The sequence below is a fragment of the Astatotilapia calliptera genome, chromosome 20, assembly GCF_900246225.1.
Source record: "Astatotilapia calliptera chromosome 20, fAstCal1.2, whole genome shotgun sequence".
NCBI lineage: Eukaryota > Metazoa > Chordata > Actinopteri > Cichliformes > Cichlidae > Astatotilapia > Astatotilapia calliptera.
In genome coordinates, this window is record NC_039321.1 from 1,453,649 (window position 1) to 1,596,335 (window position 142,687).

The following is a 142,687-nucleotide window of genomic DNA, read 5'->3' on the forward strand; positions in this document are numbered from 1 at the left end:
AGAACAAAGAAGGACGTGAACCCGGCGGGAAACATACCGACGACGTAGAGGTAGGTGTTGAGGAGGATGGAACCGTGGTCGTTTTTGGCTTCACACTGGTACACGGCCGTGTCGCCAATGTTCACGTCTTTCATTATGAGCGTTCCTGCGGTCACCGTGCGCCGAGGTTCTTCATCCACTTCTACAGGGAGGGGGGGGGGAAGAGGCGAGGAGGCAATGTAGAGTTTGTCAAACAGAAACAGGCTGAATCTAAAGAACTGTTTAACAGAGAAGCTGAGGCCCACTGAGAGGAGCAGCAGCTGTCACCGCCTGTCACCTCCCTCCCTCTGCTGCTTTCTCAGTTTCCCTCCCAGTGTGCTCATATTCCTTCCTTTTCTTCCTTTTATGTGGCTTTTAGTTTCTTTCCTCATTTTAATTTTCCTAAAAGCCCATCTTCATAAGTAACATGTAAACTCTGAATGTGCGAAACATCAAGAAGAAGGTTTGATACAGAAATGTGGACTCTTTCTTTGTCTCATTTCCATCGTCCGTTCTTTCTGCCCCGGTCTTTTGATTCAGTCATTTCTCCCTCTTCTTTGTTCTGATGATTTATTTCCTTACTCTCTGTTTATTTTTCTATCTTCTCACTTCTCTCTCTCTCTTTTGGTGAGTCCATCTAATTCACGTTAAGCTTAAGAGGCTCTCTGTCCACAGAAAGTCGACAGCCTGGAGCCAGGAAATGCTCGCTCTGCCCAGCCTTCAAATCTATGTCTGTGGCCATCAAGCTTTAATAGAATCAACATCGAGTTACCCGAAGGAACGGTTCACTCTGCAAAGTGCTGATCATCAGAGTAATACAAGTCTGTTTGCCCCAGCTGTTTAAAGGTAGTTTATCATGTGCACTATATAAGAAATCGATAACTCCTGAGTATCAATCACACACATCAGGTGCTACAGTTTCTCCCCAAAGAATCACAAACAGGTCCGTCAGAATCTTGCTGTACCTGTTAACAGCTGACCGTTGATCCTCCAGGTGATGCTGGGCCTCGGGATGCCGTCCGCCTGACAGTCCAGTCGGACTGTTTCCCCGGGAGTGTACATCAGGTTCTGAGGCTCCTTCATCCAGTAAGGAGCCGCTGGAAAACGAAGAAAAGCAGCATTTAAACCCTAAAATATAAATCTCAGAGTCAGAACTTGTCTGTTGAACATTTGGCTGTAACTCTGAACAGGCTTCAGGACCTGTTGATGTTAATTAGTGAAGTGCTCCTTTGAAGTTGTGAACATGTACACATGTTCTTCAGTAAAGACTCACAATCATCTCAGACAGAGGAGCACAAACACGTTAGAGTTCAAACTAACACAGAGATCACGTCCTCACGGTCAGCAGAGCACCGTGATCGTCTGTGCGCTCGGCTCAGCGGCCTACCTTCCACAGTGACCGTGAAGGAGCGCGTGATGGAGCCGTGGGTGTTGGAGGCTTTGCATTCGTACTCGCCGTCGTCATCCAGGGTGATGTTGTCGAAGTGGAGCCAGCGGTCAAAGTTAATAACTTGGCCGGTTGTGTCTGCCAGGACACCATCCTTTTTCTTCCATTCCACCTGAGGTGTGGGTCTGCAGAGACGGACATGGAAGAACAGAAGGATGTGACTGTGAGAGAGAACCGATCATGGAAGTGAGGTAGGCGACGAACAGAAGATCGATCACAGGAGGAAATTAGAGCTGAGTGCATGCAGATGATCTTGGTAATGATGTAACATCCTTTTTCATCATTAACTCAAAATTATAGTGAGAGTCCATTTGTTGCCATAGACAGGAAGCAGGATCATTAGAATGAAACTGAACAGATCAAATGATTTCATATGAAGAAAAAGGAGCAAGGCTGCATGAGGTCAGCAGGCCAATTTCTTACGAGCAGAGAAAATATGAAACAGTAACTGGGTCCTGAGTGTGGTTGTTGTTGTTGTTGTTGTTGTGTGTGGCTGTAGCAGAAAAGCCACAGCTGAGTGTTATGAGAGCAGCAACTGGGAATAAAGTGCGTTGAAAGAGCGAACCAGGTGGGTCAGTCATTCTTATGCCACAAGGATCATAAACATGACATGAGTTTCACGTGTAAACAAACTGAAGGTGGAAGTACACACACACACACACACACACACACACACACACACACACACACACACACACACACACACACACACACACACACACACTGAGATGCTTACAGGCCTCTGGGTAAACATTCCAGGGTGACGCTGTTCCCCTTGAGGGCTGATATTTGGGAGTGGTTCCTGTGGTGGAAGAACTCGGGTTTTCCTCCATGAGCCACGCTGTTACCTGGACGATGTGAAGACAGAAATCAGGACACGGAAACTGTGAAGCTCGATCATCACGGTCATGCTGATTATTGCAACAATAAATGATGAAATGAAGACAAATAGCCTACAGGGCAGGGCTGATTAGTCGACTGTGATCTAGTTACTGAGCATATACGCGTCATCATAGTGGAACAAACACTGGTGTCTCAGTTGTGTTACAGTGTAGTCTGCATGACATAATTAACTGTTCTGGCTGATGTTACCTCACACAGAGAGCGTGATCACGGTCCGCACACACACAGGACAGCGTGATGCTCTGACTCACTTTTCTGATTTTTCTTATCTCTATATTTAACACTTTGTGTGCATTGTGCGTTGTGTGTGCGCTCACTCTGCTTGACAGAGAGGGAGACAGCAGTGGCAGGTAGAATAGTCCTGGCCTCTCTGTACTGGGCGTGGCAGATGTAGTCCTCTTTGCTGTCACTCTTCACGAGGTTCGCGAAGTACAGCTTCCCGTCCAGGCCGATCGTCACTCTCTCACTCCGAGTAATGTGCATCAAATCTGAGCCGGGACGGGGACAGTTTAATGTAGGTGGGAAATAAAGCATGGAAACTGCAGTGGAAGGTGAAAATGTTTTTCACGTCAGTGTAAAATGAAATTGGTTAGTTTGCTCTTCAAATGCACAATAAGCACCTCGCTTTATTGCACCGCAGCCTCAATAAGCTGATAACTGAAAAGGCAGAGAAGGTCAGTCATAGAAAAATGGAGGAGAGTGGACATAAAGAGTCTGTGTGTCACAGAGGCAGGCAGCTGATGAACGGGACAGGAAACAGATCGGCACACTCACTTATGTTCATCCAGTGGATGCTGGGAGGAGGTGAGCTTTTTGGAGGGTTGCAGGACAGGACCATACTCTGTCCCACGAGTCCTCGCTCACGCTCCACTTGTTGTTTCATGAGAATTGGCTGAGCTGAAACACAAAGCAGCAGAATACAAGTTAATACTTGTGCAGGTAACAATGAAGAAACAATGAAAATAGTGACGCAAAATAAAACAATACAAAGAAGGAAGAAGATAATTGTAAAGATACACTCCACAGCTGTTGTAACACAGTGGACTGGAGGAAATCTCCAGGATAATAGACTTTAAATGCCTAAATTATATAAAAACAATGCCAGGGTTCATTTGTAATTAAGAGGAGCTGAAACAATAGCTGCATATTTACAATCATGTGGACACAGAGTGACATCATCTGTCTTTTTGGGTCACATGATTAACTTGAATCTCATATTTCCTGCACAGCTTCTCAGGTTTCATCAGCCAGTTATTTATTTTGCTCTGAAACATTGTTTAAAAGTTTTATTTGCTAAAAGCAGCTTTCTGATGGTGCTTTGGGTAAATCAAGATACCTCGACCACATGCTGCCTGTCGAAACTGACATTTAGTCATCAAAACCTTTACAAACGCTGGCTGAGCTGATTGTAAACATTGAAGTTTCCCAAATTAATTGAGAACAATGGTTCTCTGGAAGTCACAGAGCAATATTCAATCACAGAAAAAAAAAAACTGTGAGGAAGAAAAACAACAAATTATGGAAGTAATTTGCAGAGGAAATAAATAAATAAAATCTGAAAGAACTGAACTGCAATCAAAACCACGGTGGAGGTGAGATCCGGGGCAGCAAGAGCCCGTACAGTATAATATTTCATCTGGAGAGATTTTAGTGAGTCTGTGTGCACGCTGACCGCAGCCATCGGCTTCATCCTCCACACCCACGGTACATCCTCCCTACTGAGTGACGTCACAGTGCTGTCTCCGGGAAATGGTTGCCGTGGCAACTTGAGATGAGCGAGCAGAACAGGTGGCCCCGATCAACCTCACTGACTCACTGATGTGTGTGTGTGATTTTATATGATCGTGTGACATCTGTGCATCAGCAGGTGTGAACCTCAGAGCACACCGACTGCCTTTGTGTGCTTACAGTAAGTTTGTGACTCACGCTCTACGTTGACTTTGACGGTTTGTGTCATGGCGGTGCCCAGACTGTTGGAGGCGTAGCAGCGGTATTCACCCTCTAACATATCCAGGGAAGAATTGTCGCCTCTCAGCGTTCCGGATCCTTCAGTCTCAGATCCGAACAACTCGCCATCTTTCAGCCAACGGAATCTATGAGCACAGAGGGGAGAACGGCTGTCAGCACATCAGCAGTTTACAAAGTCACAGAAACAAACCTTAAATCACACAATGAAGAAAACAGCTTCTATTTATTTGTGAGCTATTTTGAAGGATCTACATTTTCATTATAAAGCAGCGAGTCTTTATCTTTGGATCAAAGCCGGAAACAGGTTCATGTAAAATTTTCAGCCTTTTGATTGACGGCCTGAAATACAGAAATACATAAATATGAGGAAGTGTAACATTTACAGCTGTTATTATTACTTTTAACAGTCTGTCTCCCCGAGAGAAGCAGGGAGTGGAGAGAGGGACGAGCTCGGGGAGGGAAACAGCTGAGAGACAATTTTGTTCTTGTTTTATTATGAGGACATTTATTGCCATGTCAGCACACACACACACACACACACACACACACACACACACACACACACACACACACACACACACACACACAGGTGTACGTACATGGGTGCCGGGTTCCCGGTGGCCTCACAGGCCAGATTGAAGTCTTCTAGAGAAAACACTGTGTGTGATTTTGGCATCTCTGTCAGCACTGGAGGCTGAAATACTGAACACACACACACACACACACACACACACACACACACACACACACACACACACACACACACACACACACACACACACACACACACACACACACACACAGTAATGAAATTGGCAGAGTACAGGCAGGTAAAGTAGGGCGTACAGATCGAGACACATCTAGAGGGATTGACTGAAGCTCATTCATCATTCTTAGTTCTGGCAGGTCCTCTAAAACCATCGTGGTTAACAGGAGCCACTGTTTCAAAAATAAAAAAAGATAAACATCCTATAATAACAGCAAAAATTAAAAACTACAGTTTTTAATGGAATACTCTGATATTTTGTGACATTGTATATTTAAATAAAATATTTTGTAGATAAATGAGTCTCAGGTCAGCTGATAAGTAGCTTCTGATCGTCCCTAGAAGCAGGCTACAACACAGAGGAGACCTTTGTGATATTGCTGCGCCCAAACTTTGGGCAACTTTCTTCAAATTAGGATCCCTCCAACACTCAACATCTTCAAACCCGTCTGAAAACACACTGTTACTCACCAGCTTTAAGTTATGACTGAGTTTTTGTTTTGTTCTTTGTGTGTGTTTGCTCTGCTTTTTTTTTTTTTTACCATGTACAACACTTTGGTCGACCTGTGCTGTTTTCAAATGTGTGGAGAGCTGTTCCTGAACATACTGAAAGGACAGAGTTCAGTTTGTGCTGAAAAATAAAGCTGCGCATGACAAACATTTACTCAGGTTCGTTGGAGCTGTACAAACTCTGTCATGTTCATTTCTATGTATGTTTGCACATTTCATTAAATTGCTGCACCGAATCCAAGAAATACAGAGAAATGAAAAGTGGTCCAAGACTTTTGCACAAGAACTATACAGAAATACAATGAAATGACTAATGTGGCAGTTTCAGCCCTCCAAATATCCGTACATCTGTTTCAGAAAAATACTCAAAATAACATTAAATCAGTTTTAAATGAGCTAATATAGAGGACATGATCTCTTCCTTAGTGTCTGTGTGGAGTGATGCAGGGGAGAGATGTTCTGCTTTGACAAATCTAACAGGAAAAGTGCAGGTGAGCAGGTGCGAGACACAGTCAGCAGACGTCCGGAGCAGGTTTCTACCAATGAAGCACCGCTCACGTCAGAGCTGCAGACACGACACACATTTCTTCATTACAGCAACAAAGAAAATCACTTACTGTTGTCTTTTGTATCTGTGTCCATGGGAAGCAGTGAAAGGAGAGCAGAAAGGAAAGGTTTACAGACTGAACAAACACATGCTGGCACATTCTTCATGCTGTTCCCCGAGCGGGACAAGATCTGCTCATTAACAGGATTTTTATTAACAGTGACAACATCTCAGGGATTTTATCTTCCTTCTTGGTTTTCTGACTCAGACACACTGGCGTCTCAGGTCACTTTACATCCATCTCCTTATTTTTTCTTCCCCGTGTCTCCTTTTCCTTCCCCTCCCTCCCCTCTCTCCACCTCCCCCATCGTTCTCCTCCTCCTCCTCCTCCTCCTCCTATCCTTCTCTTCTTCCTCTCCTGCCACACCCAGAAAGAAGGTCGTTTACCGAAGGTCAGACTGAACCTGATTCCTCCTCTGACTCCCGCTTCCCCTCCTCTCCTCTAGGAGTGTGATAAGCCTGCTGACCTTTGACCTTTATCTCCAGGACCAGAGGTTATTCTAACCTGATTGTTTGGATTTATATTTGTGCTTAGATGTGTTCGAAAGTTCCATATCTGACAGGAATAAACACAGCACCAGAGCTTTACTGAACTTTACTGTGCAGGAACCAAAGGATCCACCTTTAAATGGCCCCCTATCAGCACACGTCACGTTTCTGGTCAGTTCCATCAAAGGTTTTTCCTCAGATGCCTGAAAGGCGAACAGCTTTTTGTTGGAGTCTGAGGTCTGTGGTGACGTCGCAGTGGTCAGAGTGAGCTTTGGTCCAGAGGTGCTCGAGGAGACAACCCTGAAGGAGAGTTTGTGGCTACTGCAGAGCTCTATGATCTCACAGACGATGTCTCCCGGTGCTTTCTTTTTCTCTCTTCTTCTGTCACCCCTCACTCCACAACTGATGGTTCTACAGGAAGTTTTTTCCTGTTAAAAAGGAGTTTTTCCTTCCCACTGTCACAATGTGCTGATCGTATGGGGAGGGGTTGATTTTCACAGCATACTATGGGGTCTTTGGAGTCTAAACTGTCTTGAAGCAACTGTTCTTGTGAGTTGGAGCGACATAAATAACCTGAACTGACCTGATGTCTCTGCGAACATTTCAACCAAATGCATCAAATGTTGAACGTTACGTCTTGACAAAGGCTAAAGAAAAAAGAAATCCATAGTTCTGGTTCTTCTCCACAGCGCTGCATCAGAGGCTCGTGGGTAGTTTAGACTCCTCCCCTGATGCCTATGAAATAATTCAAGTTGGTGGCTACAGCAGAAATCTACTGACCTGATACTTAATTTCAAAGAGTAATGATATGATTAGAGAAGCCAAATGTGGAAATTCTCCCTCATACTTCCCAGCCCTGTTAATTCTGAGGAAATGGTTTGGAAATATTTACTGGAAATGAAAAAACAAACACTTTCCAGTGTTTCCAGTGTTTCCAGTGTGTGATGTGTGCAGTGGAGGAGGGAGTACTCACAGCTTTCGGGGATGTGGATGGCTCCCTGAGCAAACGGAGGCGTGGAGGAGAGGAAGGACAGAGGGAGCAGGAGGAGGAGGAGCAGCGGGAGGGCGGGGGAGCACATCCCCCTACAGCCCATCCACCGACTCTGTGACACACACATCTTTCAATGTCCCATCAAAAGTGATGCAAGACACCCACACACTCATCAACACATAAAGAAACACACACACACACCCACGCACACCAAGGCAGACACACACTCCAGGGACCGCCCGGAGCTGAGGGAGAGCTGAGAGGAGTAAACAGCAGTAAGTTGGTGGGTGTGTCTGTTTCCTTTACAGCCCAACTGTGAGTGAGGCTCGCTCCTCGCTCCGTCAGCTCCACAAACGCTTCTTCAGGAGCTGGCTGTGGGGGGAGGGGGGGGGGTGACCCCGAGAACAAAGAGGGATAAGAGGGGAGGAGAAGAGGAGGGGAGGAGGGGAGGGGAAAGAAGCAAAGACATGGTTAATTTGACCAAACATAAATCAACAGAAGACAAATATTAATGTATTCCAGAGGGGGGAAAGTTTGACCCAAAATCACATCACGATGAATCCACGGCACATCTGTGACGTTGAGAATAAATTCTAAGATTTAAATTCACTTTGGGTTTGAATTTAGTACAGAATCCACAAAAATCTGAGATAAAGAACAGACAGTCGGCCGGGTCACCTCGATAAAGTCAAGATCAGATCAAAGCAGCAGGAAGCAGCTTCTCCACTAATGACATTACAAAGAGAGATTGAGTGTGTGTGTGTGTTTCTGCCACACTCGCCGCATTTCCATTCATCTCAACATCTCCTCCTTTGTCCCTGCCTGGTGACTGAACACTGACCCGTGACAGCAGGAGTGTCGGGGGGTGAAAGCAGACACAGATGGATCAGGCTTTCTCCCTTTTGTTTCATCATCTTACTGCTGCCTCGACATGAAGGCCAAAAGAAGAACCCTCAGCGCTCCGAGTTTGGCCACATTCTTGTTTGTACTTGAAGTTGGGGATTACGCGCTCCTCCTCTGCGAGCTGATCAGCTGAAACTAACAGCCAGTCTAAAAATAGCCGATTGTGCTACTTCAAAGCCATGAAATCAGGCTGCGGCTCCATGTATGGGAATACTTTGATCAAGCAAAAAATGAAAGAAACTGAGGGAGATCCCTCGAATGAGCCAAACATCTGTGACAGGTTTTCATGCTAAAGCCTGAAACAGTGTTTCCTCCACTCCAAACCATTCATGCCTCCAGGAAAATTACTGTAAATGCTCCTGATTTATTTGGTATCATGTTGCCAAAAAAGCTCATTGTGCAGTTTTTGCATTTGCATGAATCAGTTTGTTTGTCTGCTAACAAGGACAAATCCTAAACAAGCATTTTGTAACGCGTCGTGAGACTTTCACCACCGGGGGCAGCATTTTATCTTTGGGTATGTTTTTATATCTGTTCAGGAGGCTCTGCCTTTAACCAGGATTATTAAAGCAAATAGGTTCTTATAACTTTCCTGATTCAATTCAACACTGAAGTACAGCCTGCACCTAACTTGACTTAATATCCCTTTGACACAGTACAGAGATGCGTTGAATATAAAGTCAGTTGCCTCTTTAGATTCTTTTCACAACTTTATGTAATTTTTTAAAAGACAGGAAGTTAGAAAAAATGACTGTAAATAACAACCTGGAGTCATAAGAAGACAGTAAGATAGATTGTCCAAGAGTTCATGTCACTCATGTCATTTTCACCAGAGAGCTGAGAGGACGCATCGCTCATGGAAGATGAATACAAAGAATCGAATAGAGCCAGTGTTGCTGTCAGTGTCTAATTGCACTGATGGATGACATATTGCAGATGAACAGGGTCTGGGTCTGGATGACTGTCCTCCCTCATTCACTCCCTCAGTGGACAATTATGGAAATACAAGTTTTTATACACTGACTTTATGCCTGGTGTGATGCTGCAGCAGCTTAAAGATGCTCCGACTGTACCGACTCCACGCTGACACACCGGAGTGAGAATACTAACAGACAGGGAGGGCAGAGGAGGTTACAGGAGGTGTCATAACTTATCAATCTGTGAGTGTAACCACCAGCAGTCCTCCGCCAAGGCCCGTCTCCGAGGCTTCTCTTAAAGCACACACATGGGGTGAGGGGCGAGGAGTGACAGCTGGCTAATGTAGACCCCCTCCAACATCTCATAATTACACAACCTGTCCCCAGCACACACACAAACACACACACACACACACACTGTCTCTTTGTGAGGATCCAGGTCTTTCTGAGCATCTCCACAAACACAGAGAGGACACAGAGGACCCCCGTTCAGTTCCTATGACTGTCAGAGTCTTATTCTTCTAGTTTTTCATTGTTATCACTCATGATTACACACACACACTCACATCTGCCCTGCGTCACGGTCACTTAAACACACACACACACACACACACACACACCTGCTCCCGCCTGTCGGGCTGCTGCTGTTACCTGCCGGGCGTATTTTCAAAATACATGAGCCAAATGGCACAGCGGGACAGAAGGTGTGTGAGAGTCTGTGTGTGTGCGTGTGTGTGTGTGTGCGTGTGTGTGTGTGTGTGTGTGTGTGTGCGTGTGTGTGTGTGTGTGTGTGTTTGTCATTTCGTCACTGATGGGGGTGGGTCTAATGATGTAACGAGCTCAGACAGAAAAATGAAACAGACGTAATAAATGACGGGTGAAGAAAACATCCCAGCATGCTCCACTTCCTTTAATAACAGCAGCCTCGTCCTCAGCATGGAGGTTTTAAAAAAACAGAAATACATGATCATCCACAGAGACTTTCTTCATTTAAATATTCATGGTGCTCCTGCTGGCACTGACTTAAGGAGGGGGCGGAGCTCGTTAATGAATCAAGTCTTAATCTAAAGGCGCCTGATGGAGGGTCGCCTCCTTCACACACTCTGAGTCTTTATTGAGGCTACAGCTTAGAGCTGCTTGACCTCTGCTGACAGGAAGCTCGTTGAGTTGCTTTTGCTGGTGCACAATGACATTAAACGCACCGTGTTGTTCGCCTCTCACCGATTCTTTGTTATCCTGGAAATTTGACACATTATGACCACTTGAATTAAATCAGCCGTGAGAGCACAGGAAGTCCATTTAGGATTTAGAGAGGAAGGACGAGGAGGAAGAGTTTCAGATCTGATTAATGCTGCAAGTTTCGGCGCCCTGCGTGTTCACGGCGCAGTCTTAGATTTAAGAAAACACAACATACCACACATTTGATCACAACTGTATATCAGCTGCAGACATGAATGTAGCAGGCAGGAGGGGACTTTGCAGGTTTTATGGTGATAAAGCAAAAGTTAAGCTCCAAAAATTTTATTATTTGCTGTTTTTTCCACAGAAAACTAAAAGTGTTAAAGTTTTCTTCTGACGTGGAGCTCTCACAAACTGGGATGGACATTTTCTTTGATTTAAGAGAAGTTTATTAGTTGCAGTGTTGGCAAATTCACACTGTTACAGCAGCAACGCGGACACCGCAGGAATAATTAAATAGAAAGCTTTTGGTCTCTGTATATTCTTCCTATAGTCATATCTTACATATGTTACAGAGATTACCAGACCCCAGTCTGAGTGTTGGGTTGCCAGCTGAGTGCTCACTCTCAAGAATGAAAATGTTTAATGACTGAAAGCCCAAACAGGACATTTTAATAGCTGCTGTTAATCTCGCAGACCGCAGTAAAGAGGCAGTTCATGCCCTGTGGGCAGCCATGTTTCCGTTCTGTGCCGGTTAATATTAAACATACTGTACCAATTTCCTCTCTGCGGCCCCCCTCGGCTTCTTCAGGGTCCTGAGCCATCCCAGAGAACCTGAAGGGCTTCAAAAGGCAGAGGCAGGTGGACCCGCCCGTCCACAGGGAAGCCTGAGGGGAGGAGGGGAGACGGGGCGGGTGCAGGTGGAGCAGTCTGTGGGGAGGTGGGAGGGGATCGGAGAGTCAAAGGGAGGCGATGCAGGTGGACGGATGGAGAGCGACAGAGCGAGAAATTAATTCATTGATAGATTCCGATCTGGAGGAAAGAACAGGGACGTGTGGATGGAGAGATTAAGCAAATGCTGGGAGGAGAGGGTACTTCCCTTTTAGTCTGCACAAAACACACACACACACACACACACACACACACACACACACACACACACACACACACACACACACACACACACACACACACACACAGGTGTACGGAGATGAGGAAAGAAAGAGCTATTCCCATGTTGTCCCTCCTATTCGCCCGCATGACCTAAATTCACCCTAAATTCATTATTCATTACACATCTCACATTTACTACTCCATCCACACACACACACACACACACACACACACACACACACACACACACACACACACACACACACACACACACACACAGACCACAGAGCAGACAGTCTATAGGTGAACTCTGCTAAGTGTGTGCGACAGTCTGCAGATCGAGCTGCTGATGTCCTTCACATCAGTCCTCATGAATATGTGATGAAGTGTCATTTTAATGAAGCACCACTGAGTTAAACGTGCTGCTGTCTCTGTGTGAATAGCAGGGGGGATGATATGTATGAGACATCCTTTCTCTGAGAAATGACATTTATATACTGTTCATGTGCAAAAGCAAATATGTTTTTAATGAAGCATAATGCACCCGGATTACAAAGAAAGCTGTTAATGAACAAATCTGCCTCGCAGAAAATGTTATCTTCTAAAGGTGAGGTAAGGATCACTATCTTGAATGAAGAATGAAAAAAATAATCAGCATACGAACTTTCCATAATTTAATCTAAACCTAGTGTAACAGCATCAACACAAACGTCAATGTCAGGAACCGAAAACTGGATTTTTTTGAAATGTCCACAGCAGACTCTAAGACTCCACACACATCACAAAACGCTACAAAGCATTTTGAATCTTTAGATTCTTCTGTCATAATTATTTGTCAAAGTGTGGGTAAACTTCCTGTTAGCATCTGAGAGGAAACCTGAAGACTGAAAAAATGAACCAAATTCAAGCTGCAGTTCCTTTAACAGCCACTGGAGGCAGACTCCAGCTGTGAGTCCGTCCCATAGACTTGCATGTTATAACTGTACAGCTGAAGTTTGATATATGGTCATCTCAGGCACAGTGGACCCGTCTGCTCTTCAGGCCTCTTACTTGTAATGGGTTGTACCCAATCAGAAGAAATTTGACTCGAAGGGGGAGGAGCTAAAAGGGTTAGGGTTAGGGGGTTAGGATGAACTGAGGCTCTGTATAAGATAAAGAAAGATTATTTTGAATTTTCAATCAAAGCTACTTTAGTAGAGTCAAAGCCAAAACATTTGGAGCTGGCTTTACTTTAAGAAGATCACTTTTTACAACTCGCTCTACTTTCCTCTTGTCTGCGTGACAGCTCCTTTCTGCAGGTGTTAGAGAGGAGGCGTGGCTTGTTAACACTCAGCATCACTGGTAACACCTGAGCCCAGCATCCAGTGCTCTAGAAAAGTCCTTAGAGCTCCTCTTTGAGCTCCTCTTTTGGACTTTGTTTGCTCCTTGGTTTATTGTCTTGCACTAAATCCCATTGCATTCAGCATTGACAGTACTGACTGCACACACCATAAATTAAGAAACATTTTAAATTGCTTGTTTAATTTAAAATAAACTCTTTCCTAATTGACATTTCTGCACTGCTCTCTTCCTGTAATGGCCGTCTGTGACATCAGTGTACAACAACAAGTCATTTTTTAATTGAATAAGTGCAAAAAGGTCATCTGATGACTTTAGTTTAATCTGATCTTTAGATGTTGGTGCAGAGCAGATGTGACAGTCAGTATGTGGGTTTATTCCTCTGAACCGCAGTGACTCAACATTTCTCATGAAGAGGCTTTGGCTCTTCTCCAAGCAGCTTAACAGATTACAGATTTGTAAAGTTTCTTCACATGCAACCAGGCACAAAGTACTCAAGTGCAAATGTCCTTCGGTAGACGATGAGCACCGAGTGTGGCAGGCACTTCCACAAAACCCTTTGTGACTGAGTGAGCAGAGAGGTCATTTCTCTCTTTCCCAACATGCAGAGCACAAACAGATTTGCTGAAAATTACAACAAATTAAAACAAAAGAAAAAATATGTTACTGGGAAAAAAAGAGAGATCTGAAAGTGATGTTCCCTCAGTTCCACGAGCTGTTCGTTCTCGTTTGCGTTCCCCACCCTTACTCCCCTTTTCAATTCTTTAACTTCTTCACTTCTGTTTAGTAGATGGGGATCTGCCAGGCCCGGGAGCCGTTGTTTTCACCTCCACCATCTTTTTTAAGACAAGCAACAAACTGATGGGACGAGGACGGCCAGGTCTGACCAAGCAAACTTTAATAAGAGCCAGAAAGAGCGACTCAGACCTCAAACTCATCAGGTCAGTGTTCCCTGAGCTCACAGCCACAGGTAACACCACCTGAGGCCTGCAGACCAAATTTAAGGCCCACCTCCACTGGCTTCATTTTCTTGATGTGCTAATGTTTCACACTGTGTGCGGTGACAGCCACCGAAACAGATTCAAATCAGCATCAGTGACGAAACTATGACTGTTTTCAGCTGCATATTTTTACTCTATAGCTCTGAGTCACAGTTCACACTAATCACATTGATCAGTCTTATAGCAGGCCTCGCTCAGTTCATCCTCAGAGGGAAAGGTGGAGGATCTGTTGTAGCTCCTCCCCCTTTCAGATCACTTCGTTCTGATTGGCTCTGTGCCAGAACATAATAGGGTTGTCCCCTGTTTATGACATCATACAGATCCAAGAGTAAAAAAAACTGAACCCAAGTGTTTAAATGATTTCTGAAACATGAAGTGTTTTTCTTCCTGTCAGTCATGACTCAGCTGCTGTGCATTTGTCAGCTTTATGATGCACAGATGATGTCACCATCAGCTCTGTCATTTACAGGGATGACCTCAACTCGAAGGATGTAGCAACACACACACACGTCAGTGTTAAGCTGTCTTTGTGTTCACATCTTAGCAGACTGGGATTTCCCCGTGGAAGTGGAGAGATGAATAACTCAATAATCACGAGGAGGTTTCTGACCGACTACAAAGCTCCTCCGCTGACAGGCCTCCCACCACCCGCCGTCTTCTTCTGCCTTTGCTTTGTTTTTCCTCTCTGTTTGCAGCTTTTCCTCCTTCATTACTTTTGTTCTGCCATTCTGTTTGTGTGGATCCTCTTTCTGCCTCCACACCAGCGACATGCCTGTAAAACAGCTCCAGGCGATGCTTCACCATGAAAACTCTCCTGCCTTATCAGCCTCCACCATGAAAGAACCACGCTGCAGCAAAGGCAGAAGCATCCACCCCCCCGTTAATGGAGACACCGTAGGCTTTGAAAAAACAAGGTTGTGATTTCTGGGTGAAATGTTTTAGCCAGGCTCAGTCTGTCAGTCCAGGCTCTGATGGAGTGCCTTCATCTTGATCCCCAAGGAGAAATCCCACCAACTTTGCTGACTGTGCAGAGCTCAAAGGTCAAAGTTCATATGAACCAATTATTTTTTAGTATAATTTGTAACCTAAGGGGCTGAGGGCTCATGGGCTGAGGTGAAGCATTTAAAATGAAGGCTGATGTTTACAAAACAGAAAGGTGATTTCTGCCTCCTCCTGATTTTAATCAAATAAATAAATTAAACAATAATAACAAAGAATAAAACCTGAAAAAAACAAAACAATCAGAGAGAGAAATGTTCAGCTCATGACCCTGCCCCTCAAAAATCTACAAACGTAATGTTTTCTTTAGTGTCGACACGGACAGTATCAGTGTGCTGCCCAGCCCCCGTCTGTGGCACGACGTGAACGTCCGCCTTGGCTGAGCTTCCTTCAGGTAGTACCGGTAGATGTATATCAGGGTTGTTGAACTCCAGGCCAAGAGGGCCGGAGTCCTGCAGGGTTTAGATGTGTCCTCGATACTTCACAGCTGATTTAAACGGCTAAATGACCTCCTCAACATGTCTGAAGTTCTCCAGAGGCCTGGTAATGAACTGGTCATGTGATTCAGGTGTGTTGACCCAGGGTGAGATCTAAAACCTGCAGGACACTCGAGGTCTGGAGTTTGAGACCCCTGATGATAGAGAACAGTCCTCTTTGACAGCAACGTTAGAGGATTTTCATGAATAACTGCTTCATGTTTCTGGAACGAGACGTTTCAGACTTAAAGGGAAACAAACATCTCCTCAGAATTGGGCAGCCCACCCGAAAAACAGGGTCACAGGTAAGAGTATAAACTTATTTTTGATTCTAGGCTTTAAGTATTTCACTAAACAAATGTTAGACACACCAGGCTGTCAGTCCTGAAGCACGGCTTGTTGTCCTGCAGAGGCAGAAAAAGCAGCGAACGTTTGTGTTTGTTGAATGAAAAGCTGGTTATCAAAAGTTCCTGATTATTTCTGACTAATCACTTAATTGACGAAGCATCTGAAGACATGTGCGTCTGTCACACAGCTCCGTTGTGTTATTTCTGTGTATTTGCCTTTCAGATGGGATGTGGGGAGTCGGTCCCGGAGCTCAGCCCGACGCTTTTCACATTCAAATGAGCTCTTATTGGTGTGACATTGTTTAGTCACCTCTGGATTACCTCCGCCCTCCTCCAACAGCCCACCCTCCCACGCACACACTCCGGCAGACACAAAGCCGGCACGTTTGTTTATGATTTGCGTTTCTCTCCACGAAGGCAAACGAAGCGACACAGGCACGAATAAATTGCTCATTAGTGACGGTATGCTCCTGGATAAACAACGGCTCCCGCGCTGGGTGGCTTCCCGGCCCCGCTGGAGTCCATTAGATTTAGCTGAGGGGTGAGTGGCGCCAGCTGTGAGAGGCCACAGTGTGACAGAGCGCTCGGGGCGGTGTATACAACACCCACGGTCACACATCTATCACTGCCTCCACCCAAATCAAAGTAAGTGGTGGTGGTAATGCACCATTTTACTGTTTGCCAACAGCCAACAAACACTATAAAGAAGGAGAAGAAGAAATGAAAGTGAGGAGGCAGCAGTACTGTTCATGTGTTTGAGAGAAGAAGTCTGAAACATGTTGTCCGAGCGAGGGATGTTACATCCTCTGATTCAACAACCTCTCTGGTTAATCTGATCTAATCATTTTCACACATCCTGGATTAAAACATGGAATCGGCGGCGTGCGGCCTCGGCCCTCGGCTCAGCTGCGACGTCAATCAATACCTCACATGATCATGTGTCACGCGTGTGACGGGCACACTTAACTGAGAGCTGTGAGATCAGCAAAGACCGCTCTCCCACTTCTTCTCTGGTTTCATTCTAGAAAGAGGCGATAAAAACATGTCCGACAGAGGAAACGCCTCAGTGACATCATCGGCTCAGACACCACCGAGCTACAGCTGTGACTGCCAGCAGCACAGATCCTGACCTGCTCCAGGACTTTAGGTAACGTCAGCGTCTGATTGCACGTTTGCCTCACGTCGACCTTTGAACCTTCACGTTTTCCTCGCTTTGCTTTGTTTTCATTGGAGGATTCATTACTTGGGTTTCAGATCGAATCGAACTTTATAAACGTCCGTGTTAGGGTTAGGAAGAGGCGGGAATTGGGTTAAAATGTTCTCCTTCCCAACAGTGTGTGATGCCAGCGGGTGCTTCACAGGTTTATGAGACCTGACAGACCTGACTCACGCTAACTCATGCTCTCCATCACAGCAGCTGTGACGCACAGTAGCTGGTTCAGGAGGAGTGAGCATATCTAACCACCAGCTCGAGTCTTTAGCTGCTAATGCTCCCACAGGCTAGTCCCGCGCGGCGTCCGTCTGCTGTACAGGTAGCGTACCTGGGTTTATCGTTGGACACGGCTGCCTGTGGCCAAAACAGCGAGAACACTGAGCTGAACAAACGAGCTGAAAGTAGCGCTCGTGGAGCTCAGGGAAGCAGTGAGTTCATGGTGTATGTATGAAAACATGAATCCCAGCAACGACTGAGATCACAGAGGTTTGTGTGTAAAGATCGAAAGCATGGCTGTAAAACTTTGTGAGGCCCAAGGCGAAACAGAAAATGAATCCACATTATGGAGATAAGCTCCACTTAAATGTTCTCACCAACACACACACATTATCCTCAGTGGTCCCACACACATCCTCTCTTGTTTCCACCACATCCTCCCACGCACTCCCACCCACTTACACCACAGCGAGCCAGCGGCTCTTCTGACTCTGGATCTTTCTTCTTCACGGCTGATGATCCACTGAGAGCTCAGACTCACAGCAGCTGCAGACACATCACACCTAATCCCTCCTGGCAGGTAAAAGGCGCTACGCCGGGCTTCGATTTTGTCTCAACATAATAACCTCGTCCTGTTGATGTGCGAGGTGTGAGGTCACAGCCAGCAGGTGCTCGGGAGCATCGACGAGACAAAGGTGAATTCGTTTGAAGCGCGGAGATGAAGTCACACAGAACACGAACGGACGAGTTTCTTTAACAAAGATGAAGGATTTCTGCAAGCTTAGTCTGGGTTTGCATTTCTTTCACAGATATTTCACACAAACAGCTACAACCTTCACTTGATTATTAGCCACTTGGTTCAAATAAAAACTTCATTATGAAACTAAAATTAAACTAAATTACATTAGCTGTTCATTTAGCAAGCGAGTGAGTTAGCAGGTTCATCAGAGTCATTATAGATGCAAGGACGGAAAAGGTGGTGCTAAGAGTATAACGCTGGTTAAATTATACACGTGCTGCTTTTACACATCAGGCAAAATAGATAAGGAGACTGCAGTGATCGTTGCACTGGATCACGTGTCTCCCCAACACGTCTGTGTCAGGGATGCAGATCATGTGTGAAAACAGCAGCGAGTCACAGACGTTACAGCCTGTTTGCACACAGACAGTAAAAGTGAGTTTAACACACTGTTTGGTTCACAATTATTTCATTTTTGCTTCTTTTTGAGTCCGGTTGAACTTTACTGATGTGCCAGTAAGTTAATAACTTTAACTTATCAGCGTCTACCGTCACATCTCTCCGGCTCCCAGCTACACCCCTCCCAGGTGGGAGATCGCATTTCCTCTCAGAGCCTCGGTCTTTATCTTCTCCTCTTCTTCCTCCCTCTGCAGCATCGTTTGTCTCTGCTCGCCCCACCCTGAGCACGCAGGAAGGAAGCTTTAAATTAAAAGGAGATTTGACGTAAATCTCTTTATTTAATCAGACAGAAAAATGTCAATTTGGTTTGTGCACGCGCTTGTGTGTGTGTGTGTGTATTGGCAGTCTTTCCCATCCCTTTCCGTCATTTTCCCATCACCATGGTAACCCCCTGACTCCAGCAGCACACAGCAATATTTCCTCTTTTCCCATCCCCCAACACTGCCCCTCCTTCTTTTCTCCCATCCCCCACTCCATCCCTCCACACCTCTCCCTCGCTTTCTCTCCGGTGCCACTCCCTACATCGCCTCAACTCACCCCTCTCTCTCTCAGTCACACACAGACACACACACAGTTTCTCTTCCCATTGTCTCAGTTCCCACTCGCGTCTCCTCTGCTCAACACGAGTGGTCTGCAGTGTTAAAGCAGCCGTCCAGCTTTTGGGAAGCTTATTCCCTCCTTTTGTGCAGGTTCTTAAAGTGCACACACACACACACACACACACACACACACACACACACGCACAAATATAGCACAAATAAGGTGACAGATGGTGAGCCCAGGAAAAAGTTCTGCCGTCGCTGCAGGTATGAGGAGATAAAAGAAAAGCAGCAGGAGCTGAAATAATGCAGAACATACTAAAGTATCGAGAAACATATTTCCTCTTCCTGAGCGCTCATCTCTTAAACTGAAAAGCTTTATTTCGAGTACTCGGCGACTGGAGGTGCAACAGGATTAAACTCAAAAATGCAAAGAAATGTTAAATTATGCAAAGATAATCGTGGATTAAACGAGATAATTCTGCAGCTGTGGGATGACACGGACGCTGACATTTAATCAGACATGAGGATTATTTTCATCACTTATTAACTTTGGAATTATTTTCTTGATTATTCAATTGTGAGTCGAATATCAGAAAAATCAGACAAATGCTAAAGATAACATTTGCGTGCCACAAAGATGAACTTTTACTTAAGGGCAGTGATGAACCAATCAGACATTTCTCCATCATGAAGCATGTTGGTGACTGAAACCATCTAACAGTGAATTCTGGGGAAATGAAGACGATATGACGGCTCAGTTTATCCCCACTGAACATATTTATCTTTAGAACGATCCAAACGTTTCACTTGGAACAAGTAAGAACGACATTAAGCAGAAAAAAAGCGGAGCAGAGCCTGGATGCTGTGGTTTCCTAACGCACAGGCGAGCTTCTCTTTGGGCAACAAAGTGGCCGATGACCTCACTCCTCTTTATTTCCTGTAGGTCACTGTGGTCTATAAAATCTCTCCACACCAGCATTAGTAAACCACGGATATGAATATTAGGTTTTCCTCTTTTTTGCGGTGGAGTGTGAAAGAGGTCACAGCAGGTGTGACTGATCAGTGTTTACTGGCTTTGAATGAGTCACTCTTTGTTTTAGTGAAACAGACTCATCTGTGAGCAAAATGAACACAGGACAGAGTCTGAGCTCCACTCAGTGTCATAAAGATTAAGGGAAGGGACAAATGAACGCGTTTTAGACCACTCGAGTTTTTCTTCTGTTTCTGATTAGACTATTTGGGGATTTTATTATTTCTTTTAGAAAACTTTTTTAGAAAACTGAAAAAGTGCCTGAGATGATGTTTTTAAACCTTTTTCCCCGAAATCTCCCAAACATTCAGTTTATTATCAAATAAAAAAATGAAAAAACGCTGAAAACCAAAAAACGAGGCGTCCTGTTCTCGACTATATCAGCTTTGTATGAGTCACACTTTACGCTTCCTGAAACTCAAGTTTCACTTTTTAAAGAGAAGTTTTGAACACAAATGGATGTTTGTTCTTTATGACCATTTAAAGCTCTGACATTAGAAAAAACTAATGTTTAGTGATGCGAGTGAGTGCAGTCTGAGGCTCATGCACCATCACCACAGAAGATACATGACAGGAAATATATGGTAAAAATTATCCTTTGATCAAACCAGTTTTGCTGGTTGGTGAGAAGCATCAGATTTATGTCTCGTATTGCTCATCTTCTGGTCAGGAGACTGTATGTCATGTGACCTTTGGTCCACCGAGTCACTGATCATATTGTTTGTCTGATATTTGTCTGATAGAGTCTCTGTGCTGGTGGTCACGCCATGAATGGACTCTTGTCATGGATCAGCTACACTGCCCACAAAAACAGACACATTTACTCCACTGTATGTGTGTGTGAGTGTGTGTGTGTGTGTGTGTGTGTGTGTGTGAGTGAGTGTGAGTGTGAGTGTGTGTGTGTGTGTGTGTGTGTGTGTGTGTGTGTGAGTGAGTGTGAGTGTGTGTGTGTTAAAGCCAGTGAAGTCAGATTAGCTGCTTCTGAAGAGATTAAAGCCCCAAACACAGAGGGGCTGTTAAAACCTGCCTACAGGCTCTAATCCGGGCTAATGGACGCACCCCCCAATCTCCACACACACTTGAAAAAGGAAGGAGGAAAAGATGGGAGGGGGGTGTTAAGGGCATTCCTTAATTTCTAAACACAAAGACCTCATTTGTTGAGGGTAAAATGGAAAAAAGGCGATGTGGAAGAACAAAAGGTCAAAAGAGAGGAAAGATGTTTCGAGGGGGAGGGAGCGGGGGCGTGAGAGCGAGATGGATGAAGATGGATGAGAAATGCCACAAAGAGAATCACAGACGACACTCAGAGCAAAGACGGACAGAGGAACTGAGAAAGAGCTAAATTCAGACTAATCTTATTTTCTGAACCCAGACCTCCATCTGACCTGCGGACCTGCGGCTGAAACCTTTTAGTCCAAACTGCTCATTCTTTGATCCACTTGATAGACCTGCTGGGACAAGACAAATTCAGGTTGTCCTCCCAGTCTGCATGCTAACGTAGGGATGTAGACACCGAGGCTTGCCCGAGGGCCCAGAATTACTCTCAGTAACAACTTCAGTCAGAGCGCTTTTAAACAGGTTTAAACAGTCTCCGCTAAACAACCGCATCGTTCCTCTGACATGTTCTGCATGCAGAGCTGCTAAATGCTGCTCGGGACGTCAGAAAACGATTAATGGAGAATATTTATGTGACAATATTTATTTGTAAAAAGTCACAAAAAGTTGTGGAGAAACTGCCACAGAGTTTACGTTGATATTATTTTCAGAAATGTTGCGTAAAGTTAAATTTTTTGATGTGTGAAGAGTCTTTACCCATATCTGTAAAACTGATGATATCATTTTTACCTCAAACACTCCAAAGATCACACGTCTGGATCAACGCTTCGGTAAATGTTTGCTCCCAGCCTGGAAACTGTGACAGATGTTTACAGATGGGCCACATTTATGCCACTTGTTATATCTTTGCCCTTTTCATAACCTCTTATTAGTATATTGATCTTGTAAATGTAGATGAATAAACACGTCATCATTTTTGTGTCATAATTCAGAATCCAGGTTGATCAGATAGAGGCTGTCTGAATAATTTCAAATGCTTTTAACTGTATCAGGTGTGTCAGGTGGGCGAGTTTGCTCCGTCTGGATGAATAAGACTCACACAGGAGGCTCAGTGTGTGCCACATTGTTGGACAGCACCGAGCGCCCAGCACTCGCACACTCTGTAACTGCTGTCAGCTTCATATCATTTCTTATCAGCTGGCTCTCTGCAACGTACGGGTTGGTGTCATTATAGAAAACTATATTAAAGAATTTAAAGTGTCATAATGTTTGGATGATACAAAAGCAAAAACACAGAAATATATCGATGAAGAAGTGATTTAATCACCACGTCACCAGCGGCGCACACAGGGTTAGCTGGTTTAATTTGGGCGTTTTTCTGTCAAAAATCAAATCAAATCAATGTTCTGCAGATATCGTTCACTTAGTTTCATAAATGTTGTCGACATTAAGACAAGAGGACAGTGAGTGTCAGTGTAATTAAAAAGAGCTGCTCCTAATTTCAAGAATATATATGTACTTAATTTTTATTTTATACATTATTTAATTTAATTTAATGTATTTCATTGAGGGTAAAAACAAAAATCTCAGAAAGGCTTTCAGAAGAAAAGACGGGGAGGTTATGGTCTGATTGTGAAATAGAGAAACTTCATCATCTGCACAACTTAATATCATTAAAAATTCAGCGATCCGTCTGCAGTGAGGCGCTGCACACAGACACGAGTCTGTTTAAGGGAATTCCTGTCAGAAACACTTTAATAAGTTCAAACTCATTCACGAGAACGAAAAGCAGACGCAGAGCTGGAACTGAGCTCAGTCTGAAATGCGTCAGTGCTGCTGCTTCCTCTCCACTAAACATGACAGAAGACTGTTGAACTGAGTCTGAGGCAGGAAACAGTCGACTTTCAAAGCACAGAAACGGATCAGCTCAGAGTGTCTTTTAAAGAAGACGTGCTGCAAAACAGTGGGAAGCTACTTTTTCATGTTACTGTGACAGCACTGAGCAGCTCCTTCAGTGGGAGACTGCGGCACCCACGGTGTGGGACGGAGAGATTTCGCAGGTCTTTCCTCCCCACTGCTGTCAGACTCCATAATAAAGACTTTAACTGATCAAGCACATCCACACATGTGCAATAACACTAAGTGCAATAATCTTTTCTGTCATCGTTGTATTTTTACTCAGTTGTATATAGTATTTGTATTTGTATTCTATTTTTATCTTATTGTATATTTTTATTTTATTTTATTCTACTGTATATAGTATATTATTTTATTCTATTCTGTACAGTTGTGTACTGTATTTATTCTTATTGTATTCTAATTTTTGCCTCATAACTTTTGCACTGTCCACTTCCTGCTGTGACAAAACAAATTTCCCACGTGTGGGACTAATAAAGGTTATCTTATCTTATCTTATCTTACTGGCAGCAAAAACAAAAGATGGATATGTTTGTTCAAAGAACAGTAAAGTTTAAAAACATCATTTGTTAATTATTGCAGTCATATCTTGAGAACAGGGCTGTGCAGAGCGCTCCTTTCATGATGCATATTTTTTTCATGTGGCTGTCTGGAGGTAGTCTACTGTAAGTACAAAAGCCTGAATAAAAAATGCAGGCAGATGGTTTCAGTCAGTTTGACTGCTGCCAAAGATCTGGGGAGGGGAGAAAGAGAAAAGGGCTAAAAATCCTCCTACGCCACTCAGCCCTAAATATCCCTCCTCCTCCTCCTCCTCTCATCCCAGTCCAGGCTCCCTCTCACCTTCCACATCCTCTCATTTCTTCTGCTCTTTTTGGATTCAGGCTCTTCTGGGCTAAATCCTTCACCTCCCGTTTCACTCAAACTCTGCACCTTATCAACTTCCCCTCCTTCAGCTCTCCTTCCACCTCCTCTCTCTTATTCCTGCTCTCAGGTTCTGGCCTAATTTTAAGTGAGAAAACTCCACAATGCAGGCAAAGAATGACAAAGAGGCCTAAATGATGTTGCCATGAGGAAAAAGAGGAATTCCAGAGTAAACAGAAGCAAAGGACAAACACAGCTTTCTCTTCCTGCATTTTATCCCCCAATTCAGAGAGAAGTTGAGCTACAGGAAACACTTTTTTTTACACGTTTCTTGGTCATAAATGCTGATAAACTGAATATGTTCTTGGTTTTGGACCGCTAACTGGACAAACCAAAGACCCTGTTAACCTGGAAACAGCACCATTCAGCACCAGGCCATGGGCGGACAGCAGCCTGGAAGCTGGCATGGACACAAGATGGGAATTGCAGTTATGTTGTTTGGAGATATAAAGATCAGACTAAATCATTCCTGGCAGAGACTTTTAGCATGAAAGGAAGCGTGCTACAGAGCAGCAGTGAATAATTTAACACGATAATGTGGTATAGTGCAGCATTTCATTCAATATTCATAAAAACACACGGCCGCAGATGATTTATCAGATATTAAAAAGCTGAATCGGGTCAGACACTCCCTACAGATGGATTTACCTCCACACAAACATCACGAGTGAACATTTACTGACCCGAGCATGTTTGAGTCAAAAGGTGAAATCACAGACAGGAGGAAGTGCGCACCAACACCCACACATGTATGTACAGTGACACACAAACACTTGTCTAGTATCTCAGCACAGTCGCTCACACACTACCTGCCTTCCTATTATGTAAGACACCGTTAGAGCCTCCAGCCCTGATCTCCAACCCACTGACACACAGACACACACATTCATGGATGGAAACCCAGACACCAGCAGAAGCCTGGGATGCTTCAGTGTTAGTCCTACCTCTGCAGGTGTCTCCTCTTGATGTGTCTCCTCCTCTCAGGCTCCTCTCCGTGGCTCTTCTTCTAGCTCTGTATTGTTTCTCGGTCCAGTCCACCGACTCGTGCCTTTTCCTCCTGTCGTTTTTTGCACTGATGCTGCAGTGGTACAGAAAACACACCCTTCTGAGCTCTGCCTCTTCTCCCTCCCTCCTTCCCTCTCTGCTGCTCTCGGATTGGCTGCTTCACAGAGATGACATCAGCCTTTTTATTGTAGTCTCTCTCTCTCCCTCTCTCTCTCTCCATATACCTCCTGCCCCTCCCTTCCTCTTTGCTTCAAAGCCCCCCCCCCCCCCCCCATCCCCTATTTTTACCTCTCCATACTCTCTGTCTTTTATATTTATATTTATATTTATATTCCTTATATCCATTAATGCTGCTAATGGCTGAATCACAGAAGCACAAGCTCATTATAAAAGCTTCCTATAGTTCAATAAGAGATGTTTGTTTGCCAGTACACTGGTCCATTACAGAGGGAAGCCTTACAGTTTGGGTAAATATTTTAGATTTTTTAAAAATTATTAAAATTTTTTTTTGAATTATGATATTTTAGACCAGATCGATCAAAGCCCCTAAACCCTGAAATGGAAAAATTGAAGATAATGGATGGATCCATGAAATTAGAGTTATTATATTCTTCTTCTTCCCTTTCTTTTTTTGGAGCACTATTCAGAATTACAGGACAGAAGAGGGAGAATATGACCCTTTAAGTTCAGCTACACTAATGAATAGAAACTGAACTGAACTGATTAATTAGTAATTTCCATCTTCAGGGTCCTGAAAGTGAGTTTCTTGCTAAAGCTTGAATACGAGCAGTGCCCTCGGTGAAATAGCAGCTGGTTCTTGCTTTGCATGAACTCAGCAGGTTTAAAGACTGAAGCATTTTCGACCTGAGCCAGTGTGACCATATGACCGTGGGTTAGTCCGGTGGCATCGTTGGGACTTATGTCACAAGCCTCTAACAAAGGTTTGTATTGTTTACTGATAACTGTAGATAAATGTGACTGCAGACATCAAGTCAACAAATTGGTGGGTGAAATTGTGTTACGCATGTCAGTGGCGTCCTGTTAGGGCAACCAATCAGAGGCGTGCTTGTCTCATGAAAACACAACAAAGTGAATCTACTGTTGTTGTTTTATTAGTTTTATTTTTTATTCTGGCTGCTGGTGGTTATTGTCTCTGGAAGCAGGATTAACTCTGCTTGACTGTGATTACACTAGAATCTGTAGTTTAAGTGTTTAAATGTTATTTCTTCTGCTTAATGCAGGCTTTAAAGTTAAAACTTGTTGTTAATCTTCAGCTCTTTAAATAATTTATTTTGTTTTAGTTTATTATGTCTTTGGGTAAATTGGCTATGTCATAGTTAAAAGGCCCACTCCCTTTAAAACCCTGAAAAATGTGTGACATAACAGAGCAGTACCGCCCCTGAACTCACCACCAACAGCAGCTCACATTGTGCTTCTTCCATCTCCTTCCAGTCTGTCCAGATGCCTTCCCGCTCTGCTCCTCCTTCTTTTCCTCCTCTCATAATTAGAATGGAGATTATGTTCTCTGGTATCCAGATTATAAAACCCAGTGACATCCATGTGACATTTTGTTAACTGCCAAACAGAGCAGGCATCCAAAACACGCACACACTTTCTCTGTGTGTGTTTGTGTGTGAAAGATAAATACAGAAAGAAGGATGTGAGAGGACAGATGGACGGGACCAGGCGTCAGTTTTTTAAGTGGTTTTCTTTAGCAGGAAGATGGATATGATGAAACAGTGATCGGTTAGTGTTTCTTTGTGTCTCATCGTTGTTGTGCTCTTCTCCATAGCTCTCCGACAGCTTAATATAAAACACAAATCATCAGTCAAACAATCTGCAAATCCCACAAAGACATTTAAAAGAAAAGAAAAACCTGCTTTGAAGAGGCCTGAGCATTATTAAGCCTGCAGCATGAGATCCTCCTCTTTAACAACCAGACTAAAACGCAGAAATGTAATAAAAAGCTAAAATAACTGACATTAAATAGCATAAAAGCTACACAAAAGCACACATAAGCAACGCATTTCTGATTTCTACGTGATTCATGCACTCAGTGAGGTTGAGTACGGTGCAGGTCTGCTTTTTACTCAGGCTACACGTGTGGTCCTGTGAAAATGTCACGTTGTGAGGCAAATTGTAACCTTACCAATCCTGGACGAGCCCCCATTGGTCACAAAGTGTATCAAGGACAGAAAGCAAGGTAAGCAGAGACTCCTCACATGAAGTCAGCAAACTGAGTGATGCAAGGAAAGAGAGGAAGTCATTATGTCCTACAGGACTGTTGAAGGTAAAGTGCGAGACATGTTAAAGTTTGGATTATTCTTCTGTTACATTCTTTGGTAGCACTCATTGCACACACGTACTTGTGTAGCATTTCCTGTAGAATCTGCACAGAGAAGTGTTGAGAAAAACTGAAACTGAGCACATCAGGAACCAGGCTTCAGTTAGCTGTCAGGATAAAGTGTTTGGTGGTCCCTCCCTCTGTGCTGCGCAGCCAGGACGATGACCTCCAACGCACAACCTTTTGTTCTATATGGTTACACCATACTCGCAAATCACTTCATGTAGCTGTATTTAACTGGGAATATGTGTATGCAGTCAAAACAGCAAATCTAAGAAGGGAGGTAAAAAAAGCTGAGACACAGCAAAGACTGCACAAAGCTAGCTGGCCTTTTCAATACCATCTAAAACATACACACAAAGTTTTGTCAGGGAACACCTGTTTGAACAGTGTTTGGACCTGCATGTGTGTCACAGCCTCAGGTACAAACAGATGTCACAGAAACTGCTTTAGCAAATTTGGGGTATTTCAGAATAATTTCTATTGTAATTTACTGTCCAGCAGCTGATGATTAGATTTAACCTTTTCATTCCTTAACTGTGTGTTAAAGAAGAAAAACACAAGAAGCATGTCTCTTTCTAAGAAAAGGGAACTGGACAGTTTTTGTATCACAGCAAGTTTCAGAAAACAAACTTCAAGTTTCCAGGTTTAAATTCTCAGATGCAAACATGCAGACATGATAAAAATAAAAGGTGATTTCCAGAAGTTTAATATATTCATTTTAATACTGAAAAGGCCTTTCTTCCTCTCAGCCTGCTCTGTTAATGCTGAAATAATAATGAAGTACAGTCAGCTTACTGATGAAACGAGTGACAGAGCATTTCATATTCCATTACGAGGCAAACGTAAATGAGCACCGTCCTCGTGCTCGTTATAGTGTGAAGGTGCTTACACTCACTATTCAGACTAAATAATAATAATAAAGTACATATTGTGCTACATGAGCCAACAGCAGGTCCAGCTGAGCTGCAGGAAGATGCCTCACTGCTTAATTTAAATCAATTACAATTCAGTTTTATTTATATGGCACCAAAAGCACAACAACAGTCACCTGAAGGCGCTTTATTTTGTAAGGTAAAGATTCTACAGCAATACAATATTATACTAATACTTATATATGTTTTAAATGTGTTTTATCTGAGCTAATGTTTAATAAAAGTTTAACTTAATAGTGATGAGACTGGACCTGAGCAGGCCGAGCCTTCGTTATGCATCCCTTTGTGCACACAGTTACAGTAAATCACCAACTGACCGGATTTAAAGGAGCTTAAGCGAGAGAACGACCAAAGTTATGAATATTTCTTCTCAGAGTTTTCGATGTCTGTTTGTTCACAGGCTGACACAGTGCTGTATAGAGCAGTGCTGCTACACGGCTGAACCGCAGTGAAAGTGTGAGCACCATCCAAACTGCTCTTTAGACAAAAACCAGGGTATTTCCAGATTCCCCCTCTTTCATTTTCATCTTCTGATCTCCTTCTGCTCAGAAAATTGAGTTTCCTCTCAAGCAGACAGCGGGCCCATTATCTCCTCCACCTCCTGCAGCTTCAGCTTGTCCCCTCCTCCCCCCGACTTCCATAGCCTTCCTCCATTTTCATGTCCTCTATTGCTTAATTCGCTTAACCTGCAAGTGCGTGTGTGTGTGTGTGCGTGTGTGTGTGTGTGTGTGTGTGTGTGTGTGTGTGTGCGTCTGAGAGCTGATGGTTAAGAGTCAAAGATCAATACAACAGACGAGGATCATTCCCTCTCATGTCCTTGTCTCATGTCTGGCATTGTCTGGGACATGTCATTAAAACACACACACACACACACACACACACACACACACACACACACACACACACACACACACACACACACACACGCACGCACACACGCACACACGCACGCACGCACACACACACACACACACACACGCTTTCTGTGTGGATACTGTTTACTGTAATTGCGACTCAACCTCTCAATACAGAACACCAACAACCTGCAGCATGTGTGCACACACACACACACACACACACACACACACACACTGGGATTAAAGACGTCCTGTCATCCGAAGTGTGAGGCTGAAGTGCAACAGAGAGAATAATGTCAGAATTTTAAAAGACAGCAGAAGCTGAGGAGCAGCACTGATGTAGATGTGATCAAAGGAAAAAGTGAAAAGATGAATAAAGGTTAAAGTTTTATTCTATTACAATAAATCCTGTAAAGCAATCAGACCATCAGGATTATGAATTCTGCGTCTGCTGAAGCAGAAAAAAACATTTTAACCCTCTGGGGTCCAGGGTGTAATCGCCATTTTTAACTACTTCTGATGATTTCCTCCACATTTCACCTTTAAAAACGATTTACTTTGTCTTGTTTGGTCTCATCAGCACAACCTCACGTGTCTGAATCTGCAGTCATGCTTTCATTTTGACTACTGTAGTAACACAACTGATCTAAAATCAGACAAAAAACATAAAATCAGAGTAGATAATGTTATATTTTTACTGTAACAACCACAAACATGTTTATTGAATCATATGTCATAACCTTAAATGTAAATATAAATTGTCAATTTTAAAATCATATGCACAAGTTTTGCAAACAAGTTATTTGCAGCCATTTACCTTTGACCTTGATCTTTTAAACAACGTCTTCCTCATGATGCACCGATGAAGCATCAGTGCACTCTCACACCTTCAGCAATCACATTAACGAGACAGACTGAATATGCAGCAGTCGTTTCTTTTCATTACTGACGGTCAGTGAATTCATGTGTCTGTCGTGTGTTTGTTAATATCACCGCCTATGATTAGAGGTGGAGTCTACAGCATATGACCAGTCACAGACATGAACATGTCTATTTGCAGAAGAGTGGCATGTCTAAGCTCATAACATGCTCAAAATCAAAAAAGCATGTGACTTGTTCATTAATTATTTTGAGTCAGTGGTTTTTTGTGACTTTAGACAGTCTCTACAAACTGTGGACCCTCTTTGTACCTCTGAGCTCTGCTGATGCCATTCTTGAGATTCCAGAGAACCAATGGAAGACGTTCTTATGTGCTGATGTCGTAATCTCAAATCTATTCTGCGACAGAGCAGGATACATCTGCAGCACAAGTTACCACGGTGATGTTTCCATAAACAGGACAACCATGCACACTGAAAACAAGTGAGTGTGAAAAGAGGCAGCACAACTTCCTGCTCACTTTCTTTGGTTCCCAGTTCATCAGGATAGATCAGCTACACCTGAGGGAAGAGCACAAGCGCGTGATGAACCATAAACAATAAACCCTGAACCTGGGCTATGAGAAGCACTGATGCCATAAAAACATTCTGATAAATAACAAGAGCCATCTGTTTTTGAAATGATTATTTTACTGGAGACTGTGAGCAGATTGTACCACTGCTGCTGCCTGTTTCCACGTGAGCAAAGGTCATCTACTCTTTGCTGGGCCTCGTCCTTTAGATGTCACAGTGAACAGTGCCATCTGGTGGTAAGTTAAAGCACTGCACACAGAATACATGGCTAGAACGTGGATTACCGCGGGAGCGTCATTCTACTGGATTTCATCCATAACCCAGCGCGTAGCGTAAGAACGCAGACGATCACCTTGCGTGTTCCTCACGAACACTGAGGGACTTGACAGATCGTCATTATAGTGCACCTCGGAGTGAGAGCGGGCGTCTTAAATGATAAAATCCAGAATTAGATTTCTTCCTTTCTTAGAAATACAGTAAAAACATCTTCTGTTGTAAAAATCTCATCAACTTTCTAAAGTGTCACACTGATGTAGGCACAGAGAATCATCATCCAGCATCCTCCCCTGTCACATCACCCTGCTCACTATCCATCCTCCTCCTCTGTGGTCTTCCTCTTTTCCATCTTCATCATCCTTTGTTCAATATCTCCACTACCCCCGAGTAGAGATGTTCAGAACATCTCAGCATGTCTTTGTTTTTATAACTGGTTATTCTAAACTGGCTGCATGTGTGGATGTGAGATTGTGTCAGCCTGCTCACCCTGTACTGATGCTCACACGAAGCCCTTTGTAATGGAGGGAAACAGGTTTATTTCCGCTGCTGGAGCCTCTAGTGGACATTAGAGGAACTGCATCTTATTAATATTATTACAGCTTACGGAGATGATGGTGATGATGATGAGGATTATAATAATCTCTGTAATCTTATATACAGAAGAATAGACTGAACTAGGATATTTATACATATATGTCCTAACTTTATCAAAGCAGCCTTTCAAAAATGCTGATATTCAACATTTAAATTAACACTGAAACTTTTTAAAGCCTTTCTTTGTCTCACTTCCCCGTTTCTTCCTCTCATGGTCTTCGGTAAAGTCACACAGAAACTTGTGGTTTGTGATGCAACTGAAACGGCACATTGTCTGGTTCCTCTTTTATTTTTTCTTGAAAGAGGAGAAATAAATACTTCTTTTTTTACTTTTGTCTGGCAGCACGCAGTTAATCTTTGACATCCATCAGGTCACTGGCGAACCACTGAGTAACCCTCAGTGGTTCGCCAGTGACCTGATTAGGTTTTTCTTTGGCCACATCTTAAAAAAGAAGAAACTAGAAGACGATATCTTCACATTCTCATATTAAACTTTGTGGTTTTCTGTCATGAGCCTCCTGTGTGGGAATATCAAAAACAGGAAGCTGAACGTCCAGATTCAGGTTGTGGATAATAATTTATTACGGTGCCCACAGCCTGTGGGTTTTTTCCTGTTGCTGTTGCTCTCGGGTGGAGATGTGGCTGGTACAGGTCGACCTGTAGGTGGAGTCTTTTCTCGGGTCTTCTATGCCTGCTGTGCATTGTTGAATGATTTCTTGGTATTCAAGGACCGGCTGGTTCTGCTGCTGTCTCTGTGATGGTGGTAAACACGCCTCCTTTCTAACTGCGTATTTTGTTCGTGTCTCTCTGTTCTTGTTTGCTCAGTTCGTTGGCTGAAGCCTGTCAGATATTCCCAACTTCTCTAACCTGCATCTCTACAAGGAGTTTAACTTACTGACTGTGGCTGTTTGACTCAGGTAGGTTGCAGAACTTACCTGCGACTCACCTGAAGTGCTCACTTTCCCTCTGGAATTCTGTCCGCTGTCTGCTGCTCTTCTTCTATCCTAGTCAGGAACACAACCACTAAGACCTGAATCATTTTGCAGAACCAACAAGGTCACGTCAGTCTCACCTTGGATGTGTTTAAAGTCTCCTCTTCCCCCTTCAATACCACAAATATTTTTAATTGAAGCAGCTGGTTATATTTGGATTAGGATGAGGTTATTTTTTTGTAAACTACAGACTTCCATGAAATTTATGATGTGTTCAAATAAAAAAAAACAAAACACAAGTGTGGATGCAAACTGTTTTCAGCTGAGAGAAGCAGAACATCAAATAAGCTCAGGCCAGAAGAGACTCAAACTACCAACCCAGTTCACATCTCACATCACAGGTTTCCAGTGATGACATCAGCAGGCAGAGAGGTGATGGTCAGATCCAAGGAACTTCAGCGCTGCGGGTCGAGCAGCGAAACATGGGTACATATCTGGGAACTGTTATAAAATATAATCCAAGTGCCTGTTTGCTAAGTATATTATATATTAGGTGTACTTCCATGGTACATTAGTTCCTGTATGGCACTGTCATTAAATCTGTTCTTCTTAATTATTAATAACTTTGTAAAAAACACTTAAACTAAAATATTCTGTTTGCAAACTGAATTACACTTAACTGTTCAAATCTGTTTAAACTGCTTTAATCAACCGCTTCGCACTACAACCTGGTTTGCTTCTTATCTGTAGTTATTTTTATTTAATTGAATAACTGTACAGTACTCTGTTTATAGTAACCACTGTCCTTGATGTAAATATGTAAGAAAAATTGTGCATGTTTCTGTCCTGTGTCCTGTTTGTTGTATATGTGTCTTTCTGGCTGCTGTTACAACCAAATTTCCCCTTGTGGGACAATTAAAGGATTATTCTATTCTATTCTATTCTATTCTATTCTATTCTATTCTATTCTATTCTATTCAAAGTGCTGTAAAAACATAAACCTGCATACGATTTTGACTTCCTCGTATTGCAACGGGAACTTCTGCACCTGTGCAGTTTCTTCTTCATGTTTTGTTTTTGAAAATATTCTTAAGGGACTCAGATTAGAGCAGAAACAACTCAAACAAGCATCATCAGGCAGACAGTGGATAAATAAAAATGGAGTGTGACCAAATGCAAATAAAAATGCTGCAAAGGTTACTCATGATACAAATGAAAAGGTTAAAACAACCTCACAAAGACAGAAAACCTGAGTCCTTCTTGAAGCAAAGGAGGTCCACCCATGTGTGACTGCTTGTTTACAGTAACTAGCTCTTACTTCCTCTTTTTAATCACTTCACTGAATGTTGTGTCAAATAGATTTAGAGAACCAGCAGCTGCTTCCTCTTTCTGTTACATACTCACTGAAGTGATGCTCGACTACCACTGAGAACATATTCAGTGTATTTGGCCTGTTTAGCCTCCAAACTACAAAAGATATCATTGTTTAGAAATTGTTTAATCATTTAAACCCCCAAAACACGTCTTAAACAACAATAGAGACACGAGGTCGAAGAAGATACAGTTCATGCATGTTATCATAACCCTAACCCTTAAACACAAATTAACTCAGAGCGGCAGACTGATGCAGCAAAACGATGAAGTATGATGTACAGCGTGTACTCTATAGCACCCAGCAGTCTCAGGTTATGATGCACATGATGGTCAGTTGTCTTGTGGCAACTGACGAACTGAAACAAAGGAGCGTGCTGTGTGTGCAACAGCATGACAAACATTACCTGTCCTGTCCCAGGAGCTAAAGCTAGGCTATAGTAGAGTACAACGGATCACCTCCGGAGTGGCTCGCGTTAACCCGAGGCTCGGAGTAGATAACGTCACTGGTGTTACTGCGGGACGTGCTGTTGGCAGAGTCACTGCTCTTCTTGGAAAAAGTCACCACGGAGTAGGTGAGTTTGCTCGAGTCGTCTCCAGTCTGAAAAAAATAAAACATAAAATTGTTTATTACAGGTAATGTTTTAAATTGATCTGAGACCATTTTCACAAAGTAGTCCAAGACTTTGTGTTCACTGGAAGCAGGCGCCACAAATATCAGAATATCAGCTCCTCTGTGTGCTGTGTTGTTAGAGGTCACAGGATCGGACCTTTGATCCAAGACCTGGTTACAGCATCCAGCATCCCCCCATCAGGTTATTGATCTGAAATAACGATCTGGATTCTTTAAACTTACTTTGTGCTTTTCAACGTGACACTGATGATATCGTCTTCATATTTATCACAAATGTGAATCTTTTCTCAGATACAACTGTTTGTTCCGTGAATACAGAAAGTGTTTTCTTACTTTGTGCTGAGAAGTGGCTGCTGTGACCAAGCTGTGGTCATCATTGGTTGGTTTGGTGTATTTGGCATGAGAGTCAGGAGGAGATCTGCTGTGTCTGCCCTCTGCTCGGATATTCTCATACACTGTGTTGGTCTACAGGAGAAGAAGAGGAAATCTAATATCAGCTGGTTTCACAAACATCGGTGCTGAGTCTACAAGTCCTTCAGCCTCACCTCTGTGACAGCAGCGTGTTCAGTTCCCACAGGAGGATCTGAAAAACACATCAGTACAGTGTTTATACTGCAGTTAGGTACTCAGTCCGTCACACAGAGAGACAGAAAACCACTCATGCCCACATTCATGCTCACACGAATGATCAGAGACTGTAATTCAACCGAATATTCAAACTCCATCCATCAGTTTGTCCAATTCAGGTTTGCAGAGGGCCCAGAGTGTATCCCTGCTACCACAGGGTGGAGGCGTGGTGCACCTTGCACAGGTCGTCAGCCTGTTGGAGGGATAACTTGCAAACTCTGCACAGGAAGGCCAGATGGAGGATTCGAACACAGCTTACAACATGCAAAGAGATGTCTGACAAAATGTTCACTTTTCTGTGAAAACAGGAAGTTTGATGAGTGTGCCTGTCAGTGCTTCCGGCTGTCTCACCCTTTGGTTTAGAGGATCTGTTCTTGCAGAATATCAGCACTGACACTGATAACAGGATGATGATGAGAGCCAGAGTCAGACCCACAAACGGCACCACATCTGCAGCAGTTTGATGAGAACAACACGTTATTTTAGACAAACACCTCCTGATGAGTGTGAGCACCAGCCCTTCACGTGGGCTGTAAAGGTAGCTGAGTGCACATGTACAGTATAGTTGTATGCAAATTTCTTCCATGGAGAATTTGGTCAGACTGTCATGCTGTATGAGCATAAAACCATGTCTACATGACATACTCACTTCTGATTGGTTCCTAGTGGCAGATAACAGCAAAATTATACAAATGATACAAATTCACTTGAAGTATGGATGTCTATAAAATCTTCCGTCTCTCAAACCCAGTGGATGGACGCACCTGTAGATGCTGTCCTCTCAGACTGCTCAGTGGTTCCAGTGAAAGTTGATGGAGGCGCAGAGGCTGATGGGAGGACTGGTTAAAAAAATCACATAATGTCTTTAAGGTGGAGATATTGTGGCATGATTTACTTTCTGTACACACTGCAGTGGTATTTTTCAACTAAAGCATATAAATTTGTACTTAAAGACAGGAAACATCAGAAAGCTTTAAGTGAGACTTCTGTCTCTCAAACCCAGCGGATGGACGCACCTGTAGATGCTGTCCTCTCAGACTGCTCAGTGGTTCCAGTGAAAGTTGATGGAGGTGTGGAGGCTGATGGGAGGACTGCTAAAGAAGTTCAGCCATATGTTTTTTTTCAGGTGTTTGAGGCGAACAACAGAAAACAACACATAACAACAATTTGACACATAAACATCATGAAAAGACAAAAGGAAACCAAACGTTAGCAGCTGTCAGAGACAAATACAAATTTCCTTTAATTCTCCAGATTCATGAATGAATTTGTATAGAAACTCACCTTCTGTGACAGTAATCTCAAACTCTCTGTATGGATCAGTACTAAAGGATGTGTCCAGGTAACATCTGTACCGTCCTGAGTCAGACTCCCTCAGCTGTTTAATGGTCACATACAGAATACCACTTGTACCAGATTCTTCTTCATATTCAGCACTGTATCTGTCTCTCTGAGCTCTGGCACCCCGAGTCTCAATTAAAATCCCATCTCTTTCACATTCTCCCCTGCAGAAGTACTTCCTCCTTGTAGAGTGTTCAAAGGAACATCCGACTGTGAGAGAGCTTCCAGTTTCTTTATCGAAGTGTTTCAGCTGAGCAGGATTGTTTCCATCCAGCAGCGCTATTAAAGAGACAAACGATCTATAGTTACTATCTGTGCTGAAGATGATGCAGTCTGATCAGAGTAACTCCAGTTTGACCCACAGTTACACTGGGAGCTGCGCAGTTCAACCAGTCTGTGACTGGAACAGTCAACGACCTCCATCCTAAACCATCAGTATGTGAGTGTGAGTACTGCTGGAGGTCTGATTAACCAGAGCTGAGGAAATGAGAGCTGCGAGTGTTTCTGAGTGTGCCGTGTGGTGAGCTAGAATATTAGCTACAGCAGACTGTGCCTCAGCATCACAGATGGTTCATGACACAGCGATTTATTTGTGCTGCTGTGAAAACTCATTGACATCCTGCTCTTATATGATTTAGTGTTTGAGCTTGGTAAGAAGATTCTTCTGTTTCTATAACAGGAGGGGCACTTTTGTAAATGGACGGGCTCTTATGTGGCACTTTTTTACTTTATACAACTTTTCACATTCACACCAGCTCTTTTTTCTATGATGCTTTCTATCCAACATTCACACACGTTCATACTCTGATGGAGCATCTTGTGGTTAGTGCCTTGCCAAAAGGTATGTGATATGCAGACTGGCATAATTGCACCACCAACCATCATGAACCATAGAGGAGTTAACATCCAGCAGGGTTTCATTAACATTTCAAACATAAACATTTTCTTTAGCTGGATTTTTCATGCGCTTCAGTTTTGTTTTAATTACATTTATTTTACAACAAAGTCGGTGAATTAAATCGAGTTTTTATAAAAGCAAAAATGTAACCTCCAACTGAATAGTTGTGCTCTAATGACCAAGCTCTGCAGCAGACCACAAGGTAAGGTAGCGGAGGAGGACACAAAATGAGCAACCGCAACCAAAAACCTCCTGTGACAGATACAGGAAGATAACCAGTCAAGAGCTGACCCAGAAATGCCCATGCATGCTCTACGTCTCGCAGTCAGTATTCTATGATCAGCTGTGCCTGAGGCAGCACACAGATCCAAAAGTACTTAAATAGTAACTCATATCTCCACGTGTTAAAATATCATTTGAAACTCTAAGGAGAGCCGTTTCAGTGGAGTGCATCTGGTGAATTCAGGAATGGAATTTATTTAAAATGTTGGGAGTAAAACTTCTGTAAGCTGGTTGGTCCTGGTCACCCACTACCCTCTATCTATCTATCTATCTCTATCTATCTATCTATCTATCTATCTATCTATCTATCTATCTATCTATCTATCTATCTATCTATCTATCTATCTATCTATCTATCTATCTATCTATCTACTATCTATCTACCAGAGGCCTGGGAGCTTGCGGGTCCTGCAGTATCTTAGCTGTTCCCAGGACTGCGCTCTTCTGGACAGAGATCTCCGATGTTATTCCCGGGATCTGCTGGAGCCACTCGCCTAGCTTGGGAGTCACCGCACCTAGTGCTCCGATTACCACGGGGACCACCGTTAGCTTCACCCTCCACATCCTCTCGTTATATAGGATCATGGCCAAGCTTGAAACCTGGATCCCCCGTAGCCGGTTACCAAGATTACGTGAAGTACCCTCAGAAGGTCTGCTAGATGATGTTAATGCAGCACTACGGACAATAACTACAACCACGATTACCGAAACTAACAAGCTGATCTACAATACGGCAGCAGTGATCAGTGAGATGCTTGGCTACAAGTTGAACAGCCACAAGGGGCAGTACCCTCCATGGAGAAGGAGGCTAGAGGGCAAGATCAAAGTAGCACGGAGGGAGGTTAGCCAACTAACGGAGTTGCAGAAAGGTGCGACAAAGAAGGTGCATAAGGAGGTACACCAGAGAGATAGAAGGCAGAAGAATCAACCAGCTGTTCTCCACAGAACTAGTGGATCTGAGGGCAGACCACAGCGACCTCCCTGAACAGGGTCCAGTAACCATCACAGTGGCAGATATCCAAGAAAGGGTCTCCAGTATGAAGAGTTGGACAGCACCAGGGCCCGACATGGTTCACGCCTACTGGCTAAAGAAGCTGACTGCACTCCAAGAGCGTCTGGCAGCACAAATGAACCAGCTGCTAGTTAACGAGAGACACCCGGAATGGCTAACCGAAGGTCGGACGGTCCTGATCCCCAAGGACCCCAAGAAGGGACCGGTCCCCTCCAACTACCGACCAATAACCTGCCTCAGTACTACATGGAAGCTCCTGTCAGGCATCATATCGGCTAAGATGAACAGGCACATGGGTCAATACATGAGCGGGACACAGAAAGGAATTGGCAAGAATACCAGAGGCGCAAAACACCAGCTACTGGTAGACAGAACAATCAGCCGAGACTGCAAGACCAGACTGACCAACCTGTGCACTGCCTGGATTGATTACAAGAAGGCCTATGACTCAATGCCCCACAGCTGGATACTGGAATGCCTAGAATTGTACAAGATCAATGGGACCCTAAGAGCCTTCATCAGGAACTCAATGGGGATGTGGCGTACAACACTAGAGGCCAACTCCAAGCCCATAGCACAAGTCACCATCAAGTGCGGGATCTACCAAGGAGATGCTCTGTCCCCACTGCTGTTCTGCATAGGCCTGAACCCCCTCAGTGAGATCATTAACAAGACTGGCTACGGATACCGACTACGGAACGGAGCAGTTGTCAGCCACCTCCTGTACATGGATGACATCAAGCTGTATGCCAAGAGTGAACGAGACATCGATTCACTGATCCACACTACCAGGCTATACAGCAATGACATTGGAATGTCGTTCGGACTGGAGAAGTGTAGCCGGATGGTAACAAAGAGAGGGAAGGTAGTCAGAACTGAGGGGATTGAACTACCAGAAGGCAACATTGCAGACATAGAGGACAGTTACAAGTACTTGGGGATCCCGCAGGCAAATGGGAACCATGAAGAGGCCGCTAGAAAAGCTGCAACCACCAAGTACCTGCAGAGGGTCAGGCAAGTCCTGAGGAGTCAGCTGAATGGTAAGAACAAGATCCGGGCCATCAACACGTACGCCCTGCCCGTGATCAGGTACCCTGCTGGGGTAATAGGCTGGCCAAAGGAGGAGATAGCCCGTGTCTAAATGTAGCTGTGTGTTTCAGCTGTGTGTTAAATGTTCCTGTGGTATTTTGTATGTTAGTTTTCCTTTGTGCCTGAAATCGTCTCCTGTCTTATTTTGTTTGCCTTATCAGATACTTCCTATATTGAGATTTGCAGTTCTGCAGTTTCTAGATTTTAAAAAAACAAAAACAAAGAGAGTATGTGGGACTTAATAATATTTCATTAAGTCAATAAATAATTCATATACCAAAAAAAATCTGCACAAAAGGCAGAAATACTGAAAATTTTATTCAAAACTCCAAAAAAAAGTTGAAACTCACCTTCAGCAACAACAATTCCAAAATGTATGAACTGGTATGAAGATGGATATCGTCCCAGACCACAGGTGTACCGTCCAGAGTCAGACTTGATGAGCCTTCTGATGCTTACAGACAAAATATATTTATGTTCATATCTATATTCAGTGCTGTATCTGCCATGTTGATTACTGTTTAGCTGTGTTTTAATTAAAATATTTCCTTCTTCACATTTTTCTTTGCAGAAGATCTTCCACTTCTTAGAAGAAGAAAAGTAGCACTCAATCGTGATGCTTTGTCCAGCGAGTCTATAAAAATGCATCTGTGCACTGGTGACCTTTGTGTGTCCGTCCTGCAGAGCTGCTGGAAACATGAACCATTAATACTGATTATTTGTACTAAGCTGCATTTTAACATTTACACACAGACACAGAGTCACACTGAGACTTTAGTGTCAGTAATGGCACTCCTTTCCAATAAATCGCTTTTTATTTTACTCATAATCAAACATAATTTTTTTGTTGTTGCAGGTCATTCTCAGTGATGACTTGTTATGTTGTCATGCATGCTGTGGCTTCTCAGGACAGATTTCTGGTGCTGTAGTGCAGCAGCTCCACTAAGAGGAGGTGGGCCTGCTCCTGTTTCTGTGGCAAAAACAGTATCAAAAAACTGGTCAGTGGCATCTGATTAGATTAGTAGCAGCACACAAACTGACTTAGCCTGTCTATGGGAATTTCCATTGTATGTTAGCATTAAGCTAGTGGGATTAATGCTAACAGTTTTTGACTCTTTTGTCTTGGTTACATGGCTAACCATGTATGGCTTTGTGTCTTATTAATAAAAATATGAAGTGAATTCTGAATATAACTGGAAGCCGTTCAGGGAAAGCAGGAATAGAGGTGATGTGTGTTGAGCTGCCGCTGCAGTCTCGACTAACTGAAGACGAGCTGTGGAGAGATGTGAGTCAGTGAGTTTCAAAAATCAAGGCAGGAGAAAATAAAGTGTGAAAAATTCCAAATGAAAGAGGTTCGATTTTCTTAAAACTCCTAAATGATGTTCAAATATCAAATATTGGTCAAAAATCTGAAGTTCTTAGCAGATACATGAATATAATAGTTGATATAATTGATATAATATTATATATATATATATATCATTCACTGATGCAGGAGAGGCTGTCTTCAGAAGTTTCTCCTTTCATCATTCTGTAAGTACGATGAAAACCTTCTGAGAGCCGTGTCAGAGATACCAGCCCAATTCCATAATTTGTCAAAAAGAAACTTATGATCAAAGGGGTCAAAGGTCGCAGATTTGTCACGCCTGCTTGGCATTCAACGCACTTTGTTGAAAGGTGCTCTGGAATGCCTGGAAATGTACCAGAGCAGATCCCTGATGTTTTTCCGACCCATCTGTCACTCCTGTCGTATACCTCACCACCGTCTCTCTGTCCTCATACATGTCCTGCACCAGCCTCACATACTTCCTCATGCAGCACCACAGCTCCTCTCTCAGCAGCCAATCATCTGCTTTCTCTGATCCATAAAGACTCAGTGAAGCTTCTTCTGACCTTCTCTAAACTTCTCCATCAACACTCAAAGCAAGCATCACATCTGTGGAGCTCTTTCTCAGCATGAAGCCACACAGCTGTCACTGATCATCACCTCTCTGCTTAACCCAGCTTCATGATCACAAATATTAAGAGCTGAGGATGCAGGGTGACGTTTCTATTTCACTATTTACTTTTTATTTATTTCTTTTCCAGATCTACATTGAGTTCTGTTACGGCTCTTTCATTCAACTCTTCAAACTGCACAGAGATAAAAACATTTTACTGTCCTTTAATCTACTAGAATTTGCACACACTTTTTAACTTCTGCAATTTTTCTTTATTTTCTGCTCCAAGAGGCTGAACAGGAAGAGGTTTGCACCATTGTGCTGTATCACATCCACATTTTACTGACTGTCCAGTTTATTCTGAGGAAGTAACAAACACTTGTAATGAGCTGTGTTTGAAACGATGGTTTCACATGTTATCAAGTCCTGAAGTGAGCAGCAACATGTCCATGAATGTCTCACTGTGATGGTTTCTTCTGTCCATACTGGCCACAAACACATCCATGAAATCATGAATAAAAGCAGTTTGAATGGAAGAAGCGTCCATGAAAGTGACTCATAGCTGACTCTGATCATCATGTTTAACAACAGAAACATGTTGAAGAAGGAGAGTGACAGAAAGAACAAGTGAATGTACTCACAAAGGAAGAAGAAGCAGATCAGAGTGTGACGGACTTTCATGATGAGGCTCTGATGGTTCACTGCTGCCTCTCTTCTTCTTCACTGGAAACCAGGAACTTGTGACGCCTCACTTCTCTAACTGAAGGAGTCCCTCCTCCAAACACCACAGCACCTCTACACTCCTCATTTGTCTGAAACAGTTGCAACAGCTCAACTTCCTGTTAAAACAAATTTGAGTGAGGTGCAACACTATGTTCACCTGACATGTATCCATCCCCACTCTCATAGTTTCAGCATCTACTGGGCCATAATGGTTCTGTTTCAACTGGGATTAACTCCGTCCCCCTTTTTTGGTGCCTCATCATCTCCTTCTGTTATGATAATAAAATAATGCAGTCACCATGTGCCGAGAAACTACCTAAAACCAAAGTTTTAAGGTGATTATTACATATTTAATAAATAACAGATTGCAGAAAAACTAAACATTAATGAACCATTTCATGGCATAAGAGGTAAAAAGTCACCAAATGCTGCTACAGGATTTTCAAACTGTGGGAACAAAATGGAAATGACACAAAAATGCACTAAAATGCAGGATTAGTTTTCATGTTTTTCCTGTGTGATGGAAAAAGTAACAATGCCAGTAATATTATGGATACACTAATAATACACACCATGCATTATAGAGAGAGTGAAAGAAAATAGATGACAACCAAACATCAGTGTTGCGTTTGCTGTTTTACTTAAAGCTTGAACACGTAGAGACGACGGGCCAATCAGACGCGTTGGAGAGACATTTTGTGGCAGTGACGACGAGGCCGGCAAAGCTGAAGTAAAATCATCAGGACAGAACTGGAACAGTGTTTCTGACCCACTGCAGAGATGTCTGTACTGTATAAGAAGAGCAGTAGGAATGATTCTTTTATGTACAGTACTTTATTCCAAATGTCAACATGCATTGTGTCAACTTCTGGGGGTTTTGTGAGCCACGGCGCCCCCTCCTGGCATTGAGAAAATGCACTCAGTTACAGTTGGGCATGACAGAGCACGTGGTGTGACGAGCTTGTTCTGCTTGGATTATGGACGTTGTTGCCTCAGTTTCACGACGGAAACGGTTTCCAAGCACAGAATAGGAATAATGACCTGAAATCGTTTATTAGGAATCATGATGGACAAAGAACGGCGCCCTGTAACCATGGTTACAGTTACTTACTCTCATCTCTGTGCACGTGCACAGAGAACGTGTTTATACCTGACATCAAACCCAAAGCATGCATGACTTTAAGTGTACGGCCTGTAGAAACACACACGGTCTGAGTCACTTTGTCATAACAATGAATTTGTTTTTAGCTCCGTGAGAAAGTGTGTGATTATGTGCCTCAGTGTGTCAGAGGGCGATACACATTTTGGAAGCACGGAGAGCCGCTGATCCACCAAATCTGAGAGTGAGCATCAGCTCCTCCTCTTCCTCACCTGCTCCTCCTCTTTTCCTCATTTCCAGAACAGCTGGCTCTGCAAACAGCTGCTGGAGTCCGGTGAGTTGTTGAATGAGCTTTTCTGACCAATCACCAGTGTTTGATTTATTTAACTAGAAACTGTAATAAAACTGTAATAAAACATTATACAGTATTAGTTTTAAACACTGCAATGCAGAAGCAAAATAAGGAACTTACTAAAGCAGGCCTGGGTTTATTTTCCTTTTTTATTCTTTGTTCTTTCTCTTTTTTCTTGAAATGACCTGTTCTTAGTTTAAATATTTGATATATTTTCTGTGCTCTATTGTGAATGAAATATTTGCAGATTGTTAAATTCATTTTTGGTTCAATTTTTACACAACTTTGAACCTTTCTTGTAACTGGGGTTGCAAACTGCCCTAAAATTAATGAGTATGAATTAATTTAAACAGCGAGAAACTAATAAAATGAAATTAAAATGATCAATAGCTGAATCAAAGCAGATTCATCCAGCTTCCAGCTCTCAAAGCCTCTCACAGTTACCTTACATAAGCAAACTGACAGAACAACCCCTGAAATACCTGTGAAGCCTCTGTTACCAACAGGATGAAGGTCTTTGCTGAGATGCTCATACAGCGCTCTGCTGTCCTTATCTGTCCTACTGTCCTTCTCTACTAATCAGACTGAAAACATGACAGTGGTGGCATGAATCATCACGTATGTAAATGTTTCCCAGGGTAATTTCAGTCAACAGCACAGGTCATACTGAGGCATGAAGAACAGATCTTATGCAAACTTACTGACTTCCTGTGTTTGCTGCTGCCTGAAACAGATGTTTACAATCTCACACTATTTATAAAATAGGAAGGTTTTATAAATGCAAAAAGAAACATACCATGAGTTCAACATTTATTTGACAGCTACTCTGCAGAACAATTTAAAATAAATAAATACATTAGCTTTAAAGAACATTAGCATGAAACATGTAATAGTGAACATGGTTGGTAAGCAAAGATGCTCACACAACAAATCCTTATTATGACCTCATGTGAATGTGCAGAAGGACACTTCTGCCAATAACACTCCCCACTTCACTTAAAAAACAATCAGCATTTATTCATAAAATTAATAAACAGTTATTAGCTTTAGCTCAGTAAAATGTGCAGTCTGTACTCTTAACGGTTTACTTCTGGCTAAGTGTAAAGAAAAACAAACTCATGTAGGGATGAGACTGTAAAGCATGAACGTGTAAAATATGAAACTTTAACCGAGTTTTCAGTTTGGTTACTTCAGCCAGCAGCAGAATTTCTTCCCATGGTTAAAGCTCGTGTGTCAGAAAGTCAAAACTCTCCCTGTATTCAACTGTTTCCCTCAAACTGTCACATCGTTGAATTAAAAGAATCTCACATTTTGTGAGAGAACGACTTCATTTTGAACCCTGCAGGAGAAAATATGCCATCAGCAGAACAGAAGCTAGTCTGCAGTAGAATACAGTGGATTTTCCAGAGAGGCGCTCGGGTCAGAGCCTGCGTCTCCCTGAGGCTCAGGCGAGGTGCTGCTGGGAGAGTCCACGTCTGCTTTTGAACTATTCAGCTCAGATTTGGTGAGTTTGCTCGAGTCGTCTTCAGCCTGAAAAACAAAAACAAAAAACAGAGATTTTATTGTTTTTACTGGAATATTTTTTTATTAATATGTTCATGTTGTTTCCTGAAGCTAGCCTGTTAAACCCCAGGGGTCTTTCTCAGGTTCCTGCTTGGAAACAACACGCCCAGAATGAAGAGTATTTCTCTGCAATTACAAACTGTGTGTAGTATTAAAATAAACACTTGTGAGGCTTCATCAGAGCTGTAAATATTACAGCAGATGTTATTGTGTCTGGAAAAATAAGACGATTTTTTTTTCCTCGCCCAATTTTCTTTTACTTTTATAACAACTTTCAAAATCTTCTGGCGTACACATTAAACCAGGAATCAACATGAACATGATCTGTGCAAAGACCGATGCTGCAGTGAAACAGAGCAAAGTTACAGAGAGTTTAGTGAAGACAAGGCCAGGGGTTCTGCAGTTTGGCAAACTGTGAGTTGGTTTTGGCTCAGGAGGCGAGATCAGCACGAGTTGATGCAGCTAAATGTGACACATCACAACAGACAGTAGAAGTCAACAATATGAACGACACAAAGGAAAAATGTCCCAGACACAAAACCTTTCCCAGATTACAGTTTTGCTTTGTTCTGTCCAGCGTTTTCCTTACGCTGTGCTCAGGCGTGGCTGCAGTGATCACGCTGTAATCATCGGTGGTTTCAGGCGTGTTGTTGTATTTGGCCAAAGCATAAACTGAACTGATTTCCACAGGAGCGGCTCCTTTCTGTCCGCCCTCGTCTCTGATTTCCTCATACACGGCGTTGTTGGTCTGCAGGAGAAGAAAAAACTTCAAATCCTGTAACGTCAAACTCTGATGATGTCAGAGTTCGTGGAGCTCACCTCTGTGACAGCAGCGTACTCTGTTTCCACAGGATGACCTGAAAAACACATCAGTGAGTTTGAACCAGTGCAGGTGAGGAGAGAGGACAGGTGTGTGTGTCCTGAAAACAACAGGAAGTCAGGTGATGCAGTTAAACATGGCGGCCTGTTACAGCGGCTGCAGTGGCTGTTACACACAACTCAAGACATCTTAGACACACACTGCCTGCGTGTGTGTTTGTCTCTGTGTGTGTGAGTGTGTGTCTGTGCATGTGTGTGTGTGTGCTCGTGCATGTGTGTGTGTGTGTGCGCGTCTGTGCATGTGTGTGTGTGTTTCCTGTTGCCTCACTCTTTGCAGATCTTTTCTTGCAGAATATCAGCACAGACACTGATAAAAGGATGATGATGATGATGATGATGATGACAGCCACAGTCAGACCCACAGACGGCAAACCATCTGCAGCAGATTCAGAAGACGTTAGTTTACACTCACACCTCCTGATACAATAGATAATCAGTATTTTCTCTGTCATGTTAGTAATATGAGGCCTGTGAGGTGAGTGTTTACCAGTATGAACCTTTACATTCAGACTCAGGGTAAGTTGGAGAGTTGCTTTTGCATTACTGTGTTAAACAGTCTCAGTGTTTCGACAACAGCACATCTTTAAGTTTATCTCTGTAGACCACAGCAGTGGATTTTAAACCAAACCATCAACATTTGAGGAAAGTTTTTATTAAATATTTTAAATTAACGAAATTCTTTGATATAAATTCCACAGTGGTCGTGTGCAGATGTGGATCTTTAAAAACCTGTGGACACAATGGTACCGTCAGATGTTTTCTCGGGCTGCTCAGTGGTGAGTGAAGGTGAGGAGGCTGACTGGACGACTGCTGAAGAAGGTCAGAGAGTGAAGTTTGATTTAGATGTGGTTCTTATTTAAAAGCAGAGAAAAAGCAGCCCGCTCACACACTCAGAGTCACACATCACTGTGTGTCAAAGTGTGTCTCTCACTGCGAGTAAGGATGTTTGTCACATCACATCTTTGACGTCACAGTAGGCAGGTATCATAGCTCAACATGCTGGGTGTATTTTAACCACCCTAATATTCTTCTGTACTATAGCCAACCATTAATATGCGTCCAAACCAGTGCATGAAACCAAGAAACAAACACAAAAGTCCCTCAGAGTGGACACAGACTGCTGTCTTCAAACTTTGTGACCTTTCCCATCTCCTGATGTTGTAGCACTTTAACAAAAAGGACACATCAGTCCTCCTGCAGCCAGTTTGGAAATGAAAAGTCAAAGAACACCTCATTCTTAAAGGTGAGACACCAGCAGCGTCTCATAGATCTGCAGTATCTGACATCTGGGACAAAAGTGTAAAGAAAGATTCTGAAATTCAGATTTTAAAATAGCACCAAGTTTTGATACTGCTGCAGAAAAACTGTCAAATTAGATTTTAGTTCCAGAAAAAGTGCAAATCATTAGCCACAGTAAGATAACATGTCTGTTATCTGAAACAGCAGCAGCTATCAATGACTGAATTAGCAACATTAAAAACATATTTAGGGAAAACTCACCATCTGTGACGCTGATCTCAAAGTCTCTGAATGAACCTTGACCAGCAGCTGGATTCAGAGAACATCTGTACCGTCCTGAGTCAGACTCAGTCAGCTGTGTGATCGTCACATACAGAATTCCTCCTCCTTTATATTTCTCCTCTGACGTTCCTCTAAATCCAATTCTGTATCTGTCTTTGAAATCATCTTCACCATCTGTTTGAAGAAGAACCTCATGCTCTCCACATTCTCCCCTGCAGAGGTACTTTTGTCTTCCAGACTGATTAAAGGAACATCCGACTGTGAGAGAGCTTCCAGTTTCTTTATCGAAGTGTTTCAGCTGATCATCGTTTCCATCCAGCAGTGCTGTTAAAGAGACAAACGATCAGTAGTTACTATCTGTGCTGAAGATGATGCAGTCTGATCACAATAACTCCAGTTTGACCCACAGTTACACTGGGAGCTGCCCAGTTCAACCAGTCTGTGGCTGGAACAGTGAGTTCAACAGTGATTTGAAGTGAATTGTTCAGCTTCAGCCCGACCTCCTCGTGCCATCATCATAACATCATCATAAAACAGTGACACACGCAGACACTCTGCTAGTGTCACTCTGGAGGTTTTACTGTGTTTACTGTACAAAGCAGGATTTAATCTTGTCCACGTAACTTCAGGGTTAATCGTGTTTTTTAATATGAAGCTGGTTCACTTATTACCTGTTTACATCACTGTGCTAATATATATGCTAAGCTAATCTGCTCCAGAGCAGGTTATGTTCCAGATCACAGATCACCAGGAAACCACAACCTACTGTCCAATCAGACCGCTGGAACCGAGACCTCTGAGAGCAGATGGTGGTGTTTAATGTCTTTGCTTCTCCCTGTTGATGCCTGAAGGAATATTAATTATTAAATACAAATTTATTCCCTGATTCTTTTTTCTACTGCAGTTTTATTGTTTCATAATCAAAGTATCTGATCCTAAAACAAGCAGCTGTTCGATGACCTCACATCAGATTTGCACACAACTCTAACAAGAGGTGCATTTGAAAGAGTAAAAACTAAACCTTTCTTTTAAACATGACTTTAATGAAATGCTGATTATGATCCATCAGATTCTCTGTGTTTTAATGAGCTGAGACACTGATCACTTCAAAAACCTAAACTTTATTAGTCCAGTAGCTCGTTCACAGTCTTACTGATGGCAGCGTTCATTCAGGCCTTTAACACAGTTTACTTTAGTCTGTATTACTGTGTGTGTTTAACCTCTTTATAGTTTTATCTTCCTTCTTAAAATCAGCTGCTCCGATGTCTCCATGTTTCTGATTGGTCAGATGTTGCTCCCGCCTCTTTCATGTGAACAAACTGGCAACGAAGGGGTTAACTTAGCGAGCTGGTGAAAAGCTTCATGCTAAATGCTGATGTCAGCTTCAGTGAGTCCACACAGGACTGTGGTTTAGGAAACTCAGGCTTTAACCCTGAACGCTTCAGTTCCTGTGCAGGTGATCAGAGGAATCAAAAACCCAACATCATCACTGGAACCATGAACCAGGACTCACTGTGCCAACAGAGCAGAGCCTCAAATTTAATCCAGCAACATGAGAATAGTGTGAGGTTAAGAACGCCTCAGTGAATCCTGTGCAATACAAACATGGATCCAACAGATAAATTCTAATTTACACACAAACCTTTGATTTCCATTTTCAGACTCAGAAACTGAACACAGTTTAGTTCATGCTCATGACGTCCAGCTCAACCACAGAAAGCAGATCAGCTGATCACTTAGACGAGACCTCAGATATCATATTAGCCGATCTCATATAGAGCTGTTAGTGTCTCCTGCCCACAACCCTCCACCACAGCGTCTGATGAAATAAATGTGTCTGTCTGCTCTGTTCTGTGCAGCACGATTCACTCACATCATCCTGACATGATGGAGATTATGGCACGAATGTTCTTTTCCATAGTTTATATACAAGACTAGAGTTAAAGAAACAGTTCAGTAAAGAGGAGTTTTGTTCAGAGAGTCACTGCCTGTGAAAACTGATAAAAAGTTTAAGTAAAAAACTCAGTTTCACAAAACTTTTCTTCAGACTTTCAGAGACAAAACAGAGAAATCAACATTTCCACAGTTTAGACTGAAACTCACCTTCAGCAACAACAACTTCAAACTGTTTGTATGAAACTGATGATGGAGATTCAGCCACAGCACAGCTGTACTGTCCAGCATCAGACATGATCAGCTGTCTGATGCTCACAGACAAAGCAGGAGCAAAATTTTCTACAATTATATATTCAGTGCTGTATCTGTGACGTTGATGCTTCTCATCTGTTGTATTAATAAGAATGTTTTCTCCTTCACATTCTCCTCTGCAGAATATTTTCCATGTTCCAGCAGGAAACCTGAATCTAGCTGTAAGATTTCCTCCAACGACTCCAAATGAAATGTTTTTCTTGATGTTGACTTCAGGGTTTCCCTCCTGCAGAGCTGTTGGAAACATGAACCATCAACAGTTACTGTTTGTACTTCCTGTAAGAAGCTGCAGTCTGATCACAGCATTCACACACAGACACACTGAGACTAAAGTCTGAATGTGAAACACTGAGAGCTCAGAGTTTAAACATCATCTTCTGTTTCACTTTTCTCTCCTCATTGATCAGAACAAAGATCCACATTCAGTCCTGTTAGAGCTCTGACACTAAACTGTTTGTGATCAAGAGGAAACTAAAAGTTTAACATCACTGAGTTATTCACACTTTGGTTTTAGGCGATGACTCACAGTTTATATTTGGCTGCAGGATGTGAGGCAGTTTATCCTGTTTCACCTGAGTTATCAGGAACAAAGTGTTTGCAGGCAGATTTTCTTAGTTTAGTCAGATTAAAGTTCAGCCAAGTCGATAAACTCTGAAGGCAGCAGGCTGAGTTTGTTCCCTTTATTTTACTGACTGTCCAGTTTATTCTGAGGAAGTAACAAACACTTGTAATGAGCTGTGTTTGAAACGATGGTTTCACATGTTATCAAGTCCCAGAGTGAGCAGCAACATGTCCATGAATGTCTCACTGTGATGGTTTCTTCTGTCCATACTGGCCACAAACACATCCATGGAATCATGAATAAAAGCAGTTTGAATGGAAGAAGCGTCCATGAAAGTGACTCATAGCTGACTCTGATCATCATGTTTAACAACAGAAACATGTTGAAGAAGGAGAGTGACAGAAAGAACAAGTGAATGTACTCACAAAGGAAGAAGCAGCAGATCAGAGTGTGACGGACTTTCATGATGAGGCTCTGATGGTTCACTGCTGCCTCTCTTCTTCTTCACTGGAAACCAGGAACTTGTGACGCCTCACTTCTCTAACTGAAGGAGTCCCTCCTCCAAACACCACAGCACCTCTACACTCCTCCCCTCTGCATCCGTCTGTGAGTCTGCTGCAGGGCTTCCTGCTCATTCATGCACCTCTTTACATTTATTCCTGAAACCAGAATTCACATCACTAATTTAAAATGTGATGATGTGTCCAGCTGATTCTTCCACCTCAGCTAAAATTCATTTAGTCTTCTTCTAATATTAAAACTCTTAAATGATCATAAGTGTCATTGTTATTTATACATATTGTTCTTGAGACTTCACAGCATTTCAGTACCTGCTGACTCTGAGGTTGTAAGTCTGTCCGACCTTCATTAAAGATGTAAGTTTTTCCATGAGATCTTTGGAATCTTGTGTTCATATTTTTATTAGATAATTCCTTATTTAATTAACTTAGTTTCATTTTGACTGGACATAATAATGAGACTTAAATATTACATCATAACTAACATGACAGCCAGCACAAAGACCCAGGATAGAGGATCATTCTGGTCCATTTCAAAAAGTTGCATTGCGGCTGTTTTTTGTCTATAACAGCTGCAACAGCTCGACTTCCTGTTGATGCGATCTCACTGAGTCTGAGGTCAGCTCGTGGCAGAAAAGGAAGCTGAACGTCAACACTGACCAAGCTTGACAAACTTATTGCTCAACAGCACTGAGGGAACAGTTAATATCTGTGCTGTTGTTACATGGAGAATTATTTTATTCTCACAATAACAAAGAGGAAACATCTCCACTGACCATGAACTGACTTAACATTCAGAATCTGAGTTTCTTTGGTAAATATGAACTTTAGTGTGTGCAGAGTTGCTGTGGTTGTTCTTGTTAATGAATTTCTTTGAATAAAAATCTTTTTACAGCATTAGTTCTAAACAGTGGGCTGATACTCATTGCAGAAGCAAATAGAGGAAGTTCATATTGCTAAGGTTAAAAATAAGCGGTGCTGGTTGCTCGTACGTCACACCATGTAAGGGTATGAAGTCTATGATGGACATGCAGTCCGAAAGAAAATCCCCATTTTGTTTTCATGACTGACTCTGAAGTTGTGACACAGAGGAAGAGTTTATTGCAATCATTTCAATACTTAGAATTTAGCAAAGGGGAAATCTCTATGAGGACAAAAAATGGTCAGGTTTCCTGCTCAGTGGGTCAGGGTTACTGTGGTGCCACTCCTGAGCTGGGTCCAGGGCTCGAGGATGAGCCACCATGAGCCAAAAGTCCTCTTGGACAAATTCACCTCAGAGTAGGTGAGTTTGTGTTGCGATCTAAAAGTAGTTATAAAACTTACTAAAGTAAATACTGAAATACTTACTAAAGACTACACTTATTTAACAGTGTTTTATTTTTGTTTCGAAGCGTAACATGATGACAGTGCAATGTGGTTGGTTAAATAAGAATGTGTTAAGTGGGTCCCATGCACTGCTGGAGCCGAATCGTGACACACCATGAGCAGACGGCCTAGTTGTTAGAGAACGGCTAATTCAGCTCCCCTCAGAAGATAATGCTAAAGTTGCAGTGACTGTGGAAAATATGACTGACCATGATATCACCCTCTGTGGTCGCACTACACTGGGATGGCTGCACAATGCTGATGCCATCTACATGCCGCAGGTAAAATGTATGGAGGGTGAGCTTTCTAAGACATCAGACAGTAGTGCTTCCACACCCACAGTGCAGTCCAGTCAGACAACACAAACTGAGCCCTGGGACCCACCAGTGGATTTGCGCCATCTGACAAGTGACAAACAGCAGCAGGTAAAACAGATGCTGAGGGAGGAATGCAATGTTTTTGCGAAAGATGACTGGGACATGGGATGCATTAAAGATCTGTACCTGGAGATACTAGCTAAAAGCTAAAAGACAATGGGCCTGTGCAAAAGACATATATGCAATCCCCAGACACCTTTATCAGGAAGTTAAAGCACACATACAGGACTTACTCAATCAGGGCTGGATCCAAAAATCTTGTTTTTCATATTCTTCACCTGTGGTATGTGAGGAAGAAAAATGGTGGCCTTCACATGTGCGTAGACTGTAGGGATCTTGAATGATGTCTGACACTGCCCGACAAACATCCCATCCCGAGAATACAAGAGATCCTGGAAAACCTCGGGGGCAACTCCTTGTTCACAGTATTGGACCAGGGAAAGGCTTATCACCAGGGTTTCATGAGTGAGAGCAGCAGACCCTGTACTGCATTTATAACAACATGGGGACTCTATGAGTGGGTGAGGGTCCCATTCAGCCTTACTTATGCCCCAGCAGCATTCCAGCGCTACATGGAGGGATGCCTGGGAGACCTCAGGGATGAAGTGTGTGTCCCATATTTGTATGATGTACTCGTCTTTAGCTCAAGCTTCGAACAACACATCCAAAATGTGAGGAGAGTGCTACTGTCAACTAGGGATAGGTACCGGTTCTGATATAAACGGTAGTAACCAGACCGAAAAGCAGCGCACATTTCGGTGCTTTATTTCGGTGCTTTTTCCCCCTGAGAAGTCATACACTTTGTATTCTAGCCAATCATTTTACCTTTCCAAGGATAGTAGGCGGGCCCTGGTACGTAGGTTCTTTTAGAGCAGAGCTACAGATTAAAAATGCCCAAGGCGAAGCGGTCAAAGTCCTGCTGTACTTCACAGCAAAAGATGCAAACTCAGCAGCAACAAGTGCTTTAAGCTGATACTGTGATACTGTCAAAGGAGGCAACACCTCGAATCTCATGAAACACCTGGCGACGCATAGCGTTTTTTTTAAAAGCCGAGAAATGAACCGTATTTGATAGCTTGCTGCCAGACCTCACACCGAGCACATCTACTGCGGGTGTGGTGCCTGTTATCGGACCCGGAGTTAGCAACATCCCCCAAGAACCCGAAGAGGAGAGTCCTGGCCCCTAGCCCTGCCAGTGTAGCAGAAATGATGAGGATGATGATGCAGCAGCCGTTCTTCTCTGCGTGAGTAGCTTAATGTTGTTCGTGTGTAATTTACGTTGAGTAGGCTAACCACGTTATTACATTAATGCATGTAAGGTGAACTAGCAAACATCATCATAGCTACATGCGGCTGTCTTCTTGTTTGAATCAGAATCAGAATCAGACGAGTACATCATCCAAATATGGGTTTGATGGCAGATGCTCCCTTCACCCTGGCCAAAAAGGCTAAAATGACCAAAGAAAAAGTGGAAAACAGCTGAACATGAGAAGTTTTTGGACAAAGTTTGTGTTTTTCCATTGTTTAAGCACTGCTTCCAGCTAAGAGTGATGCCATATATGCCCCATAGCTACAGAAAAGGCTAACATTGTTATCTTTTTACAAAAAAACAGCTAAACATGAGAGGTTTTTGGACAAAGTGTGTGTTCTTCATTCTTTAAGCACCGGTTCGAGCACAGTTTAAGCACCAGCACCGTTTCAAAAGTACCGGTTTGGTACTGGTATTGGATAAAACCTAAACGATACCCATCCCTACTGTCAACGCACTGCGAGAGGGATGCATCGTCCAGAACCAATTCAGCCTTTTGCAGTAAATGGCCTGTATCTGTATAGCACTTTACTAGTCCCTAAGGACCCCAAAGTGCTTTACACGTTCAGTCATTCACACACTGATGATGGCAGCTACATTGTAGCCACAGCCACCCTGGGGCGCACTGACAGAGGCGAGGCTGCCGGACACTGGCGCCACCCGGTCCTCTGACCACCACCAGTAGGCAACAGGTAAAGTGTCTTGCCCAAGGACACAACGACCAAGACTGTCCGAGCCGGGGCTCGAACCGACAACCTTCTGATTACAAGACGAACTGCCAACTCTTGAGCCACGATCGCGCCGCAGTAGACGACATCTGAAGTGCCCAGAATGCAGACATAGCCATAAACCAAGTATTGTCTCTGAAAAGAACACACACCTGAAGCATAAAGAAAAGATGACAGAGAGTTTGGTGGTTATTGAAATGGTTTTGTGAGCTTTTAGCTGAGATTCTGACATTTCAGTGGATACCACATGTGACATGTGTATTATTGTAGGGTTACAATAAAGTACCTTGAGGTTACTGTTGTGATTTATGTACATAAAATCAAATTGAAGTGATACCCACTAATGTGTGATCACATTGATGTCATTGATTTATATTTAAGCTATTTTACTTTAAATGTAAGAGATGTTTCTATTTGAAAATGCTCTAAATTAACTAGTTTTAGGTAGAGACCTGGTACCTAGTCTGGGATATTAGATTTTTGTAAATACTTGTTTATGGCTTTAGCAGCATGCTACAGGTAGCATGTTGGATCTCACAACCCCAACACAACCCCAACACTGTAATATTACTGACCTGCTCCACCTTTGTAATGTGTTGTTTTTGTCACTTATTTTCTGTTAAAAAGTGTTTACTTAAATTCAGTGCACATATCAAGATGGAGCTGATTACACTATTGTTTTGGAACATTTGAGATTCATTTTTTTTAGCATTCAGGAGTATTCAAGAACGACAAGCCACGTCTTCCTGTCTAATCATTTCTTATATATATGGCTCTGTAATGTTATGTGCACGTTGAAAATTTTAGCATCTCCTAGTGGTTAGCTTGGAAACTGCGACCAAGTGAATTTTTCTGTGGCTTGGCTTGTTCCTTCCTATTGGATGTTTAGAGTGGGGTAATGCAGGAAGCCATTTTTGTATTGGGATTTGCACAATGAGGCATACCAGACGTCTCCCTGTTTAATCCTTCGTCATCCACCTTGTTATGCCATGAAGAAGCTTTGTTTGTAAGTTTGAATTGTGTTTCATCTTGATGAGTAGTGAGTGGTGTATATTTTATTGCTTTTATGCATATTTGGAGAGATTTGTATGTAAATGCCTAAATCTGTTCGCCATGTGAAGCAAATGCATAATTCATTATTTCCATTGACCATATTTATTTGATGTAATATTCAATAGTGAAGTGGAACTTTTTCAAGGAAGCTATGTTCATTCCTTGTCTTCATTAAAGCCTTATTTTCATGCATTTATTTCTACCAGGGAGAACACAGGTGAGCTTTGAGGCCTGGACGAGTTTGAAACCTTTTCCCTCCAAAATGGAAACTGGCTGAAAATAAAAATGGGAATCTCTTTATCTGTTAATTTTGTAAATTCTTCTCTCAGCTTTGCAGTTGCTGCTCGTTTTATGAGATGAGTAAACCCCAACAATCAGCAAGCACATGGTGACAGTGGGAAGGAAAAACCCTTTTGTCTCCACATGCTGTTCAGTATAGACCTAAATCCTCAAGGATTCTGTTAATGGTTACAAAACAAAACATGTACTTATAGGTGAAATGGGAAGCACATGTTTGCAGTGAGGTGTCAGAGGACAGATGTTTCTTGTAAAACAGCTTTTGTGTCTGTGTTGAAACTGATTCATGGTTTTCACTGAAAGGAAGCTTTTTTTCCAGTAAAGCCATCACTGTCATTGTTATACAGATTTAGAAAGCTTCAGTTTTCTTCTTTTATTTTTGTTTAATTTATGATTTTCTTTTTTTTTTTAAACACTGAAAATGTTGAGTGAAACCCTGGAATCAGAAAACAAACCCAGGTGTGAATCCAGAGAGTCTCATGTGTGGTGTGTGAGTGTAGAGTAGGTCTGGTCCTGGTCCCTGCCGGCTGGATCGAGGCTCTGGTAGATCGAGTCTTCACGTGTAGAACCTGGAGTACAGTTCTCGTAGTGGACGTCCTGAAACAGAGACAAACTGTCTTCTTCACATAAAAAGAAGAGACTCTGACTTGGTTAAATCATTTGTGCTGGTAAATATTTCCACGTTGCCTCGTTGAACCTCTCAGACAACAGTGTCTCTGTTTGTTGTTGGAGTCTCCGTCTGGGCGGCCATTTTTGTCACCTACCTGTTTGAATTCTACTTCTTGGACTGTAATTTCTGGAACAGTCTACAAACTGAACCATCACACTGTGACTGCTTTATTTCTTTGTTACAGTAGCAGTCTGTCAACAGTGAGAGGAACCAAAGAGAAAGAAAGTCACCTCCATGTTTGTGCCCTCTGAGTTTCCTCTGGTCCTCAAACCTGTGGAACAAACAAAGGATGTTCCTCTGTTAGAGGCAACAATCATTCAAAGTATTCAAAGCATGAGGACAGAACATACTTATATTTCCTGTAACATCACCTTTGGCTTTGTGCACTCCTGTTTTGAAGACCCCATACTTACTATTACTATTATATTTTTTTTACTTCACATGTGTGTGTGTCTATGTGTATGCGGGTGGGTTTAGGGGGGATCTAACTAATGTTGAAGTCAGTGGTAATCATAATGTGGTGAAATATCATTTACATTACAATAAATATTAAAATAATGAAAATAATTAACATTTCCATCCCCAGTCACTCCTCCCTGAGCCTGGTTCTGCCGGAGGTTTCTTCCTGTTTAAAGGGACTTTTTACTTCCCACTGTCGCCAAAGTGCTGCTCATAGGTGGTGTTAGGTTGAAATTGTTAAATGTTGCCATTATTGTACTTAAATTTGTAAGCCTTGGTTTCAAACTGCATGATCAAAGACATTCTTATGTTTCTGTCCCCCTCCACGGCCTGTTGAACGGTGGGGGAGGCAATTAGCTATATTTTTTAATAGGGCTTTGGAGCGTGATGTCACGGGGGTGGGCGTGGAAAGGATTTTGGCCCGATCCACCATTTTGGGGGTCTAAACAAAGCGCAAGCGAAAAAGGAGCGAAGGCACACACAACAGCCATGGTTCGTATTTGCTGTGTGGTCGGCTGCAATGTTCGATCGCACGACCGGCAAGAGAATAAGCTCGAAAAGGGTTTATCTTTTCATTCTTTCCCAACCTGGAAGCAACATGAGGCAGCTCGTGTATCGATGTTACCAAACGAAGGCGTCTAGCCTGGATAGCAGCTGTGAGACGAGCTCCAGTTCTCTTCCATCTCCAAATATCTGTTGGTGCTCCAGACATTTTCATTCCGGTAAGTTCTAAATATGTTCATATCTCTCTTTATAGCCTATTAGTTTTATTTTCGATGCGCTCTGAGCTCATAGCAAATTAGAACAAACATCCTACTGAGTGATTTTGCAGAACTACCTTCTATTTATAGAGTTGCTAATTATTTTGCATTATTGCAGCAAACCAGCCGATGAAATGGGTGAAACATTGTGACTGGTTTCCAGCGCTACACAAGGGACCTGCTTCAAACATACCACCATGCCAATCAGATTACTTCTTCCATGTGAGGGTGAAGAGGTGACCCTTCAGGATAAGATGGTGAAGGTTTGCTGCGTTTGGTGAACAGTGTGATAATAAAACCAGGGAAAAATGAAACCTGCTCCTGTTAAATATTCTTTAGTCTTTTGCTGTATAAGTAGCGGTATTTCTTAAAAGATACAGTAAATAAAGTAATGTTAGTAGTGGGTGATATCATGTAAACACTGTCATGATTTTATGTAAACATTTTGTCATTTGTAAACTATAAATGACATCATCATTGTAACTGATGTGATGTTCTATAAAGTGGTTTTAATAAAAAGAGGCAAAAATTAGTTTGTTTCTTTATTCAACTTTTGAATAAAGTCAACCTTCCCTGTGATGCTCACAGTGACCCATGGCACTGACAAACAAACTTTTATGTTACCGAACTGGTTCTAAATGTCATGTAAGTTGAGTAACAACTGTTCGGCTATATTTTGAGATGAGAGTGATGATGTTGTTTTGTGGTATTTTGTTGTAATGAGTATTAGTGTATCATCGGCATAATGCTATAATGCTACGTAGTATATGCTATGACAGTGGCAACCCGCGACTTCCGAAAATGTGTTGTAGTGTTTGTTTTAGTGTTAGCCAAGCAGTACTGAGTACATGTATTAAGGGGAAAGCTTTTTGTTGGTGAAACAACGTTGCAGTCGTCTGCCGCCATGTTGTGTTGCGTTCAAGGGACGCCATGTTCAAAAGTATTAGCGTATATGGCGCGAATGTGGGGAAAGGTTGTGTGAATGTGAAATGGGTTATTTTGGTATGTTATGCTTTAACCGTGAGTGTTTTGTTTAAGTTGTGAGTATGTAAAGTCATTTTGAATTAGTTTGTATTTATTTTGCTTTTGAGAGAATATTTCCAATGCTGTTCATTCAGTCTTTGAGAGTGCAGGACCTGAAACACACTCAGACAAAGTTCATTTAAAGTTAAGAACTATGAGCCAAGGCCGACGTAAATGTGTTTAATCTACTTTATCATAAATGTAACAAAGTGTTTAGAAAGTTAGCACATACATGTCATTTTTCATTTCTTTATGTGTCCATCCAACACGTTCTCACTCCCAACTCGTCAAACGTGTGACGCATGGTCAGGCTCCCTCTGCTGCACTTATGGACGCGCAGGGTACCCCCCTCGCGTCGGGAATTGACGTGAAGGGTCCTCCGATTGAATGCCGCGGAAGAGCCTGTTGTCCGTATATTTATATATTTCCGAAATCACTTTGTAGTGACGTATACTGAACACAATAAATTATATAATGTAAACAACTACCTGAAAAACAGGTAGAACAATACTTTTGTATCGTTTATTGCATTTACGGAGGGAGTGATGTATGCTGGGTAATGGCACAGCTAGCTACTGGGTGACTTTATTCACCCGCTTCGGCTGTTATCAGTCCATACAATGGGCGTTATTAGCACAGATCAGTCCCATAGATATGGGCCATCTCCTGCTAGATTGTTCAGAAGGTTGTTCTCTCATCCATCCAGATGGAGGATCACTAACAGGAGCGTGGGAAGACTCCAGAATCCACTCTGGCTGGAATCCGGTGGATACAGCAGTGTTTACAGGTAAGACCATTTAAACGGACAGCATTTATAGAATGACTATTAAAAGTCAGCGAGTGTCAGTAATGTTAATGTGGTTATGTTAGTAATACACCGAGTGCTAATATAACAGCTTTAAGATGCATTTGTAGACATTATTACGTGTTTTACCGTCTTTATGGTGCTAGCTTAAAGTTACGGTGTAAACGTTAGCTTATATTGGAGTAAAGCTGTTACTGGTTAAACGATGTTAGCACAGAAATATTAGCTTCTGTCATGACTGATGAAGTTACTAGTTAATAAAGTTTCCAGTAAAGTGTTTAATCGCAGCCACAGACTGACAGCAAATATCTCGATTAGCTTCAGTGCATCTGTAATAAATATGTGCAAGTTTCAGTGCTTCGTTTAAACTGTATGATACTTATACTGACCCAGGGTCAGTGTAAAATACAATCCTAGCTGTGTGAACAAAGCCTGGCTCCTTTAATCCTGCATGACAAACCTCAGGATGCAGGTTATTATTATTATTTCCTGCTGGCACACCTGTCACACCTGAGAGTCAGCTAGAAACTTAGTGACGTGGACATCATGCAAAGACTGCCAGACTCTGTAATACTGCAAATGATCAGTGACTCAGGTTAACACTAAACTTTAAACAGTACCTCTGTGTCTCTGTGTGCTGAACATTTAGGATTGAGTCAGGCTGCATTGACTTTATTTATTGAGACTTTAATGTGCTAAAAGCAGGTTGAAGACAGCTCAGAAACATTTGAAGATTAAAATTTAGCATTATGGCTGCTGGTGGTTTGTAAAGCCTATACTCAGCTGTAGTTTTTGTTACTAATTTATGTTTGTTGTTGTTTAACACAGATTTCAGAAGAGCAAATATGCTTAATAGTTTAACTAGATTTCATTTGTCAGTGTGGGACTGCTGAGTCACCTGAAGAACTCATTTCATTCATTCTCCACATGATGTTCATATACAGAAATGTTTCACAGGAACTGGTTCCTCCCAAACTGTGAACTAGTGTGTTTCCATAGATTATCTCTGTATGAATGTACTTCTTAAATGAAGGCAAGTGTTTGTCCTTTTTTGTTCCTCAGTTACAGTACGTGATATCTTGATATCAGGCGGTCAACACTGGGGGAAGACAAGAAGCAGACGTACTTCCAAAGAGGGAGCTGCAGTGAGGACAGAGGTCAGAATCTGAAACGGCTCAGGTTTATATTTTAGAGGTTATAAAAAATCAAAATGTATTTATGAAGAAACCTTTAAATAATAGTCATAATTATGATTATTATAAGAAATATCAAACATTTAAGTGGATTTTCTGTTACACATGTTGTATTAGCCCTGCAATAAACTGGCAGCCTGTCTTTGTCCTGTATCAGCTGGGATAGGCTTCATCCTCCCGCAACCCTGAATTGGATACATTGTATTCCAATTATGTAATCTGATCATTTACAAACTCAAGGTATCTAATCAAAATGTAAGTAATAATTATAAAATGGGAAAGCAGAAATAAGTGTGACATAAATGTAAATGTGTTAGCTGACATAGAGGACAGCTACATGCAGTCTGAAAAACCTTTGTTGTCAAGTGTGCAGGTATATCAGCACGAGACATTCTTACATAGAAGAGACGTTAAAGTCTCTGACTCAGTGAAGCATTATTGGTCCCGTCTGTTTGGATAAATATAGTAAGTTGATGTTTGTCCATTTATTGACACATTTTCTTAAGTGCTTATCCAGCTCAGGATCACAGTGGAGCTGCAGCTGGATATGTTCATTAAATAAACCTTACAAAAGTTAACAATAAACCTGCATCCATGTACGTTGTTGTCCACAGAATGAGAAAATCAAACTGGAACACTGTGGAACATGTTAATAAATGTTTGTGTGTTTATGCCTGTGTCTTTCACAGGAGGCGCTGGAAGGTTTCCCTAATAGTTCCTGGTGAATCAAAGCAGAACCATAAAGGTTGCTGGACTGCATGATGGCCTTACCCCTGAGCCGTCATCCTGTTAAAGGAGGAACCAGTTAGAAGCTGTTTTCAAAGTAGCTGAGCAGATTTCATCTCAAGTAAGCAATTAACTGTTTGTTCATCTGTTCTGCCACTTAAAGAGCATTTAAGGACGTCTTTTGAGTGTCCAGCTGAATTAATTCTACTGGCTCTCATGGTCATTTGTTATTATAGACATATTTTTCATGTTCATCCAGCTATTTAGTAAATTCTATCTATTTAGTAATATCCGTCAGCTATAAAATGTAATATAAATATAAAAATATCTAAATATCTCCTGTCCTTTATGTTTTAATGATGTAAGTCTGTTATCGTGTTACATTAGCATTCCTCACATATCAATGAGATGCTGTACAGTACAATCCTACTGACACAGCAGAGGGATAACGACGGCTATTCAACATCGTTACACGACACATTCGAGCTGCATGACGCAGACAAAGTGACTAAATCATCTTTTTGTGGTTTATTGTCTTCAAACCAGCAGACAAAGCCGATGTCAGAAGATGTCAGAGAAGAACTTCAGGCCGTGGACTGAAAAGGTATTTTTTTCTTGTTATCAAAGACATTTGGAGTGACGGCTTCTACAAGTGGTTGTGCTAAAGTAAAGCTTACAGTCTAAGAAATCACAGTGTTGATGTTCAGCACAAAGAGAAAAGCTCACTTGTTTGAATTTATTTACAATCATAGTTTTATAAATTGTGACTGTAAACAGCTTTTACAGCTCTGATATTGTTTGACACTCGATATCAGGTGATGGGATTTAATTTAAAGGTTTCTGTGTCCCAATGAGCCATTTACACTGACCAGTGTCAGTTTAACTGTAACACATTCATTATTTAGATCCAGCAGAGAAATAACTGAATGTAAAAATGGCAGCCCTCAGGCAGGTTTATAGAGATATATGCATGCATTATGAAATTTATGTATCCCAGATAATTGTTATTCATCTAGTCATGGCAGACCTACCCCTTCCTCCCAAGTTAACTGCAACCCAAAATAACTAGTGGGGCTATTTACACACTCACAACCAGTGTGGGGTAAAAAGAGCCACCAAAAAGCTGTCAGCCACAGATGTGCTAGAAGAGTTAGAAACTCTACTTATGGAGAAACTTTCTAAGCCTAACAGGGGACAGGTAGTCCTGCCCAAATAACATGATATAACCCCACATACAGCCCAGCCATAAAGTGAACCAAGTCATTTAGTTAAAGACAGCATGGGACCAAATGCATGTAACCAGCCTGCACCAACCTGACATTTCTTCCTCCTGAATTAAATGAATGAATGGATGAAAGTTAAATGACTACAAACCTAAAGCCACTAGTTCCCACACTGGAGCTCCCTGACACTGTGTGTTAACCGTATTTAGCTTGTATCAACAGTTGTAACAGGCTAAGCCACCTGAGACACTGCATTGAATTTGTTCCTGTCTTAATGGTTTCAGCTCAGATGTTCTGCTTTTTCCTTTCAGTAGATCAAAGCAGCTCGTGCTCCTTCTGCTTCCAATTTAGAAGAAGAAGAAGAAGAAGAAGAAGAAGAAGAAGGCGAAGGCTTCAGCAAAGTGGCGTTCATGGTCTCAGTGAACAGTCACGGTCACACACTGCATGTGGTTTTAAAAGCAACATGTCTGTTCACCACAACAATGGAGATGTGTAATATTAGTGCAGCTACGGTTTGTTCTTGAACATCAGTTCTGTTTTCTACTTTGATCACTTAGACCAAAAAAGTGTTGTTGTCAGATTCTTTCTTTTACATCTATAAACCACCTGCTCATTTTTTATTACAATTAGTTTCACATGAATGTTAGTGTTTCCTTTTATGATCTTTTAATGCTTACACTACACTGTACATGTCTACATTAGAGACATTTCTGTTGACTCAGAGTTGTGAAATGTTCTTTTATTTGATGCACAATATGAAGTTCATAATTTTCTTACAAATAAAACTCTAATGACAAACATGAACAGCTGTGCTTATTTCTGAGACATGAGTTTTTGAATGTGTTCATATTTAGCAGTGTGCATCTGTCTGCTGAAACTGTAATGGTGAACCTGAGGTGATGGTCAACAGAAGGCAAATATAAAACAATATTGAAGTAATGTCTTTACGCGTGTGGACGCTGTGCACGCAATCACCTTATTCACTGTAGTAAACATGCACCGCTAGCTCAAGTGACTGACTGTCTCCATGGTTACATCGTATATTATTAGCTATGTAAACAGCTTCCATAGATGCCGCCATAGCTCTCTGCAGCTGTAACACTTAAACACTTTGCAAATCATTTCACGTGTTTGATAGTTATGAAGACAGAATATGTTTTTAAGGTCATGCTAGGCGGTTGCTATGGTGGTTGCTGTGGACTTGGCTGGACCGCGTCCGATTCCTGTTATTAGCTGTCCGCCGTAGGAAGGCTGCGTTCCATTTACAAGTAGTGACAGTCTGCCGCAACTCGAACTCAAACCCCACTTTGTTCTTTAATTATAGGCCTTTTATAGCCGTTCATGACACGCACACACACACATAAAGCACTTTGCCTCACCATGAGAATGGAACTTTACCTAAGCTAACCTTAAAATATCTGATATAGGATAGAAAAATGAAGCAACCAGAGATTTAATGATGAAGACTCTGGGTTCTGTAGTTCACGTTTTACAGTCCTGAATGACTCTTTGCATATGATTTATTGAAGAGGAGTTTAGAATGCACTTTACATTTAGACTGTTGCTTACAGTTAGACTGTCAGGGTGTACATTACCTTGTACTCAAGCATCCCAGGACAGAGCCCTGCCCCACCATGAGCCTGGGTGGATACGTGGTTATAATATAAAAGGACCGATACTGAATATGAATATTTCATGAAAATTGAATTATAATACGAATTAGTAATAAGGGTTTCTCTGCGCCCTTATCTAACCCATACTCAAAGAGCCGCGGGCAGAGAGGGTGACAGGCGAGGATGGCACTGAAGAGAAGATGCTCGGTTTCTGGAGTCTCCTGGTCCTGTCAGTATTAGTAGGATGCATCTGCTGTGTCTTCTCGTGGATGCTCACCTACCTTGACTCGTTCCAGCCTGGTATGGATTTCCCAACACTGCGGACAGTGGCCCACGTCCGATCGTTTAATATTGATTACATATACAGAGAATTCAAACAGCAGTAAAAAAATAACTGGACACTGAAAAACAAAGCAATGTGTGACACAATAAAAGGAAGCAGTGCAGTATATTCACTGAATTATCATCAATTACAAAAGAGAAAAACGACGATTTCTAAGGATTATTTTCTTAAATGCAGTTAAGAGTGTGGCTGGTAAAGATGGAAACATACAGAATGTAAACTGTGTGAGTTTGTGAACTTTGTTAGAAACAAATGAGGTAAAAAACAAAAACAGACAAAACACAGAAAGAGGCTCTCAGTATTCATTCATAATTAGAAAGAAACATTCTGGTCGTGGATTTTTACAGTCTTAGTTCCGCTCGCTGTCATCATTATAATCATCATAATCAATGGCGAGGTCCTGAGGTGGGCGGGACTGTCTCTGGTGATGTCACCATGAAGGAACAGCATCTGGCACGTGTTGCTGAAACATCCCAGTACACTGGTGTAGTTTCCTCTCCAGCTGTTTGACATTTGACACTTCAACATTAAGGAGAAGAAGAAGAAACAGTGTTAGGTCAGGTGACCACATGGTTTCTAAAGTAACTGACAGGAAGTAACCAGGCCGTTAGAAATGGATGGCATGTGTTTAGAGTTACTGGAGTTGGGTAACTCTACTTACCAAAAGCAGAAGCACACAGATGACAGATCAGATGCTGAATGTTGCAGGAACATGCTCATGTGCGGTGGTCATTCAGTGCTGCTCCGGCAGGTTAGACAGTCCAAGACTGATATACTGCTCATCTGGGAGTTTGAAAACACACATGCAAAGATTTATTTTGTATTACAGTCAAAGTTGGATGTTCATTTTTGTCCTTTAAAAATGTTTGTGTATTTGAAAGCGCTAACATTTAAGGATGACTTGGATCGTCTCCTTTAAAGGGGAGACAAGTGTATCCACTGATCCACGTCACTTTACCTGGATGATGACTCCTCTCCCCCTCACTCAGAAACACTCCTAATATAACCAAGCAAATAAATAATATTGAAGATTTACTTACATCATTACAAAAACATCAAAAACATCTCCCTTTGATTCTATTTCTCCATTCCTGCTGAACATCAGGCAACAAATATCTCAATAAATCACAGCAAAATGTAAAGCACATGTTTTCTCTGCTTTGTCTAACCTCTGCAGAGCCTCTGTCAAGAAAAACATATCTGTAAGCATAAAACAAATATACATTTCATAACACGTCACTGGACAAACCTCGGTCAGTTGATTTCCTCTGTGCAGTGTAGACGAACATCAGTCAGCAAGTCAAGGTGGTGAGATGGACTGGTGTCCTTTGTGACTCTGCTGGTTCTTCTGAGGAAATACCACCGTCTCTCCACACCGTCACCATCTGTGAGCACAAACTGCTGCTCTGCTCTGCCAGCATGTAGGAAATCACATATCACACACACAGGGGTGAAGAAACATTAGAACTCAACTTTGGATACTTTAGATCTAAACAGATCAAAGTAGCTCTTAGCTTCAACAATCAGACAAACAATGATACCATACTGATTCTGTATGAATACAATATGGTATTTTCAATACAGGTGTCAAATTAATTTACTAAAACTAATACAGATATATGTATTTATATTTTTTTTATAAATTCGTTTGCTAAATTATAAGAATATATATTTTTTCATTTAACAATTGCAACTGAAAGAAATTAAATATTGAACAAAAATATATTGTCACATTCTGAGCATGCTCAGCATGCTGACAGACTTGAAGTTGCTACAGATTTTAAGAAGTGATAATTATAGGGAAAAAACTTCTCTTTTTCATCCGTTTAATCAAACATTTGATGCCTTAGATGTCTCAGTCCTATAGCATTCTGCAACTACAACTAAGCTGAAGCTTGGATTTGGCTGCAGGTGCCCCTGTACATCCTTCTCAACATATTGGTACCATTTAATCACACTTCTTCCTGAGCTTTGCTTCATCACAAGACCAAAGGTGGCATCCCGTGTCAGTCTTATCATCATCCAGAAGAAACATTTGAAGAAACATCATGGAGAAGAAACATTTACGCGCCTCCCGGTTTTGTTTTCTGATCCTGCAAAAAGACTGAGGACAACAAAGCCCAGAGAACACGAGATACACAACATCCAACATTCAGACTCAACAGCCTCCATAAATGAAGAGCACCAGGTTGGTTCAGTTATAGTAGATATGAGCATACTTCACATTACTGGGTATGAATAATAATCAAGAGACAAACTTTAAAGATGCAGAGCATGATGTCCCATCATCAGACTGTAAACAAACATCCACCAGGCTTCTTTGCTGGCAAAATTGATGATTCTCCTATCACGGATCAGTAGCGTGTATTAACCTGTGGTATAAGCAGCAGTCACTGAAATATTACTGTTTCAGATAAGAAATCTAGCACATAAAAGCCAGGGTGGGAGGGATCTCTGCAAACTGACTTACCTCTGCAAGTGTGAAGCTCAACAAAAATCTGACTCTCCAGTCACAGACAAACAAAAACCTCCAGCTGGGAGATAGAAAACGCTGTCTGGGTCTTGCTGGATGTTGCTGGTCAGAGTCCACACATTAGCAGAGTGCTTCTTGGTCCCACTGACCCATATGGACAGTGACTGTGGAGAACTGTTCTGGAAAACATAAAAGAGAATTAAAATAACAAAAAGCCAAAGAGGATTTCCACAAAGACTATCTTGGAATCAGCAATCAAAAAAAACACTGGTTCATATTTCAATTAAATATGAACAGATTCCTTAAATGTACGCATTTCAGATCTGATTTAATTTAATTTCCTTCACACAGCACATTCGTCCAGGCTGACAGGTAAACATAGAATTAATCTCAGGTAACATGACTCATAGTAGAGATTCAGTAAGAAAGATTGCAGGCTCTAATATTATTACCACACAATCCAAGGACACACCAACAGCTCAGATTTCTAGAACTATTTAAACAAATGTCTTTTGAATATTCAATTCAGGTTCACAGTGGGGGGGGGGGGGGGGGGGGGGGGTCGTGGAATTTTTTAAATAAAGTTTGCAACACAGAAAGAGCTGTGATCAAGCTATTTATTACTGCGCCAACACACATCAAACATCACAGTTCAGTCATGTCAGCGCTGCCACAGAGGTCTTGCTCCTCCTCCTTTATGCATTCCAAGGAAGAGGATGTTAAACTGATCACACCACACTTCACGCGCCTCACTATGAAACCTAACGGATCAATGGTTGTGCTGTTTTGTGGCCTTATCACCACCTGTAAAGGGAGTTGTTTTCTCAAACTGCTGACGCTGAAGTAAGTTCATCTAGTTTTAGAAACTTTCCCTGAACAGTAACAGTGTCACAACTAAGCATATGCATAAGCACTTAAATACTTTAAATGAGAATAACAGAAAATTTCTATTACAGAGGCTAGAGCCTGTCCCAGTAGTCATAGGTAGAGCACACCTGGACAGGTCACCAGTCTGTCAGAGGACTAACACAGAGACAGACATCAGAGTAACAAATCTATTTAAAATTAATGTAAGTTTGCTGCAGCTGTATGTATGAACATATGTTTCTGTGTTCACAGTCCACCTCTCAGGAACCTGCAGTTGACTTTTAGTCAACTTTAAACAGACCTCACAAAAGGCTGATGTGGCTGGATCAGTAGTGTGATTTAAGTACGATACCTTTGGCCAGGGATTCATCTGGTGCATCGCTTCACTGCAGTCTTACGTATTTTCCCCACACCTGAATAAAAAAATACTGATATATACAAATAACAGCTTCAGCTGATGCAGCCTGACTCAATCCTAAATGTTCAGCACACAGAGACACAGAGGTACCGTTTAAAGTTTAGTGTTAACTTGAGTCACTGATCATTTGCAGTATTACAGAGTCTGGCAGTCTTTGCATGATGTCCACGTCACTGTAAGTTTCTAGCTGACTCTCAGGTGTGACAGGTGTGCCAGCAGGAAATAATAATAATAACCTGCATCCTGAGGTTTGTCATGCAGGATTAAAGGAGCCAGGCTTTGTTCACACAGCTAGGATTGTATTTTACACTGACCCTGGGTCAGTATAAGTATCATACAGTTTAAACGAAGCACTGAAACTTGCACATATTTATTACAGATGCACTGAAGCTAATCGAGATATTTGCTGTCAGTCTGTGGCTGCGATTAAACACTTTACTGGAAACTTTATTAACTAGTAACTTCATCAGTCATGACAGAAGCTAATATTTCTGTGCTAACATCGTTTAACCAGTAACAGCTTTACTCCAATATAAGCTAACGTTTACACCGTAACTTTAAGCTAGCACCATAAAGACGGTAAAACACGTAATAACATCTACAAATGCATCTTAAAGCTGTTATATTAGCACTCGGTGTATTACTAACATAACCACATTAACATTACTGACACTCGCTGACTTTTAATAGTCATTCTATAAATGCTGTCCGTTTAAATGGTCTTACCTGTAAACACTGCTGTATCCACCGGATTCCAGCCAGAGTGGATTCTGGAGTCTTCCCACGCTCCTGTTAGTGATCCTCCATCTGGATGGATGAGAACAACCTTCTGAACAATCTAGCAGGAGATGGCCCATATCTATGGGACTGATCTGTGCTAATAACGCCCATTGTATGGACTGATAACAGCCGAAGCGGGTGAACAAAGTCACCCAGTAGCTAGCTGTGCCATTACCCAGCATACATCACTCCCTCCGTAAATGCAATAAACGATACAAAAGTATTGTTCTACCTGTTTTTCAGGTAGTTGTTTACATTATATAATTTATTGTGTTCAGTATACGTCACTACAAAGTGATTTCGGAAATATATAAATATACGGACAACAGGCTCTTCCGCGGCATTCAATCGGAGGACCCTTCACGTCAATTCCCGACGGGAGGGGGGTACCCTGCGCGTCCATAAGTGCAGCAGAGGGAGCCTGACCATGCGTCACACGTTTGACGAGTTGGGAGTGAGAACGTGTTGGTCCATCTATAGAACGCTGCATGTTATAGTGTAAATCTGCCTGTTCTCTGTCAGAAACCTGCCTGCAGAAAATGAACCTAAAGTATGTAATGCAAGGATGTTATTACCGCGGAAGCACTAGCTGGTAGTCGGGCCGTGGCCGGGTCCACATTTCCAATGCACACTATTTTCTGCAAGTACTGCCGCTTCGCCTCTGAACAAAATTGGTCTCTACACAGTCCGTTCTCTTTTGAGCTGCTTTTAAGCATCTTGTAATCGTCGTCCCAACACAGTGTGTTTGTTTTGATTCATAGACCCCGAAAATGGTGTCACGCTCCCACAATGCATTGCAGCGTGACGTCAACTCCAAAGCCCTATTGCAGACATTCCAAGTAAGGTTCTGGGTGTCCTTATTTAGTGAGGATGTTTTACTCCCTGCTCTTTATCTTCTCACCTGTGTTTGTATATGGTAAACCGTTAGAGGAAGCTAAGCCATATACAGGGGTGAGGGGAGATGACACTTTGTGAGCAGCAGGAAGTCACACAAACACACCAACATCCATACACACTCACTCACGTGCACGTGAAAAGGTTTAAATACAAGTTGAAATTGAGACTTTGAGACTTCTAATTGAGGAGTTGAGACTGGGACTAAGAACCCACCAGGAAAGCCATTACTGAGGCTTGTATTTCCAAACAAAACAGTGTCCCTCTCCTGGACATTAGAAGAATGCAGGCTTCAGTCACTTTATATTTGCTTCATTTTCAGATCTGAGGCTTGTTGAGCAGTCTGTGGCACAAAGTCTGTGTCATGATAAATGACCTAAATATCAGATTCTGTTTGTCTGGCTGTATACTTTGATGCTAATGAGTCTTAATGTTTTTACTTCAGTTCCTTCTTTCACTTGATTCAGTAGTGACTCGTCCCACTAGGTAGATTTGAAAAATGCACGTCCTTTGTGGACAAACAAGAAATCAGATGATAACCTGAATAATTTATTATTATCAGGAAGTCCTAAAAACTCCCTGAAAAGCCTTCAGTTAATCTAAAATGCTGATTTCAAAATCCTGCTCCTCGCAAATACGAGAGTACATTGTCAATTTTTCCACTTATACTTAAAATTTGTCACTTGTCAGGGTGCATTTGGTTAGCTGATAGACCTTGCAGACAGCAGAGCATGTTCAATTTGAACCTGTATATGTTCAAATTAACTGTTAGATTTGTATTGTTGATTGTCATTTATGCTTAGAAATATCTACTCATATATGCTTGGAGTTGTATGATCAATGTCATGTTGGTAGAGGGTTGATCCTTAATAGTCTGCAAAGACTTTCTGTGCAATCCAGAGTGTTCTGGCATTCACACCACATCCTGGGAGCATGGGAGAGGTCGTACCTTCTCTTATTGTGTTGTGGCAGGATAAACGTATCTATGTCTGTTTTAGTCTAAGTGCCTTTTGTTTAGATGAACTGCTGGACTTCCAGACCAGCAGGTTTAGGGAAGTCGTTTATGGGGTCACACTCTGACCCCCCCCCCCCCCCCCCCCCCCACACACACACACACACACACACACACACACAGACAAAACATATTAAGGATTATACATTAACATAAAGCTGTTGTACACACACACACATATGAAGAAAGAGTGCATAGTATGCAAACGGCTACCAAACAGCCATCATAATTCGTCATACAATGAGAACAGGACAAATCAACAATTGATAATGACTAATTAATATTAAAATCTGTAACATAATGTATTGTTTGGAGTTTAGTCTGTTACTGTTGCTATTTTTACCATTTCTTCTTGGAGCAACTGTAACTCACATAATTTCCTTAGGCATTAATAAAGTATTCTGATTCTGATTGTTTCAGGATGACCTGCCATTATCCAATCACACATCTGCTCTTCTGTATCTTTAGCTCGTTTCTCCTCCTCTTCTTTTCTCTTTTTTCTAAACTGAGCACCTGATGGCTTTGAACTTTTCTTGTCCATCTTCCACTGGTTTTAATTTTGCACTCCAGTATGAACACCCATCCCTCAACCCGAGGATCACCACAACATGATCTAACACACCTACACCTTAGTTCACAGATTCACTTTGTCTAGGGTGCATTCCTGAGATTTCAAACAACCCAGGATTCAAATCATGAATAACATTCTGTAAATTCATCATGAATTAAAAATGTATCACAGCAGGGAAGAAATGTTGTCTGTGAAACAGCAAAATAAGAAAAATCAGCCAATATGGTGACAAATGCACAAAAACATTATTAAAGGAAGGTATTATTTTTAAAAAAAAGTATGTATATGCTTATATTTATCTGCAGCATTTTTAGAAGCCACCCTGTTTGTGTCTCAAAGTTTATGAAGCAACAGCAAGAACACGTTAACATGCAGTTAAAATAGAAAATAAAGAAAATCATTTTTCTAAATTCATCTGATTGTATCCAACAGACTGAGTTTGTTCCCTTTACTTTTTAAGGAAGAGAAAGAAAAAAAAACTATTTTTGAAAGGGTCAGTTTACATTTTTGGAGTAACAAACCAAACTCAGCAGCTCACAGTCCACATGAACGTGAATGTGTTCACTGTGATGGTTTCTTCTCTTCACACTGACCACAAAGAGATCCAAAAGACAGTGAATTTAGTGGTAAGATTTGGAGAATAATGATTTAATGTCTGTAAATGATTTCAGTTCATTCCAGCATTTAAACTCTGTGCAGTCGTATTTCTGTTCAGCTCTAACAGGACAAACAGGAAGACTTCACAGAACTCTGAGTTTCAAAATACTGACAGGTTGATATTCATCTGCAGGAAGTGATGTCATTATGTCAAATCTATGTGCACTGTGGGATGAACTCAGCAGCAGAGTGAAGAAACATGAAGTCTGTAACAGCAAAAACCCACATTAAATAACAAAATATATCATTGTTGTTTTTCAAATAGAAAATAGTTTACTTGATAAAAAATGATTTTATCATCATTTCAGTCATTTTCTTTCATGATCAACAAGACAGATTTAATATTCTGATCACGTCAGTCAAAGTTGGCACTTTTTCTAGTTTTAGTTTAAATAAGTAGTACTTTGAGTTTGTGCTTTTATTTTTATGTTTAATGTTTATTATGAGGAAGTAACAAATAAGGAAATATATCTTAAAAGACCAGCAAACATGAAGTCAAGTCCTAAATGTACTCACAAAGGAAGAAGAAGCAGATCAGAGTGTGACGGACTTTCATGATGAGGCTCTGATGGTTCACTGCTGCCTCTCTTCTTCTTCACTGGAAACCAGGAACTTGTGACGCCTCACTTCTCTGACTGAAGGAGTCCCTCCTCCAAACACCACAGCACCTCTACACTCCTCCCCTCTGCATCCGTCTGTGAGTCTGCTGCAGGGCCATGGGACCTTCGGCAAATGGCTGTATCCCAATTCAGGTTCTGCAGCCTTAAAGTATGCAGCCTTAACGGTCCTCAAGGACTGCTGAGGCTGGAAGTGCGAGGCTTGTAGGCTTGTGAAATGAGATGGTCTAGCCTCCGTCGCGCTGCCCAGGTTGCTTATCAACCATGATACTAACAGCTGGAAACGTTTCATACAGAATTGTTTGACACAAATGAAAGAGAAAATCTTTTGTTCATTTGTTTGTTTGTTTTTTACACGAGCTTTGTGTGATTTGATGAGTATCTGAGGCTGAGACCACAGGACTGTAAAACATGATTGTTGGGCTTCATTTCAGTGCTGAACAGTCATTTTAAGATCAGCTAGTAAATAACAATTAGCTGATGTTGTTCATGACACTAAAGTTAACTCACTTTGGTAATGTATTTATTATATGGCCAATTTTAAATATATACAGATCTGTTATATACAAGAGACAAATATTGTTCGTTTAATACGTTGGCATTATTACATTTGGCTCAATGCTTACATACATGTGTAAAAGCAAATGTAGGAGCTGTGATAACTGTTTCTGATAGAATGAAGAGTAGACTGATATATGAAATATTCCTTTATTGGGTGAGAAAATCAGACCATGTCATAACTGCTGTAAGTCACACAGAATAGACATCAGAGCCTTAAACAGGCTGACGTCTGCTAAATGGGTCAAACTGGGCAGAAAGTCTACAAACACATAACATCCTTATAGAATATGATGTAACACTATAGATCAACTTAGCTCAGAATATATAAAGCATATAAACAGTTACAGCAATATGATGCAACAAACACAGCAGCTACTGATCCAAAATACTCAAAGCTTCATAGAACTGAAACCAACATTTATTTTAGCTCCATTCTGCTGCTGATACAGACTTTAGGTTTCTGAACATTAAACTTGTTGCTGCCTTTCATAGTGTGTAACTTGAAGGCCCTGAGTACTTTCTCCCACACTGGAAACACTGGGATGATCACATTATGTGAACATTACCTAATAAGACTGATTCAGCACAGACAGTTCTGTTAAACTTTCCTAGCAGTCCTTCACAAACAGGGAACAGTCTGTCTATTCTCTCCATCTGTCAGCTGCTGCTGGCTCTTCCTCCTCCTCTTCCTCACACACTGCTGAGTTTGTCCTGGTGGATCATCAGGGCTGCAAAGCCTCACAGATGATGTGCAGCAGTGGGTCCCTCAGTCTGTCCTCACTCTGGACACTTGCAGTCGTCACACATAGAAATCAAATGTGTGATAAGCTGCAGGATTCAAACACAAGTGTAACTTATAAACACATGTTCATACTTTTATTCCACAATCAGAGAGAAAGAAACAGAGAGAGAGTGCAGGACAGACAGACAGGTGACAGTCTCAGGTGTACGCACTGCTACAAAACAGCACCAGAGAAGCAGGATTTAGTGTTTGTGTCATTACGAGTGCTAAACAAGAAGAGTTCCAGATGGTGCAGTGGACACATGTGTGACTGCTGTGATTAAAGCATCTTTCTTTCAGCTTAACGAGTGAACCGTCAGCTCGTTCAAACACACGTTAAAGTGCGTTTGGCTCGACACCACCGAACAGAGGCAGCAATATAACACAGCTCACATTAACAGTGCAGTGAATCCTGCTTGTGCCGTCATATTCAGGACTGCAAACCGAGCAGCATCACTGACTTTCAGCTTGTTGTGTTTGTGGATATATGACTGACTTTAATTATCCATCAAATCACCACATTCTCTGTAGGATTAAGGTCGACTATTGAACGGCGTCTCAGGAAAAAAAAAAGCACGACCGCTTCACAGATGACAAAGCAACAAGACGACATATACCAGCTTTTAAATTGTGTTGATAGGCCACATAAAACCAGAGTCGTGATAAACAAGATATACGCGGCGTTTTTTCCTCAATAGTTTCGTCACGTTTACTGTCTAAGGACAGCAGCGAGCGCTCTCTGCTTATGAGCAAAAAAACCAAACGAAACAAAAACAGCCCAGCTGTTCTTATTGAAGAACAGCTGATTGTTGTGTAAATAGTTTGAAATGGTTCTTTAAAAAATCAAGGTAAAAGGTAAATGGCTGCAAATAACTTTGTTGTTTGCAAAACTTGTGCATATGATTTTAAAATTGATAATTTATATTTGCATTTAGAGTTATGACATATGATTTGTTTGTGGTTGTTACAGTAAAAAATGTGTTTTTTGTCTGATTTTAGATCAGTTGTGTTACTACAGTAGTCAAAATGAAAGCATGACTGTAGATTCAGACACGTGAGGTTGTGCTGATGAGACCAAACAAGACAAAGTAAATCGTTTTTAAAGGTGAAATGTGGAGGAAACATCAGAAGTAGTTAAAAATGGCCGATTACACCCTGGACCCCAGAGGGTTAAACATTTTTTTTAAAGTAACGCAATAGTTACTTTTCAAGTAATTAATTACTTTTAAAATCTTGTAACTCAGTTACTAACTCAGTTACCTTTTTGAAGAAGTAACTAGTAACTATAATTAATTACTTTTTCAAAGTAACTTGCCCAACACTGCTCAGTCACAGCACCTGGCTTGCAGTTGGATTAACAACACATTTCAATCATGAACAGATGATCCTCATGTGCATTTTTGATTAAACGTTTTAATTTTTTTCTGAACTTTTCACTGGATGAAAGAATGAAAAACAACATGAAGCAAAACACAAAAACAGAATTACCTGTGGACCAAATCATTCTTCAGAATTACTCTGAGGTTGTATTGAGGATGATTTTTAGCATTTATAAATAGGTGCAGCTTCTTATTATCACCAACTGAGTCTGAGCTTGACGTGTAAATTTGGCTTCCAACCACAATACCAACCCTGCCAACCCTCCTGGAGCTCTGTGTCTGCCAAGTAAACCAGCAACCCCTATGTGATGGGCCGTGGCCTGCAATGCTGTGCAGGTGAGGTGGACTCACCTGCACGGCATCTGCAATCACACCTCACCAGCATAAAAAGCTGTGCTTATTGTGTCATTGTGGTTGTTGTTATGTTGAGCTGGTAGCGGGTTAGCTGCAGCTGTGCTGTAAACAGCAACCGAGAGTTAATAAAGGATGCTTAAAACCATAAAAATGTCACCAGGTCTGCTGTGGTTTACTACACCCTTCCTTCTCATCAGTCTCTGCACCATCTCTAGTAATTCATCACAAACCCAGCAATCAGACGTCTCCCCTATCAACAAGCATGTGGCAACAGTGGGAAGGAAAAACTCTCTTATAAAAGGAGAGAAGTTGTCTTCCTCTGAATCTAAACTGGGAGCTGGAAGATAAATACTTTATTTATACTGAAGAGAAGTTTACATATCCAGCAGCTTATTTTGGCCAGAGGGGCCGATGGTGTGATATGGCAGCCTCGCTTCTGTCAGTCTGCCCCAGGGCAGCTGTGGCTACAACTGTAGCTGCCTCCACCAGTGTGTGAATGTGAGAGTGAATGAATAGTGGAATTGTAAAGTGCTTTGAGGGTCTCAAAAAGTTCTATATAAATGCAATCCATTATTATTATTATTATTATTATTATTATTATTATTATTTTCCTGAAAAACTCCACAGTGTCAGAGCTTCTCGGACCTGCTGCCCCTGAACATGGTGCCTGCTCAGACCTGAGAGGAAACCTCAGGGGAAGCTTTCTGCTCACGCTGCGTGCAGCAGTGATTGAGCGCTGCTGACCACAATAAGGACATAATCAGATGGTAAAAAGAATACTTTGAGGATTTCCTCAATCCCACCAACACTTTCTGTGGAAGGAGAGAGTGAGGAGTTGCTCAAGGCTCAGGATGTTGTACATGACTCTGCAGCACAGTCTGGAAGTCTTTTTTGTGGATGGAGGATGTGCTCCAACACTCCTCAGCCTCCCTGGGTGGATCTTTACCTGGATGCTGGCAAGAAGAGTCTGTCTCTAAGCTAAAACTCAGATTATGGAGGAAAAGTGTGTTTTTTATTCTGGACTTGTAACCTTGAACCATCTTGTTATCTCCTGGAGCTTATGTGAAGGACCATTCAGTCCCTGTACAACTATAGTGAGAGCTTGGTTTGCATTTCCAGGCTCTGCTGTTTGTCACCAACTCTTTCACAGCTTTAATGAAGAGAATTTGTAGGCAGATAGTTTCCACCTTCTTGGCGTCAGGATCACTCTGCTTTTTGCAGAAGATGTGGTCTCTTGGTCTCATCATGCAGTGACATGAAGTTCACACTTCAGGGCAGTTTGTAGCCAAGTGTGAAGCAGCTGGGATGAGACTAAGCACCTCTGAGTCCAAGTCCCCGCTGCTCAGCCAGAAAAGGCTGGTGTGCTCACTCTGGATGAAGAACAAGTTGCTGCTCTGAATGGAGGAGTTGAGGTATTTTGGGGTCCTGTTCATAAAAGTCATGGGAAATGGACTGGTTCTAATATAGCACTTTTCTACTCTTCTGAGCCTTCAAAGCACTTTACACAACTTGTCCTGAAGCCAGGAATCGAAGCACCAACCTTCCGATCAGTAGATGACCTGCTCTACCGCCTGAGCCACAGCCGCCCAGTCAGAGAAGAGTGGAGCAGGAGGCGTGGACGGGTGCAGTGTCTGCAGGTCAGTTCAGACCTGCAGTGAGCGTGTGTTCAGAGTGGAGTTGCTTCCACTGTTAAACATTATTTGGTATCAGTTTTACACAGTGAGCTGAAATGAAGATCTTAAACTTGCTAAAGTGCAGAAAAAAACCTGCTGAGTGCTCATTGATACATTTCTATTCTATCAATTAGCAGCACTCAGCAGGTTTATATTTGATGGGTAACAGTCTGAAAATCCTCTTTTTCTTTTCGTGACTGACTCTGAGGTTGTGAAAGACATGACTGCTCAGAGGACTGATGGAGAGGAAGAGGCCTGGTCCACATCATACAGATAATACTGACAGTTAACTTCTTAAGAACTGTGCAGAACAGCTTCTGATAACAACATGCAAATTTAGTCGCCATAGAAACAGCTGAACAGGAAGACAAACATGTGAAAGACACTTGTTGCTCAACAGCAGTGACTGAATACAAACAAACTCATTTTCTGTGCTGATATCAAATAGAAAAAAGCTTTTATTCTCACACTGAACAAAGAGAAAATATCTCTGCTAACAAGTGAGGTGGTAAATATTACATTCAGTGTCTGTAGAGTCGATGTGGTTGCTCTCATTATTGTAATTAAGGTTTATTAATACAGCGCTTTACAAGAACAAAAGTCACAAAGCTCTTTACAGCACAGAGTAAGATACAAGAATTCAAACAAGGTAAACAGATAGCATGCACAGGCAGGTCCAACAGTGTCACAGATCGTAGGTCCAGTGGAAGTGAGTTCAATAACTTGGAGAGATCCAGAGCTGATCCAGGTACAGCCAACAAGCACCGATCTGCTTGTTGGAGCGAATGCAGCTTTGCTCTGCACTCACTTCCACCACTGTTTGATTTAATAAGCTAAAGATTTTCTACATTATGAAAGTTTATTTCAGTAAAACATTGTCCTGTTAATAAACATTAAAGCATCAGTTTTAAACAGCGGCCTGACACTTTGCAGAAGCTAATCAAGGAAGTTAATCTTGCTAAACTGACACCAAGCTGAGCATGCAGTCTGAACACTTCCCCATTTTCTTCACTCGTGTGACTCTGAAGTTGTGAAAGACAAGAAGTTTTTCTTTTTTTAAAGAATTATTTCAATACTTTAGATTTAGCAAAGAACTGTGTGTGTACATGGAACATGACAGGAACAAAGTTTTTTAACTCCTCGAGTGACTGAAGGAGAGGAAAAGCTCTGATCCTGAAAATGTTTTCAGTAAACTTAAGAACTGTGCAGATCAGCTGTCTGACAGATTTCCCTGCATCTTCACTGAGTCACTTTACTGCCACAGGATCACTGATTGGACCTGTGCTCAACTTCAAAACACCAAAATCCCTCAGTGACCATAATTTACACAGCTATGACATCACAGCATCTGACCAATCACACGCTGTCACCGTCCTGTTGTTACATTAAAATTAAATCCCATTCAAACAGATTTTGGTGTGAATCAGATTATTTACACTGAAAGCTTCCTTTGGTCCCTTCACAGAGAAACGTGGCAGCAGCAGCTTGAAGCTAAGCTACACTCGAGTACAGCGAATCATCTCTGACATCAGAGCTCACATGGACCCGAGGCGCAGAGTAGATAACTTCACCAGTGTTACCACTCGAGGCTCCGTTGGGAGAGCCAAAAGTCCTCTTGGAAAAATTCACCTCAGAGTAGGTGAGTTTGCTCGAGTCGTCTTCCTCCTGAAAAAGAGAACGAGCAGAGATGAAACTGTTGATCAGCTGCCACATTTTCAATAATGTTTAGGATTGTTAACACAAACCGACTCGAAGGACGAGACGAGCAGGTGCGTCGTCAGCCCTGAGTGAGTGGGGCCTGAGCCCCGCTCTTGTAATAGAACAGTTCATTAAAGGGCCGGTGTGTTCAGGCATCTGTTTGTCACCGGGCATCACAGGTGATAAATAATGTGAGCACTGTGTGACTGATGTTATTTATTTAAGAATGAAAAATGAACCCCTCACTTGTGTGTAATTTTCCTGTTTATGTTTTGTTATGAAAAGAACATCGAGGGAACCGTTTACCCTGCCCGGGATAGGGTTACTGGGGCCCTGTCCTGGAGCCTGGCCCGGGGAGGGTGCCTGAGGGCGAGCGTCTGGTGGCCGGGCCTTAGTCCATGGGGCCCGGCCGGGCACAGCCCGAAGAGGAGACATGGGCCCATCCTCCCGCAGGCCCACCACCCGCAGGAGGCGCCATAGGGGTCGGGTGCATTGTGTGCCAGGTGGCGGCTTCTAATTTCAGTATTCTCCTCTGCCTGTTGTCTTCCACAGGCTTCTGTTTGGGGTCTTTACTGTTTCAGCACATTCTGAGCACTTTAACACACATGATGTTCAGCTGCATGTCTCTCAAACCCCAAAATGTTTCTGAGCTGCAGAGCCTGTGTACAGTAGGTGGATCACTGATAACTTTCTCCAACCTGAAGAAAAAATAGTCCCAGTTTGTGCTCCTGACAGATTTGTGTGTAAAGTAACGGAAAGTCCCTTTGACACATGTACTAAATCTATCAGAAACCATTAAGGTGACTGTTGTTAAACCCTTTTTTATCACTTAAGAAATAATACAAAGTTAAGTCCCATTGTGTCACAGTATGACTGTACTCAGTGAACGTTTCCATCCACACGTTTGCAGCAGGTCTCTGAGGTCATGTTTTTATGTTCTAGCATGCTGCTATCAGCACTGTGTGATATTTATCTTTAAACCTGCTGAACTAATAAAATTCTACTTACTAATTTCACCAAAACTGTGACGCTGTGAGTAAAGTTGATCAAACTCACCTCTGTGACAGCAGCCTGCTCGGTTTCCACAGGAGGATCTGAAAACACATCAGAGAGAATATTTTTGATGATTTAGTGCTGACAGATCTCCATCTGTGACGACCTTCACCAAAGACACTGAAGACTTTATTCAGAGAGTGATTCAGACAACATTTCTGCCAGGCTTTGGATATAAATTCTCGTGATGGTTTCCACCACATCTCCTCCAACACGCTGAAGCCGGTCAGAAACCTTCAGTTTTTAAAAAGTCATTTTTAAGTAGTTTTCGACCAAAACATTAGCAGGAGCCACACAGCAGATTTAATCAAGGCAGAATAGTATTTTAAGTATAAATTAACTGTAACATTAGCCACACGTGACTCCTCTGCTTTGGGCTATTTATCAATGATTAATGTGAAACTTTACATTTTCATTTGTGTAATAAAATGATTGTTTCTGGTTTGTTTTTAATTTGCTTTGCTGTCTGTAAATCACAGTCAGTTTAATGTTAGCACCTGCTGCTGTAACAGTAACTATTACATCACTTCCAGGTGTAACTGGAAGTTTAAACTGAGCAGCAGTTCACTCTCTTAACCTGAATTCAGATCTTAAGGTGGTTTTTGTTCAGTGATTTTTCTGGGTCGAGGTTGTGTTGTTGTGTTTGTCTTTTCAAAGCTTTAATTCACAAAGAATTAAATACAAACTGAGCGATGAGTGTGTCTGTCTGTGTGCTTCCTGCTGTCTCACCCTTTGGTTTAGAGGATCTTTTCTTGCAGAATATCAGCACAGACACTGATAACAGGATGATGATGAGAGCCAGAGTCAGACCCACAACCAGCAGCACATCTGCAGCAGATTGAGAAGAACAACAAGCTGAAGACATGCGTACAGTATATAGAGCTGTACAGTAAGAACTCATCACCTACAGACTGAAATAATATGAAATAGAGGTTGTGTTATTTTAGCATTTTACAGCTTCTAAAGAACATATTCACCTCAGATTGTTTGCTAATGTCACTTGTCAAACTAAATGAAAAGCATTTAACAGGACACATTAAGGAGTAATTATGATAATAATTAAACCAGTTTTCACTCAGGTTATAAAGAATCTGTCAGTGTTTCTACTCTCAGACTCATAGATGGATGTACCTGCAGATGCTGCTCTTTCAGGCTGCTCAGTGCTTCCAGTCAAAGTTAATGAAGGTGTGCAGCTTCCTGTAGTCGTGGCTGATGGTCCAGCTGCTGAACAAGAGCAGAGAGGAAAGTTTGACTTATAAATGTTTGGAGCTGTGAAGAAGAAAAACACAAAGATTCAAAAATCAGCTGAGAAATCAAACGAGCCTTAAATGGATCCACTGACTGAGAAAAAACCAGTTTGGAAAATTTCGTTTTAGATTAAAAAAATGCACTAAAATAGTTTAACAATGAAATAAAATATGAATGTATGTTGAAATATCAGGTTCTTGGAAACAATAAAGACATTTAGGGACATTAATGGTCACCTGTTCATTTCCAGCTCCACACTCTGATTCCTGCTCTCCATCACAGTAACTTTACAAAGTTCACATTCTAAATAATCTTGTTTCTAAATAATTCTGTTTCTATGTTGAGATAAACTGAGTGCTGAGAGCAGCCTGAGCTGTTGGCTCACAGGGATCACTGTACAGACACTGAGCTCATTATTAGAAACTTTGCTCGTGTTCAACATGAACATCCACCACTGGAACAGCAGATATATGACAGGAAATAAGGAACAGCTGAACAGCTCCACTCTGACAACATTTGATTGATATCAGTAAAAACTCACCGTCTGTGACAGTGACCTCAAAGTCTCTGAATGAACTGCTGGAAGATCCACTCAGGTAACATCTGTACTGTCCTGAGTCAGACTTGGTCAGCTGTGTGATGCTCACATACAGAACTCCTGAAGCATATCTAATGTTGTATCTGCCTCTCTGAGCTTTGACATCATTTGTATGAACAAGACCGTCGCCTTGTCCACACTCTCCCCTGCAGAACAACTTTGTGTTTCCAGGTTGTTTAAAGGAACATCCGACTGTGAGAGAGCTTCCAGTTTCTTTATCAAAGTGTTTCAGCTGATCATCGTTTCCATCCAGCAGTGCTGTTAAAGAGACAAACGATCAATAGTTACTATCTGTGCTGAAGATGATGCAGTCTGATCAGAGTAACTCCAGTTTCATCCACAGTTACACTGGGAGCTGCCCAGTTCAACCAGTCTGACAGAGGAACTGTTGAACTAAGTGAGATTTAAACGGCTTCATCATCAGACTGATTGGATTCATGAAAAATCAGCTTTTATGACAAGTATAGACTCTAAACTGTGAACCCTTCATGGTTTTAAGTACATTTAAAGTCTGGATGGACGTTTGTGTTGTGAATGTGATTGTCACACATTCATTGAGGAAGAATCCATTTTGCTGTGAGGGGAACTCTTGGAAAGATCAAACCGACGACACAGAAGCAAAAACTCATCAAATAAAATCAAAGTTACATCAGGAAATCTTCTTTCATTCATCAGCGTCTGTTTCTGACATCAACATTTCATTCACATCATTATCAGCTGACACACTCACTAATATTCACACACACTCGTGTCCCAGCTGCAGTTCATCGGTTACTTAGAGGAGTCCAAATGTAACCAACAGTTGACAGAAGAACAAACTTCAGCTTCTTTAAACCGTCAGCAGCTGTCAGTGAAACTCAAACTTTGCTTCAGGAACAGAAACTAAACATTTCCACAGCTGAAACAGAAACTCACCTTCAGCAACAACGATCACGAACTGTGTGAGTGAAGCTGATGATGAAGATCCAGCCAAACCACAGCTGTACTGTCCAGAGTCAGACTCAGTCAGCTTTGAGATGCTCACAGATAAAACATGAGAACCAGTCCATTCATATTCAATGCTGTATCTGCCTGTTTGAGCTCTGACATCAGTTGTATTAATGAGAATGTTTTCTCCTTCACATTCTTCTCTGCAGAACATCTTCCATGTTCCTGCAGAATTAAAGGAGAATCCAGCTTTAAAATCTCCTCCAATGACTTCATAGTGAAGAATCTGAGCATCGGTGACTTCAGGGTTTCCATCCTGCAGAGCTGTTGGAAACATGAACCATCAACAGTTACTGTTTGTACTTCCTGTAAGAAGCTGCAGTCTGATCACAACATTCACACACAGACACACTGAGACTAAAGTCTGAATAACAACAATGATTCATGTCAAATACATTTTATTGTCTAAAGTGGTGGAAAATCTTCTTCCAGTCGACACGACTCAAAATATATCTGAACATGTTTCCTATGTGTGACAGGTGAGACCTGGAGACTCGGGACCGCCCCTGGTGAGCGGAGCTGGTCTTTGCTCCTTTTATAAGCGCAGGTGTGGGCAATTGGGTATCTATCTGCAAACCTGAAACTGCGAGTGCTTGGCCCGAGTTGGGCAAGTTGGTGTTTTTTAACTACGAAAGTCTGATACGGGTCTTCCCCTAAACTTCTGTTAGAACGGTAGGTTACACAAAAATGTACCACTTGAGCTCTGGCTGTTGGCAGAGGTTTACAGTTATTTGCACCCTTGTAGGTGGGAAACATTGCTCCCGTGAGAACAGTATAGTGGACTTCATCGCCACTGACCCACATTTATTAGGGTGTGACACGAACTTGTGGACAGGTAACAAAACCAATTCAGTGGAGGAATATTCCTGTGTTCTACTGTCCAGCTAAGTGATCTCCTGCCTTTTATTCACAGAGTACCGAGCTGCTGCTTTGCCAGGTGGATTTCTGGCTGCGGGCAAAGGACCCGACACATTAGTGTGTTTTAATTTGTTTTAAACCGGTGTAAATCGGCAGACTGACTGTTGAGGCTGTCGATGGTTTTTGGTGTTTGTTTTAATTTTTTCTGTATCAGTAGGCACCACAGATATTGATCCTTTTAGTATTTTAACCCCTTTTTTATATATATATATTGTCGCAGACGGTGAAGGCGCTGCAGGGAAAACAAATCCTTTTTTTTGTCTCCCCGCTTTTTGCATGCACAGCGGTGGGCCTGAGTGAAGACGGCACCGAAGATTTTCCTTTTTCTATAGTGTTTTACCCATTTGGGGTCATGTGTGAGTTGCCGTCCACTTTTAACCTGTGTGCTATGTCGATTTGTTTTTAAACTGTTCCCTGCAGCGCTTGTCCTGGCTCATGGCAATCGTACAGTTTTATAGTTTCTAATAAGGTAAAGTTTTTAATTGTTTTCAGGTGCCGCTGTTACACGGTTTCTTTTATTTTGTATTAAAAATCTTTTAAACTGACTGTGCGCCTACGGCTCTGTCCTATTTTAAATAGGTACCTACCACGGGTCACAAACGCATGAATAAAATGACAATAAAAGATAAAGATGAACAAAACATGACATGTAAATGACTCATAACTCCTCTGTGTGGTACTTGTAGTAATTATGTGTTGAGAGATTGAAGCAACAGCTCAACATGCAAGTTTTTCATGTGTTTCATCCACAGGAAGTGATGTCATCATTTAGTTTAAATGTACTGCTGGTGTCAAAGTTCATGAAGCGACAACAAAACCAGTGATGAAGTTTTTATTTGTTGTAACTTTGTTTTACTGAGGGTGATCGTGGCTCAAGAGTTGGGAGTTCACCTTGTAACCTGAAGGTTGCCGGTTCGAGCCCCGGCTTGGAGAGTCTCGGTCGTTGTGTCCTTGGGCAAGACACTTTGTTTTCTTTGAGGAAGTAACAAATACTTGCAATGAACGACATGTTATTGAGTAATTTATGACTCTATTTTAAAGCTCTGAAGCCAAACTCAGCAGCTGATGTGAGTCAGTTACTTTATGTGAATGATTTCAGTTCATTCCAGCATTTAAACTCTGTGCAGTCGTATTTCTGTTCAGCTCCAACAGGACAAACAGGAAGAATTAGCAAATAACTTTTCACACAACTCTGGGTTTGAAGATGCTGACAGATTTCACTCACGTCACTCACAGGTTTATATTTGTTTGCAGGTAGTGATGTCATTTTGTCAAATCTATATGCACTGTGGGAGTGAACTGTGAATAGTCACAGTGAAGAAACATGAACATGTAACAGTAAAAGCAACAAAATGTGTTTTTGTCTTTCAAAGAAAAATTCATTGACTTGATCAACAAGTTTGTATTTTCAAATAATAACTGAAAGTATCAGGTGGAGTTTTTATTTTGATGTTACAGGTTATTTTGAGGACGTAACAAACACTTGTAAGAAACCATCTTTGAAAGGACGAATCCTAAAGCCAAAGTGAGCAGCAACATGTCCATGAATGTCTCACTGTGATGGTTTCTTCTGTCCATACTGGCCACAAACACATCCATGAAATCATGAATAAAAGCAGTTTGAATGGAAGAAGCGTCCATGAAAGTGACTCATAGCTGACTCTGATCATCATGTTTAACAACAGAAACATGTTGAAGAAGGAGAGTGACAGAAAGAACAAGTGAATGTACTCACAAAGGAAGAAGCAGCAGATCAGAGTGTGACGGACTTTCATGATGAGGCTCTGATGGTTCACTGCTGCCTCTCTTCTTCTTCACTGGAAACCAGGAACTTGTGACGCCTCACTTCTCTGACTGAAGGAGTCCCTCCTCCAAACACCACAGCACCTCTACACTCCTCCCCTCTGCATCCGTCTGTGAGTCTGCTGCAGGGCCTCAGGCTTCCTCCTTATATTTATAGTATTATGTGCAAAGTGCTGCAGGAAATACAATGATGACACTTGACTCTGTTAAATTCAGCACAGTGACCAAAACCTCCAACAATGATCATCATTCATCATGAAATCATTTCTCTTACTGTATCTGAAGAATTTTAGTTTGGGATCATTTAGAAAAACAGTTTGGGTCAAATGTTAGAAAAGAGTCAGACTTTCTTTCTTCTCACAGTTTGTTTAACAGTTTCAAATCTTTGCACATTTAAATACATCTATGAACAGAATATGAAAGAACAACAGTTCTGATATTATATCAAACAGTTCAATCACCTTGTGGTTCAAAGTGGTATTACATGGCAGCCTCATGTAATACCACTTTGAACCACAAGGTGACCCACGAGTCATGAGACATCCCAACATTATTCCAGTTAGCTCAATATTCCAGTTCCAGGAATGCAGGAATGTTATTGTCACACTCAGCCAACTGATCCTCCTGAGACCCAGAAAAAACATCTTTTGACAGAGTAAAGTTTAATATTAAACAAATTAAATAAATAAATCAGCTGTAATCTGATATTTGTGACCTACCGGAGACTGAGAGAGAGCAACTTATGTTTTTGGAAACATTTGAAGTGTTGCTGAATTCCAGTGTAAGGCTGAGGGTTTATCCTCGTCAGTGTTCGCATTATGTTCCACGGTTGATGTACCTGATGTTTGTTCCAGAACCACGCCCACTGTTATACACTCTGAATGAGGCAATAAAGAGAATCATCTTCCTATTGCTGCCTGGCTTCATTCTGTTAAAGACTTTATTCTTTCCCCCTGAAAGGAGACCTCACTGTGATGGTTACTTTGATGGATTTTCTAATCTTGAACAATTTGTCTCAACTTATTGAACTGGCCATAATTAGGAGCCAGCAAATTGTGACCAGGTTATCTGAATCATGCTAAAAATACAGATACACTGAAAAGTGTTTAAGTTACGACTGCCTCTAGAAATGAACGCCTCCTGTTGTTTGTGCGCTCGGATTTTCTTTCCCTAAAAGCAGACGGCCTGTTTCCTGTTTGATGTAATCAGAGGACTACCTGCTTGGTGTTTGTAGGCAACTGTCCCAGGTTCATGTTTCATGGTAAAAAAACGTTTCAATGGTATTTCAGTATGATTGAAACTGAACTGATTATGACAGGAGACCTACAGTTTAATGTTGTTTAAGCACACATGTTATGAATTTTATAAATCAACAGGATGAAGGAACAAATCAAACTCATTCGAAATATTCTACAAGCTCTCGCATTTCTCAACATTGTTACCTTCAGACTAATGTATGACGATGGAGCTCTTTGTCAGTGTGAGACAAAGTTCCCAGACAGGTCCAGCCCACTGTTCTTACTCTGATTTCACAACAACTATTATGGAATCAAAAACCTCAAAGTGCTGACTGACTGCTAAATACATCTGTAAAATCTGTCATATAATTTCTTTTATTTGCATCGGTGTGAAGAGAACGTCTCTGTATGTAATGAGCCTGTCTGCAGCCAGCAGGCGCCTGTGTACTGTGTGCTGAATCACTCCACCCTGTCTTTCTGTAGGCCTGTTTGTGTGGCAGGTCTCATGTACTGGAGGGTTAGTGCAGCTGGATTTCCATCAGTGACACTGACAACATCTGGCTGGTTCCCCTCCCTGAGACACTTTTTGAGTTTTGCTTTGGGTTCTTGAATCAAACAGCACTGTGTGCAGCATTTCTTCACCCACACACTCATTTACTGCTGATTATACTGACTAGACCCACCATGGTTATCACTCTATCCAATGGCTGTTAATAGCAGTTATCACTCCCAAGTATGGCTCAGATTGGCTCTCCTGTTCTGCAGCTTCACCCCAGCACAGTCTATCCTCCAGTTCCTGGGGCTTCTCCTGAACCTGCTCCTTCACCCATCCCTGTTCCCGGGGTGAGAGCGACCGGGGCCCGGCCTGCACCCGCGCCAGTTCCTCAGGTGGGGACAGCTGTAGGGCTGCAGCTATTGATTATTTTAGTAATGGAGTAATTATTTTTAAAATGTGCTGTTCAAATGAAGCTGGCTTGACTTGAATATTAATACTGAGTTGACAGAATCCACGTGTATTGCATAAAGACACATAAAAAGTAAAGACTTTATATCCATGTATCTGATAACAGGAGTTCTAAACTAAAACTCCTCCAGGTGACGGTGTCACGGCAGCTGCCCTGGAGTAAAACACAAACACAAGATTAGAGCCTGACGTCGGGGCGGTGAGGTGATGTCAGGCACTGCTGCCCAGATTAAAGTCTCCAGGTTCAAGGGTCTTGGTCAGCTGGGGTCTTTCTGTGACATTCATGTGCTCTCCCACGGTCCAATGAGACGGTTGTCAGGTTGTGCCCAAAACATATAGGTGTGTATATGAGAGAGTGTGGTTTCTGTCCTTTCTGACTTGCGACCTGTGCAGGTGGACCCGCCTCTCTCCCTGTGACAGCTGGGACAGACTCCACCCCTGTGACCCTCAGCTGAATAAGCAGTTAACAAAAATGATCCACAGATGATCAGAAATTCCTCCGTTTGCAGTTCAGTAGGTAACGTGCTCATCACATCCACTGATTGTGTTGTTGTTGTAAGTTAGGGTAACTGGAACAGCTGCTCTTTCACAGACTGGACCCCACATCAGCTCCCTCCTCCGTCCTGTAGTACAAACTGGTGTGACACCAAAGTCTGTTCCAGACAAATAATCTGATTCAGTTCAAACACCAACATAGTGCTGACCTAAAGAACACCAGAAGTCACAGGAACGCTGTGGAAATGTGGGATTTGCAGCAGGACTGATGTGGATTACAAAGTGAAGGCAGACTTATGATGTTTCAACCACTGTAATAATAATAGAATAAGAACACCATCCTTGTAGCTGCTGCGTGCTGCGTATGCTAAGGTTTTATATGGTTTGCTGTTAGCTCTGTGTGGCTAACCAGCTGATTAACTTCAGTTACGTCTGATGCAGATCCATCAAGTGATTCCAAATGAACATTTAATGCAATGGATTCACTTAAAACGCTCAAATAAAACAGAAGAATTCAAAGTTGTCTCTGTTTAGGGTTGAGTAAAATATGAAATCTATAACATTTAATTATTTTTCTTAGTGTACAAAAAACAGACTGATCAGGGGAGGTAATGTGTTTTGTTGTTTTTAATAACATGTACATAATATTGGCAGTTTCATGATACTGAGGGGAGCGACTGTTTCTGTCCAGGGTGGGAGGGGTCAGAAGACATTTTTCGTGTCAGTCTCGGGGTCCTGGAGGTGTCGAGGTGTTGGAGAGAAGGAAGACTGCAGACACCTTCTCAGACAAATGGATGACACGCTGCAGCAGAAAGACTTCACAGTGTCCACGGGGCACTCGTGTAGGATGATGGGGGCTGGTGGGGCTGGTTCCTCCTGCAGACGTTCCAGCAGCTGCAGTTCCTCTAACAGCCACTTCAAGCTGACTCTGAAGTGAGTCAATATTTACAGTTTTCAGGGTTTGTGTTCAAACTTTAAACCTGAGGCACTGAAACAAACCCAGGTGTGAATCCAGAGAGTCTCATGTGTGATGTGTGAGTGTAGAGTAGGTCTGGTCCTGGTCCCTGCCGGCTGGATCGAGGCTCTGGTAGGTCGAGTCTTCACGTGTAGAACCTGGAGTAAAGTTCTCGTAGTGGACGTCCTGAAACAGAGACAAACTGTCTTCTTCACATAAAAAGAAGAGACTCTGACTTGGTTAAATCATTTGTGCTGGTAAATATTTCCACGTTGCCTCGTTGAACCTCTCAGACAACAGTGTCTCTGTTTGTTGTTGGAGTCTCCGTCTGGGCGGCCATTTTTGTCACCTACCTGTTTGAATTCACCTTCTTGGACTGTAATTTCTGGAACAGTCTACAAACTGAACCATCACACTGTGACTGCTTTATTTCTTTGTTACAGTAGCAGTCTGTCAACAGTGAGAGGAACCAAAGAGAAAGAAAGTCACCTCCATGTTTGTGCCCTCTGAGTTTCCTCTGGTCCTCAAACCTGTGGAACAAACAAAGGATGTTCCTCTGTTAGAGGGACCAATCATTCAAAGTGCACGTGAGGCTGAAGATCACTGCTGCCCCTCCTGTTCTTTCATCCTGCTTAGTTGGACTTTATTAGGCTTCATTTTAGACTTTGCCTTCAGAATCAAAGACTCACATTTGCTCGAGTCTCCTCCTGTGTACTGAAGAAGTGATCCACAATAATTATACTATTTTACAGTTTTCATATATTTTTCCTGTTTTTACTTCACACGTCTGAAGCAGAGAACATCTGGATCAGATCCTGCTGACAGTGTCCAGAGTTCATGTGTGACACAGTTTAGGATTCAGTTACTTCCAGTGTTTAACATCATCTCTACAAGTCACTCCATTCTCCTCTTAGAGCCCAAAGTGGACAAGCAGGATGAAATATTTTGATGTTTGACTGCAGCTGTTTGAACAGACTTCAAGTGAAGTGAAAAAAGAGTTTTGGTTAGAAACGAGACGTTCTGTGTGTTTCTGTGTCTCTGTTGTCTTACCTCTGCTGCTCTTCCTCTTGATGCAGATTATTAGAACAGTCAGTGATGAGAGGATGATGATGATGAGCAGAGAGATGATTACATACAGCAGCACACCTGTGACAGCAGAACAAGCTTGTTTTACATATTGATTGATGAGTTGCACATGTAGTGAAATAACAGACGTGAAACGAATAAACAAACAGATAAAAGTTCTACATGAACAAGAGGAGCTCACAGAGAATTTAGAAAAAGAAAACGAGTTTGGCACAACGTCACACTCACATCATACTTCTGATTAGAAAAGCTGCCACACAGGACAGGCTGATTAAAAACATACTGTCTTCTCTCATAGATGGATGTACCTGCAGATGCTGCTCTTTCAGGCTGCTCAGTGCTTCCAGTCAAAGTTAATGAAGGTGTGCAGCTTCCTGTAGTCGTGGCTGATGGTCCAGCTGCTGAACAAGAGCAGAGAGGAAAGTTTGACTTATAAATGTTTGGAGCTGTGAAGAAGAAAAACACAAAGATTCAAAAATCAGCTGAGAAATCAAACGAGCCTTAAATGGATCCACTGACTGAGAAAAAACCAGTTTGGAAAATTTAGTTTTAGATTAAAAAAAATGCACTAAAATAGTTTAACAATGAAATAAAATATGAATGTATGTTGAAATATCAGGTTCTTGGAAACAATAAAGACATTTAGGGACATTAATGGTCACCTGTTCATTTCCAGCTCCACACTCTGATTCCTGCTCTCCATCACAGTAACTTTACAAAGTTCACATTCTAAATAATCTTGTTTCTAAATAATTCTGTTTCTATGTTGAGATAAACTGAGTGCTGAGAGCAGCCTGAGCTGTTGGCTCACAGGGATCACTGTACAGACACTGAGCTCATTATTAGAAACTTTGCTCGTGTTCAACATGAACATCCACCACTGGAACAGCAGATATATGACAGGAAATAAGGAACAGCTGAACAGCTCCACTCTGACAACATTTGATTAATGTCAGTAAAAACTCACCGTCTGTGACAGTGACCTCAAAGTCTCTGGATGAACTGCTGGAAGATCCACTCAGTAAACATCTGTACCGTCCTGAGTCAGACTTGGTCAGCTGTGTGATGCTCACATACAGAACTCCTGAATCATATCCAATGTTGTATCTGTCGCTCTGAGCTTTGACATCATTTGTGTCAACAAGAAGGTTGCCTCGTCCACATTTTCCCCTGCAGAAGAACGCTCTGTTTCCAGGTAGTTTAAAGGAACATCCGACTGTGAGAGAGCTTCCAGTTTCTTTATCAAAGTGTTTCAGCTGATCATCGTTTCCATCCAGCAGTGCTGTTAAAGAGACAAACAATCAATAGTTACTATCTGTGCTGAAGATGATGCAGTCTGATCAGAGTAACTCCAGTTTGATCCACAGTTACACTGGCAGCTGCCCAGTTCAACCAGTCTGACAGAGGAACTGTTGGACTAAGTGAGATTTAAACGGCTTCATCATCAGACTGATTGGATTCATGAAAACAACAACAACAACAATCTTTATTTATAGAGCACATTTAAAAACCAACGGCATGCCAAAGTGCTTAACATAAAACAAATTAACACAAGTATAATCAAAGTCATAAAAACAAAAAATAAAAGTGTAAAATTATGTTCACAGGAAAAAGCCACCAATAGAAAAAAGTATAACTATAGCACATAACTATAGCACAATATAACTATGCCATCAAAACACAATGGCGATATGACATGCACAGCGCAAATAAAAGCATGATAGGAAAATTAATAGAATAAATCACTGCAAACAAGGCCAGCATTTAACCGGTAGAAAAAGCAAGATTAAACAAATACGCTTTAAGCCGTGATTTAAAAGATTGAATAGAGTCAGACGCCCAGATGCCAATCGGAAGGTTGTTCCACAACTCTGGTGCAGCCAGAGCAAACGCTCGATCACCTCTAGACTTCATCCAAGATCTAGGCTGCACCAGCAGTAACTGTGAGGATGATCTTAAAGCCCTAGCAGGAACATATGAGCTTAGGAGTTCCTTAAGATAGCTCGGTGCTATGTTGTTAGTGATTTTAAAAGTAAACAGCAGAATTTTAAATTGGATACGGTATTTCACAGGCAACCAATGCAAATCAGCTAGGACGGGAGTAATGTGGGCAAACTTCCTAGTTTTGGTTAGAATGCGTGCAGTAGCATTTTGGACTGTCTGTAATCTATGAAGGAGGGCAGAGTGGAGACCAAAATAGAGTGAATTGCAGTAATCCAGCCTCGAAGTTACAAAGGCATGGATGAGCTTTTCCAGGTCTTTATGCGGGATATACTGCCTGGCCTTAGAAATAAGGCGGAGTTGGTAAAAACTGGATCTAACAACAGCAGACACTTATCAAGTTTAAATGAGCTGTCAAGTAACACGCCCAGATTCCTAACAGTGTCGGAAAAGGAACTAGTGAGAAAACCACAAGCATCACGAAGTTTGGCACGGAGAACGTTACTGCCAAAAACCACAATTTCAGTTTTCTTATCATTGAGGATAAGAGTATTTGCCAGGAGCCATTGCTTGACCTCACGCATGCACTCTCGAAAACAATTCAAGGACAAAGCTAGGTCATCATTTAACTCAAAGTAGATCTGAATGTCATCAGCATAATAATGAAAAGCGATGTGATATTTCTCAAAGATAGCGCTTAAAGGAAGCATGTACAATGAGAACAGAGTAGGGCCTAACACAGATCCCTGAGGGACACCACAGCAAACAGGTACCGTGGAGGAAGAGGAAGTGGCCAAGTGAACCGAGGAGAGCAGATTGGAGAGGTAAGATTTAAACAAATCCAGGGCAGCACCCTTGATGCCTACAGTGTGCTCAAGTCTCGCCAATAGGATGTTATGATCAACCATATCAAATGCCGACGATAGATCCAATAGCACTAGGACCGAGGAGCATCCATTATCGGCCATTAATAGAAGGTCATTAAGAACTCGGAGCAGCGCTGACTCAGTGCTATGATGTGGTTTGATGGCCGATTGGAATTTATCATTAATGCTATTCTCATCCAGGTAGGCCTGGAGTTGAAGCAAAACTATCTTCTCAAGAAGTTTGGCCAAGAACGGAAGCTTGGAAATCGGCCTATAGTTCGCATAATCATTATAATCGAGGTTCCTTTTTTTAAGAACAGGCTGAATTATAGCATGTTTAAAGGCTGATGGTACGCAGCCGGAAAGCAAAGAAGAGTTCAAAAGGGACAATATACTAGGTCCAATTGCACTGAAACAGTCCTTAACTATACGAGATGGAAGAACATCATATACGGGATTAGTATTGTTCAGTTGTTCAACTAGACGCTTAAGAGTAGGGAGTGAAACGGGTTCAAACTGATGGAAGGTAGAGGAACAGTCAGGGATAAATGCAGGGCCTGTCATTAAAGGAAGAGCAGATTTAAGAGATGAAACTTTATCTGAAAAATAATTAAAAAATTGTTAGCAAGGAACCGGGGAGCACGGTAGCGGCATAGTGGGGCAGGTGTTAACCACAGAGTTAAAAATTTTAAATAAAATTCGAGGATTGTTACCATTGGTAGAGATAATTTTTGAAAGGAAAGCTGCTTTAGCCATTTTGGCAGCAGTTTGAAACTTCAAGCGGCTAATACGTAGGATGTCGTAAGATGCCTGGAGTTTATCTTTCCTCCACCTCCTCTCATCACGCCGACACACACGTCGTAGAGCGCGAACAGAGTCACTTAACCAGCATTGTGAATAAGTTCTGGGGCGCTTCATTTTAATAGGTGCAACAATGTCGAGGATGGAGGAACATGTAGTTAACAGGGTATTGGCAAAATTCTCAACCGTATGAGGGGTAAGACAATCTGACGTAATAGATGCAGAATTCACAAAAGAAGCAGAGAAATTCACCACAGTATCAGCATTAACAGTACGCATAGGGCAAAGAGGAGCCTCAAGGTGTAATCCGATATTACCTAGGTCAACATCGAAGATAACCAGGGAGTGGTCGGAAAGACCAGTATTTCTAATATCCTTAATGCATATATCCACGCCATATGTAAAGACCAAATCAAGGGTATGGCCTTTAACATGGGTTGGTTCATTCACCCACTGAGTAAGATTAAAAGAGTTAGTCAATGCAAGAAAATCTTTGGCCAATTGGTCATCCATACAGCAGACATGTATATTAAAATCACCAGAAATAATAACAAAGCCATATTTAAAAAGAATGGATCCCAAAAAGTCAGTAAATTCAGAAATAAACATCTTGTGGTATTTAGGCGGACGATAAACCACAACACACAGAGTAGTCCGAGAGCCAGTCAGCTCCAATAACTGACCTTCAAAGCTAGAGTAGATGGGGGAGGATAGCAGCTGAGCTTCATGTTTGTTTTTAAAAACCGAAGCTAAGCCGCCACCTCTACCAGTGAGCCTTGGTGAGCTAAAAAAAGCACAGTCAGGAGGGAGAAGCTCAGAGAAGGGGATGAACTCACCCGGTGAAGTCCACGTCTCTGTCAAAAATAAAACGTCCAGTCCCGTGGTGAGGAAAAAGTCATTTAAGAGGAAAGCCTTATTCGAGAGAGACCTGACATTAAATAAAGCCATCCGAGTCCGAGGAGCTAGGTCATTAGCGGTGGCCCGTCGCAGAGTGCTGAGGTTGTTATGTTGAACACCACGACCGAGCAACGTTATCCAGGACCGAACAGGGAGGCAAGCCACTGGGCAGGCAGGGTAGGTTTGAAGGCCAGCAAGTCAGATCCAACGATGACTCAACAGTTTAACCGCAGAGCGGCTCCTGGAATAGTGGATGAAACGTGAAAGCTCACGGCTTGTAAAAGGGTAATCCGTAGCCATGGCTCTAAGATAAGCCTTGAAGCGGAAGCGAACGCCACTCCTTCTACCCCGTTTCCTGAAGCGTTTCTTACGCAGAGTGGAAAAAGGTAAGTAGGTCGCACTGGTGGGGGAAACGGGCATCAAGGGGATTGCATCGCCCAAGGTCCCACAGAGGTCCAGTCGTTGGGGATAGGAAAACCGAAGATTCAGGAGCGTGTCTCTGTCATAAGTAATTAGCGTACAGTCACCTAGTGAACATAAAACCAAAGATAAAACAACAAGGAGTGCTACGCCAAGGCGCAGTCGAAGTCGAAGACGGCCTGCCATGCACACCGGCGCCATCTTGAAACTGCTCGCTTCACTCTTAAACCAGCTTTTATGACAAGTATAGACTCTAAACTGTGAACCCTTCATGGTTTTAAGTACATTTAAAGTCTGGATGGACGTTTGTGTTGTGAATGTGATTTTCACACATTCATTGAGGAAGAATCCATTTTGCTGTGAGGGGAACTCTTGGAAAGATCAAACCGACGACACAGAAGCAAAAACTCATCAAAGAAAATCAAAGTTACATCAGGAAATCTTCTTCCATTCATCAGCGTCTGTTTCTGACATCAACATTTCATTCACATCATTATCAGCTGACACACTCACTAATATTCACACACACTCGTGTCCCAGCTGCAGTTCATCGGTTACTTAGAGGAGTCCAAATGTAACCAACAGTTGACAGAAGAACAAACTTCAGCTTCTTTAAACCGTCAGCAGCTGTCAGTGAAACTCAAACTTTGCTTCAGAAACAGAAACTAAACATTTCCACAGCTGAAACAGAAACTCACCTTCAGCAACAACGATCACAAACTGTGTGAGTGAAGCTGATGATGAAGATCCACCCAAACCACAGCTGTACTGTCCAGAGTCAGACTCAGTCAGCTTTGAGATGCTCACAGATAAAACATAAATTAATTCTATTTCATATTCAATGCTGTATCTGCCTGTTTGAGCTCTGACATCAGTTGTATTAATGAGAATGTTTTCTCCTTCACATTCTTCTCTGCAGAACATCTTCCATGTTCCTGGAGACTCAAAGGAGAATCCAGCTTTAAAATCTCCTCCAATGACTCCATAGTGAAGAATCTGAGCATCGGTGACTTCAGGGTTTCCATCCTGCAGAGCTGTTGGAAACATGAACCATCAACAGTTACTGTTTGTACTTCCTGTAAGAAGCTGCAGTCTGATCACAACATTCACACACAGACACACTGAGACTAAAGTCTGAATAACAACAATGATTCATGTCAAATACATTTTATTGTCTAAAGTGGTGGAAAATCTTCTTCCAGTCGACACGACTCAAAATATATCTGAACATGTTTCCTATGCATGAATAAAATGACAATAAAAGATGAAGATGAACAAAACATGACATGTAAATGACTCATAACTCCTCTGTGTGGTACTTGTAGTAATTATATGTTGAGAGATTGAAGCAACAGCTCAACATGCAAGTTTTTCATGTGTTTCATCCACAGGAAGTGATGTCATCATTTAGTTTAAATGTACTGCTGGTGTCAAAGTTCATGAAGCAACAACAAAACCAGTGATGAAGTTTTTATTTGTTGTAACTTTGTTTTACTGAGGGTGATCGTGGCTCAAGAGTTGGGAGTTCACCTTGTAACCTGAAGGTTGCCGGTTCGAGCCCCGGCTTGGACAGTCTCAGTCGTTGTGTCCTTGGGCAAGACACTTCGTTTTTTTTTTTTTTTTGAGGAAGTAACAAATACTTGCAATGAACGACATGTTATTGAGTAATTTATGACTCTATTTTACAGTTTTTTCTGAATGCTCAAACCCTAACTGTGATTCCTGTAGCACAATCTCTAAAACTATTCAGACTTATAGCAAAACCACTCACTGAGTTTGCAAAACTAAAAGCACAAAAACTGCTTTGCACTCAGTTTGCAATTTTGTAACACACACTTTGCAAAACTGTAGGCACAATTCACTGCACAACACTCAATTACCAAATTTCCAACACACTCCTAGCAAAAGCATACACATGTATGGCTATCATTAACACTAATTTGCCAACTGTCTGGCACACTTTCACATGTGAAAACTTTTTTAGATAATTAGTTCACTTTGCAATCAGCCTAAGCACTATAATACAGGTAAGCTGTGTGTGCGGAGTACAATGGAGGGAGCAGAAAGAGTGAGAAGTAGAGGAGGCCGAGGAAGAGGACGTGGAGGTGAAGAAGTAGGATGAAGAGGACGACAAGGACAAGGAGGAGTGGAGAGGAAGGGTAGGAAGAGTAAGAAATAGAATTGCTGATGACATCAGAGCTACAATAGTGGACCATGTAATCAACCGTGGAATGACCCTGAGGGTAGCTGGCCAACGGGTCCAGCCTAACTCGAGCCGCTACACTGTAGCAAGCAACATAAGGACATCTTGAAATGAGAATCAGTGAGTACAGTCACTTCGCACAAAGATTTGTAGCACTGCCATATGCCAATGAGAAACACACCAATACCATTGATGTAAAAATACTGAAATTGTTACTTTACAGAATTGCTAGATGACCAGATGCTGGGGCAGAGGAAGCATGTTCACTGCAGACTAAGTAACCCATATAGTCATTATGGCGACTGCAAATAATCCTATACTTGGAAATAAACACTTGTGTTTGTTTTGATGTGTGTGAATAAACACCAGTACTTGAAGTTTGGATCCCTCTATGCTTATGGATCTATGACAGAAGTATGAGCTCAAACTGACATAGCCTACCTTGTGCACAGAGAAAGCAAAAGCCAGATGTGTTTTGTATTCATACCATCAGTGTGCAGTTGGCGCATTGTGTGCTTAGTAGATGATGGCTTGTGTGTACTGTTTGATACGGAAACACCATTTTTACGAAGGTGTGGAGAGTTAATCTAGCTGTGTTTGCTTTTGCAAGAGAACTACAATGTTTTGATGATTGGGTGACAGGTTTTCTTATTTGTGTGAAGAGTTTTGCAAAATTAGCCAATAGTTACAAAAAATGTGCTTAAGCAATCAGAAAAAACTGTAAAGCTCTGAAGCCAAACTCAGCAGCTGATGTGAGTCAGTTACTTTATGTAAATGATTTCAGTTCATTCCAGCATTTAAACTCTGTGCAGTCGTATTTCTGTTCAGCTCTGATGTCATCAGCATTTCTATTTCTTACTCTTCTTACCCTTCCTCTCCCCCTTCCTCATCTTCCTCTCCCCCCTCCTCGTCTTCCTCTTGCTCCTCCTTGTCCTTGTCGTCCTCTTCATCCTACTTCTTCACCTCCACGTCCTCTTCCTCGGCCTCCTCTACTTCTCACTCTTTCTGCTCCCTCCATTGTACTCCGCACACACAGCTTACCTGTATTATAGTGCTTAGGCTGATTGCAAAGTGAACTAATTATCTAAAAAAGTTTTCACATGTGAAAGTGTGCCAGACAGTTGGCAAATTAGAGTTAATGATAGCCATACATGTGTATACTTTTGCTAGGAGTGTGTTGGAAATTTGGTAATTGAGTGTTGTGCAGTGAATTGTGCCTACAGTTTTGCAAAGTGTGTGTTACAAAATTGCAAACTGAGTGCAAAGCAGTTTTTGTGCTTTTAGTTTTGCAAACTCAGTGAGTGGTTTTGCTATAAGTCTGAATAGTTTTAGAGATTGTGCTACAGGAATCACAGTTAGGGTTTAAGCATTCAGAAAAAACTGTAAACACCGGGCGATCGCGGCTCAAGAGTTGGGTGTTTGTCTTGTAATCGGAAGGTTGCCGGTTCGAGCCCTAGCTCGGACAGTCTTAGTCGTTGTGTCCTTGGGCAAGACACTTCACCCTCCCGCCTACTGGTGTTGGCCAGAGGGGCCGATGGCGCGATATGGCAGCCTCGCCTCTGTCAGTCTGCCCCAGGGCATCTGTGGCTACACCTGTAGCTTCCTCCACCAGTGTGTGAATGAATAGTGGAGATATAAAGCGCTTTGAGGGCCCTGAAAAGCACTATATAAATGCAATCCATTATTATTATAGAGAAAACAAGTTTTTTTTTCTTTTCTCTCTCATTGGTTATTAAAGGAACTTTAATATATTTTAATTCCACCTGACACCTCCACAGGGTTTCAATATAAAGAGTTCAGAGAGTTGAAGACATCCCAGCACAATGCAGAGGCCATCAGGGAAGGTCCAGTCTGGTTTGTGTTGTCATGTTTGTATGTTAAACAGTGAAAATGCTCCTTAAGTTTTAATCAAGTCACTCATTACAAATCAGTTTGATTGTTTTTAAGTAAACAAAATCGAGTTCTATTCATTGCACATAAATGTCACGATCTGGGGAAAACGCATGGATGGTTTTTGATAAATTGGCACGCCCGTGTAGCGTGCTGGCTAGAGCCACATGCGGCAAAGGTTAACAATGGGTTGCAAGAGGAACGCAGCTACTTTAGTAACATCCCGTGCACTGATCACAGATGAGAGAATGAACAAAGTGAAGAAACACTTGCAGCACCTGAGGTGAGCGGAAGCTGACGCACGCTGCTCCAGGGAGGAGCTTGATTTCCATGTCGTAGGAATGATGCGGGGGTAAGGTAGACGGTCGCTTCTTACTGAAGACTTTGGAGAGATCGTGATAGACCTGAGGGATCTTGTCCAGCCAATGGGCTCTGGAAGAGGAGCTTCTGTGGAATCCATTCTGGTCTTAGGAAAGAGGCAACAATGTAGACACTGGAGACCCCGGCCCAAGATCTGACACAATGACAAGGAGATATGGGAGTCATGTCAACAGAGCCAGGGATAGCACAGAATGAGAGGAGAGGAAGTGGAGAAAAAAAGAAACTGGATCTCCTCCTGGTGGTCCCTGATGGACATGCTGTGTCTGGAACTGAATGGGGTAGGCTTAGTTGGACGTGGAGTAGACCAGCTAAGTTCTGGTCGATGAAGTTTTCAGCTGGCTATGGTCTCGGAGAGCCTCAAGAGGAGAACTGTTGGTGTTTCAGGTGAAACGTTACCTCAACCTGGAAATGAGAGGGGTTTGAGGGGTGGGATGTAGAGGACACTAGGGGCGACGATGTCCGGCCGGCTTCGGGTAGCCTCCCCAGTTTCATGGGCTTCTCAGTGGAGTTAGCAGCTGCTCCTTCAGAAGAGGGAGGAGGTGGAGGAGGTGTAGAAGTCAAAGCCCTGATGTCAGAGACAACACAACAAACACCTGAAAACTGTGTGTGCTGCAGCACTGAACAAATTAAAATCTTATGGTCTGATACACGTTATTTGTGTATTTACTTTCTGTTTTTGTTGTTTGTGTGGAGTTGTATTTTTCTGCACACTTGATATAATGTTTGGTAGCTTTCAAAAACAGCCAACAGTTTCAAAGATGTAAGAAAATAAAAAGTTACAAACCTAATAAAAATGAAGGAAGTAACATTCTGGAAATTCAATGAATGCCAGCAACCTCTGCTAGAGAAGTTACAATTCAGAAGAACAACCACAACATAAATGAGAACATTGCTGCGAAAAATAAGCTTCGTTCCTCTTTGTTCTAACCATGAATCAGTTTCACATGCTGATATTCATATGCAGCTGCTGGTGTTACCCCCACCCTCCCTTTTCTCCTGTATTTTAAATGAAATAGTCCATGAGAAAACATCAGTCCTCTGACACCTGACTGCAAACTGACAACGCTCACTTTCTTTAGCTGATCTGAAGTTAGGTTAATATGACATATTACATTACTTATCTGAGAAAAATAAAGTCAAAATACAGCTGTATGAAACCTTACACCATTACCACAGGAATTAAATGGATAAGTAGGAGCCAGGTACTGCAAATCAAATGCAGCCTTTTGGGTCTTACTTACCTGGATGCATAAAGACATAAAAGACTTAACATTAAGAACCATAAATACTGATATGACTGCGTTAACAATTCAATTAGTCTTGATGATTAAATTAGTTCTGATTGATTCTAGAAATCTAAAATGATTGATTAACTTTATTGTGCAAAGTGCAAATATCGACAAGAATCCACTTTTTACAGAATTGAGGCTAAACTTTAAATTGAAATTCATGGAAAACATGATAATTTTAAGAGTTTTGTAAGATTTTCAACCTTGAGAGCTGGTTTAACTACAGGCAGCTTTATGAATACTGGCCTTGGTACCTTCTCCAGTAGCTTTTGCATTGGTTATACATGACACCAGTGCTGCACAGCAGAACAAGCTGGGCCCATGATCACTCTTTAAGTTGTCACTGCAGAAGTTTACACCCTTCGATCCACTTTCAATAACAGTGTAATTGCAAAGTGTACATGAATGAGCAGTGAACCTCAAGCCCAGATGCATAAACCTCTGACTCATTTCTGTTTCTACATCGTCAGTTTGTTTCTTCACATCCTCTTCTTGGGTCCTTCATAGTCCCTCCCACCACGTATGTGTTCAGAGGAGTGGAAAGAGAGAGGAGTCAAAGCAAGAGATTTTTAACAGAGCTCTAATGAAACAGTAAACCATCAGAGCCTCGTTATGTACACCCTTCACAGTTTGATCTACTTCTTCTTCGTTTGTGAGTATATTGGCATATTTTTGTGGCACTTGGGTTTCTTACTTTTCTTATTGTTACACATGGTCATCTCAGTCAGCTGTGAGTTGCTTTAATGGGCAGCTTCTTCCCTTCTTGGTAACTGCTGGGATACAAAGCTCATTCTGTGCCACCGTGGTTATCGTTCTGCTTCTTTTTCACTGATTTTTAAAGCTTTCTTTATTTTAGGGATGTAACTGATGGCAAATAGGTGTAGCATTAAAACATAATCAGTGATTAATCTACCAATTAATTTAGTGAATAAATATCTTGATGTATGCTCCCAAACAGCTGATTCTGTTTATCTGGACGTAGCGTTTTCAGTGGGAGAAACATTTCGTCACTCATCCAGGTGACCTCTTCAGTCTCAGCTGACTGCAGGACTCCCCAATCTTATAAACAGTACATTTGCATAATGACTGTAACCAGCCCAGTGAGGGAACTGGGAGATAAACAGCTTATGGCCATACCACCCTGAGCATGTCCGATCTTATCTGATCTCAAAAACTAAGCAGGGTTGGGCTTGGATAGGACTTGGATGGGAGCCTGCCTGTGAATGTCAGGTGGTGTGAGTGTGTTTCAGAGCAGCACAGAAACAGCTTTAGTGAAGGTTATAAATGATCTTCTTATGGCCTCTGACAGTGGACTCATCTCTGTGCTTGTCCTGCTAGACCTCAGTGCAGCGTTCGATACTGTCGACCATAATATCCTATTAGAGCGATTAGAACATGCTGTAGGTATTACAGGTACTGCACTGCAGTGGTTTGTATCATATCTATCTAATAGACTCCAGTTTGTGCATGTAAATGGACAAATTGGAAGTGTCTGGAAAATAATGTTAGAAATATTCCAGTGTTAGAAAATCAGCACTGCTCAGTGTTAGCCATTGTTAATCTTAACATATATATATATGTATGTATATATATATATAAATATATGTATATATATATATATGTGTATATATATATAGCAGCTGGATAGCGTAGTGGTTAAACTACACGCCTTTGGAACAGAGGATCGCAAGTTCGATTCCTGCCTGGGGCATCTGTATCCAGTAAGGGTCCTAAGGCTAGACCCCCTATGCTAAGCAAGCCTACCGCAGACATGAGCGAGACAGATAAATATGAAGGCATGCCGGCTCGGACGTCGCCCGGATCAACAAGGTCCGCGTCAGGTGTTGAGGAACCAGGGCACCCTGACGAAAAGTGGGCTACTGGAACAAGAAGGCATCGGTGGGCAAGGGACGAAAACAGGGCGTTGTTGGAATGCTACTACGCAAGTAACCCCGGCGGAAGGGGCTACATGAATAGGATGAGGGACCTATGGATTCTTCGATACCCAACATCCACAATGACGGCGAAACAACTAGTAGCTCAGTGTTCCAACATTCGAAAGAAGGGACTGCTCTCACAGCTAGAGATTGACGAGGTACAACACAAATGCTACGGCAAGGAGGAGTCAGGACGCCAGGTCAGGGGGGAGATATCATCACCCCCACCCAAGATTGGGTACATAGCCCCAAGTGCGATAGGAGAAGGATCGTTGAGTGCGAGAGGAACTGACCTGAAAAATAGGATCATGGCCAAGCTTGAAACCTGGATCCCCCGTAGCCGGTTACCAAGATTACGTGAAGTTCCCTCAGAAGGTCTGCTAGATGATGTTAATGCAGCACTACAGGCAATACCTACAACCACGATTACCGACACTAACAAGCTGATCTACAATACGGCAGCAGTGATCAGTGAGATGCTTGGCTACAAGTTGAACAGCGACAAGGGGCAGTACCCTCCATGGAGAAGGAGGCTAGAGGGCAAGATCAAAGTAGCACGGAGGGAGGTTAGCCAACTAAAGGAGTTGCAGAAAGGTGCGACAAATAAGGTGCCTAAGAAATACAGCAAGCTGTCCATACCTGAGGCCTTGGAAACTGCCAAGCAAAGACTCACAGCCTTGGCCAGCCGCTTGAGGAGGTACACCAGAGAGATAGAAGGCAGGAGAATAAACCAGCTGTTCTCCACAGAACCAGCAAAGGTGTACTCTCAGTGGCAAGGGAACAATAAGAGAACAGCACCACCAAGGCTGGAGACGGAGCAATACTGGAAGAGCATATGGGAGAAGGATGCAACCCATAACGGCAATGCTCAGTGGCTAGAGGATCTGAGGGCTGACCACAGCGACCTCCCTGAACAGGGTCCAGTAACCATCACAGTGGCAGATATCCAAGAAAGGGTCTCCAGTATGAAGAGTTGGACAGCACCAGGGCCCGACATGGTTCACGCCTACTGGCTGAAGAAGCTGACTGCACTCCACGAGCGTCTGGCAGCACAAATGAACCAGCTGCTAGTTAACGAGAGACACCCGGAATGGCTAACCGAAGGCCGGACGGTCCTGATCCCCAAGGACCCCAAGAAGGGACCGGTCCCCTTCAACTACCGACCAATAACCTGCCTCAGTACTACATGGAAGCTCCTGTCAGGCATCATATCGGCTAAGATGAACAGGCACATGGGTCAATACATGAGCGGGACACAGAAAGGAATTGGCAAGAATACCAGAGGTGCAAAACACCAGCTACTGGTAGACAGAACAATCAGCCGAGACTGCAAGACCAGACTGACCAACCTGTGCACTGCCTGGATTGATTACAAGAAGGCCTATGACTCAATGCCCCACAGCTGGATACTGGAATGCCTAGAATTGTACAAGATCAATGGGACCCTAAGAGCCTTCATCAGGAACTCAATGGGGATGTGGCGTACAACACTAGAGGCCAACTCCAAGCCCATAGCACAAGTCACCATCAAGTGCGGGATCTACCAAGGAGATGCTCTGTCCCCACTGCTGTTCTGCATAGGCCTGAACCCCCTCAGTGAGATCATTAACAAGACTGGCTACGGATACCGACTACGGAACGGAGCAGTTGTCAGCCACCTCCTGTACATGGATGACATCAAGCTGTATGCCAAGAGTGAACGAGACATCGATTCACTGATCCACACTACCAGGCTATACAGCAATGACATTGGAATGTCGTTCGGACTGGAGAAGTGTAGCCGGATGGTAGCAAAGAGAGGGAAGGTAGTCAGAACTGAGGGGATTGAACTACCAGAAGGCAACATTGCAGACATAGAGGACAGTTACAAGTACCTGGGGATCCCACAGGCGAATGGGAACCATGAAGAGGCCGCTAGAAGAGCTGTAACCACCAAGTACCTGCAGAGGGTCAGGCAAATCCTGAGGAGTCAGCTGAATGGTAAGAACAAGATCCGGGCCATCAACACGTACGCCCTGCCCGTGATCAGGTACCCTGCTGGGGTAATAGGCTGGCCAAAGGAGGAGATAGAAGCCACTGACATAAAGACAAGAAAGCTCCTTACCATGCATGGAGGGTTTCACCCCAAGTCCAGCACCCTGAGGCTGTACGCTGAGCGGAAGGAAGGGGGCCGGGGACTGGTGAGTGTCAGCACCACAGTCCAGGATGAGACAAGGAACATCCAAGAATACATTGGGAAGATGGCCCCAACTGACCGAGTGCTCAGTGAACACCTCAGGCAGCAGAAACCCAAGAAAGAGGAGGGAGACGAGGAACCATCATGGAAGGACAGGCCCCTGCACGGTATGTACCACCGGCAGATAGAGGAGGTGGCTGATATCCAGAAATTCTACCAGTGGCTGGACAAAGCTGGACTGAAAGACAGCACAGAGGCACTAATCATGGCAGCACAAGAACAAGCTCTGAGCACAAGATCCATAGAGGCTGGGGTCTATCACACCAGGCAAGACCCCAGGTGCAGGCTGTGTAAAGATGCCCCAGAGACAATCCAGCACATAACAGCAGGGTGCAAGATGCTAGCAGGCAAGGCATACATGGAACGCCATAACCAAGTGGCCGGCATAGTGTACAGGAACATCTGTGCCGAGTATAACCTGGAAGTCCCGAGGTCAAAATGGGAGATGCCCCCAAGGGTGGTGGAGAATGACCGAGCTAAGATCCTGTGGGACTTCCAGGTTCCGAATGACAGCAATATCAGGAAGAAGGAACACGAGAAGCTGGAGAAATACCAAGGGCTCAGAGAAGAGCTCGAGAGGATGTGGAGGGTGAAGGTAACGGTGGTCCCCGTGGTAATCGGAGCACTAGGTGCGGTGACTCCCAAGCTAGGCGAGTGGCTCCAGCAGATCCCGGGAACAACATCGGAGATCTCTGTCCAGAAGAGCGCAGTCCTGGGAACAGCTAAGATACTGCGCAGGACCCTCAAGCTCCCAGGCCTCTGGTAGAGGACCCGAGCTTGAAGGATAAACCGCCCGCAGGGGCGTGCTGGGTGTTTTTTTTACATATATATAGTATTTAAATATGTAGTATATAGTTAGGGCTGGACCAGGTGACCCTGAATCCTCCCTTAGTTATGCTGCAATAGATGTAGGCTGCCGGGGATTCCCATGATGCATTGGGCGTTTCTTCTTCACTCACTATGTGTTAACAGACCTCTCTGCATTGAATCATATCTGTTATTAACCTCTGTCTCTCTTCCACAGCATGTCTTTATCCTGTCTTCCTTCTCTCACCCCAACCAATCACAGCAGATGGCCCCGCCCCTCCCTGAGCCTGGTTCTGCTGGAGGTTTCTTCCTGTTAAAAGGGAGTTTTTCCTTCCCACTGTCACCAAAGTGCTGCTCATAGGGGGTCATATGATTGTTGGGGATTTTCTATGTACCTAGGATAAAGTGTACAACATAAAGCACTGTGAGGCGACTGTTGTTGTGACTTGGCGCTATATAAATAAAATTGAATTGTATTGAACTCCGGACTTAATAGACTGGTCATTTAAAATATTTTGTCACTTTAATTATAAAATATGATATTTTAAATCTGTTTTACAAAATGTACAAAGTTCCCCTCCATTGTAGACACTAATATTCTAATAAAAACTTTTTCACAGTCCAGCTGTTTGGCACCTTAGATTATGGTTTAGAAACAGCTGATAAAATAACTCCACCTCTCTCTGCTCACTGATGCTCTCATTTTGTTTGTTTGTTTGTTTTGTTCTTAAACTTGCAGCAGAGCCCGTTACAGCAGGTGGGCAGGCGGCTGCTGACATGGCCTTTGCCCAAGAGTCAGCTCTGCTCTCAGTGTGTCTGTGTGTGAATGCTGTGATCAGACTGCAGCTTCTTACAGGAAGTACAAACAGTAACTGTTGATGGTTCATGTTTCCAACAGCTCTGCAGGAGGGAAACCCTGAAGTCACCGATGCTCAGTTTCTTTACTATGGAGTCATTGGAGGAAATATTACGGTTCCTCTTGTTTTTCAATCATCTGGAACATGGAAGATGTTCTGCAGAGAAGAATGTGAAGGAGAAAACATTCTCATTAATACAACTGATGTCAGAGCTCAAACAGGCAGATACAGCATTGAATATGAAATAGAATTAATTTATGTTTTATATGTGAGCATCTCAAAGCTGACTGAGTCTGACTCTGGACAGTACAGCTGTGGTTTGGCTGGATCTTCATCATCAGCTTCACTCACACCGTTTGCGATCGTTGTTGCTGAAGGTGAGTTTCTGTTTCAGCTGTGGAAATGTTTAGTTTCTGTTCCTGAAGCAAAGTTTGAGTTTCACTGACAGCTGCTGACGGTTTAAAGAAGCTGAAGTTTGTTCTTTATAAAAATCTCAAATCTGGAAAACTTTGGTATTGAAATATTTTGAAGGAATAAATCGGTCGCAAATAAGGATTTTTTTTCTCACTGTGCTTAAAGCTGATAATTCAGTAATAAATAAGACTGTAATCTAATCTATTAAAATCTAATAATGTGCAGATTATGAAGCAGCATCAGTGGCTTCTGCAGCACTGATAGTAACTATTGATTGTTTGTCTCTTTAACAGCACTGCTGGATGGAAACGATGATCAGCTGAAACACTTCGATAAAGAAACTGGAAGCTCTCTCACAGTCGGATGTTCCTTTAAACAACCTGGAAACAGAGCGTTCTTCTGCAGAGGAGAGTGTGGAGGAAACAACACTCTTGTTCAAACAGATAATGTCAAAGCTCAGAGAGGCAGATACAACATTGGATATGCTTCACATACAGATCCAGGAGTTCTGTATGTGAGCATCACACAGCTGACCAAGTCTGACTCAGGACGGTACAGATGTTACCTGGGTGGTTCATCCAGAGAGTTTGAGGTCACTGTCACAGACGGTGAGTTTTTACTGACATTAATCAAATGTTGTCAGAGTGGAGCTGTTCAGCTGTTCCTTATTTCCTGTCATATATCTGCTGTTCCAGTGGTGGATGTTCATGTTGAACACGAGCAAAGTTTCTAATAATGAGCTCAGTGTCTGTACAGTGATCCCTGTGAGCCAACAGCTCAGGCTGCATACTGCTCTGAGTGTTAGACTGTTTCTCCCACTGAAAAAGTTACATGCAGATGAACAGAATCAACCTTTTGGAGTTTTTCTACTCTGTACAATGTAAAATAAAGGGGAGAAGCCTTATGGAGACTTTGCTGTGGTCACAGAAGCCCCGTCTACCTGCTTTCAAATCTCCTGTTTTTGAGGATCAGCCTCAAAAGAAGACGTAAAGCTGAGAAGTGATGAAACAGCTTGTTTCAGACAGAGAATGATCTGAGGGGCTGCTCCAACACACGAGGCTCAACTGTAAAAACACAAAGTTACTGTAGTGCAGTCCAAGAATAAAAATTACATGGAAGCTGTATGAGCAGAATAGGTCCACTTTAACGTCTCTGGTAGCTAAATAATGTTTTTATTGATCATTGCAGTTGTTAGTGTTTCAGGCATCTGTATATAAAAGATAAATAACACAAATATTTAATTTATCACTTTCACAGTCTTTGTGAAGAAAATTAAGAAAATGAAGTTGTTCACATTTTTTTCCTTTATTTTCTCCTCTGGGGTTTCTGTCTAGATTTTTATTTATTTTATTTATTTTTGTTCACGTATCTAACCACAGCTAAAGCTCTCTGATCTTTTTCACCAGTCATCCCATCATTAACTGGACAGAACCAGTATGGGCTGTATGTGGGTCTGACTCTGACGGTCACCGTCATCCTGGTCTCAGTGTCTGTGCTGATATTCTACAAGAAAAGATCCTCTAAACGAAAAGGTGAGACAACAGGAGCACGGATGACACTTTCCATTTCTCACAGTAATGAACATTTCAGTCGTTGGCGTCTCTTTACAGTTAAATAAAGTTTTGGAAACACACATTTTTTGTATTCAGAATATTTTCCCATAGAAGATTTGAAAATGCAGTGTGTTTCTGTCACGGTTAGCGCTGGCCGACCGTGGGGATGTGGGGAAAGGAGGACCCAAATGCTGGACTTATTTGCAGTGCAGTAAATATTCACATAAATAATCCCGTGGATTCCCCTGACTCCCATGTTGTGTCTTCCTCCTCAATAAGTCCGTGCCTCGTGCTCTCCACCCCCATGTGTCTGCACTCCCCGTGCTCGCTGCTCTCTGGCTTTCCACGCTCTTCCTGCAGGAAGCATTAGAGGCAGCTGTCAGGAGACTAAAATACTGCAGGCATGCACTCGCTGCACTTGACACTAACAACACTAACGTGGAGTCTCATGCAACAATCCTGCACCGGTGGGAGCTCCATCATTCTCTCAAGTAGCTCCCCCGACGAGCCTGATCAGCAGCAGGTGTGTGAGGTCCTAAGGTGTGGCCAGTGCCACCCCCCCCCCCCTCTCCCCCCCACACACACACACAAACCCAGAAACCAGGAAGACGAGAGACAGCAACACCAGAAATACACGTCCATAACTGCTCATAACTGTCAGGGACCTTGAGTCTGACAGTTACTTGTTGAAGGTCCAAACTGAATTCAGGTTAAGTTATAGAATTGAATAATCCCACACTGGCAGCACCAGCAGCAACTTCAAGCATTTAAACAACCAGGATTCTTGAAGTGTTTTCATTTTCAAGCTTTTCTGGCACATATGTGGTTTGTCCTCTTGATGACTGTCCGAAATGCTGCTGCTCACTGTTTTTGTGAACAGATGAACATTTCAAGACATCAGGATTTATTTGCAGGGACCAGTTGCACCTGACCTTTCACCTGTAATAGTTTAAACTCACCTTTGTGCTTTTTTCAGATGTTCCTGTGGAAACACAGTATGCTGATGTCACAGAGGTGAGTTTGGGGAACTTTGAATCTTTTAAACTGTTCAAGAGTCCAGTGAAGAAAAGTCAAAACAAGAAAAGTTTTAACGTCACGAATTTCTTCACAAATAAAATTTCAATCATTAAAGAAAAAATTACCAATAATCATCCCACAGATGTAATATTATCTACAGCTACTCTTAGTACCATTGATGTTAAGTTAGACTCTTTTTCTCCAATTGATCTTTCTGAGTTAACTTCAATAATTACTTCCTCCAAACCATCAACGTGTCTTTTAGACCCCATTCCTACAAAACTGCTCAAAGAAGTCCTGCCATTAATTAATTCTTCGATCTTAAATATGATCAACCTATCTCTAATAATCAGCTATGTACCACAGGCCTTCAAGCTGGCTGTAGTTAAACCTTTATTCAAAAAGCATCTCTAGACCCAGCAGTCTTAGCTAATTATAGGCCAATCTCCAACCTTCCTTTACATCTACATGGTGTCAGTATATATAATGTATAATTATTTATCCAATTAAATATTTTTTTGTTAAAAGAAAGGTCTATGGATGATATTCACTCAGTATCATACTTGGGGTGTCTGGCCCACAGTGGTTGTCAGAGGAGTGGGTTGGTCCTGGGTGTCGCCCTTGGTGTATGTATGAGGGGTGGTTTGCTAAGTTGGGGGTGGATACCTTGGCAGTCATGCAGGGGGCTGTTTTTTTCTCTGTCATGTGTTGGCTCTTGGCTGTGGGTGGGGTGGAAGTGACCCTGGATATGTGGAGCAGTTGGACATGGAGAGGAGCGAGAGTGGGCTGATCCTGCCGGCTCTTTCCGGCTTCGCTCTCTTCACTTCTATTTTACTTGATCTGCCCCCTGCGTAGTGCAGTCCTGGGGTCCTTCCTGCAGGCCCACTGCCCTATCCCTGTGCATGGTCGTCTGCTTTGGGGTGCGTGTCTCTCACCTCCAGAGTTGATGGGGGTCTGGGGGTGTGGAGCCTGGGTGGGCGGCTTGCGTGACTGGTTGTAGTGCACCTACAACACCTACAACTGGGCCGCTGCTGGCTGCTGGTGGTGGTAGTGGGAGGCTCTGGACACTGGTGCAGACTTTCATCCATGTTTCTCACACAGCACACTGCTGTTCTCGGCTTCTGCATTTATTACTTCCAGGCTGGACGACTGTAATTCATTATTATCAGGATGTCCTAAAAACTCCCCGAAAAGCCTTCAGCTAATCCAAAATGCTGCAGCAAGAGTCCTGACAGGGACTAGAAAGAGAGCAGATTTCTCCTACAGTGACTTCTGTTCATTGGCTTCTTTTCTCTCTTTTCAGGCGACAGACTCAAACAAACTCACCCATAGTGCACTGAGTTTTCTTAACAAGGCCCGTGTCTCTCCCAGCAACGCCTCCTGTAGTAACACCGATGAAGTTGTGTCCTCCGTGTCTCGAGTACGTAGGATGCCAGAGATCATCTGCTGTCCTTAACTGCAGATCATCTTCAGTGTTGCTGCCACAATTCTCTAAATGGATGAAATGAAGCTGCTTTCAGCCTCTGTGTAAATGTTCTAGAAAAGATTCAGATTGTATAATTAATAATGAATATTTTTCTGTTTTTTAGAAAGTGCACTTTAAGGACTTTAGTCCAGTTTCTACATGTAAAGCCTCAAACTACCAGAACCTTAATGGAGCCACCAGAGACCTGGACCAAATCTACTCCACACTCAAAATCCCTGACCAGACTCTCCAGACTCAGAGCTGAACATGAACATCGAAAAGACTAAAGACTAGAATAAAAATCAAATAAAATTAATATTTCTAGTCTGGGTTAAAAGCCAAGCCAAAAAAAGATGATGCAGTGAGTCAGAGTAGCGTCCAGTCATAAAGCTGGCCAAGCTAGTTTTTGCATATTTGTGAAGAATTCATGTATCTGTCATATTAGCAGTCAAAACAAAATCTTTTTAAAAGCACAGAGAAGATTGTGGTGCATACATCATACATTTTATGTGTGGTTGATCTTCAGAAAAACTCCTTTTACTCAACATCAAGTAGGATTAGAAACAACTTTAGAACTTAATAACTTAAGTTACTTAATAAAAAGACTCCTCCCTTCTACATCTAGAAGGGAGGAGTGTCGAGAATCAATGAATCAAACGTTCAACCACTCACAAATATCCAAGTCAACAACTGTACATCAGCAAAACAAGCAGTTTTCAGCTTATGTTTGTAAAACAATAAACTGTCATTTACAAATACTCGTCTCCAGAGTCGGAACAGAAGTATGAAGGCTTGTGAATATGCTCCCCCCTCTTTCCTGGAATAATGTCCAGAAGGAGCCGACACTGTGGGAACAGTTTCCTCTGAAGGAGTTTAACAGCAGGAACATGAACCAAGGAAGTTCTTGCCTTGGTTAGTGAGGCTGCTTTTGCTGTCGTTCTTGACATGTTATTGTGTAGAATCTGGACGTTGTGTTCATTTGTCGCTGAATTTGTTTCTTCACTTGTTTTTTTATTTGTTGGCCAAAGAGATTTTAGTCTGAATGAGACACGTTACCATGACAAATAAAGAATTCATGTTATCCAGGTTGTTTAGCCACAACATGATAATTATGATGATACAACAATGAAATCATGTCTGTAGATCTGTATTCTGCTTTATGTTACTAATCTGCCTGTTTCTAGAGCACTAATATTTTCATGTGGAGCTTCCCTGTTGCTGTGATGGGACTGATGCTGCTGAGGGAGGGGCCTCAAACGAGCTGTTGGTCACTGCTGGCACTCCCTTCTCATTGCAGGGCCACGTTAGTGTTCAAGTAGGACAAAACAGACAAAGAAGAAAACACTCGTAAATATTTCAGAAAATTTGGTGTTTTATTTATTTTTTTATTGCAAATATTGTTTAACAAGACAAAACTGCAAACTTCACATTTGTTTCTCACTCTTAACTGAAATCTTTCACTTACCAAACAAACACATCGCTCCTCTCTGTCTGTCCAGACACGTGGCTGCACTTCTGCTGTCATTTTGTTCGTATGTAACAAAGTAAAAAGTGTACACATGAGTTTGTGACTCTCACTGAACTAACACAGCCGATCCCTCAGCGTGTTGGTGCTCTCTGCTCATATTAAATCATTTTTGGCTTTTTATAGAACTTATTTTAACATTTCACTCAAAAACAAACAAAAAAGTCACTTCAGGGGCCAAACTGTGTTATATTTCATCAGGTCAATATCTGTGTGTTTGAGCTCCCTGCTCTGAGGGGAACTCTGAAACAGTTTTTTCCTCATAATCGTATAAAAGGAACTTTGATGTTCTGCTATTTTCATTTCATCTGAAACCCACACTCGGCTTCAATACCGTGGGATTCTTAACTACAGTGTTGTATAAATTGTAGTTACACAAGAGAAACCAGCCTTCAGCTTCCATGTGAGTCTGCATTTTTCTTTTGTCTTTCATATAGTAAACATGTTATATTTACAGAATCCTCAGGCATTAATAAAGTATCCTGATCAATTGAGCGGTGACGGTCTTATTTATAAAGTCTGAATTAAAACAGAATTTAATGATTTGCAAATGTCATAAACACATATTTTATTCATTATATCAAATAATTCTATTTTATTTATTTGGTTCTGTATTTTTATTCTGAATAGAACAGAAAACATAAAATGTTCACACTGAGAAAATGAACCATTTTAAGAAAACTAAGCTCATTTTGAATTTGATGGCAGACACAGGCCGTGTTCCTCGCTGAGCAGCGTCTCCTCTTCTTTGAACAAGATGCAAACCCCAAGTTGCTCTCCGATGCATCAGAGTGTGAATGTCATTAGAAAAGCACTCAGTTTAGAGACGTGCTTGTGAGGTGAATGTGGCACACTGTAAAAAAAATTGTAATATAAAAGAATTTTACTGTGTATTTTATAGTTTTGTACTGTTTTTCTAGAATATCATTAAATTTACATAAATAGGCTGTGATTTTATATTTCAAATGTAAATTAATGTAAACTCGCTGTAAATGTAATAAAACATAATTTTCTCGTTTTTTAAATATATCTGTCTGTACATGTGCATATTTAGATTGTTCAAATACTTTCACAAATGTATCACAATTTCACAAATATTTGTCCGTTATTTGAAAGATTGAACTGTTAAATTCAAATGTAATGCTATGGAAAAATATATAAAATGATTCTTATAAACTTTTGGCTCAAGAGTTGGCAGTTCGTCTTGTAATCGGAAGGTTGCTGGTTCGAGCCCCGGCTCGGACAGTCTCGGTTGTTGTGTCCTTGGGCAAGACACTTCACCTACCACCTACTGGTGAGGGGCGGATGGTGCGATATGGCAGCCTCGCCTCTGTCAGTCTGTCCCGGGGCAGCTGTGGCTACACCTGTAGCTGCCTCCACCAGTGTGTGAATGAATAGTGGAATTGTAAAGCGCTTTGAGGGTCACAAAAAGCCCTATATGAATGCAATCCATTATTATTTAAACCAACTGTTAACTGTATATTATATTTCTGTACATTTAAGTATTATTATTCATATTGCCGCATTCATTGACCTTGTTTACAGGTAATTTCATTGTTTAATCACATTAAAATGTTCCCAATTTAATGTTTAAAAACTCTTGGAAAAGGCAAAATCCCATGTAAAATTAGGGCAACAAACTGTATTGGCATTACTGAAAATAACTGTATTTTTACGAGAAAGTTCTTTTCTGTTATTTTATGGGATTATTTTGGCGCCCCAGCTAGAATATTACTGTTGTTTTAGGATTTTCTTTTTTACACTGCATGTTGCATATGAGAATCAGTCCATTTACCATTTAGTCTGCTGCTCAGCAGTGCTCGCTCTTCTTTGTTGTATGTTACATCTTTAACATAGTGTCACTCATGGAGACTGGCCCAGGAACAGCTGGCTCATGCAGGCATGTCATTGGTTGACGATGACGTCGGGGAGCGCTTGATTTTGTTTTGCTCTTTTTTTTATTGGTGGAGGCTGCAGTATCGTTCAGTCGTGCTCATTTAATCGTGGAAAGATAATCACTGAGCATCAAATCTGATTAATTGTGCAGCCCTGATGAACACAACAAACACCTGAAAGCATGAAACTGTGCTAATACTTTACACACGGGCTCTGTGTGTGTGTGTGTGTGTGTGTGTGTGTGTGTGTGTGTGTGTGTGTGTGCGCGCGTGTGTGTGCGTGTGTGTGTATTCCTGTCTAGCTATCTTTGTGAGGACCGAAATCTGCATTCTGCTATACTTGTGAGAACCATCAGTCACTTGTGAGGACACACAAGCCGGTCCTCACAAATTTGAGTGTGTGTGTTTACTGTTCATTTCTACTGTCAGTGTGTAGTTGGTTTTTGTGTAGTTGTGCATGTTGTTGCTGATTGTTTAAAAGCTGTAAGAATTTTTTTAAAGTAACAAAGTAACACAATTTGAATCTTACAGGTCAGAAAAAACTGCAAAGAAAAACCTTACTAAGAAAAAAGAAGCTAATTTCACTCAAAGGCAACCAGCAACTGCCAATGACTTTTAAGGAGGTATGGCATACCTCCTTAAACTTGCACTCACTGTTGGTAAATTCATTATGAAATATGAAAAAATGACTTATTCTGCAAAACAAACAAACAAAAAAAAACCCAAAAAATAACCTCAAAAGAAACAATTCCCCAGAGTTTTTACCAAACACAGGATACTTTGTGAAAACCAGGATTTACATTAGACCTCAGGTCCTGCTGCTCAAACCACTTTCTCATTTCTCACTTTCAACATGGTTGATACTTTTAATCACATCCTCCTTTTGGGTCTTATTTCCTCCTATCAGCCATAAGGTGAGGGAGACACACAAGGAGAGAGGAGTCGAATCTGCTTGATAAAGTGCTTTGTTACATTGTACTCTGGAAGAAAAGAAAAAAGAGTGATGCAGAGGGGAGGAGTGTAGAGGTGCTGTGGTGTTTGGAGGAGGGACTCCTTCAGTTAGAGAAGTGAGGCGTCACAAGTTCCTGGTTTCCAGTGAAGAAGAAGAGAGGCAGCAGTGAACCATCAGAGCCTCATCATGAAAGTCCGTCACACTCTGATCTGCTTCTTCTTCCTTTGTGAGTACATTCACTTGTTCTTTCTGTCACTCTCCTTCTTCAACATGTTTCTGTTGTTAAACATGATGATCAGAGTCAGCTATGAGTCACTTTCATGGACGCTTCCATTCTGACTCTGGTTGCAAACTGCACGGACTGTCACGGTTCTGGGTCAGTTTCCACCCAGTATTTTGAGTTTATTATGTTTTGGTTTAATTTTACATCAGGGATTGTTTTCTTGTTCTCTTGTTGTGTTAATGATGATGATTATGATGTTTATTATTAGAGTTTCATGTTTCTGTTTGTGTTTAGGATTTGTTCTTCGGTTGTGTCTGCTTAGTATATGTCTAGTTCCATGTGTCATTTTCTGTCTGTCTCTCAATGTCGAGTCTGCGTCTTAGTGTGATGGTTTCTTGTTCCTGTTTTATTGTGAAGGTCTGCGTCTCATGTGAGTGTGTTCAGTTTTACCTCTCGTCACCCATCTGTGTCTCCCACCTGTGTGTAATCTCCCTGTGATTCTCTGAGTGTATTTAAGTCGTGTCTTCTGTGTTTGTAGTTGCTGGTCCGTCTGTGTCTTCCACCCGGCTTCATCTGTGTGTTTCCCTGCTGTCAACCGCCAAGTGTTTCTGCTCGCTTTCATTCATGTTCGGGTTCGTGTTCTGTAGTCAGTTGTTCCCAGTCTAGTTTAGTCCTTGTTCGGTTCGCCTTTTGTCCATTTTTATTTTGTTTAATAAACCACCATCACACCTTTACAAGTGCCTGCGTTTGGATCCTCCTTTATTTTCCACACGGCTCATCTCACTCGCCGTGGCACGGACACAAACCTCCTCCTGCTGCCAACAACAAAGAAACTGTTTTTCTTTCTTTTATTCCAATCCTCAGAGTTTGTGTTAAGTTTGAGGTTTAATTTTTATTCAATGTGTGAATTTGGATTTCTATTTAGGTTTTTATTGTTATTCTACTGTTTGTTTTAATTATTGTTAGGTTTTTTTGGTTGAGCTTCATTCTAGTATTTTTGAGTGTTTTCAGTTATTTTTTAATTATTTGAGTTCTTGCCTGAGTTTAGATTTTTATTGACCTGGGGCCCGTTCTTCGTACGTCGCTTACTACATCCAAGATCAAATGACACATCCAAGATCAAATCATCGCGCTAACCGTGAGCTCGCTAATCCGGTTCCCCGAACACACCTGCTGTTGACGATTACTACAGCTGGACGCAGGAATGTGACATCACTGGGTGTCGTAAAAGGGGCTACGCATCGATAGTAGAAACATTGATCGGCAACCCGCTGATTGGTCGGCGAAAATGTCCAAGGGGCGTGCTCGGTATTTTCCGGCAGCAGAGCAAGAACCCATGAGTGAGGGATTTCAGGAGTTTCAGAGTTTAATTAAAACGCAAGAGAACACTGCAAAGGCTGCAAAAGCAAGGAGAGAGGGCTGGCAGAAAGTTGCTGACAAATCAAACCCGTAGGTAATTTAATAATAATAATAATAATGGATTGGGTTTATATAGCGCTTTCCAAGGCACCCAAAGCGCTTTACGATACCACTATTCATTCACTCCCACATTCACACACTGGTGGAGGCAGCTACGGTTGTAGCCAGGCTGCCATATCGCGCCATCGGCCCCTCTGGCCAACACCAGTAGGCGGTAGGGTAGATCTATCATATGACACTATATTGTCCAATATCATATGGCATTATATTATATTATAATATGTTATATTATATCCCCTTTCACATTAGAGCCACAACAGGACCCACAAGAACATGGGAACAAGTAAAAGTGGAATACAGGAGTATTCTACATAATGGTAATTTTTATCTCTTAGATTGCTTTGCGTCTCTTGGCAAGGTAATACTGGCCTGTAATACTCTGTTAGTTTGTTCATAACAGCAACCAAGAAAAGGGCAGAGGAAAAAAAGACAGGTGGTGGTCCTGCACCCCCTCGTCAACAAGTTGGTTAAGTAAATAATACCCTCACGGGAATATCGATATCTCTCTATGAGCACACTGTCTCGCTGAGCTAAAGGATCCTGTCTGTCCCGCAATATACGCTGAATTCTGAGGACTCTCCTTATCAATCTTGCACCTTCCGCAATGGGTTGGTCGCGTATACGGACAGGACATGGCTGCGACAGGCTTCCCAAATCCACCTTCGCTTTTATAGCCGTGGTCTCTCATCTTGATTACACGAAGTAATTTACAATTACTACTCTGAAATATGAATTACATCTGTAATAATCACATACATGTAATAGAATGTTAATAGTACATTTCCCTTTTTTAGGGAATGACCTGTATGTATCTGTGTGACATCAATAAAAGGATCAAGTGCTGCATTATCTTTAGTTACATTGATGTTATTTATTTATGGTGAAACAGTGGAAAAATATCGCTGTTGCTTTCGTATAAATGAAGCGGACATACCTGCGTGGCCGCGATCTAATCCTGTTTACATAAAGTAAACCTGCTCCCGAGCAGGTTTACGCTTACGGCTCTGTTGCTATGACAGCAAGTCCCGGATGAGCTTCGGGGAACCGACTGATCCAGGATCACGCGAAATCGTCAACAATCAAATCCAGCTAACCTACTTAGCGAGGTACGAAGAACGGGCCCCTGGGCCCTGTTTCAGGAAGCCGGTTTAGTGGAAAAACTGAGTAAGTATACCCTGAGTTAACGAAAACTCTGGGTTTTCGGTTTCACAAAGCGAGTTCAGCTGCAGCCTGAGTGAGTCACTATGACGACACACGCCGTGAAGCTAACCTGCCCCCTAGCAGGTTTACTACAACTAACCCTGACTGTCTCCGCCCCTTTGTCGGAAACCTGACAGTAGGAAGTGTCAGACATGGCGTGCCCCTTCCTTGAAGAGCCAGTAGATCGTGAAGCCCAAATTCTCCGCAGAGCTCTCCGCCGGGAGAGAGTGATCAGAGCGCGTTTGGACATTTTATCATTTCCTGATGATTTCCTGTGCGAACGTTACCGTTTCTCAGCACAATCCATAATTTACTTGGATAACATCCTCAGGCCATATATTACGCATGTGACACATCGCGGACATGCTCTCAGTTCTGTACATATTATTTGTATTGCACTTCGGTTTCTTGCAAACGGGAGCTTTCTGTATAATATTGGTGACGCTGAGCACGTTTCCAAGGCTACCGTCTGTCGGGCAGTCAGGAATGTTACAGTTGCACTGAAACGTCTCCTGTACTCATTTGTGGTGTTCCCCGGTCATAGACCCACAAGATTTATCAAAGAGGGATGCCACAAAATTGCAGGTATCAGGATGACCAAAACTTAATGTATGATGTGGTGATACTTGAACTACTACTTAAATTGCACATTTATTTTCAGGGTTCCCAGGCGTGATTGGCTGTATAGATGGCACTCACATTCCAATCATTGCTCCTTCAGTAAATGAAGGAGACTATGTGAACAGGAAGTCTTTCCACAGCATTAATGTACAGGTACATAGTTCCCTGTAGCATGTCAAACTAACAAATTATTTCATTATAGTAATGGATGCTAATTTGTGTTCTCTGCACTGTGAAGATCATATGTGATGCTGCCAACATTATCACAAATGTGGAAGCCAAGTGGCCAGGCTCTGTCCATGACTCACAAATATTCCGTGAATGTACACTGAGCACAAAATTTGGACATGGTGAGTTGAGAATACTTTAAAATATATAAAGACCAATTGCTTCAGGGACATTTGAACTGAAGTGTATCCTTCTGTCTTAGGAGAGTTCACTGGCTACTTGCTTGGTGATAGGGGGTATCCATGTTTACCCTATTTGCTTACCCCTTACCCTGACCCTGAACCGGGCCCACAGCAGCGATATAATCTGGCTAATTGCAGGACAAGAGCCAGAATTGAAATGACTATCGGAATGCTTAAGGCCCGGTTCCAGTGCCTGCAAAGACTCAGGGTCACCCCAGAAAGGGCATGTGACATTATTGTGGCATGTGTGATTCTTCACAACATTGCCACAATTAGAGGAGAACACTGTCCTTCTGAACCAAACATCAGCAGTGATCCAAACCATGAACATCCTGACCCTCCCACGGACATACAAGATGGAAGAGCAGTCAGAGACACCATATGTCACAATCATTTCTTTTGACCCATCACCTCAACATGTTGAAAGAAGAATAAACAGATTTTTTGTTCAACTGGCTTTATTGGTCGCCTGTGTTTCCTGTACACAAAGTATTAAAAGATGTAAACCTCATAAAGTGTCTCTGTTGCTTCCTCTGTAACAGCTGTCAATGTTTCTTCATTATTTTCCTGCAGTAAAGAAATAGACAACATTGCTGTTCTACTGTAAACTCATATAATCTGTGGAGTATTACTCACAACTGCATGTTGGTCTGGCTCAACAGGAGGCTGCACCAGATGCAGTACACCACCACCATCAACTGATAGAATATGAGGTTTATACAGGTCACTTATAACTTACAAGGGACCAAATGGCAATTAACAAACATACCAAGCACCTTACACTTCATTGTCATTATGCTCTCAAAGACAACCAAGACTGAGGGAAGGCAAAATCAGTAGGAAAATAACTTCACTACAAAATAATTCATTATGGTAAAGAGTTTATCAAATGAATGAGCAGCACTGCAAAGGTGACTGTGAAGAAAGGATGTATGCACATCATGTATTATTTTGAATTTACCCCTTATGTAGGCACTTGTGTCTTGCGGGGTTATTGCCTCAGAGGATGTCCCCGCAGAGATGCCTTCGGCCACAGGGCGCCCACTGTTTTGCCTGAGGGCCAACTGCTCAGCCTCTGTGAGTGGTGGTGGTGGAGGACCCCCACCTGTTTTTCGGGCCTCCGCTTTTTTTCTGTTGGCTATAACGGGTCACATTTGAGCATACAGAGTAAGCAAATATATACTTGTAATGTGCTCAGATAATTTCAATAAGTGCTTACAGAAAGAAAATTAATGTAGCCTCTAACTGCAATTGATTTACATGGGACAAACAGACCAAGCACTATGGCTCATAATACAATTACACCTTACCTGTTTGGACTATATTTTTCTATTTCATTTTTACTTGCTGCCAGGAACGTTTGGGGCCTGTTGGGTTGCACCTGCGCTCACATCACGTCACAAAATAAAATGTATAAAATAACAAATAAAATAACATATGATAAAATAACGTGTTAAATGGGTGGAAATCCCTCGATCAATGTTTATATTAACACTCACGCATTGACTCTGTCGGCTATGTTTTGCCATGCATGCTTTTGCAGCTGTGGCTGTGTTACTTTTTTCCGCGGAATTTGCATGTTATCGGCATATGCTGCCATCAGAATTTCGGCCTCAAGCGCTGTAAGATACATTGACCGCGCCTTCTTTCCCTCCGTCTCCATGGTGACTCGCTTAATCTGTGCTCCGCTTATCAGGGCTTTATGTATCCTCGTCCGCGCGCTTCACTTGGGGTTAAAGCAACTCCGCGTTGACTGAACTAATTGTTATCAGCCTTTCTGAAACGGAATATTCCGAGTTGGACAGTTCGGGGTTACTCAACCGTGAGTGTCGTTTTTCACTCTGAGTTTTCCAAACCGGCTTCCTGAAACAGGGCCCTGTAGACTAAAGCTTAGCCTCCCAGTTCTAGTTCGTTATTTTCTTCTTCGTTCAGGTCCAAATTTAGTCTGCTTTCTTAAGTCGACAGCTAAAATATTTTAGTGGGAAACTAGCTGGGCAGATGCCGACATCTCGTGGGACTTTAACTGACGCCTGACAAAAAAAAAAGAAAAAACTAAAGTCGTAATCGTCAGCTACATGATGGTTTCTATGTGCTCGTCAGGAGGCACCGATGCTTTTAAACTGGCCTGTTTTGTGATTGCCTTTAGCCTTGAAGATTTAGGACTTTTTATTATAATCTTCCTCTGTTTCTCTCTCTTTCCTTTAATTTGATCGCCCTTACGTCAGATTTTTCTATCATCACGTGTAGAGAAGTGTGGAGATTTACTACTTATGTCATACGTAAAACAAAGTGTTATGAGTAAATAAAGTAATGGTTTCATCTTCTAATTTTTTTTCAGTAAAATTTCTTCCAATGCATTTTTCATAGCTAAGCATCCATCCCATAATACCAACAATAGAGGAATAACAAAATTCAAGCTGCTGCTGGTTTAACCACAACTAGTTGAGGGCTCACTCCACCAGTGACGGACGAGGCTGAATGTGTGTGTGTGTGTGTGTGTGTGTGTGTGTCTGTGTATGTGTGTGTGTGTGTGTGTGTGTGTGTGGGGGGGGGGGGGGGGGGGGGAGGTAATTTTTTTTTTTTTTGGCTCTTTTGCATCAGAATTGTTGTCTAAAGGCAAAGAAAGATGCCCAATGGATTTACTTTACCAAATTGACCATCCCAGCCTTGCCTTAATGGTCTATTTGATTCACCTTTTATTGTTTATTTTATTTATTTATTTTCACTTGCTAGATACGGGACAGACTTGAATGAGGAAAAGGGAGAAAGGAAGAGGGGGAAAACAGTGGAGAAGAGGGACGGGGATAAATGGCAAAAAAACCCCAAAAACCAACTAAATAAGCAGACAAAAAAAACAAAAAACAAATACATCTATCGATCACCTGGATCACCTGTTGAGAAAGAAAAAAGAAAACAAGCAGAAGAGAACGAGAGTAATAGAATAAACAACATCACGATGATATATGGGAATATGACAGTAAATACTAAATATTAAACATTGTTGTGCAGCATGTAAGATGTAGGGAGGTCAGTTAACTTATTCATATTCAGTCAGTAGCTACAGAAACTACACACTGACTAACATCAGTTCTACTGAGAGCAGATAGATGTGTGTGTGTGTAAAACATTAAAGAAAAAGTGAAACTGTTGAGGCACTCTGTCAAAGGTTAAAGCAGTTAAACAAGCAAAACGGGCCAATGTGTATCGAGGCAAAGTCTTCATCAGAATCACCTCTATGTTTTCTATTTTCAGTAAATTGTTGAAATGAAACAAAAACATTTTTCGTAACTTTTGGTTCGTCTGCAAACGATCAGACTGCAGCTTCTTACAGGAAGCACAAACAGTAACTATTGATGGTTCATGTTTCCAACAGCTCTGCAGGAGGGAAACCCTGAAGTCACCGATGCTCAGATTCTTCACTATGGAGTCATTGGAGGAGATTTTGAAGCTGGATTCTCCTTTGAGTCTCCAGGAATATGGAAGATGTTCTGCAGAGAAGAATGTGAAGGAGAAAACATTCTCATTAACACAACTGATGTCAGAGCTCAAACAGGCAGATACAGCATTGAATATGAATGGACTGGTTCTCATGGTTTATATGTGAGCATCTCAAAGCTGACTGAGTCTGACTCTGGACAATACAGCTGTGGTTTGGGTGGATCTTCATCATCAGCTTCATTCACACCGTTTGCGATCGTTGTTGCTGAAGGTGAGTTTCTGTTTCAGCTGTGGAAATGTTTAGTTTCTGTTCCTGAAGCAAAGTTTGAGCTCAGTGTCTGTACAGTGATCCCTGTGAGCCAACAGCTCACACTGCAGACTGCTCTCAACACTCTGTTTCTAAGTTTGTCAAATCTATTGTTAATTTTCACCGGATGGATGGAAACAAAAATCTAATTGGATGATTTTTAAATGATTCTAAATAAGTCTAACTCTCACTCCACTTTGCAAAGTCCGCCTCTCTACATCTGATGGACTGTAGTTGTGACGGTGAACATTAAAGTCTGAGCGTCAGAGCCGATTATAGTCAGAGTACTATAGTGTATCTTTAATGAACACTCTGGCCTGTGATTGACTCTACGACACAGGAAGCTGAACACAGACACAATACAGAATCCTTTCAAAATTACGACACTGAATTACATAATTTCTATCATAATGAATTTGCTTCTTTATGTAAATGTAATAATGATCAAAACCAATCACAGCACAGAAACAGCTCTTCCTAAAGACATCAGTGACCTGAAGATCCACAGTGACCACAGAGAGTCTCAGTTTTAGAGCTTCTCACTGCTGCCTTCAACATTGTTTATTAAATGCTAATTCAAAGATGGTTTAACATGTCAGGTCCTCGACTGACTCTCATCATATCAAAAGTTTAGAAGTTTTTATGTTTGATCCGGTAAATTCCATCAGGGGTTGGGTCTGCCTGATGCTCCTTCCTGTTACAATAGAGCTTTTCTTACAATAAAAAACTGCTGTTGTTTGTGCCATATGAATGAAAATTAAATGATCAATTGAAATAAATGAAGGGAAACATGTCAGAGCCGTTCATATTCATGTCATGTGTCTGTTTCTTGTTTAGAGTTAATCTCGGTTTGGCTTGTGTTATTCTGGCGTCTCTTTATAGGCGAGTTCTTTTTTGGGGAAGACCAAGCACCCCAAATTTCACAAGAGAACCCTTAAAAATAACTATATTATTATTAGTAGAGTTATTTTCTGAAATAATTTTCAAATGGTACAATTTCCTAACTTTCTATTGACAACAGTACAGGACAGAACAAAAACAGGTTTATGTCCAGTGTTGATGATGTCACAGCGTCTCACACAGAGGCTGTTTGTCATTAATAGTCTCAGTAAGACTTTCACTGCTGCAGCAGAAAGAAGATGCATCAGTGATGCACATTTAAAACACAATTTTAAATGGGTCCGGGATGGGCGTGAGGTTCTGGGGGCGCTCCGTCTCTGGGCTGGGGCCCGGGCCGGGCCTCGGGGGCTTGGGTCCTGGTTGGTGTGCTGCCGGGGTTGTGGGCGGGTGGGTGCATGGGGGCCCGGCCCTGGAGCAGGGTGCCGCCGGTGCGTCGAGCCGCCTGGGGGGCTCTTCAACTGGTGGGGGGGGATGGTCACATCTTGCAGGAGCTTTCTTCTCTTCAGGAACTCTCTGCAGGAGGGGGAGATACAGGAGAGGTGGAGGAAGATCTCAGCCTGGGCGTTTACCGTCTTATGTAGTCTGGAAGATGTGTGGATGGTGGGGTGGGTGCAGTTTTCTCTGTGGTGGGGTTGGGTGGACTGTCCCGGGCTCTGTGGAGCCGGAGGGCGCTACTGCACTGGGCCCCGGTCTGATGGGCCTGGGCCCCCCTTCCCTGGCGGGTCGCGGAGGGTGGGGGTGCCTACTGGGGTCAGCGGGGGAGCTGGCCCCAGGGAGGGGTTACCTGCCCCTCCCTTCCTTCCCTCCCCATCTCCAGCTGCCTCCCTCTTCCCGCTCCTCCACAACCACCCACACATGCAGGGCCTTGGAGTGGGGGTATGTCACCAGGGTGCAGAGGAGGCTACCCCCCCCCCCCCCCCCCCCCGTCCCCTTCTGGCTGCCTCTGCCTCAATTTTATCCCACAACTTAGACATTCACATTATTCACACTCTCATTACACATACATATAGGATCTTGGGGGTGGGCACAATCACGGAGTCCAAATCACCATCAGGGTGTACACCTCACCCCTGACGTCGTTGCCCACCTCTCAATTTTAAATACACGTAGACATTGAGGGCTAGCAGGAGGGACCATGCGCTTACCTGCTGCTCTCTGGCAGGTAGCTCCATGCCCTCCTGGGTTTTAAATGCACCTTAGAACACATATGCATCAACACTACAATGAGCGGGTGGAGGTAGGTTTGGAGTCTTCTCCCACTCCCATTCTCTGCGGCCTGCTGGAGCGGGAGGGCTAGTAGGAGGAGTTGGCCGTCCGACTGCGGTCTGGGGTGTGGAGCCTCCCTGCTACTGCGGAGTCGGGGTGGTCTGCCTCTCCCCACCGCAGGGAAAAGGGTAACACCACCTGGGTCTGGGTGCAATTCCCCCCTCCAGGGGCAAGGGTACCTAGACCCGGTTTGTAGAGTACGCTTGGGGAGTGTGATCGTGTGTACAGCGTCTCTTTATGTCTGTCTCCACGTTGGTTGAGTGTGGAGTGAGTGCATATGAGAGCATGAGGGTGGGAATGGATGTTTGTGTCTGTGTGTGCCTGTATGTCTGTGTCTATATGTCAGGTTGGGTATGAGGCGCCACCTCTCTGGGGACACCTCAGGCCCTCCAAGGTTTGGAGGCCTATCTCCACCCACCACCACTTCCCCTGCCGGTGGCGGACTCCCTCAGGTGTTGGTGTGTTGGTGGTTCTTTGTGTCTGGGGGTGGGCGTCCGGGTACACACCGGCTCACTCCTTGGCGGCCGCTTGTCGGGGCCTGGGGCCTGGGGCTCGCTCGGGCCCCTTTGGAGGTGGGGTGCCCCCGGCCTCTCGGCCTGGGGCTCGGTCACTCAGGCACAGCTGGGGGCCGGCGGAGCTCACGGGCGCGTCACTGCAACTCCCCCTGACTTCTGCTCCGCGGCTGCTGGGCGAGCCCTCATCTGGGACTCTCCTCAGCTCTTACTGGAACAGTGGCGCGGCTGCCCCTCTGTTGGTCTTCCATGGTCTCTTGTGTTCTGGGGGCCTCTGGATGTCTGGAGTTTTGATCTCCTCCATACCTGCTTCATACCCTGGAGGACGGGGCTGTGGCCCCCCCACACTCCCTAGCAGATCATTACATGGAGAAACCTTTGGAATGCAAGCATGCTGATCCACACAGGTATGCACACATGGGTATTCACAGACGCGGACTAAAGCTTTCTTGGCTGCTGCCTCAAAGCACACTGTGCGCTGTCTATCTTGCGTGCTGCACAATATCGTTTATTATTTAGTAAATACTGATATCTATGACTAGCTAGTTTATTGTGATGGTGCTTTGTTTTCTCTATTATTATGTTGCTCTTTGTTGTTAGCTGTCTCCTCTGTTTGTTTTTTTTGTTTGTTTTTTTTTTCTCCATACAGGTGACCCAGGAGTTCTTTTTTTTTTCTCTCTCTTCCCCCCCTTCTCACCGTCTCTTCTCCCCTTTGGTTTTCTTTCTTTCTCTCCCCCTCTTTCTCTCATTCATTCCCCCTGTCCTATTTATAAAAAAAAAAAAAATGACAAAGGATGAACTGAAGCTCTGCCATCATGTAATGTCGCATACTGCTGTTTCTGATGTCATTTAAAAAAAAAAAAAAAAAAAAAAAAGAACCAAATGTGACTGCTTCATTGTCTTTTATGACTGTAATTTTGACCACAATTTATGAAATTAGCCCTATGTTGTGCTCAGTAGGACTTGAAACTAGCAAATGAGACCATAAACTCATCAGAAAGGTATTCACTGAGGTCAAAGATGAAGAGAGCTAAAGGTCCATTTTCCTGTAGATGTCTGTACAGTTACATTATTTCCAGTTATTGCCCCCCCCCCCCCCCGCTTGACATTAGTAAGAATGAAGTTCCTACAGCCACTCTAGTGTAGCTAAGGTTGTCTGCTCCAAAGTGATTAACAGAGGTAAAATTTGAAACTAAAAACTCTGCAGTTTGTCATGTTTTCAGCTACCTTTTGCAGCCTCTAAATAGGAAAAAAAAAATCATTCTGTACAATTCTTTCATTTAGTCAAGTTGCCTTTATTTATATAAAGTTTCATAGGTGCAACATGACAGAAGTTGATCCTCTGTCCTTTCCATGTGAAGAAAATCATCAGGGATCATATGACAAAAAGAACAAATTAAAATCAGTGATAAAATTAAACATATGTCATGATAACCACAAATTTAACAGCAAGTATGGGATAATAAAAACAGGATAAACTAGGAAAACATACCAACAAGAAAAAATCACAAGGAAAAAGCAATAAAACCAAACTTAAAAGGGAAGATAGTGAAATAGTGGGACAGAATTTATTGCGGGAAACTGAGAAAATGTATCTACATGAACACAAACACTTCCTCTAAACATCCAATAATGAACGCTTCCACATGGTGGGGAAGATTTTTTTTCCCCTCCCATTTGATCTGGATAATGTCTTGTTTTGTTTTGGTCAGTTCATTTGAAACTGACTGAAATAAATCCTGTCTTTGTGAGGCACAACACGCTGCAGAGATGCATCATGCTGCCTGTTCAATTGTTTATTTAAGGAAGAAAAAAACCCTCAAGTCTGTGCTGCTGGATTCTCACCTCAAGCCCTGGGCTTTGGCAGCCTGCTGACTCCTAAAGCTTGATTGTCCGAGCCTGAAACAGAACAGAGCAGTGTTAAGACGGTGTGCATTGTTCCCTAATTTCTTCTCTGGGATTTCCTTTTACCAGCTCTCCCCGCCCACCCTTCACTCTCCATCATCCTCCCTCTCCTTCTGAAGGCCTTGCCAAGTTGTCTGGCACATGAAAACAATTGTTCTTGCATGTTTGAGGAGACACAACTGTCTCCTTGCATTGGCGAGCTTCTCCCCCGCCGAAGCTCAGCTGACGGTCAAACAGACAGACTTCCTCTACCTCCTCTTCCTCCTTTTTGGGAAAGCGTTCATGTTCAGTAAAATCAGAAGAAAGGTATCTCAGCCTGGAACCACTAAGTGACTCACAACTATCAATATCTTTGACATGCAGGTGGAGCCAGGGGCCATCTCTCCAGCCAGCGAGTGTTTGAAACATGCTGAAGCAGACTCTGAGAGCAAAAGCCATTAAAATATTACCATGTGCAGGTTTATGTCTAACAACAGCTCTCTGGCAAGACTACAAAATGATGAAGCTAAGCACCCATGTGGGAATCAGTCCTGGGCTCCCAGATGATGCTGAAAAATGCTTTACATCCTTCCTGTTTCTGGATCATCTATTTTAACTTTTTTCTATTTTATGTTAGTGAGGCAAGGACAGGAACACTTTGAGCTGCCGGAACCGTGATTTGTGTCTCATTTGCAAAGGTGTTTTCATAGACCGAGCTCAGTTGTACTCATTAAATTGTGCTTCCAAAATAAAAAATAAAAAAATAAAATAAATAAATAAATAAAATAAAACACAATTTAACTCAGATACAGTTCAGACTGTCCTGATGATGCAGGGACATCATGTGACTTATAAAGTGTCTGCTTATTTTTATTTGTTCTCTAAATAGCGTCAACAACATTGTAACCTTCTGATCCACGAGTCTGCTGGGACATCACGAGCGTCCAGCCCAGGAGCTGATGTACTTTATTATTTTATTCTGGTGAAACTGGGCGTCAGTGTTTGTTTACAGCACAGCTGCAGATCCAAGTGACAGCAAGTCAAAATGATGTTACCTGTCTTTCCAACAGCCTGTATCCAGTTTGGTTATTGATATAAACTGATATGGATCCGTTTTTATCCCTTGTTTCACTGCAACATTGAACTTTTGGATTAAACTTCCAGGAAGGCTGCTCACGCTCAGGGAAGCATTTCCTTTTCAGGGAACAGTGTTTTATTTTTCTATATATTCATTTGCATTTCTTTGTTCTTTGTCAAAAATACGGCAGCATAACAACTGTTCATTTGCATTAAATAAAAACTGACAACATTGCTTTACATGTATAATGAATTTTGAGTGAGATCAGAGCTCAAACATGATATTTGAAAACTATGATGTGATAGTTGGAATCCATGTGTAACAGTATCGTTTAATAAATGTTGTCAAATCAAATGTAGCCGCACAGGACAGAATTACTGGAGTTCTTAATGTGAATCTTTTATTGTCGGTGAAGACAGACTGAACAAAAATGTCTTTTTTTCCTCTTTATTTTCGCCCAACAGCAACCATACGGACTTATGCTGAACTTTAACAGCATGAGAGGAAATGTGGCAAATTAACAGAATAAAGGATAATGGGGGGAAAAAAGCACCAGAGCAATACGAGGGAGTAAAGAAATAAAAGAATACAAGTAAAAAGTACGGCAGTGGCCTCTGACTGTACAGAACAAAATACAAAGAGCTAAATTACACAAGCCTCGTTTAAAAGGGGCGCAAGTGTTACGTGTATTACTTTATAAACACGTACTTTCCACAGCACTATCTCACTCAGGATATTGGAGCAGACAGATGATGTTGCAGCTTACACGCAGAAAATGTCCACTCTGTGCTGCACATGCAGGTCCTTTACATCATCTGGTTAAAATACTTTTTATCACTGCAATACACCAACGTGTTTCAACAAGTTATGTGCATATTTACAGATTTCTTACCAACAGTGTACTCAGATTACTTTTTTCAAGTAAAGTAAGGGTTTACTATTGCAAAAAAGATCATTAGATTACTGTTACTTTCCCGTAAGCACGCTGCGTTACTGCGTTACTAAAACCGTGATTTTGTTTGCGAGAGTGTCTCATCACAATCACGTACGCGAGTGGCAACAGCTGTGTGCAGATCAACAGTGGATCATATATCGAGTGCAGAGAGAGTATGAGCGTGCAGCGTTTAAAGCGTGGAAGTACTGACCTTACTTTGACTTTGATTCCATAAAACGTGAGAAAAACATTAGTGTCCGCTGTTCACTGCGTGGGAAGAAAACTTCTTTTTACAGCGAAAAAAACCCCAAACGTCCGAGCAAGCACCGAGTGCGCTACCACAGGAATGTGAAACTCACAGAGAAACCCGGGAGTCCCAGACAGTGACATGACCGCTGCGTCACACCTGCACCAGGACAAACCGCCACCCACCCCACTCCTGCTAAACAGGCGACAGTAGATTTAAGAGCAACAGGACTCACTGAGTCTTTGATTTTATTCATTTTCTGCTGTTTTACTTGCATCTATTTGAAAGACTGAGTTTAAACACAAACAACTATTTTATTTTATGTGCAGGAATGTGCAGAAAATAGGTTTAAATGTTCTTCAAGTCAAAGACTGTTGTATATAATTTAATTTTTGATTAATGCAGTGTAAATGAAATTAAACGATTAAAACAATTTTTAAAAGAGACTTTTTTTTAATTGATGACATTTTATATGATGGATTATGTATAAAAAATAGAATTGGGCTAAAAGTCTATTTATTAGGTATTCAGGTTGTATCATGTTTTTTAAAAGTAACTAATTACTTTTGAAAATAAGTAATCAGTAAAGTAATGGGATTACTTTTTTGAAGAAGTAATCAGTAATTAATTGCTAATTACTTTTTTCAAGTAACTTGACCAACACTGCTTAAAAAACAATCACCTCTTCGTGACAGTCTCATCGAAGCAAAAAGAAAAAAAGGAAGAGCCAAAAATGCCTTTTAGGGGAAAACAACAGTTAACTGTTAAACACTGCCCCCTGCTGACCACATTGTGCAACTACACAAACCAATAAAATGAACGTCTTCAAGTGCACACAACATGCAGATAACAAAAGTGAAAGCACGGACAATACAATTAAATGACTCAATAACATCGTCTTAACATACATCCAAACAAACTAACTTTTTAAAAACTCTCTTCACACTTTAAATGGATGCTTGCTTTACTAAAGTGGGAAACATTATTAGCAATATTCACTCGCTTACACAAACAAAAAGCAGAAAATCTCAAAGAACAGTTTAAAGATAAAAGATGTTTCATAAAACTTTGATCTCATGAAAGTTTAAACTTGTCTGACCTTGAAAAAGAGGTCAAAGGTCAAAACTAATGTGATATTGGGAATCCCCTAATATCATTCACTATATGACTGCATGTTAATGCAACCAATGACATTAAGGAACCTTATTTTTAAACAGCATTCCTGTCATTCTGACGTTCAGATTAATATACCAATCCTGACCTTGAAGGAGAGGTCAGAGGTCAGACGTGACATGATATTTTAAATCTTCATGTAGCTTTTTTTTTGCTCCTTTACAGCTTTATTTTAAAAGCTACAGTGAAAAGTGACAGTAAAGCACAGGAGAGAGAGGAGACATGCGGCAATTTGAACCAACCCCGCCCTCAGCCGTGCGGCATGTGGTCGCATGCTCAGCTAAACCAGCGACCTTGGCTTTGAAGACGTCGGTGGAAGTTTCAATGGATTTTCAACATGACCCCACTGTACAAACTTTTATGTGAATTCATTGAAAACTTTGTGAGCTCTCGTGCTCACAGACAGAATGACATGCACATATGCAAACACTACCAAAAACCTTACCTAAACTTCAGAGTTTGTGGCACAGGCACAGAAAATGGGGAACTTTTCAGTGTGCATCGTCATTACACACGTCGCAGCTTTGCACGGGGTGAATTAGCAGAACTCAGTTTACGAAGTTAAGTTTCCTTCATTTTATTGTGAAACAAGTCACTCCACCGTTTAAAAGTAATATTTGACAGGACAAAGTTGTATTAAAAGAAATTCAAATTCTTTTCCCATGGTGCACATTAGTGGACAGTAAAGCTGCATTAATGAGAGCAACCACAGCAACCCCGAGACACTAAACTTCATATTTACCAAAGAAACCTGAAAATCTAAAATTGAATGTCTTCAAAGTCTCAGCAGTTCATGGTCAGTGGAGATGTTTCCTCTTTGTTATTGTGAGAATAAAATAATTCTCCATGTAACAACAGCACAGATATTAACTGTTCCCTCAGTGCTGTGGAGCAATAAGTTTGTCAAGCTTGGTCAGTGTTGACGTTCAGCTTCCTTTTCTGCCACGAGCTGACCTCAGACTCAGTGAGATCGCATCAACAGGAAGTCGAGCTGTTGCAGCTGTTATAGACAAAAAACAGCCTCAATGCAACTTTTTGAAATGGACCAGAATGATCCTCTATCCTGGGTCTTTGTGCTGGCTGTCATGTTAGCTGTGATGTAATATTTAAGTCTCATTATTATGTCCAGTCAAAATGAAACTAAGTTAATTAAATAAGGAATTATCTAATAAAAATATGAACACAAGATTCCAAAGATCTCATGGAAAAGCTCAGGGCCCGTATCCCTAAGGATTCTGAGAATCCTCTCAGAGAGCTCCTAACTTAACCTAAAAATTCCTTGCCAGGAGTTTTAGCTCAGAAGTGATTCCAGAACATTTTCAGTGAACTCTGAGCAATGAATGGATGGAAAATCCTATCTTAGTGAGGAGGTGTGGTTGACCCTGTTGCTAGGTATGAGTCATCATTTCGAAAGCCGTGATTGGTTGATCCTACAAGTTTAATGGAAATGAGCTTTTGGTGATAATGAGCAAAGGAAATACCCTCAAATGAATAAACATAATTATACACTCTAATCTTATGCTGACTGTAATTGTAAATAATATTTCACATTCAAGAAAATATCTGGAAAATGAATAGTAAGCTGTAGGGGTTATAGCCTAACATTAGAATCTAAAATATGTGAAAACTTAAACTCATTACACCCTGTTCAAATAATGATTCGTGTCTTATTTGCTCATATAAATATCCTAGCTGGCATATTTTGTACTTTCACTCCCATATGGACCCTGTTGAAAACAAGATGGCCTATCTCAAGAGGCTGTCCTTAATGAAGTAGAAATCACAACGTTACAAGTCCAGTGTGGTCTCAACGAGGGTAACACGGCTCAGCTTTTATCAATGTCTGTGATTGCTGGTTGGTCTATTTATAAAGGCTTGTTAACAAATATCCTACAAACACAGAAAATGGAGGAAAAAAAAGGACTCGCAAGCCGAACTGGACTGAGGAGCAAGGTTTGTTGCTGGCCCAGTTGGTGAACGAACATAAAGGTATGTTACGAGGAAAATTTGGCCCACCTGTCACTAGCCAAGGCAAGAGGCGCGCCTGGGACACAATATCCCAAACAATCAATGCCTCTTTTCCACTGGTGGTGCGGACAGGCGACGATTGTGAGATAAGGTGGTATGTGCTGCAGTCCAAGACAAAAGATGAGATTGCAGCACACAAGCGGGAATCCTCACTCACAGGTGAGCAAAATATTATAGCCTACCACATAATCTGGCAACTTGCTCCTACTGGCAAAGTTAATTTACATGCCTACTGTGTTCATTGACTGTTTCTTTCTAGGGGGTGGACCACCTGCAAAGCGGCTGTCCCAGGTGGCCGACACTGTCTTTCAAGTCCTGGGACACTCTGAGGTCAGTGTCACCAGGCTGCCAACAGGCATTGACACATCAATGATGCAGGCCCTTGAAGTGCAGCAAAGGTAGGACACAGTGTTTATTCATTGCAGAAGCCATTTCATGTGTTATCCATGCTCATTGTATTAAATTAATTTAATCAAAACAATAATTAAACTAGGCCTATGTATTTCTGTAGCATGGAGCCATCACAAGAACCGAGCCCATCAAGTTTGCCGATGAGATTGCCGCCTGAACCATCTGCAGCTGCTCCTCAGGATAGCCCAGCGGATCAAACACCATTCCCATCTGCAGCACCTGCTCCGTCAGCATCCCTGCAGGAGAGCAGATTGATGTGTTTGAACAACAAAAAAAGTCCTTTCCCTTCAGGAGGAGTACTACCGCCTTAAAATTGAACGCCTAAAAAATAAACCATTTACAGATTGTGTTCTGTGTCTTGCATTTAACAATTGCAGGTGATGTGCAGTAAAACTGTGGTAGTTCTTAATACCATCACAAGTTCTCAAAAGACATGGGGCTACAGCTTCCCTGAAATGTGAAGTTTGCCCTGTAAGGCAGTCCACTCTGGGCTAGGGTCCCCTGTGGAATGTAAATATCTTCTTCACCACCATCCTCATCGCCATCCTCCAGAGGTTCTGCAATCTGTCTAACCTTGCAAATATTGTGTAATATTGCACAGGCTATGATGACTTTGCTGACTTTCTCATACCTCAGCCGCACCTCTCCGTGGAGAACGTGAAAGCGCCTCTTAAGCTGGCCTATGCCACGCTCCACCACCGCTCTTGTTGTCTTGTGGGCCCTACAATAGACTAGAGACCTTTAATTATTTGATGGAAATATTGCACTACTTGGATGCTCTAACATATTGCTTGCATTTCATTTCCATGATTTTTGTATTGTTTGGCTTACCTGTTATAGTTTAGTTGGGGCCCTTGGCGTGGGCTGGAGGTAAGGAGCCATGGTTTGCATATAGCCACTGTCCCCTAACAAGTGGCAATTAGCTGGCACATAGCGTCTCTCAAAAAGCTGTCTGATGCCACTCTCGGAGAGCATTCTCGCATCATGTGTGGAGCCTGGCCATTTAGCCACAATGTCCAAAATCTTACAGGCCGCATTGAACACTATTTGCACATTGATGCTGTGGAAATTCCTCCTGTTAACAAAGACAGCCTCGTCCTCTGATGGTGCAATTCTCACATGTGTTCCATCAATTACACCCACAACGCCAGGGAATCCTGCAATGTCCATAAATGCCCTTTTATGTGTGTGTAAAGTGCGGGCATCCAGCGGGAATGAAACAAATTGTGTCACAATATTAGGTTGTGACAAAGCTGTCAGTGTATTTGCCAAATACCTCAGGGTTGTGATTACTTTCGTCTCCGGTGTAATAGCGTTGTGGCGTCGAGTTGGTGAAGTAATTGCATCTCTAAGGAGATCCATCACAAACATGATTCCTGCACGATCCAATCTGTAGCGTCTCAATAATTCCCTGTCATCCAGTGTTTGCAGGACATCTCTCTTGCCTCTTCTGTTGGCCATTTTGTGCAGCTGCTTAGGGGAACTCCTAAGCCACTAAAAGTCCTCTTCCCTGCTCGTAGCAGATCTCGCCTTAGGAGCCCTTTTAAGCGCTAGGAATCTTGAGGAATAGCTTTTAAATTAACTGGGATTGTCGTGTCACTTTTAGGGGAAATTCTAAGAAAACATCATGACTCTGAGAATTTTCTTAGAATTTGGCCGCTAGGAGCCACTTTTTGCACAAAGATTCTTTAGGGATACGGGCCCAGATCTTTAATGAAGGTCGGACAGACTTACAACCTCAGAGTCAGCAGGTACTGAAATGCTGTGAAGTCTCAAGAACAATATGTATAAATAACAATGACACTTATGATCATTTAAGAGTTTTAATATTAGAAGAAGACTAAATGAATTTTAGCTGAGGTGGAAGAATCAGCTGGAGACATCATCACATTTTAAATTAGTGATGTGAATTCTGGTTTCAGGAATAAATGTAAATGTAAAGAGGTGCATGAATGAGCAGGAAGCCCTGCAGCAGACTCACAGACGGATGCAGAGGGGAGGAGTGTAGAGGTGCTGTGGTGTTTGGAGGAGGGACTCCTTCAGTTAGAGAAGTGAGGCGTCACAAGTTCCTGGTTTCCAGTGAAGAAGAAGAGAGGCAGCAGTGAACCATCAGAGCCTCATCATGAAAGTCCGTCACACTCTGATCTGCTTCTTCTTCCTTTGTGAGTACATTCACTTGTTCTTTCTGTCACTCTCCTTCTTCAACATGTTTCTGTTGTTAAACATGATGATCAGAGTCAGCTATGAGTCACTTTCATGGACGCTTCTTCCATTCAAACTGCTTTTATTCATGATTCCATGGATGTGTTTGTGGCCAGTATGGACAGAAGAAACCATCACAGTGAGACATTCATGGACATGTTGCTGCTCACTTTGGCTTTAGGATTCGTCCTTTCAAAGATGGTTTCTTACAAGTGTTTGTTACGTCCTCAAAATAACCTGTAACATCAAAATAAAAACTCCACCTGATACTTTCAGTTATTATTTGAAAATACAAACTTGTTGATCAAGTCAATGAATTTTTCTTTGAAAGACAAAAACACATTTTGTTGCTTTTACTGTTACATGTTCATGTTTCTTCACTGTGACTATTCACAGTTCACTCCCACAGTGCATATAGATTTGACAAAATGACATCACTTCCTGCAGACAAATATAAACCTGTGAGTGACGTGAGTGAAATCTGTCAGCATCTTCAAACCCAGAGTTGTGTGAAAAGTTATTTCCTAATTCTTCCTGTTTGTCCTGTTGGAGCTGAACAGAAATACGACTGCACAGAGTTTAAATGCTGGAATGAACTGAAATCATTCACATAAAGTAACTGACTCACATCAGCTGCTGAGTTTGGCTTCAGAGCTTTGAAATAGAGTCATAAATTACTCAATAACATGTCGTTCATTGCAAGTATTTGTTACGTCCTCAAACAAACTGTAGTCAGTGATATAAAGGGGAAAAACTGCTGCTTTCAATCATCAGATTATTTCATTTACTCAGTAAAACTAAATTACAACAAATAAAAACTTCATCACTGGTTTTGTTGTTGCTTCATGAACTTTGACACCAGCAGTACATTTAAACTAAATGATGACATCACTTCCTGTGGATGAAACACATGAAAAACTTGCATGTTGAGCTGTTGCTTCAATCTCTCAACACATAATTACTACAAGTACCACACAGAGGAGTTATGAGTCATTTACATGTTTTGTTTATCTTCATCTTTTATTGTCATTTTATTCATGCATAGGAAACATGTTCAGATATATTTTGAGTCGTGTCGACTGGAAGAAGATTTTCCACCACTTTAGACAATAAAATGTATTTGACATGAATCATTGTTGTTATTCAGACTTTAGTCTCAGTGTGTCTGTGTGTGAATGTTGTGATCAGACTGCAGCTTCTTACAGGAAGTACAAACAGTAACTGTTGATGGTTCATGTTTCCAACAGCTCTGCAGGATGGAAACCCTGAAGTCACCGATGCTCAGATTCTTCACTATGGAGTCATTGGAGGAGATTTTAAAGCTGGATTCTCCTTTGAGTCTCCAGGAACATGGAAGATGTTCTGCAGAGAAGAATGTGAAGGAGAAAACATTCTCATTAATACAACTGATGTCAGAGCTCAAACAGGCAGATACAGCATTGAATATGAAATAGAATCAGTTTATGTTTTATATGTGAGCATCTCAAAGCTGACTGAGTCTGACTCTGGACAGTACAGCTGTGGTTTGGGTGGATCTTCATCATCAGCTTCATACGAACGGTTCGTGATCGTTGTTGCTGAAGGTGAGTTTCTGTTTCAGCTGTGGAAATGTTTAGTTTCTGTTCCTGAAGCAAAGTTTGAGTTTCACTGACAGCTGCTGACGGTTTAAAGAAGCTGAAGTTTGTTCTTCTGTCAACTGTTGGTTACATTTGGACTCCTCTAAGTAACCGATGAACTGCAGCTGGGACACGAGTGTGTGTGAATATTAGTGAGTGTGTCAGCTGATAATGATGTGAATGAAATGTTGATGTCAGAAACAGACGCTGATGAATGAAAGAAGATTTTCTGATGTAACTTTGATTTTCTTTGATGAGTTTTTGCTTCTGTGTCGTCGGTTTGATCTTTCCAAGAGTTCCCCTCACAGCAAAATGGATTCTTCCTCAATGAATGTGTGAAAATCACATTCAATACACAAACGTCCATCCAGACTTTAAATGTACTTAAAACCATGAAGGGTTCACAGTTTAGAGTCTATACTTGTCATAAAAGCTGATTTTCATGAATCCAATCAGTCTGATGATGAAGCCGTTTAAATCTCACTTAGTCCAACAGTTCCTCTGTCAGACTGGTTGAACTGGGCAGCTCCCAGTGTAACTGTGGATCAAACTGGAGTTACTCTGATCAGACTGCATCATCTTCAGCACTGATAGTAACTATTGGTTGTTTGTCTCTTTAACAGCACTGCTGGATGGAAACGATGATCAGCTGAAACACTTTGATAAAGAAACTGGAAGCTCTCTCACAGTCGGATGTTCCTTTGAACACTCTGGAGACAGAGGGTTCTTCTGCAGGGGAAAATGTGGACGAGGCGACGGTCTTGTTCATACAAATGATGTCAAAGCTCAGAGCGACAGATACAACATTGGATATGATTCAGGAGTTCTGTATGTGAGCATCACACAGCTGACCAAGTCTGACTCAGGACGGTACAGATGTTTACTGAGGGGATCTTCCAGCAGTTCATCCAGAGACTTTGCGGTCACTGTCACAGACGGTGAGTTTTTACTGACATTAATCAAATGTTGTCAGAGTGGAGCTGTTCAGCTGTTCCTTATTTCCTGTCATATATCTGCTGTTCCAGTGGTGGATGTTCATGTTGAACACGAGCAAAGTTTCTAATAATGAGCTCAGTGTCTGTACAGTGATCCCTGTGAGCCAACAGCTCAGGCTGCTCTCAGCACTCAGTTTATCTCAACATAGAAACAGAATTATTTAGAAACAAGATTATTTAGAATGTGAACTTTGTAAAGTTACTGTGATGGAGAGCAGGAATCAGAGTGTGGAGCTGGAAATGAACAGGTGACCATTAATGTCCCTAAATGTCTTTATTGTTTCCAAGAACCTGATATTTCAACATACATTCATATTTTATTTCATTGTTAAACTATTTTAGTGCATTTTTTTAATCTAAAACGAAATTTTCCAAACTGGTTTTTTCTCAGTCAGTGGATCCATTTAAGGCTCGTTTGATTTCTCAGCTGATTTTTGAATCTTTGTGTTTTTCTTCTTCACAGCTCCAAACATTTATAAGTCAAACTTTCCTCTCTGCTCTTGTTCAGCAGCTGGACCATCAGCCACGACTACAGGAAGCTGCACACCTTCATTAACTTTGACTGGAAGCACTGAGCAGCCTGAAAGAGCAGCATCTGCAGGTACATCCATCTATGAGAGAAGACAGTATGTTTTTAATCAGCCTGTCCTGTGTGGCAGCTTTTCTAATCAGAAGTATGATGTGAGTGTGACGTTGTGCCAAACTCGTTTTCTTTTTCTAAATTCTCTGTGAGCTCCTCTTGTTCATGTAGAACTTTTATCTGTTTGTTTATTCGTTTCACGTCTGTTATTTCACTACATGTGCAACTCATCAATCAATATGTAAAACAAGCTTGTTCTGCTGTCACAGGTGTGCTGCTGTATGTAATCATCTCTCTGCTCATCATCATCATCCTCTCATCACTGACTGTTCTAATAATCTGCATCAAGAGGAAGAGCAGCAGAGGTAAGACAACAGAGACACAGAAACACACAGAACGTCTCGTTTCTAACCAAAAACTCTTTTTTCACTTCACTTGAAGTCTGTTCAAACAGCTGCAGTCAAACATCAAAATATTTCATCCTGCTTGTCCACTTTGGGCTCTAAGAGGAGAGTGGAGTGACTTGTAGAGATGATGTTAAACACTGGAAGTAACTGAATCCTAAACTGTGTCACACATGAACTCTGGACACTGTCAGCAGGATCTGATCCAGATGTTCTCTGCTTCAGACGTGTGAAGTAAAAACAGGAAAAATATATGAAAACTGTAAAATAGTATAATTATTGTGGATCACTTCTTCAGTACACAGGAGGAGACTCGAGCAAATGTGAGTCTTTGATTCTGAAGGCAAAGTCTAAAATGAAGCCTAATAAAGTCCAACTAAGCAGGATGAAAGAACAGGAGGGGCAGCAGTGATCTTCAGCCTCACGTGCACTTTGAATGATTGTTCCCTCTAACAGAGGAACATCCTTTGTTTGTTCCACAGGTTTGAGGACCAGAGGAAACTCAGAGGGCACAAACATGGAGGTGACTTTCTTTCTAGCACAAATGATTTAACCAAGTCAGAGTCTCTTCTTTTTATGTGAAGAAGACAGTTTATCTCTGTTTCAGGACGTCCACTACGAGAACTGTACTCCAGGTTCTACACGTGAAGACTCGATCTACCAAAGCCTCGATCCAGCCGGCAGGGACCAGGACCAGACCTACTCTACACTCACACACCACACATGAGACTCTCTGGATTCACACCTGGGTTTGTTTCAGTGCATCAAAGACACAGTTTGTACACAGAATGGATGAATCTGCTGTGAATTCATCCTCAGTCTGTACAGTTTCCTGTCTGTGGTGCTGACTGTGTCTCTTGGAATTTGGATGCTTATCCTTTTTCATTTAGTTTAGGAAGTTATGATGTTTTATTTTTGGTTTGATTCGTGTACTGTCTTATTTTCTTTGTTATGTTAGCCTTCACTGACCCTAAAGAGAAATTCAGCTCCATGAACTTTATCACTTTTAAAATGAATAAATTTGAAATCATATTCAGTAAAAATGACACACGTGTTCTTTCAATACAAGCAAAACCAGCACTTATGACATGTGTCACAGTCAGCAGATGCAGACTGGAACTTTTTAAGGCAGCAGAAGAAAAGGACCCGTGAGGCTCAATAACAGAGATTGAATTAGAAAAGTACAGAAATTTTGCACCAAATTTTTTTTTTCTGTATGGATACCTACTGAATGTTTTCAGTCAGTACTAAAAAGATATTGTGTTTTGGTACCCAGCCCTACTTGCATTTCATTTCAATTGCAGTTTTCAAAACCTGTTCCAGTTCCTCAGACACCATCAGAGACTTTTTTGAAAGACCTCTACTATCAGGTCTGCAAGTATCAAGTGTTTTAAATTTTGACTGTTTATTATGTACTTATTTGTTTTTGGTTGGATTAAGTTTGATATTAATTAGATCTAGCAAATTATAACAAAACGTCATAGAATGTAAATTTTACACCAATCAGCCCTGTTATGTTTATGGCCTCATTTGTTGGAGCTTAATTTTTTAGACGACATTCTGGCTAAAACAGCTGCCAACAATTTACTGTTAATTTGAACTTTTGAATAAAAAGACATGTTTTGTATTATACAGCTGTCAATGGAAAATTGTACTTAGTAGTCAGTATAATCTTTTAATAATATAAGTTTGCATATAAGGTAGAATACTGCATGTTGACTTAGGCTGTTGTTCACTACAAGACTTTGTGTACATTCCAGAGTGCTCTGGCATTCACACCCACATCCTGGGAGCATGGGAGAGGTCGTACCTTCTCTTATTTTTTTGTGGCAGGATAAACGTATCTATGTCTCTTTTAGGCTAAGTGCCTTTTGTTTAGATGAACTGCTGGACTTCCAGACCAGCAGGTTTAGGGAAGTCTTTATGGGGTCACACTCTGACACACACACGCACACACACATATAAACATCCACATTCCAATGTAAGGAACAAACACCCACTGATGTCTATAAATAAAGACCAGGGCAGTGGCAGAGCGCAAGTCCCTGAGCGCTCACTCTCGTGCGGGCGCTCTGTGGCTGCCCTTGCTGCAAGTAAAAACTGTGTGTTTCTCCTCTCTGATTCTCAGCTGAAGACGTGTCTTAGAGTACATCTCTTGACAACAGCTCTTCTGTGTAGTGATGGGACGTTCTGTATCGAGGCTTCGGAGCGTGTGTCGAGTAATGGAGGGGGCGTTTCCGCGAAGCGCGTATCGAGGCTTGCTTCATTTATGGGAGGAGCTGAAAATGATGACGTCCGAAGCCTCGCTGCCCGGCTGTACCACGTGACTG

The 142,687-nt window shown here is 42.1% G+C and overlaps 6 protein-coding genes and 2 long non-coding RNA genes across 25 annotated transcripts in view; 2 read left to right on the forward strand and 6 right to left on the reverse strand.

Moving 5' to 3' along the window:
• Window positions 1-25,171, reverse strand: part of LOC113013792 (neural cell adhesion molecule L1.1-like) — a 44,816-nt gene extending 19,645 nt beyond the window's left edge. For 2 of the 3 annotated variants that reach the window (XM_026154947.1, XM_026154946.1), the window contains exons 1-11: window positions 25,010-25,171; window positions 7,682-8,071; window positions 6,230-6,244; window positions 4,936-5,038; window positions 4,295-4,461; window positions 3,143-3,265; window positions 2,686-2,856; window positions 2,202-2,313; window positions 1,406-1,590; window positions 984-1,115; window positions 38-181 (exon numbers count right to left, since the gene is read on the reverse strand). In XM_026154947.1, coding sequence (XP_026010732.1) covers window positions 38-181; window positions 984-1,115; window positions 1,406-1,590; window positions 2,202-2,313; window positions 2,686-2,856; window positions 3,143-3,265; window positions 4,295-4,461; window positions 4,936-5,038; window positions 6,230-6,244; window positions 7,682-7,826 — 1,297 coding nt within the window. In that variant the 5' untranslated portion in view covers window positions 7,827-8,071; window positions 25,010-25,171. The remainder of the gene's footprint in view (window positions 1-37; window positions 182-983; window positions 1,116-1,405; window positions 1,591-2,201; window positions 2,314-2,685; window positions 2,857-3,142; window positions 3,266-4,294; window positions 4,462-4,935; window positions 5,039-6,229; window positions 6,245-7,681; window positions 8,072-25,009) is intronic. The other variant, XM_026154948.1, reaches the window with a different exon arrangement.
• Window positions 25,172-33,742: 8,571 nt separating this feature from the next.
• On the reverse strand, window positions 33,743-42,430 carry LOC113013805 (uncharacterized). 5 transcript variants are annotated; one of them, XM_026154974.1, is made up of 9 exons: window positions 42,295-42,430; window positions 40,064-40,399; window positions 36,376-36,711; window positions 36,108-36,185; window positions 35,856-35,930; window positions 35,443-35,541; window positions 35,010-35,047; window positions 34,798-34,929; window positions 33,743-34,431 (listed from the first exon to the last, which is right to left on the reverse strand). In XM_026154974.1, the coding sequence occupies exons 1-9, from the start codon at window positions 42,332-42,334 to the stop codon at window positions 34,261-34,263; spliced, it is 1,305 nt and encodes a 434-aa protein (XP_026010759.1). In that variant the 5' UTR covers window positions 42,335-42,430; the 3' UTR covers window positions 33,743-34,260. The 5 variants fall into 5 exon arrangements, with proteins under 5 accessions (XP_026010759.1, XP_026010760.1, XP_026010758.1 ...); XM_026154975.1 differs by having other exon boundaries at window positions 36,108-36,182; window positions 40,064-40,402; XM_026154973.1 differs by having other exon boundaries at window positions 40,064-40,402.
• A 2,194-nt stretch (window positions 42,431-44,624) lies between these two features.
• LOC113013807 (uncharacterized) lies at window positions 44,625-73,324 on the reverse strand. Of its 3 annotated transcripts, none has more exons than XM_026154982.1 (8): window positions 73,212-73,324; window positions 49,894-50,232; window positions 47,770-48,114; window positions 47,017-47,079; window positions 46,538-46,645; window positions 46,210-46,247; window positions 45,980-46,138; window positions 44,625-45,357 (listed from the first exon to the last, which is right to left on the reverse strand). In XM_026154982.1, the coding sequence occupies exons 1-8, from the start codon at window positions 73,249-73,251 to the stop codon at window positions 45,202-45,204; spliced, it is 1,248 nt and encodes a 415-aa protein (XP_026010767.1). In that variant the 5' UTR covers window positions 73,252-73,324; the 3' UTR covers window positions 44,625-45,201. The 3 variants fall into 3 exon arrangements, with proteins under 3 accessions (XP_026010767.1, XP_026010768.1, XP_026010766.1); XM_026154983.1 differs by lacking the exon at window positions 73,212-73,324 and adding an exon at window positions 50,986-51,140 and having other exon boundaries at window positions 47,017-47,076; XM_026154981.1 differs by lacking the exon at window positions 73,212-73,324 and adding an exon at window positions 50,986-51,140.
• Window positions 65,858-69,543, reverse strand: LOC113013837 (uncharacterized). Of its 6 annotated transcripts, none has more exons than XR_003270864.1 (6): window positions 69,508-69,539; window positions 68,716-68,776; window positions 67,494-67,675; window positions 66,969-67,395; window positions 66,273-66,434; window positions 65,858-66,020 (listed from the first exon to the last, which is right to left on the reverse strand). It is a non-coding gene; the product is annotated as an uncharacterized LOC113013837 (long non-coding RNA). The 6 variants fall into 6 exon arrangements; XR_003270865.1 differs by having other exon boundaries at window positions 67,494-67,670; window positions 68,716-68,791; window positions 69,508-69,532; XR_003270863.1 differs by having other exon boundaries at window positions 66,969-67,367; window positions 68,716-68,791; window positions 69,508-69,532.
• A 5,176-nt stretch (window positions 73,325-78,500) lies between the features above and the next one.
• On the reverse strand, window positions 78,501-86,433 carry LOC113013808 (uncharacterized). 3 transcript variants are annotated; one of them, XM_026154985.1, is made up of 7 exons: window positions 86,298-86,433; window positions 83,573-83,908; window positions 82,601-82,915; window positions 81,943-82,032; window positions 81,541-81,645; window positions 80,815-80,852; window positions 78,501-79,725 (listed from the first exon to the last, which is right to left on the reverse strand). In XM_026154985.1, the coding sequence occupies exons 1-7, from the start codon at window positions 86,335-86,337 to the stop codon at window positions 79,552-79,554; spliced, it is 1,098 nt and encodes a 365-aa protein (XP_026010770.1). In that variant the 5' UTR covers window positions 86,338-86,433; the 3' UTR covers window positions 78,501-79,551. The 3 variants fall into 3 exon arrangements, with proteins under 3 accessions (XP_026010770.1, XP_026010771.1, XP_026010769.1); XM_026154986.1 differs by having other exon boundaries at window positions 81,541-81,639; window positions 81,943-82,035; XM_026154984.1 differs by having other exon boundaries at window positions 81,943-82,035.
• Window positions 84,251-84,714, forward strand: LOC113013839 (uncharacterized). The gene is made up of 3 exons (XR_003270868.1): window positions 84,251-84,316; window positions 84,390-84,479; window positions 84,558-84,714. It is a non-coding gene; the product is annotated as an uncharacterized LOC113013839 (long non-coding RNA).
• Window positions 86,434-89,983: 3,550 nt separating the features above from the next.
• On the reverse strand, window positions 89,984-97,174 carry LOC113013814 (polymeric immunoglobulin receptor-like). Of its 2 annotated transcripts, none has more exons than XM_026154996.1 (6): window positions 96,727-97,174; window positions 92,071-92,385; window positions 91,412-91,501; window positions 91,068-91,163; window positions 90,507-90,547; window positions 89,984-90,203 (listed from the first exon to the last, which is right to left on the reverse strand). In XM_026154996.1, the coding sequence occupies exons 1-6, from the start codon at window positions 97,073-97,075 to the stop codon at window positions 90,084-90,086; spliced, it is 1,011 nt and encodes a 336-aa protein (XP_026010781.1). In that variant the 5' UTR covers window positions 97,076-97,174; the 3' UTR covers window positions 89,984-90,083. The 2 variants fall into 2 exon arrangements, with proteins under 2 accessions (XP_026010781.1, XP_026010780.1); XM_026154995.1 differs by having other exon boundaries at window positions 91,412-91,504.
• A 39,348-nt stretch (window positions 97,175-136,522) lies between these two features.
• LOC113013812 (polymeric immunoglobulin receptor-like) lies at window positions 136,523-141,861 on the forward strand. 2 transcript variants are annotated; one of them, XM_026154992.1, is made up of 7 exons: window positions 136,523-136,722; window positions 138,010-138,345; window positions 139,002-139,316; window positions 139,882-139,974; window positions 140,223-140,318; window positions 140,840-140,880; window positions 140,965-141,861. In XM_026154992.1, exons 1-7 carry the CDS (start codon window positions 136,683-136,685, stop codon window positions 141,082-141,084), a joined length of 1,041 nt encoding a protein of 346 aa, XP_026010777.1. In that variant the 5' UTR covers window positions 136,523-136,682; the 3' UTR covers window positions 141,085-141,861. The 2 variants fall into 2 exon arrangements, with proteins under 2 accessions (XP_026010777.1, XP_026010778.1); XM_026154993.1 differs by having other exon boundaries at window positions 139,885-139,974.
• The last annotated feature ends 826 nt before the right edge of the window (window positions 141,862-142,687 follow it).

What these genes read in the sequence shown, in the direction of transcription:
- LOC113013805 (XM_026154973.1), bottom strand. Translation starts at nt 42,334, where the DNA reads ATGAAAGTCCGTCACACTCTGATCTGCTTCTTCTTCCTTT. An exon ending in CAGATCCTCTAAACCAAAGG is followed by an intron (nt 35,048 to 35,442) that starts GTGAGACAGCCG and finishes TGTGTTTTTCAG; the next exon opens with ATCCTCCTGTGGGAACTGAA. An exon ending in CAGCCACTTCTCAGCACAAA is followed by an intron (nt 34,432 to 34,797) that starts GTAAGAAAACAC and finishes TATTTTTTTCAG; the next exon opens with ACTGGAGACGACTCGAGCAA.
- LOC113013807 (XM_026154982.1), bottom strand. Translation starts at nt 73,251, where the DNA reads ATGAAAGTCCGTCACACTCTGATCTGCTTCTTCTTCCTTT. An exon ending in AGTACGCTGCTGTCACAGAG is followed by an intron (nt 46,139 to 46,209) that starts GTGAGCTCCACG and finishes CTTCTCCTGCAG; the next exon opens with ACCAACAACGCCGTGTATGA. An exon ending in CAGCCACGCCTGAGCACAGC is followed by an intron (nt 45,358 to 45,979) that starts GTAAGGAAAACG and finishes TTTGTTTTTCAG; the next exon opens with GCTGAAGACGACTCGAGCAA.
- LOC113013808 (XM_026154984.1), bottom strand. Translation starts at nt 86,337, where the DNA reads ATGAAAGTCCGTCACACTCTGATCTGCTGCTTCTTCCTTT. An exon ending in CGTGATCGTTGTTGCTGAAG is followed by an intron (nt 82,916 to 83,572) that starts GTGAGTTTCTGT and finishes TCTCTTTAACAG; the next exon opens with CACTGCTGGATGGAAACGAT. An exon ending in TGAGGTCACTGTCACAGACG is followed by an intron (nt 82,036 to 82,600) that starts GTGAGTTTTTAC and finishes GCTCTTGTTCAG; the next exon opens with CAGCTGGACCATCAGCCACG.
- LOC113013814 (XM_026154995.1), bottom strand. Translation starts at nt 97,075, where the DNA reads ATGTTTCCAACAGCTCTGCAGGATGGAAACCCTGAAGTCACCGATGCT. An exon ending in TGTGATCGTTGTTGCTGAAG is followed by an intron (nt 92,386 to 96,726) that starts GTGAGTTTCTGT and finishes TCTCTTTAACAG; the next exon opens with CACTGCTGGATGGAAACGAT. An exon ending in TGAAAGAGCAGCATCTGCAG is followed by an intron (nt 91,164 to 91,411) that starts GTACATCCATCT and finishes CTGCTGTCACAG; the next exon opens with GTGTGCTGCTGTATGTAATC.
- LOC113013812 (XM_026154992.1), top strand. Translation starts at nt 136,683, where the DNA reads ATGAAAGTCCGTCACACTCTGATCTGCTTCTTCTTCCTTT. An exon ending in GATCTGCTTCTTCTTCCTTT is followed by an intron (nt 136,723 to 138,009) that starts GTGAGTACATTC and finishes TGTTTCCAACAG; the next exon opens with CTCTGCAGGATGGAAACCCT. An exon ending in TGCGGTCACTGTCACAGACG is followed by an intron (nt 139,317 to 139,881) that starts GTGAGTTTTTAC and finishes GCTCTTGTTCAG; the next exon opens with CAGCTGGACCATCAGCCACG.